The sequence below is a fragment of the Urocitellus parryii genome, chromosome 4, assembly GCF_045843805.1.
Source record: "Urocitellus parryii isolate mUroPar1 chromosome 4, mUroPar1.hap1, whole genome shotgun sequence".
NCBI lineage: Eukaryota > Metazoa > Chordata > Mammalia > Rodentia > Sciuridae > Urocitellus > Urocitellus parryii.
The window spans coordinates 210610592-210733948 of record NC_135534.1 but is presented as its reverse complement, the minus strand read 5'-3'; the positions used below and the strand labels follow the sequence as shown (position 1 = coordinate 210733948).

Here is a 123357-nt window from a genome sequence, read left to right as displayed (position 1 = left end):
AGCTGCCCTCAGTCCCACCAAGGAGCAGAGAAAGGCAATGTGCAGGGAGAGGTGCCTAGGGAGGCAGTGTCCCTCCAGGCCAGGCAGCAACCAGCAGAGGCCGCCTCGGTCTTGCTGGACTCAGCCCACTGGCCACAAGGAGGGGCAAGGTTGGACTCCACATGCAGGTGGGGCTTGCAGGGAGTGCAAAGAAAGCAGGCAGAAATGCAGTGAGTGTCCCTCAGCATGCTCAAGGGATGGGGCCACAGGGCTGAACCACAGAACTACAAGACGTGCTAAGCAAGGAAAGATAGGAGCAACACAGCAGCCACAGTGGGGCTCAGTGTGGCCTGCACTCCTGGCTCAGGCCAACCTCTGTCCCTAGCACTGCAAAAGCACAGGCTGGGTTTGTGGCTCAGTGGTAGAGTGCTTGCATAGCATGGTAAGGCATTGGGTTCGATCCTCAGCACCACATAAAAATAAATTTAAAAATAAATGTATTGTGTCCAACTTAAAACAAACAAACAAACACAGTGCTACACACCAGGCACCTAAAGTTGTGGGTCCAGCACCTGCAGGAAGCTGCTTGCCATAGAGTAGCCCAAGTTCAAGTAGAGCACGTATGCTCCTGAAAAGCTGAAAACCATGAGCAACTCCTGAGGATGTAATAACTGTCTCATTCAAAGTGAAAAGGAGACAAGGAGATGAACAAGAGCATCCATTAAAAAAATGCATTGCAGAACAAAAGCAGGGAGGCAGAACGAAAAACACAGACAAATGGTGGGGAATAACAGGCAGATCCGAAAGTTCAATCCAGGACAAACGCTGGACTTCACCTGGTCAAAACCAGAGCAGCAGATGGAGGAAAATCACCAACTATCCCAGGGAAGGGGAGAAGACCAGGCAGCAGCGCCCACACCCTGACTGCAGAGCCACGGGGGCTCAGTGTTCAAAGGGAAACACAGCTGGACTAGGGAAAGAAACCTCAGAAAATCTCTTGTTGAGCTTTGAACAGGAAAAGCAACCACACCTGAGCTTCATCCTGGTGAAAGTGTGGCCCAGCAAGGACACACAGCATACCCTAGAACTCAACTGCAGTGGCGCAGGCATGCGAGGCCCCGTGCCCTGAGCAGAACAGACCGGCAGGGCTGGAGGGGCCTCACAGCTGGCACTCGTGCTGTCCAACCTGCCCCTTGGTACCCATGGCCTGACTCAGTGTGTCCAGGATCTTGAAAGGCAGCAGTCCAGGAGAGGTCTCTGATATGAGCACAGGGATGCCCTGGATTTTTTCTCCTTTCATGCCCAGGCCCCACTGTGGCAGGAGTGGTGGCTTTAGAAACCCGTGAGAGTGGAACTGAGTCCTTGCAGCTGTCTGCCCTGTCAGTGCAGCTGAGGTTCAAGAGGGAGGGGACCCCATTACTTCCTTCCCTTTACTTCTTGCCTCATGAACCCCACCATGGCCCAACAGAGTAAGGGTGTGACAAAGCAGGATGACTAGAGCCCCTCATGTCTGGCTGAAGGACAGGGGGAGTCTATAGAGTGGAGGCTGGGGAAGTGGTCCCATAAAATGGTTTCTGAACACAAGGCTCGGCCCCTACTGCAGAGTGACTGTCACAATCAGGTCCGACAGCCCGCTGGCAGCTTCAGGCCCAGAGAGGACCTCGAGAGCAGAGGCCTGCTAGATGACAGCATTTCCACAGGGTGGGACAAGTCTAGCTCTCAGGAAGTTTAGAACATCTTGAAGACAATCCAGAATTGCCCAACACATGAAGAACAGTGAAAATGTATCCTGGCAAGGAAAGTCTGCACAGCAGCTGAGATGAGAAGACAGATGTGAGATCGTCCACAAGTGTGAGCAGCAACCACCGCACCACGATGGATGCAGAGACATAGCATGAGCAAGACAACAGAGAAGCAAAAGTTCTACATAGAAATGGTGGACTCTACAGAAAAAGCAATCAAAACTCAAACGACCAGACTCTTTCGAGTCGTCCAGATGCAGCACAGCATGTAGGTGCACCTGTCCACATCGACTAGCATCACCCAGCTGGAACAAGGTGGAACCAAACCACAGCCTGGGGACCTGGGGGACAATAACCAGAGCAGAAGTGCTGTGCAAAAATACTGGCTGCTAGCTTCCCAGGCACAGTGAGAGTGTGAAGCTATTTTCGAGAACCAAGTGAACCTAAAACAGAATAAACTCAAAGAAATCCACTCGGGGACCCCCATTAACAAACTGCTGAAGGCTAACCCTGAAGGCAAGCCTGCCAGCAGTGGCCTCCAGGCAGTGCGCTGAACAACGGTGGGGGTCTCCTCAGGACCACGGAGGTCACAGGAAGAGCACAACCTTAACATGCTGGGCAGGGTGGGGGTCTGACAGCCTGAACTCTATCTTGAAAGTGTCCTTCACAAATAAAGGTGAAATAAATCCATCAATAGAAGGAAACAAGGGGCCTGACGCAAAGGGTGGGCAGGCAGGCACTGAGCCCTGCACAGGCGCTAAGAAAGATGCTGGCAGCCGGGAGAAGGCAGCACTGCTGGGAACATGGTGGAAGGACCCCACATCCTGATTAAAGCAGCCTGTAAAAGCGCAGTATGCATTTTGATCCTTAGGACAACACAACAAGCATTATGCAAAGAGGTATAGGTAAAGTCAGAAAAGCAAAATTAAAATGGAATACCAAAAATGCTCAGAAAACTACAGCATTGCAAACAGGAAAAAGCAAACAGAGGTACAGACCAGAGAACCATCAGAAAACAAATGTGAAATGGTAAACTGAAATCTAACCATATCAATAATCACAACATTGGGGCTGGGGCTGCAGCTCAGTGGCAGAGCACTTGCCTAGCACGTGAGGCACTGGGTTCCATCCTCAGCACCTCATAAACCAGGACCCAACTACAGGAAGGCCTCATGCAAGTAATGACAAGGAGGTCCCAAGGAAGGATGGATGTGTCCCCACAGAAATGCCCATGAAAGGATACAGGACTGGCCATGAGTGAGGGGCACAGCACACCTGGGAAGAGTCCTCCAGGGATGAAGAGGGACTGAGGATGATGACAGGGGAAGTGTACCAGGGAGACCCCTGAATAAAGCCTCAAACACAAGAGCAGAGAGCAGTGGACTGGGAGAAGCGCAGACCCACAATCTCAGGACAGGCAAGGACGGGTCGCTCCCTAGGATGGCCACTGCAAGGCACCCCAGACCTGGTGGCTTACCATAGTGCAGATTTATGGTTTTGAGGTTCTGGAGAGCAGCTGTGGACATCAAGGGTGGTGGGGAGTCTGCCCAGTCTCTCCACAGCTGCTGGTGGCTTACGGCTGTCTCTGGCACTCCTTGGCTCGGGGGTGCCACTCTCCTGTCTTCTGTCTTCACACGGCCGTCTTGTCCCTATGACCGTCCATTACCTTCCCTTTATGTCTGTGTCCAAATTCCCTGTCTATCGGGTCATCTGTCATGCTGTGTTAGGGCCCACTCTAATGATCTCCTTTTAACTTAATTACCTTTATAAGAAACCTACTTCTAAGGTCCTGGGGGCTAGGGCTCCAACATACCCATTTGGGTGGGTACATAATTCAACTCCTCCCAACCACCTAACTGGTAAGCACAGAACATTCCAGTCCACACCAGAAGAGTTGCACCTGGACCACCTCCCCTACGGACCAGAGCCCAGGCTGGGGCAAGTCTCTGCATGTCCCCTACGTTATTCAAGACAAGTGCCACACTATATTTTTTTCCTCTAGTACTGGGGATCAAACCCAGGGGGCACTCTTCATCAAGCTACATTTCCAGCCTTTTTTCCCCCTTTCTTTGCAACAGTCTCATTAAGTTGCTGAGGGACCCTCCTGCCTCAGCCTCCCAAGTGGCTGGAATTGCAGGTGTAGCCACTGTGCTGCACAACCCTGCATCTTGGTCTGTTCAGCTGCCTAACACACACCATGAACTGGGCTCACAGACAACAGGAATTCACTTCTCACAGATCCTCAAGTCCAGGGTCAAGATGCTGCTGACGCAGTGTCTGATGAGAGCTGCCTGCTGGTTCTTATAAAAGGCTCAGGTGGGGCAAGCATGCTGTCTGGAGCCAAGGCCCTGGGGCTCCACCCTCGTGACCTGTTCACCTCCAACTCCCATCACACTGGGGATGTGTCTTAACATAATGAATTTTGGGTGGGAGGCAAATAATCAGTCTTAGTTCTTTTCTGCTCGATAAAAGATTACAGGAGACCGAGTAATCCACAATGGACAGAAGTTTATTAAGACACAGTTGTGAAGGCTAGGAGTCCCAGAGCAAGGGGCTTGCCCGCGAGAGGGCTTCCTGCTGGGTACCACTGGTGGAAGGTGAGAGAAGGTAAGAGGGGAGCCCACTCTTCCACAGTAGCACCAGCCTGTCCAAGAGGTGAAGCCTTCTTGCCCAGTATCTCTAAGAGCCCTACCCCTTATTGCTGTCACCAAGGCAGTTAAATTTCCACGAATTTTGGCAGGACAGACATTAAAACCATAGCATTCTGCCCCTGGTCCCCCAGACTCATGTCCTTCTCACCTATAAAACATAACATTCACCCCAACCCTAAAACCTAACTCTTTCCAGCACCAACTCAAAAGGGGCAAGAAGGCTAGTTAGGCCCTTCCAAAGTGCAGTGGGGGCAGCCACAGGACAGCCTCCCATCCCAAGGAGGGAGACAGGCAAGGTAAAGGGACAACAGGGCCCAAGCAAGCCAAGCTGACAGGGCAAACCCTACGAAATCCTAAAGCTGGGGTATAATCTCTGACTGTCCTGCCTTCCAGATACCCCAAGTAGGGCTGGGCAGCCACCACGGCTGTGCTGGAGTCTCATACATAGCTGTCCTAGACAGGAGCTGTGCCACGGTGGACCCACCGTTCTGGGGTCTTGGGTTGCCCCACTGGGCACTCTGCAGTGGCTTTGTTCCTATGATGTCTCTGCACCCCTGCTATCCTTGAAGGCCAGCTGGAGGCTGCCACAACCTCTCCTCCTGCAACCTTCACATCTGCAGAATGAGCACCCAATGGGCACTGCCTGCAGTACTTTCTGGATCAGCACATACAGCCATATCTGGGCCAGACTGAGTCATGGTTGGTGAGTACTGTGCAGGAATGTGGGGGGCAGAAACTTGGGGCCTGGAAAGCAGAACCCAAGGTCCCCTGGGCACCCTAGGCCTCTCCTTTGAAATATTTCCCTCCTTCAGCCCTGGCTTCTGGGCCCATGGTAGGGCAGCCAATGCTTCATCTGTACGCACAGGCACTTGGCTCCATGCTGGGATTCTTCTGAAAATGCGCTTTCATTCTCTCTCATAGCCAAGCTGGGCAGCCTTCTGGCCACTACATTCTGCTAACCTTTCTGAAAATAGAACTCCCCATCCACATTGCTCTCGCCTCTGACACCCAGCTACGTGCAATCCAAGGCTCGCAGTACCTGGAATGCTGACCTGCCTGCAGACTTGAGTGCATATTTCTTTAAGTTCCACCTCCCACAAATCCCTGGGAGGCTGGCAGGGAACTTGCATCCCTCCTGCCTCAGACTCCAGGACAAAGTCTCCCAAGTCCCTTGCCACTCTGGACAAGGCTGGCCTTTCCCTGGTTTCCAACACCTGGTCCTCACTTCCGTTGGAGCCCTCACTAGATGCCTTTACTGTCTTGGGAGTCCTTTTCCAGCCTGCTCCTTCCAGGGTTCCCCGCCCCACCCATGAACCAATTCTAAAGCCACTTTCACATTTTGGGGTATTTGTTGTACTAACAACCTCACTCCTGCTATCAATTTTCTTTCTTTTTTCCTTAAAAAAAAAATACCTGCTATCAATTTTCTTTCTGTGAAAAAAAAGTGAGGTTGTTAGTAATATATATTAGAAATAGTTGGACACAATACCTTTATTTTGTTTATTTATTTTTATGTGGTGCTGAGGATCGAACCCCGGACCTCGCATATGCTAGACGAGCGCTCTACCGCTGAGCCACAATCCCAGCCCTCCTGCTGTCAATTTTTTGACTATAAAAACTTAACACCAAAACCAGACAAAGACAACACAGAGTCCCCTACCTAACCCATGGGAGATGGGATCCAATGCCCCCAGGGCATGCCACAAACTGTGGACGGCATCAGATTCTAGATATACTAGGTATTTTCCTACACACGCACACCTGTGGCAATGCTCAATTTAGAAATTAGGCACAGAGACTAACCAATGGCATAATAAAAAAACCATAAAAATGTACCATAATGAAAGTGATGTGAACGTGGTCTCTCTCTCAACCTCACTGTATTTCACTTTTCACTTAATGGCTTCTCTTGAGCATTTCTGACCTCCAGCAGAATTCTCTTGCACCTTGGGTCAGTGCTAAGGAACAAGGGCTACAAGCAAACAGCACTGGTACTGCCAGTGCCTGTGGGTGGGTGGGGCATATGCATGGACATGCTGGATGCAGGGGTGGTTCATATCTGGACACCACAGAAGAAGAAAGGTACAAGGATGGTGAGATTTCAACATGCTCCTCAGATTGGCACACAACCTGAAACATGCACTGCTTATTTCTGGAATTTTCCACTTAACATCATGGACTACAGCTGAACAAAGGTAACACATCAGGGAAAGTGAAATCATGGATAAGGGACAACCATACAAAAGGAGAACCACAGACGAGTATACCTCACACACACAGATGCCAAGAGTCAACAAAACATCAAATCAAACCCAGCAGCAGGTAAAGGTGCGGCACCATCACACGGGTTACTCCAGGAAGGCAAGGTTGGTCTGGCACAGCAGATGGCCACAGTGCGTGAATTCACAATGTGCTCACCAAGAAAGACCACATGGAGCCCCTCCCATGAGAATAAGGGCTGAACAAAACAGCACACAATTAAAAAAAAAAAAATTCCAGCCAGGAGTGGTGGCGCCTGTGACCCCAGCAACTTGGGAGGGTGAGGCAGGAGGGATGCAAGTTCCCGGCCAGCCTCAGAAACTTAGCAGACCCTGTGTCAAAATAAAAAATGAAAAGGGCTGGGGAGCAGCTCAGTAATAGAGCACCCCTGGGTTCAATCCCCAGCACACACAAACAACTCCTGGCAAGCTACAAAGAAGAAGGAAGCTGTTCAACCTGGTAAGTGCCCAACAAAAGCCTACACCACCACACTCAGTGGAAGAGGAGCCTTCGCAAGTCCAACCCTGTGCCAAATGCCAGCCAGGAAATGCAGGGAGCAAATGGACACTTCAGTGAGTCAGCCCTGCACACGCATCATGAGGACAACCAAGTACTGACCCTACCCAGTGCTGCTGAGTGCCTGGACCGCAGAGCCACAGCATGGTGGTGCTCCACTCAGGAGCGCTCTTCTAGAAGGAGTCTGACAATGTGCTCACCAAGCAGGCGCGGTGATGTATTCCTCCAGCCCCAGCTGCTGAGAGGCTGAGGCAGGAGGACCACTTGAGCCCAAGCACTGGAGACCAGCCTGGGCAGCACCGTGAGAATATGTCTCTAAAAGCAAATAGATATGCGAGATGATTCACTGTGTGACCAGGCCACCCACTCTCAGGCTCTGCCTTAGAGAAATGAGACCTGCTCATCATACACAATGTTACAGCAGCTCTATTCATGACTGCAAAAACGAAACAAAACTGAACAAACAACAAAAAACATATAGGGGCTGGGGTAGTGGCTCAGCAGTAGAGCGCTTGCCTCGCACATGTGAGGCACTGGGGTTTTTTTTTTTTTTTTTAGAATTTTTTAATATTTATTTTTTAGTTCTCGGCGGACACAACATCTTTGTTGGTATGTGGTGCTGAGGATCGAACCCGGGACGCACGCATACCAGGCAAGCGCGCTACCGCTTGAGCCACATCCCCAGCCCAAGGCACTGGGTTTGTTCCTCAGCACCACATGAAAATACATAAATAAACAAATAAAATAAAGGTATTGTGTCCATCTACAACTGAAACAACAACAACAACAAAAACAAACAAACAAAATACAAACATGCTTCCAGGGGTGAACAGATTCCCCATGGTCATCCGTGCACTGGACTCTGCCGCAGAGCAGGGCAGTGGCACCCTGACTCTCAAGAGGCACAATGCCGTGTGCAACAGTACACCACAGGCTGCATGGCCCCACTCACACACACCAGCCAGGGAGGACAGGGAGTGGCTGCTGGGTGCGCCTGGGAAGGGCAGGGGCCTGGGAAGACGGAGCCACCTGCATGCTGCCTACAGGGGTTAAATTTCAGAACTGCACCAAAAGGGGAAAAAACAGTTCTACTATGTGAAATTTAAAAAAGCACTAGGGAGAAAACTCATTTTACCTGTACAGAGCACAGCAGACAAGCAGCAGATGTTGAAGCAACAGATTCAGGTAACAGGACTGTGGCCTCAAAGTGCTGAGGAAAAATCACCCACCCAGAAAGCTAAGCCAAATAACCTGTACCAAGAAAGGGTGAGACGGGGTGGTGCAGGGGGACAGCTGCAATGCCACCCTCGAGGTTCAGATGGCGGATGGCTTGCAGAGAGCCCAGGCACAGGAAGTCTGAGGCCCCTGGAGAAAGAATGCCAGTGTTCTTTCTCAAGACAAGCAAGACAGAGACAAAAAGAAACACCGGGAGCAAGGAGACACGCTGAAACTGGCACTGCTGTTGCATGCTTCAGAGTCAGTGTGCTGGAGAGACGTGATGGGACTGAAGTCCCAGCTGACACGAGTGCAGAGGACGACCAGAGGACAGCACAAACTGAGACGCGCTCACTGATGGGAAGAGATGATGCAGCTGAGCACCAAGGGTGCCAAACCTGGCTGGGTGTGGCTCAGAGGTGGAGTTTGCCCAGCATCTGCGGGAGACCCTGGGTTCACCCCCGAGCACTGGGGGAAAAAATAAAATAAAAAAGCTGAACACAGACCAGAGGCTCTACCCCCAGGTAGGGAGAGTTGAGAGAAATGAAAACACGTCCATGGGAAACAGCGAATGTTCAGAGACAGCATTTTCAGGGTGACTAGTAAGTGGAAACCACCCAAATGTCCATCAACCGAGTGGAGACACAAACAGGTCCCCACAATCCAAATGTAACAAAGTGGAACTCTGACACCACTCTGGGTGCCAGAAGCCAGACACATATCACCACAGGCCGATCCACAGGGTGAGGCAGATCTGAGGCCATTAGTCTGAGGGACAGGATGGAGTGGCTGCTGTCAGGTTCCTAAAATTAGTGATGTGAACACTGGTGACCAGGACATGAGCAGGGCCCTCGCCTCCCTGGAGGGCAAGCATAGCAGGCCAATCCAGCTCACAGGTCTCCCTGGAGGATCCCCTCCTCTTCTCCCCTCTTCAGCTGCAGCCCCTCTCTGTACTGGGGTGGGGACCGTCCTTGGCTTTCCTCTAGGTCCTCCAGACCTGTCACCCCTGCAGGGTGAGGTTGAGGGGACACCTGCCCCCAGGACAGCAAAGAGGCACCTGCAAGCGATCCCCTTTCACTCACTGCCCCTTCCCCACCCCAGGGACCCAATAGGTTGGCAGTCCACCACCTCCACCCGCTTCTGCTCAGTTTCCACTCCCTGACCCACTTTCCACTTCCAAACGAGATTAGGACTCTTTGCTGTGGCCTTCTTCCCAACTTTGTCCCCACTCCTCTCACTCTGTAGTTCCATTTCTTTTTTACCTTCTTCTTTTGTGTGTGTGCTCATGCATGCCAGGGATGAAACCCAGGGCCTGGTGCGGGCGGGCGCATGCTCTGCCACTAAGCTGTACCCGTCTATTTCCTCCTTCCCCCCTCTTTTGGCAGTGCTGGGGAAGAAACCCAGGGCCTTGTGCATGCTAAGCTGTATCACCAGCCCTTCTGTTTTTTCCAATTTTATCTTGAGACAGGGTCTCAGTAAGTTGCCCAGACTGGCCTTGAACCTGTATCCTCCTCAGCATCCCAAGTAGCTGGGATTAATAGATTTGCACCACCACACCCAGCTTCATTTTTCTTTGAAGGGAAAGAAAATGATATCAATGATCCCTCAGCTTTAACCTGAATTCATTCTAAGAATATATATTGGGGCTTGGGCTGGGGATCAGCGGTAGAGCACTTGCCTGGTATGTGTGAGGCACTGGGTTCAATTTGCAAGTACCTCATATAAATTTAAAAAAATAAAGGTCTATCAACAACTAAAAAAATAATAATAATAAAAAAGAGTATACATTACAGATAAACAAATCCCCAAACATAGAAACCCACTATATTAAAACAAAACTTTGCCTGTGATTCAGTAACTCAGGAGGCTGACAGGAGGACTGCAAGCCTGAGGCCAGTCTCAGCAACTTAGCAAGGCCTTTTCTTGAAAAGTAAAAAGGTCTAGGGATGTACCTCAGAATAAAGCACTCCTGGGTAAATCCCAGGTACCAAGACACAAAACAAGACTTTAAAACCAATATTCAACTGAGCCTATCTAAAATTTTAAGTTTCACACAAACATTTCAAACCAAGGACTGGTATCCAGGGAGAGGAGGAGGAAACCAGGTCAACATCCCAGTAGAACAGTGGACCCAGACACAAACTAACAATTCCTGTAGGGGAATCCCAAATGAACAATGAACCTAATAGGGAGGGAGGCCTGACCCTACTGTGTCAGGAAATGTGCATTAGGATGGACTGTCCACACACGGCAAAGTCTGACAACATGAAACACTGCAGGGACAAACGTGTGGGCACCTGCCCCAGAGCAGGTCAGCAGCAGCTAAGAAGGGGAGACCCCGTGGCCCAACTTTCAAGGTCCACAGAAGGTGGCCAGGTCTGTGCTGATGCTTACAGTCATCAATATTCAAAGACATGGTCTCAGGACAAAGGACCAAGTTGTGTCCTCCAGCTACACACCACATAGCAGTGGGACGTGCCCAGCAAGCCACCACACGAGGGGCCTCTGACAGGTGAGTGAAAAAGCCAGCCACCTGCCCACATCTCAGGGCACTTTCTACACACTGTAAAACATAACACTCTCAGAAATACAGAGATAGAGCTCAGAAACCCAGGCAGAATGAGTGACAAGCATGTACATGACAGCACATCCCACCCAAGCAGTCCTGGTGCTCACCCTCACTTGCTTGGTGCCTTTCTACCCAGTGACATCTCAAAACACCCAGTGGGAGGGGTGAAGGAGGTCACACTTCCTCCCAGCGGTTAACACACCAGCGAGCCTGGTGGCACAGCCTGGGACTAAGCGAGCACCCACACCCACACCCCACCCACACAGTCCTGGGAACAAGCCAGGCCAGGATCCTTGAGTGGCTCCCTACATGCAGGGAGGCCAAGGGTCTACTCCTTTGCCCTACCACAGCCAGGCCCAGGATGGGGTGGTCACATGGGCCCTTGCCTCACGGGAATCTCTGGGGAGCTAGCAGCAGGGAAAGCAGCCCCAGTTGTTAGAAAAGGCCCATGGGAAAAGAAGAAGGCTCCAGAGGGTCACCACTGCCCAGGCGGAAGCCACAGGCAATCTGAAGCCAGATGGACACAACTCACCACAGAGGTCTGAACAGTTTAATAGTGATTTCTCCTTAGCCTGATGGTGTAGCCAACATGGGGCGGGGCTAGACACCGCTTCTCAGCCTGGCCAGCACAGATGGGCTCCTGTCCTAAGAGCACCTGGGTTCTGAGCACCCTTTCTCTTCCGGGCCACACTCTGCAGACAGAGGCCCTTCTCCCAGCTTAGATCACACCTCCTTTCTGATGACTACACCAAAGGCACCAGGCCACCCACCACACTCCTGTGGCTCAGACAGCTCTGAAGCTCCTCTCTGGGCACCCCACCCAGGAACTCTCCCCACACTACACAGAAAACAGTGAGGGCAGTTCTGATGGGAATCAGAAGAGCTCTGGCCAATCCCACCAGGAACCTGGGGTGAGCCATCCAGGGTCTCTCCAGTCTCTGCCAGCTGAGGACTGGCCAACAGCTCCTTCCTCATGTGACAGTGAGCATGGCTGCAGGCTGAGGCCTCCCCAGCACCTACACCCAGACTGCCTGCCCTGCACAGCAGGGCTCTTGACCAGCGTGTCAGCTCCTCACTGAGCTCCTGCACCTGCTGAGGGGTGGCTACAGCCCAGTCAGGTCCACAATGGCCTTGATGAAGATGGCATCATCTCGCACGTAGGAATTCTTGGCCTCCATCTTGGACACAGGGCAGAAGAGGGGGCAGCCACTGGCAATGTTCATGTCGCTGACTGGCCTCTGGAAGGAGGATGAGGTTATGTCGGGCCTGAAGGCATCGATCACGTGCTCCCGGTTGTTCTGGTCCAGCAGCATCAACGTCACCTGACGGGAGGCAGCCCAGGGAGGGGGACAGGTACCCATGAGTCACCCAAGACCTCTTGTGCTCTGGCTCCCAAGAGACCTGAAGTGGCTATACACTCCCAGAATAGAGCACTTGGGCACCCTGGCCACAATATGCTCCGCGTCTTGCTTAAGAATGTGCCCTTGTTGATACCTGTGTGTATTGATAACTGGAACCTCAGGTCAAAGGGGCTGCTCCCTGTGCTGCCTCTGAACAGCACTGACAGAGAAGCAGCACACTGCCCACCTGGAGGAAGGCACTTCTGGAGAGAACCCCAGACCCCCTGGCTACAGACTGCTCATCGGCACCGGGCCTCCTGCCACTCCCCCTCCCAGCTGCCCCCTCTGCTGGCTGCTGGAAGGATGGTGGAGGGAAGGGTCATCCTCATTCCGACCTGGTTTCAAGCTTCAAATCCTCAACCAATATGGACCTGGTTTCAAATACTCAATCATACCCCCAGACAGCCCTGTGGCTGCCACCTTCCTCTGGAGCACACGCTCCCAGATGGACCTTCAACCCTAGTGGTGGATCATGAAGCCAGTTGCCCATATCTTAACCAGCACTCAGTAACCATGGAACAGACTAGAAACTACCAAAGCCTCATGCACCTGCTGCACCCTGGAGGACTCCCAGGAACTCCCGCAGGCAAAGGGATGGCCTCTAACACCTTCCTGTCCCAGACAACCTTGCCTCTTGGAAGTTGCACCCCAGGGGCTCCCAGGCACTCCCCCAGACAAGGGGATGGCCTCTCACACCTTCTGGTTGAAGGGCCACCGCAGGAGGGCATCATTGGGGCCTTTCATCACCACAAAGAAGAGAGACAGATGTGTTCCTCTCCCGGTGCCATCACCGTTCAGGTAGACTCGAAGACACATCTTGTAGCCATACCTGCTGGTGTAGAAGGCTGGAGAGATGGGAGGGCCAGTTAGGGCGGCAGCATTCTTCCTGCCAGGAAGCCCTTCCACAGAGAGACAAACACAGGAGAACATCCAGCTTCCAGGGTACCTAAATATGCAGTTGGTTGCTAATGGAAATAGTTTTTCTTTATAACGATTAAAATAGCAATTTTAGGAACCCTAAATGTTACCCCTATTCTGGCAATGCACAAAATAACCGTGAACCTAGAGGTGAGGAGCAAGAACCACCCACTCCAGCATCTGGAGCAGAGGTGGGAGCCAACCTGCCTCAGGAGAGGAAACCACCAGGCAGAGGCCCAGAACAAGCTCGAGGTAATGTCCCTCACATGCAACGGTGCACAGTCAGGAGCAACAGCTGCAGCCTGGCCAGGCCACATGGGGCACTATCTGCCACTCTGGACAGAAAACGCAGCCAGGGACTATGGTGGCTCATTTCAGTGGCACCTGACTGGTTAAGGAACACCTAGAGAGCTGGGAAAGCAGCATTGTCTGTGGGCATGTCTGTGAGGGTGTTTCCAGAGGAGACTGGGGGGCCAGTAGAGGACTGAATGGTGAAGACCCAACCAGCCATGACCCAGAAGGAGCACAGATAGAAGAAGGCAGGTTGGTCTACCTCCCCTGGAGCTGGACAACCATCCTCCCTGCCCATGGACATCAGAGATCCAGGCTATCCAGCTTCTGACTACAGGACAAGTGTCTGAGGCCCTGGTGTCCTAAGGCCTTCAGACTTGGGCGTAGCCTCGCTTTTAGCAGCCAGGTCTCAGTCTGCAGCGAGACCTGCTGTGGCCTGCTCGGCTCTGCCATCTGGCGGTTACTTCTAGCAGCCCCTCTGGTGCACTTATGTACTCATCTGCTGTACAGTGGGTCTGGAGTGTTCCCCTGGGCCCATGTACTGAAGGTTTGAACCCAGCCTGTGGCACTGCTAGAAGGTGACGGAAACTACAAGGTGGGGGCCTATGGGGAGGTCTTCCAGTTAGTGGGGGTGGACCCTCGAAGGGGAGAGAAGAACCCCCAATCCACTGCTCTGTCAACTCTCCATCCGTCATCAGAGGAGTTTTGCTTCACCACAGCTCCCTGCTATGAAGTGCTGCACAGGCTCAGAATAGTGGGGCCAAGCCACCATGGACTGACTGCAGGCTTCAAAACTCGGAGCCAAAATACATCTTTCCCTCTTTTTTTCTTTTGGGATTGAACTGGGAGGCTGGCACACGTGGGCAACACTAAGATTTGCCGCTAGCCTGCAATCATCCATTTTTTACTTACTTACTTTTTTTTTTTGATAACTTTTTTTTAAAAATTGTCTACGGACATTGATTTTATTTATATATGGTGCTAAGAACCAAACCCAGTGCTTCACACATGCTAGGCAAGCACTCGACCATTGAACTGCAGCCCCAGCCTTCAATCTCTCCTCTTCAGGAAGTGCTGACTACACAGACTCTACCCTGTCAGTCCCACAGTCTCCCACCACACTGCCCTGGAGCACCCTGACAGTCCCACAGACTCCCCCCACATTGCCCCTAGAGCACCCTGACAGTCCCACAGACTCCCCCCACATTGCCCCTGGAGCACCCTGACAGTCCCATAGACTCCCACCACACTGCCCTGGAGCTCCCTGACAGTCCCACAGACTCCCACCACACTGCCCTGGAGCACCCTGACAGTCCCACAGACTCCCACCACACTGCCCTGGAGCACCCTGTCAGTTCCACATATACCCACCACACTGCCCTGGAGGACCCTGACAGTTCCACCCCGCAAACAGCAGCTGACCTCCTCCTGCTTCTCCATAGTTCTGGTTTCAGGCTCTGAAGAGGAATGCAGGCCAAACGCAGTCCCCAGAGCAGAGCCCCAGGCATAACACTTGAAAACCATCTTCCCTGCTTTCTGCAGCAACTGCCAGATGCAAGCACAGGTTACCAAGTCTCCTAAAGCAGACTTTTTCCGCAAAAAGGACCTTTTGCACAAGTGTGGTTCCTACACAAGCCCTGCCATGATGGCCCTTCATACCAGGCTCTCTACAAACGTCCAACGAAGGGCACTAGTCCATCTGCAGAGGAAAGCCCAAGGGGAACACGGCCCAAACCCCATCCAGAAAGAGAAGCACCATGCCCCACAGGCTGCCCCAGAGCGCTTCCTTGAGGTCTTCCCAAGACAAACTTGTTCTTTCAATCTCACTCCAAGGAAGCCAGAGTGTATGGTTTTTGTTCATTTCTGGCCCTTGCTGAAGGCACTACAGGATGTGCCACACAGGAGGGTGGTGGTGGTGCAGGTCCCTAAAGAGCAGGGACAGCAAGCCAAGGCCACCCAACTAGGGGGCCTCAGCCTCTTAGCCTCAATCCCAGAACCTACTGTTTCATCAGCAGGTTCCCTAAGAAAACACAAAAACAGAGTGTCCTCCAGGGAGATGGTATCTAAGTCTGAGCCAATGATGGGCCTGAGCAGGGACAGGAATGACGGCCAGGGCCATGCCACCACCAGGAGGGCCTCCAGGCACAGAGGAGGTGCTCTGAAGTACCCAGGAAGGTGGCTCCAGCAGCATGCTGAGAAGCACAATCCTGACACGGCAGACACTGTCACAGAAACAAACTGGCCCACAACTAGACGGCCCTCCTGGCCCCACAGGAGTGCCTTCCGGAGGAGACCCACAGGTCCCCTTCAGAAGACCTCAGGCCTCCAGTTTGCAGCAGACACCAGAAGCCAGACCACAGGGGTTGACCAGCTTAGCCACTGACACCCGAGAGCGCCCTGTTCCTCCTTATGCTGGCCATCTTCCATCACCATGCCCACATGCCCTCCGCTCACCCAGTGGCAAGGGGCACACCCTGTGAGCAGCCAGCCTGACATCTAGCAGTTCTCATGTTGCCCAGCTGAGGGGTGCCTCAGAAGTACAGATGTTCCTGGTGTCAGCTGGGATGCTCCCAGCCCTGCCTCAGGAGTCGTTCCATGTGGCCACTGGGGCAGGGGACACAGGTGTACAGAAATGCAGCTGGGTAAGTGGGGAGCTCTGAAACAGCACCTGGGGAGAAGATGGCAGGTGTACGGCCAGCCACAGCCTCCTGGCGCTTCCTGGCAAAGTCTGAGATCTTCCATATAAAGACCCCATCGTAGGTGGATGCCTCCAACTCCAGGACCTTCTGCTCCAGGTCAGCCATGGCCAGGTCTTTCAGGCCAATGCTCCTCTCCAGCTGCTGCACCTGCAGGGCAGTGGTCACCACATGCGCCATGGGCCCCAAGCCCCCACCTCCCATACCCAGCAGTCTCAGGAGGACAGCCACCCCAGCTCCCTTGGCTCAGCTCTTCCTAGGTCTGTTCCTTCCAGGTATGAAGTGAGGCTCCAAGTCCACACTGAAGGCTCTGGGCCTAGTGTGCCCAGAAGCTGCATAGCACAAGTTACGTGACACTCCTGATGCCACCCTCCCCGGCCAGAAAGAAGAGGTTTTGGCTGTTACACCTTGCAACCCTTCAAGTCAGGTCCCTCAGAGAAATGTAGGTGGCCACAGTCGAAGGAAGGCACCGTGCTCGGCTGGGGGTACAGAAGGGGTTTATGCTGCCTAGGCTCCAAAGCTGATGAGCCACTAGACCCCACCAGGCACAAACCTTGTTACTCAGGGCTTCAATCTTGTCCTGGTCTAACCGGTGTTGCCGGCTGCAGGCCTCAGCAGTCACAGCCACCCTCTCCACCTCTCGGTTCAGGACACAGACGATGTTCTCAAAGGTGGCCGTCTTTTGCTCCAGGGTCTGACACCGCTGCAGCAGCTGTGGTCCCACCTGGTTCTGTCCCCCAGGGAGAGTCTGTGCCTCCAGGAGGGAGCTCAGCACCAGGGCCAGATGCTCCCGCAGCTGATGTGCCTCATGCTCCTGCAGCTCCTCAGCCTCCATCTGTAGACACAGGGCAGGAGGCTTCAGCCATGTCTGTGCAATGCTAATGCTGGCCAAGACAGCTGTTGCTGTGGGCCTTATTCCACTGAGGGCATATGGCCATCAGGACACAGGAATACCCAAGACACTGGTAACAGCTGGGCTCAATCACTTCCATCCTTTTTCTCAGTACCATGATGTTTAATCTGCCACTGTCCAAAAGTATGTTTCAAAAATACAAAGCTTCCGGGCTGGGGATGTGGCTCAAGTGGTAGCGCGCTTGCCTGGCATACGTGCAGCCCAGGTTCGATCCTCAGCACCACATACCAACAAAGATGTTGTGTCCACCGAAAACTAAAAAATAAATATTAAAACAATTCTCTCCCTCTCTTAAAAAAAAAAAATACAAAGCTTCCTATGTAACTTGCTTTTAAAATAAATAGGCAGCTGGACAATGTGAGCTGGACAGTGTGGCGCATGCCTCTAGCTCCAGCACTCAGGCAGGCGACACAGGAGGGTCATTTGAACTCCCGGAGCTTACGGCCAGCCTGAGCAACACAGTGAGACCCTGACTCAACACAAAATAAACAGACAAAGGAAAAAGGAGGGCCTCCAGGCACAGAAACAGCTGTCCCTGCAGGAGGGTGGGAAGGCAGGACTAGACACCACCAGGCTTTCTTAGGGATGCCTCTATTATAGGTCTGTCTTTGCAACTAATTATTTTTCAAACTTCTGCAACACAACTTAAAAATGTTTAAAACTCTCAAAAATTAAAAGTAAAAAAACAGAAAGGGCGGGCTGGAGATGTAGCCCAGTGATAGAGCACCTGCCTAGCACGTGTGTGGCACTAGGTTAAATCCTTGGCACCACATAAAAATAAATTAAAAAAGTAAAGGTATTGTGTCCAACTACAACTTAAAAAAAAAAAAGGTATTCTGTCTATCTACAATTTAAACAACAAACAAACAAAAAAAAGACACAAAGGTACTCATTTGGGTGCCCAGTTAGAAGCATAGTCACCCAAAAAGCAGAAGGTGCCCTTGGTACCTGCCCTCTCTTCAAGGCATGAGGTTTTTGGGAACAGGATGTGTGTGATGGAAGAAATGCAACTCCCAGAGGCCTGCTGGCTTCACCAGCAGGGACATCAGTGCTGGATCAACTAGGTTACCAGCAACATTGCTCTGATCTGGAGCAACCCATGAACTCATGATGGGTTCTGAGTTAATCTGAGTACTGAAGAGGCCCACAACAGGGACCAGAAAGCAGCAGCACTGGCCCTGGTGGTGGGCTCTAAAACTACCTCCTGCATGGAACCCCACTCCTCCTAGACAACAGCAGCTCTCCTCTTCACCACTGCTCAACACAAAAGGCTATGTGAAAAATCACCAGACAGGACCCCCCACCATGACTGCTGCCACCATTGAGTGCTGCTAAGCTCATTTTACAGAGGAAGTGGCATCAGCTGGTGGACACTATCCCCAGACCTGCAAGCGCTCCGGCTGCCCACCCACCCAGCACCTCCCGAGGGAAAACTAGAGTCCAGACCTCAAGGGGCTCTCATTGTACAGAGCAAGAGGGACAAGATACAATGACTGTGAAAACAGAGCAGGGTACAGGTTGGTCTGCATGGGTAGAGAAAGGTTCTCATGGACAGGGGCATGCTGAGGTCTGAGGGGTCCCTGGAATTTATCAGGTCAAGGGCCTGGGGTGGGAACAGATCAGCAGTCACCAACAGAGGTCAGGACCAGGGTGAGGGAGGGGTGAGGATGGAGAAGCTCCAGGACTGCAAGCAAGGACAGACCAGAGCAGCCATCCAGGGGCAGGGTGCAGCTGCCAACAGTCAAGCATCTATGACCTGGATGTGAAGTCTGGACCAGAGCAACATGTGGCACAACTGCCAGGCATAGGGCCTTTGGCTGAACAACCAGGTGATGGTGGTGCTCTTTTCTGGAGAGAAGGAAGGCAGGGGATGGCAGGATGAGTCAAGCTGGCTGTGGTGAATATGGGATGCCCAACAGGCATCAAGGGAGGCTTAGGTGCCAGGGGAACACACACATTTGGTTAAAGCCAGGACACTATGAGATCTCCAAAAGAATGAGAGTGAATGGAGTTCCCAGGCTGGACCTGGGACCTGAGGCCAGGAGGAGGGGTGCCACAAGGGAGACCCAGGGAAAAAGCAAGGAGGTTGGGGAACCAGGAAGATCTGCACTGCAGGCTGAGTGAAGACCGTGCCCAGGATGAGGGACAGGTTTGCCCAATCTCTCACTGCAGACCCTTGGACTCACCATCTCAGGGCAGCCAACAGAATGGAATCTGCAGGGGACCCGGCACTTGCCACACGTCCTGACGTGGTCATGAAACTGGAGGGGTGAAAGGGATGAAGTCACATGGGCTGCTTTTGCTTTAGCTCACCCCACTGAACCCCTTCTGCACTGATCATGTCAGAGTTTACACAGAGAACCACTGGCCCTACTGTCACGGGCTAGTTCTCATCAGAATAAAACCTGACCACCCATTTCCAAAGCTGTGTACACACACATCCTGGCCACCAGCCCTGTCAGTAACTGAGGTGGGCTGGCATCTCAGGATGCTGGTGGGGAGTCCGGGGTGTTCATGAGGAAGTCTGCGTCCCACAGAAAATAGCCACACTTCATCACATTCAGTTGCAAGGATGCATGGCACTGAGGCCCTGGGGCCTTGGGGGCCACACATGGGCCCACAACCTAGAAGTGCCAGAGGACAGGACAGGCCTTTGACAACCTCAGCATGTGCCACGGCAGGAGAGCAAAGATGGACCACAGAGGAGCGCACGAGAACCAGGAAGAGGCCCCAGTGCAGGTATCCTGCATACTGTACTCAGACCAGGGGAAGAAAAGGACTGCTGCTTTGACAAGCAGCCTGAGGGCGAGGCAGCAGCTGGAGGACGGAGCCCACGTGGGAGCCCTGCCTACTCCACTTGCAGGCTGCACCGTGAGAAACTCATCCTACAGGTCCTGGGAGGAGGCCCGGAGTGGGGTACACCCAACTACACGTCAGAATCCAGGAACAGTGACAGAAGTCCTCAGACACTGCCCCCACATAGAGGGCTAAACATACCATTAAGAACAAATGATCACCACCCCTACCCCCTGGCACCTCTAAGGACCAGATAGGAGCCTCCTATGGCGCCTCCCAGCAAGGAGCGCAAGTGCACCTGAGCCGGCAAGGAGCACAAGTGCACTCACTCTGGGAAGTGCCACTGGGAACCCCTCAGCCAGTGCTATGCAGAGCCTCCCTCAACACCACACACCAAGGGCAGGTCTGCAGACAGAGCCTCACAGAGGACTGGGCCAACACTATGACACACATCCCTGGACATCTGGGAGCACACATTCTACAGGTTCGTTTTTGGGGCACAGGACCGTTTTACAAAAGCATGGAACATTTCTTAAAGTACCATCTTTAAAAGTCAAAAGCAAAATGAAATAAGCGGCCTCAATAAGTCAGAGAACTACTTTTGGTGGCTTCAAAACACAGTCATAACCTATAGATTCTCAGAGCAAAGAAAGACAGCAATTCCATCAAAAGCCAGCCACCAGCCACATGGCCAGCACTCACACTGCTGCTGGTGCAGAGCTAGGGCACTGAGTGGGACAAAAGAAGCCACCAGGTTCAAGTCAAGAGGACTGGGTTTTCTGCAAAAAGAAGACATGACCAAAACTCAGGTAAAGATCCGGAATGAAAAAATTGCTATGAAGCCCCAGAGTATTTTTTTTTCCTAAAAAACAGATGTTTTCAGGTGAAACACTGGGCTGTGGGAAAGCGTAGAGCAGGAGTGAGAGCCCCTCCACCAGACACCCCACTCTGGAGCCCTGTGTACCAGAGAAAGCTCATAACGGATGGGAAACTGGAACCCTACTGCAAGGGGCCGTGGGGGGGGGAGGCACAGCTGGAAATGTGTGGAGTCCAGGTCCACCAAGCCACCTGTCTGGCCTCCTGAGTCTCTGCTTGAGAGGGACATCCCCCAGTGCCCCCAGCAAACCTTGGCCTGGGTTACTGTCACTCTCATCATCAGTGGCAGATATATTACCACATGTAAAGGCATTGTGGCTGACCACTGCTCCCAGGTTTTTCTGGCCTGAAGCCCACAGCCAAGGCCAGCACCTGCTATCATTGATAGGCAACATCTGCCTCACTTATGGGCATGAAAAGATCTACCTCCCAGCTCTCCTTTCAGAGAGAAAGATACCACCAAAACCTGAGGCAGCAGGGTAGACAGGGCCCAGAGAGGCTGTCAGCATGGGACTGCTCTAGTGGACCCTTAAAGGGTTTGACGAGTTAGGCAGGTGTTTCAGACCAAAAATCAAAAGCAAATAAAAAGACAAACATCCACCACCTTTGAAATAATTGAAGCAAATTAACTACCCATATGCCAGTATGCCTGCATATGTCGGGGACACAAAGAGAAAAATTTTGCATTACAACTGACCTCAGAATGCAGTACTTGGACCACAACCCTCAGTAAGATATTCTTCCAAAGACAAAATAGACCTCAAAGAAATTGTAAACTTCACTCTTTTTATTGTACTTTCATTTTAAACCTATCATCTATATACACATAGAATAAAACAAATAAATTATTATTAATGCTGCCAAAAAGTAGGATTTCCAACCAGAATATAAAGTTTAAAGAGCTAGCCATGGTGGTGACATGCCTGTAATTCCAGTGACTTGGGAAGCTGAGACAGGAGGATCCTAAGTTCAAGGCCCTTGACAACTTAGCAAGACTCTGTCTCAAAAATTTTTTAAAAAGCGGGGCTGGGGTTGTGGCTCAGATGTAGAGTGCTTGCCTACCATGCATGAGGCACTGGGTTCGATCCTCAGCACCACATTAAAAAAAAGAATAAAATAAAGATAAGAACAAAAAATATTTTAAAAAGCGCTGGGGATATGGTTCAGTGGTAAAGCACCCCTGGGTTAATTCCCAATACAAATATATAAATATATATAAGTATGTATATTATATATATAAAAAATAAATAAAAATTAGAGAGAGAGAGACAGAAAATTCTTACAGAGCTGGGTCTCTTGCTCCCCAAGAGTCCAGCAGCATGGCAAGTCCTGCCATCCTAACATGCCAGGGCCCTGACTCTCCATCTAATCACTGCATCCCTACGAGCCCTGCAGTATCCAGTCCCCTCACTCTTAGAAGCAGCAGTGTGAACTCCTTCTTCGCTCTCTCCTCTGAAAAGGCCTAGGAACACAGACAGTCAGAGAGCATAGGGCACTGACACTGAGGCCCCTAAATGTCACTTTCCACCAAGGACTGAGCTCTAGGCCTGGATGGGGACTTTCTAGAGGAGCCACACACTGGCACTGGGTACTGCACAGGTGAGGGACCTGTGAGAAACAGACCCAGGGCACCTTGAGGATGAGGGCCCTGAGTATGAAGATGAAGATGAGTATGGAAAGCTACATGCCCTAAAGACAGGAGAGAGGAACAAAGCCCACCAGACCTGCTGGTCCAGGCCAGTTCTCTCACTCTATAATGGAAAACCACAGGGAGAGGATCCATTCTGGCTTTGGTGGATGGGCATCGATAGAGGACACTGCAGACTACACCCAGCTGGGACAGCACCTGCCACCACAGCAGACAGCCTCACAGCACTGGATACCAGGAGGCACCCTGGCCACCACACCCATCACAGGCCCTCTATAACATTCCATCAAGGGTTGAAGCTGAACTTCCCTGAGCCCCCAAGCCAGCTCCAGTCCCTGGTGAAGGCCAAATGCCACCTCAAGGAAGCACTCAGCCAAGGCAACAGGAGAACCTTCAACAGGACAGCTCAATCAGAGAAGAGAGACCTGGCCCTCAGAGCAACCCATTGCAGGACTAGGGCCATGACCCATATTTAAATGGAAGCAAATCAGACAGGCACCAGCTGAAGGGCCAAGAGAACAGGATGGGCTTGGACAGTCTACAGTCCTTCATGCTGCCATCCAGACACAAAATGCAACCACTGGCGTCATCTGACCTCTAAAACCAATGCAGTCACACGCCAGCTCTTGCTGCTTCAGCCTCTTCATCCCCTCCCTGACCTCACAAGCCAAGAAGAAAGGTGTGGCAAAGTACATTTCCGCAAGCATTCCCAAAGTCCCTCCTCTCGGGGTCCTCTTCCACAGCGCTGGCTCTATGCAGGGAAGGAGCCGTCCTCCTCACAGGATGAGCACGCGAGGAGATGAATGCCTGGACCCCAGACATTGAGGTCTCCACACCCTGGTCTCCTGCTGCAGACCCCTTGCTTGAGGCCAGTACAGCACTTCTCAGGTGCAAGCACAACTTTTTTGGGGGGAGGGCAGGGGTACCGGGGATTAAACTCAGGGGTGCTCAACCACTGAGCCACATCCCCAGCCCTATTTTGTATTTTATTTAGAGACAGGGTCTCACTGAGTTGCTTAGCACCTCACTGTTACTGAGGCTAACTCTGAATTCACGGTCCTCCTGCCTCAGACCCCCAAAGCCACTGGGATTACAGGGGTGCACCACTGCACCTGGCAAGGACAACTTTAATGTTTAATTTTCACAATAATTAAGATGTAACTTTGGCTGGGGATATAGCTCAGTAGTAGAGCACTTATCCAGTATACTCAAGGCTCCATCCCCAACAAGGGAAAAAAAAAAGTAACAAGGTATGCCGGAAAGCAGAGCACTGGCTCAACCAGGAGGCTGGCTGTCATGCCCGGGCATGCCATGCCCATCCCGTGATCCCAGCAGCAGGGAGGCTTTCTGCTCTAGGCACATCATGTGGCATAGACCCTCACTGCAAACCCTTAAGCCAAGGTCCTCAGGACATAAGGAAGCACCTTACCTTCTCCCGAGGGATCTTCTTTTTGCCACAGCCTTCACAGGTCAAAGGGAACTTGGGGCAGACTTCATGGTGTGCCTTGAAGAGAAGCAGTCAGGGGCATGAGGAGGGGACATCAATGCCAGGCACTGGGCAGTGAGGGAGGAAGAGACTGAACAGTCTCAGATGGTGGCCCCAGCATGGCACTGAGGGGAGGTGATGGAACCTTCAAGAGGTGGGGCCTAAGCTGGGCATGGTGGCCACGTCTATAACCCCAGTGACTCGGGAGGCTGAGGCAGGAGGATCACAAGTTCCTGGCTAGCCTCATAATTTGGCAAGACCCTGTCTCAAAAAAAAAAGACTAAGGATGTAGCTCAGTGGCTAAGCACTCCTGGAGTTCAATACCCAGAACTGGAAAAAAAGATAGGGCTGGGGACATAGCTCAGTTGGTAGAGTGTGTGCCTTGCAGGCAACAAGGCCCTGGGTTCAATCCCCAGCACCACACACACAAAGACAGACCTAGGGGAGGACTTTCGGTCCTTTGGGGATGTGCACCCCAAGGAGTAATGAAAGCCCAACAGCTCCCTCTTTCTGCCTTCTCTCTCCCAGAAGTTTTACTCCACCATGTACTCCAGAGCCCAAATAAACCTTTCTCTCTGTAAGTGGATTACCTCAGGTACTTGTTAGAAGGGAAAGCTACCCATAGGAGACAAGGGCACAACGCACTGCGCTCCAGGCCCTTTGGATTGCGACTACTCGGGGATGCCATGTCAGACCTGTTGGCTAGCAGTCTGGGGAGGGACAGCTTGGTGGTGGTGATGCACCACCCCACACCTGAGTGCCTGAACCTTTTCTAAAGTTGCTCCACATGGATATTATGCCCAAGCCCAGTCCCACCAAGAACCCTCCACCCTATGACCTCAGGAAAGCTGACATTGTTGTTACAAAGGCAGAGGAGCCAAACCAGCTCCACCACTGGCACTGAACCCAAGCTGTGGTCCTGCCCTGCTCCGCACACCTCCAGGTCAGCATGGCCACAGGGCTCCTGGCAGTGCTGGCAGTTCAGGTTCCTCTCTGGGCATTCCTGTTCCGCGTGGCGCTCCTTCTCCCCAAGGCGGACCAGGCCTTTACACGCAGGGCACTCAGTCAGAAGGAAGGGGCAGAGTCCTTCGTGGCAGCTCTAGAGACAAAGAAGGCATCAGCAGAGCACAGGCAGACACCACAGCACAGCAACCCGAGCACACAGCATCGCATCCCTGGGTTGTGCTGCTGTCCCTCCTGGAGATCCCCTCCACAGGTCAAAAGGACAGTGGAGGTCCAATGTGCCCCCCCCCCACTCCCAGATGCCAGGGACATGGATCACTCCTTGTCCCAGACTGAGCCAAGGTGACACCACAATTTCTGTCTGGGTGGGCACCACCACTCAGGCTCCCTGTCTCTGCCCTCACCTCTGGAATAGCTGAATGCGCACCTGGTACCAGGGTCTCCCCAAGACAGCTTCCTACCGAGCAAGCAGGTCATGCCTCAGCCCTCAGTTACAGTGAATAAGTGGAGCCAGAGGCCACGCCCAGAGACATGAAGACACTGTGAAAGTGGCCACCCTGCAACTAGCACCAGGTCACCCAGCAAAAGACAGAGGCCCAAGACCAGCCCAGCCATGGTGCTGGAGGCCAGGCCTGGTGGGGCTGTTTTAAATGCACAGTATTACATGTGGGAGACCAACCTTGCACGTGACTGAGTCACACTCCCCGGCTGGGTGCTGAGGCGCTCAGTCACAGAAATGTGGCAGAGCTTTCCCCACCCTTCTTGGATTCGAGGGTCCATGTGTCGTGCATGGGCGTGTCTTCCTGTATCCCCATGGGTGGAGCTACGCTCACCTGTTCCTTTGTAATATAACCCCTTGCCCTGTTTAGGACAGAATCTTCCATGGAAGTGCCTTGTGTGTGTCCCCTTCTCTTATTGTGCCCTTGGGTGTGGCCTACCCAGGTGTCAGTCAACCTACTGACAGTGGACATCATGAGGATAGACTCAGCCCCCTGAACCTGACCTGACCCCTTGCCTCATTTGAATAGCTTTTTCTCAATAAAAGGGATCAGCTCGTGCTCTCTCTCTCTCTTCCTGTGGACCCTTAAGGTCAGAGGAGCCGTCACAGAACCTCAAACAAAATGGTATTTGTCTTTTGTGTGGTTATTTCGTGCAGCCCAGTCAGCCCAGTTCAACTGGAGTAACCCCTGAGCCTTTTAGTTGCGAGAACAGAAACCAGGCAATTATACCTGAGGAGACCTACATTGTGAGGAAAATGGGCTGGGCCGAGGGGACCAGAGTAAGAAGCAGGGACCACCGCAGAGCCCACTCACTGGTCCCAACACACTGAGAGCCAACCATAAGCCATGTGGGGCCATGGACACAGATGAGTCACTTGTGGCACTGACCACCAACATGGGAACACCCTCCCCAGTGAGCAAAGACAAGGTGCTGGAGATTAGACAGAGCTGGGGAAAGCACCCTGTGCTGCAGTCTAGAGAAGGCAAGAACCCCAAATTGCAGGCCAATGATTGGATGAGGGGGGCCTACAGGGAAGGACTGGCAATGTGTAAAAGAACCCAGAGGGAGAAGGCAGAGCAAGAACCCATCCAGGCACCTCTCAGGCCCAAGGCTGCCCTGGGCTGGTCCTCACAGATGGTCCCAGGGATGCCTTACTGTGAGGGTTCTAGAAGAAAAGTGGCAAGACCTAGCTGAGCTCTTCGAGGACTGCATATTCAGCATGCTGTGCTAGGTAGGACAGAAGTCTAACAGGCCCCGAGCCTCTCAGTCCCCAGCCACAGGGGGAATGAGGCCAGCCTGCAGATGCCAGGGAAATGCAAAAACCAGTACCACAAGCCTGAGACAGGTGCACTGTGAGGCAGCACTGGAGGGTCACTGGGAGCACAGAGCCCAAGATTGGTTGGCAAGCTTTTAATTTGTTAATTTTTAATTAACTACTTTAAGTGCACAATTCAATGGCACTCACACATTCACACTGTTGGGCAGCTGTCAGTCATTGTCGCTATCCATCCATAGCACTCATCTTCTCAAACTGACCCCTTGAACCCATGAATACTGACCTCCTCTCCCCGGCCCCTGGAAATCTCCATTGTACTGTATCTCTATGGACCTGAAGGCTGTGGGGACCTAACAAATGAATCCCAAAGGACAGGTCCTTCTGTGCCTGGCTCATCCCACTGAGTGCCAGGTGAGGATTTGAACAGGAGATAGCAGGGCATACCAAGTGTGACGGCACAACTGGGAGAGGGGAAATAGCATCAAAGAGGGAACATGCCTATGGCTAAGAGATGGTCCATAGTAAACAAGAAAGGACTTGACTACAGGGCCCCTCGTGGTGGTTCAGTACCTCCACAAGGACTAGGGCTACAACCCAGGATTTCCTGGACGACTCTGGAGTAAGGTCATTTTAAAGGAACGGGGCACCCTCATTCAAGTTCTGGGAAGCAGGTGGGATTCTAGACAGGAAAGCCATTGTCTATGGAGCAGCATTTTAAAGGCTCTCAGAAAACAGCCCTTTCCCCAGGGATGGGGATCTGTAAGCAGCTGAGCTACAGCCTGAGTGACAGGGCCTCCCACAAGCTGGGAAGCACAGTGCCTGGGACAACCATACCAAGAATCATCAGGTCAAAGAGGTTGGGCTTTAGGGGTGTCTCTGGCCAGCATGGACACGCTTGTGTGCATGATCCCACAATGCAGCTTTGAGAGTACATGCCAACACACTAAGGGCCGCTACATATGCAACCATCAGCAAACTGAGCAGAGGGACCTCAGGGGCTACTGACCTTTAGCAGTGTATGAAACAAAAAGTGAAGCATGAATAGTTAAGCTACTAAAACTTAAATCAAAAACTGTTCTTTGCCAGGCACACTGGTATACACCAGTGACTCAGGAGGCTGAGGCAGGAGGGTTGGGTTCTAAGTTCAAAGCAGCCTAAGCAAGTTAGTGAAACCCTGTCTCAAAAAATAAAAAGGGGGCTGGGGATGTGGCTCAAGCGGTAACACACTTGCCTGTCATGCACGAGGCACTGGGTTCGATCCTCAGCACCACATAAAAATAAAATAAAGATGTTGTGTCCACCGAAAACTGAAAAATAAATATTAAAAAAGTTCTCTCTCTCTTAAAAATAAATAAATAAATAAATAAATAAATAGGGCTAGGGACATGCTCAGTAGTTAAGTGCCCCTGGGTTAAACCCCCAGTACCAATAAAAAATAAAAAAAATTATTCTTTAAAACTTTATTAAAATAAAATTCTTGTGGGGCTGGGGTCATAGCTCAGTGGTAGACTGCTTACCTAGCACACGCGAGGCACTGGGTTCAATCCTCAGCACTACATAAAAATAATAAAATAAAGGTATTAAAAACTAAATTACTCATAAGACTGGGGATATAGTTCAGAGGTAGAGTACCTGCCTAACATATACAAGGCCCTGACTTCCACCCCCATCACCACAAAAAATAAATAAACGAAATACTCATAGGTGAAATGATATGATATGTTTCCAGAAGGGAAATGTGGTACAGGATATAGCTGAAAGAGGATTGGAAAAGGACGGTCACTGCTGCAGGTGACAAGGCCAGGAGCTCCCACGCTGACCCACTCTCAGCTTATTGCTCCCTGCTCACACTTGCTGTGCATGAAGCCACAGTAATACATAAAAATTTTCTCCTGGGCTGAGGGTGTACCTCACCAGTAGAGTGTGTGCTGAGCGAGTGCAAGGCCTGGGTTTGATCTCCCTTGATGGTTCCTGAAATTCCCAGCTGAGCCCAGGGTTCTCGACAGCAGATGTGCTGTACCACCACACTTAGGCAATCAGAACCAAGTGCAGTCTCCTTTCAGCCCACACAGAATTCCAGAAAGCTCCTTTTCTCTTTTCTTTTTTATTTTTTTGGTGGTACTGGGAATTGAACCCAGGGCCTTGCTCATGCTAGGAAAGTACTGTATCACTGAGCTGTGCCCCCAGCGCTTTTTAATTTTTGAGACAAAGTCTTGCTAAGGTGCTGAGACTGGCCCCAAACTTGTGATCCTCCTGTCTCATCCTCCAAGTTGCTGAGATTACAGCCATGTACCACCACCACACCTGGTAGATAACAGTATTTATTCAACCAGAATTTGACTTTGATTTTTAAGTAAATACAGTTGTTGTAATGCTGCATTTTCCAACAACACAACATGGGATGAGACCAAGCACACTGGCTACTCCTGCCTCTCCCATGCTGGCGTGCACACCCATATCTGAGAGGCCTCTATGCCCACCACCCAGCCCCTGCACTCAGCCCTACTGCAGTAGTGGGACCACCTGACCAGAGGCTCTCTACAGCCATTTAGATAGCTCAGACTGTGGGGCTTTTTAAAACCATTCCATTCTTTGAAGGAAAGACATCACCAAAAGGAAAAACAGAGCCAAAGGCTAAACAGAACTTTTGTCATTTTTCCAACTTTTCAATAGCCCAGACCATCAAGAGAAAACTGCTTTAGCAGTCAAGCAATAGATGTGGGCTGGGCAAGAGGAGAGGGAGACTCTACAGAGAACAAGATCTTTGTCCCTGCCCCTGATACTTACTGCCAGGAAGAGGTTGTATCAATAAAATCAGGCCATGGCCAAGCTGCCCCAGAGCAGTGCCTGCCCCTCCCACATGACCAAACCCAACTCCTCTCAGGGACTTTCCAGAGCCCTCAAAGGGCAAAGCCAGGGACTTTCCATCCTGCATGCCTGTGGGGCCGCGTGGCACCCAAGCCCATGCCTGGCTGCTATCCCTAGCCCTAAGTTGAGGCCCACATAGCCACTAAACTCACCTACCACGAGCTTAGAGGCGACAGAGACCACAGAGGGATCCAGAGCTAGCACAGAGCTGGGGACTGTTATTTTGCCTGCTCTAAGGGATCTCCAGGGTCCCTTAAGGGCAACAGGACATACAGCACCCCAGATGCTTATGCCTACATTGTCCTTGTACCCACCCAGGATCCCACCCTCCCAGAAGACCCTGATCCCATATCAGCTCCGTAGGGACCAGCTCTCTCAACAGCACTGAACAGTAGTTCACTCTGGGCAAATAGCCAAGGTTGTGACCACATGATCAGGCTGTGACAGACCCCAAGCTGGTGAGGACAGTGCAGCTCTTTTTCACCCAGGTACAGCCCAAATTGTTCTTCTGGCAAAACAGAACTGATAACCCAAAGATCACAAAGTGGAGTTGATCAAAACAATGAGGGATGTGGCTCAATGGTAGAGCACTCACCTAGGAAGTGTGAGGCCCTAGGTTCAATCCTCAGCACCACATAAAAATAAATTTAAAAAAAGGTTGTGTCCAACTACAACTAAAAAATAAAAATAAATTAAAAAAACAATGCAGGAGGGGCTGGGGATAGCTCAGCGATAAACTGTGTGCTTAGCATTCACAAGGACCTGGGTTTGATCCCCAGCACCAAAACATTTAAAATATTGGAAAAAACAAGAACAGGGAACAAAATAGGAAAAACCCACCAGGAACCAGGATTCCAACTGCCGCAGGGTCCTACTCAGTCAGAGACATCCAGGCCCACTACCAGGGCATGAAGGCATCCCAGTGGGCCTTGGCCCCAGCAACCTGACCTGGGAGTCCCATGCGCATAGAAAAGTCAGGGTTCTGAGCAAATAGTCTTTCACAATCTCACCACCCAGGACTGGATGGGATTGCATCAAGATGCCTCCCCCTTTGAGATCCCAATTTATTACTCTGCACCTACCAACGTGGTACAACTTCCATCCCCTAGTACCCATCATTCTACTGTGTGTCTCCATGGATTTGATGACTCTAAGGACCTCATATAAGGGCAATCCTACAGGGTTTGTCTTTCTGTGGCTGGCTTCTTCACTCAGCATGCTGTCCTCAAGGCTGTAGCAGGTGTCACAGGTCTCTTCCTGTTTAAGGCTGCACAACGTTCTACAGTATGGAAGGACCATGTGCTATTTATCCATCAGACGCCAGTGGATGCTTAGGCTGTTTCCACCTTGAGCTACTGTGGACAGTCTACTGCTGTGAAACGTTCGGAACTAGCACCTGAGATAGAAACTTTTAAAGGGGCATTTACTAAGATGAGAAAGAATGAGTAAGTTGGTGGACTGCAGTAGCCGAACTAGCTCTCAGCACCTCTCAGCTCACACTGAAGGTTTAGCAGCAGATGCCTAAAGGTGAGGTGAGGATCACAATGAAGTCCCCAATATGCTGACACAGGACGAGTCAGCCTCAGCTGACATAGAGACAGTGCATAAATCAGGCACCATTCACTATTGTCACTGGCCAGAAGCCTTTTGAGATCACAGAACCTCTGTGCCCATTTCCAGTCCAACAAGATTAACAACAAGGGATACCTTGTAGACACAGGGATACAACGCAAAACCCTACCAGGCTTGGAAGCTGCTCGCCACTGCTGGTAAATCTACGGCTGAAACAAACACTCTCCAGGGCTAGCATGATCCCAGGACCTCACACACATGGGTGGTCTTCACACACCTCCAGTCCTCACCAACCCCACAACAAGGGGAGCTACATCCTATGAGCAGACAAAGAAGTTGAGGCACAGAGAGGGGAAGTATCAGACCCCGTGGTACAGGCCTATGCACAGCACAGTTTGAGTTTCTGAAAGAACATTTCTAACCTATACCTCTAAGCTATATCTCTCTAAACACATCAGACAGGCTCCATCCCACCAAGAGCAGAGCACAGCTCCAGTCAGAGCTCCTGTGAAGGGCAGAAATCTCAACTCCCTGGCTCCAGCCACCCAACATACCTGCGGGCCTCTTGGAGCCGCCCAGCAAAACAGGAATGCCTGTCTTTACCTCATATTCTTTCAGGGTCCCCTTCCAAGTGCACCCATCATTGGGACAGACGGCCGGCAGGCTCTCCACCTCCCTGCGGGCAGCATTATCTGGGAAAGCCTAGGAAAAAGAAAGCCAGGGGTTAGGCCTCCTCCCAGCACCCAGCTGCTATTGAAGTGCTGACCAAAGCGCAGGACTCAACATGCACAGTCTTCCTGAGCAGCTCCAGAAGCAGAGGATAACTCTGAGGACCACCTCACCTCTGTGCACCAACCCTGAACATTCATGTCTGCTCATGGGCAATTTCTAGCTTCTAAGGTCTCATTCTGCCACTGATGTTATTAAAGGAAATTCCAAAATATTTTCTTTTAACTTCAACATTTTCAGCTTTAAGATGTTGTACTTACCGAACTGCTTTCTAAAATAGAAATGCCTTCTTCATATATGCCCTCATGAACACAGGCAGCACAATTCTGAGGCCCAGAGCTGCTGGGAACAGAGGAAAACAGAACCCCACTGTGAAAACTATTACAAAGAACAAACAGGCCAGGCATGGTAGTGCACATCTGTAATCCTGGTGAGAAGTGAATTCCTGCTGTCTGTTCACGGTGTGTGTTAGGCAGCTGAACAGACCAAGATGCAGGGTTGTGTGGGTGTAGTGCCCACACCTTCGATCCCAGTCACTTGGGGGCTGAGGCAGAAGGGTCTCCAGTCCGAGGCCAGAATCAGCAACTTTTTTTTTCCTTAATATTTATTTCTTTTAGTTGTACACCATGCCTTTATTTTTATTTATTTATTTTTAGGTGCTGCTGAGGATCAAACCCAGGGCCTTGCACACGCCAGGCGAGTGCTCTACCACTGAGCCATAACACGAGCTCCAGAGAATCAGCAATTTAATGAAACTTTGTCTCAGAACACAAAAATTAAGTCTGGCATGGTGGCCCATGCCTGTAATTCCAGTGGCTCAGGAGGCTGAAGCAGGAGAATCACAAGCTTAAGGCCAGCATCAGCAACTTAGCAAAGCCCTGTCTCAAAATATAAAGAAGGTTAGGGATATAGCTCAGTGATAGAGCACCCCTGGGTTCAATACCCAAGACCAAAAGAAAAAAAAACAAAACAACAAATGAACAGAATTTGCCCAGTCCATAAATTCCACACCATAAATTCTTCTTTTAGTCATTTAATTGTAGATGGACACAAGACATTTATTTAATTTATTTATTTTATGTGGTGCTGAGGATGGAACCTCACACATGCTAGGCAAGCACTTTCCCCCTAAGTACAACCCCAGCCCCCCATAAATTCTTAAAATTTTCTCACATTTTTCTTTTCTTTTTGGTACCAGAGATTGAACCCAACAGCACTTAACTACTGAGCCACATCCCCAGCCCATTTTTACATTTTGAGACAGGGCCTCACTAAATTGCTAGGGCTGGATTTGAACTTGCAATCCTCCTGCCTCAGACTCCTAAGCCACTGGGATTACAGGTGTGTACCACTTTCTCACCTTAAATTAAATCAACAGCATATATCAAATGTACAGTATTTAAAAGATTTCAAACAAATGAGACAATTCAAACCCTGAAAGGGACATGGAGCTTGGACCTCTGAGGCTATGACTTATGACTCTGCTGTGAACGAGGCACACGCTCTCTGAAAAGCCACCCAAAAGGACACGTTGCAGATGCCCTCCCTAGAGGCACGGCCACTGTCATGCAGACCATGACCACGGGTTTTCTGCCACTGTCAGGCACAGAACTCACCCTTAGACCACTGGATAGCCAACACACACCAACCAGCCACTACCAAGGAGTGACATGCCCTGCCCATTTGGAGCAGTGTAGAGAGCCGTAAGCCTTACATCAAATTTAGAAACTCTGGTACACTCATTACCAACAACCAAAAACAGGTGAGAGACATCTTAATGACATATTGTACTTAACCCCACATATCCGAAATTAGCATTTCAACAAACAATAAATGATTAACTTCACATTCTTTGTGCTAAGCCTCTGGAACCCAGGGAGGATTCATACTGGAAGCGACCACACTGGGGGGCACATCTCAAGCAATAGTGCCACCCACCTGTCCCCACCCATCCTGGGTAGTTGGCCATGCGCACCTGAGGATGCTGGTTAGACAGAATGAGCAGTAGCGATGGCCACACTGGGCCTGGAAGGGCCTCCGTAGGACATTTCTGCAGGCAGAGCACAAATACTTGGCCTCTAGCTTGGTCCCGAGGAGGGTCTTGGAGAAGCCGGGCTGCAGCAGATCTAGGGAGCCAGGGGGTGTCACACTGGCTGCAGCCATGAGAGCTGTATCCCCTACACGTCACAAAGCCCTAAGGAAGAACACAGCCCACGTTACGCTTCAATTCCCAAACAAACTTCTGGAGGGAAAAAATGAAGGCGATAGAGCCCACCAGTAGCAAGTGGTAAAGGGTCTGAGCTACTGCATCTGCACAAACCTGTAACGGGGACCTAGCACAGAGCTCTTGGGAGCCTTGGTGACAGGCTAGTCCAATCTCCTGTTACGATGTGGAACCTGCGGCTCAGAGAGAGTGATGGCCATACTCTGGAGCACACGCAGACCATGACCACGGGTTTTCTGCTGGCATGAACCCTGGCTGGGAAAACAGGCACCTTCTGGCTTACACTAAAGTACACCATCCTCCATCCTGTGCCCATGGTCCTACAAAAAGCGTGTTTGAGGATGGTGCCCACCTGCCAGTTTGTCAGGTCCTAGACAGTGCCCAGAGGCAGCCCCACTTGGGCAGGGAATGCAGCTGGCTAGGCACTGGCCATTGTGCTCCCCGTTTGCTCAGTTCCTGCACCATCCAGGCTAACCACAGAGCTCTGTGTGCCAGCTCAGCCCTGGCACCTGTTGGTACTTCGCCTCAGTAAGCCCCACAGAGGAGCTTTACTTGGATTGCCCAGCATCTGGTGCCCAATTCTTCTGCCTCTTCTAAAGACTGCCAATTGAACCTGCAGAGCTGCCTCTTCCTACCCCCACCCCCACCCCATTCTCCTTTCTGATGAACTATAGCACTTCCTCACCCTCCAGCACTGACAGTCTCCACTGGGTTCCTGCTCCAGACTGAGCAGGCTTCTCTCTTCCCTGCCCATCAGGAGGCCTCACTATGCAGAAGCCCGGGAAGAGGCATGTGCTTCGGGCTGGATGATGATGGGCAAGGATGCCAAGGCAGAGAGGAAAAGCAAACAGCACCTAGCTGCCAAGCGTTCTCCTCCCAGACAGCAGCCCTGTCTCGGATCTTGGCAGCAACATCCATGAGTTCAGTTCCCCTGAACTCCCTGGCAGGGGAAAAGGGGGCCAGAAAGGACAATTTACTACAAAGTTCCCAATCATGGCCTTGGACCCCTCTCTTCTGCCAACATTTTCAGGAGCAGAGGAGAGGACAAGCACCCCTGCCCCAGGAAATTTAGTAAAGCCCAGGTACACAGATCTCAGAGCTTCTGGCTAAAGTGAAGTCAATTCACATGTGTTGGATCCAGTGGGCACAAAAACATCCATGTCACAGGCACCAATGAGAAGCTGTGAACCAGAAACGCAGCTGGACAGCAGCACAGACATGGGAAGCCCTGGGTTCCCCAAGCTGCAGCAGGACACCTCTGACGAGACAAACAGGACTGCTGCTCACAACCTCACACCTGGCAGGCCACAGCCCCAAGAGCATGCTGCTTGCTAAGGACAGCTTCCCTGCCACAATCCCCTTCCAAAAGCAGCCTATAGACTGGGACCAAGCTCTGACTACGCTGTTCTCAGGGCCCCTCCTGGTAAGAAGGATGTGGGAATCAGGTCACCTCTCAGGCAGAAGAGCAAGCTTGTACAAGTGAGGATAAGGGGGTAAATGGGGGCACTCCCAACATAGCACACAGCTGAGGGGCGGACCCAGGTGGCAGTGGGTGCATGCCCTGGAGCAAGGAGCAGGAAGGAGGGCCTGGTGTCTGAGGAAACTCCTTAGAAGAAGTAGGGAAGCCAGAGAGGCTGCAAGCAGCTTGAAGCAATACGCTCCCAAGAATCTCTTCAGAGCAAAACTCTGGTCATGTTTTATTTAAGGAATCAGCTCTCAGAACTACTCCAAAATTCAAGACGCAAACATGTTTCCCCTTCCGCTGCAGGAGCAACAGGCATGCTGGCTGCCCTGTGCATGGACAACAGCCCTAGCCAGGGCCCTTGCTGCCTCCTGGAGCCTGACTACTCTCTTCAGCTGGGCTGTGCTGGTCTACCTGGCTACAGGCCCTATCAATTTGCCTGCCCAAGGTCCAAGTCATCAAGGGTGTCCTGGTGGCCCTCAATGCCTTAGGTCACCCTGATCCTGGCATCAGCAGGGCCTCACCCAGCAGTCACATCACTGGTGGCAAGACTATGGTGAGGTAAACAACACTGTTGTGTGGTCATGACCCAGCAGTGCAGGTCACTCAGTCCCACAACTGCTCACCTGCAGCAGACCCAGTGACTAGACAGTCCCAGATAGACCCAGGAGGCTGCTAATGCCCCTCCTTCCTCCTCTCTGATCTCTGTCCTGGATGCTGCCCCAGAAAGTGGGCTTTCTGGTCTCAAGACCACTTGGCACTTGCTAGGGACTTGCCAAACCCAGAAGATTGGGTCCATTCCTTGCTCAAGCACCAGCCAATTCTTCCCACTCTGCCTCCCACACCCGCAGTACTAGCCCCTCTCATCTCCACCCTGCCCCCTGCTTTTCTCCAACACCTGCCAGATGGAAGCCCTCACCTAAGGTGTCCTGTGCACTCAGAAGAAAACTAGTTACAGACCCTACCACCTTCACCATGACCCCGACCCCACTGGTGTCCACTGCTGTCCCAAACACACTGAGCCTCGGGCCCCTCCTTTAAACATGCCCTCACTGCCCACACGGTGCACACTCGGGCCTGCTCCTTGTGCCTGTGGCCCTGGGAGGTCACTGAGTGACCTAAGCACTGAGAGAATGTTCCTGGACACAGTAACACAGCCTGTCAAGGTATACCAGCTGATTTTGAAGATGGCTACCTGACTTATGAGCTGTTTACTATTCCTTCAAGCACACCACAATTTTTATTACATATATTAAAATAATCCCACAACACATTCCACGCAACAGGAACTGCTATGTTTTCAGACCCCCAGCAGCCAACATGGCTGGTCCCTGTGGACAACTACCTCCAGAGACCTCACATCAAACCTCTATGCAAAAAAATTACTAAAAGAAAAAAAAAAAAAAAAAAAACATGGAACATCCAGAGCTCAAACCTACAAACCCTAGGAAAGGGGCAACTACGACAGCCCCTGAACAGGAAGCACTTTTAACTCAGAAATCCTGTGGCCCCAGAAGTTGCTACACCCCTGCTCACTCTTGGAAACAACTTACACATCTCCAAGCAACACTCCAACCCCACATCTGTAGGACCAGCACCATGGCAGAAGGCAGACTTCCAAGCCATTAGGTCACTGCAGAGCCTCTCAAAGACCTGCAGAGGGCAGCAACCAAGAGCTGCTCTCACTGTCCTAGGCTGGTCTGACACCATAGAACAAGTGACAAGATCCTATGGGTCATCTTACACCTGCTGGACACTATCCAATTTCAACCAACACTTCTAAATTTATAATTCAATGATACCTCATCCATATGACAGAGTCCACTCCCCTAAGCACCCAACAGAAGTGATGCTGGGGCTCCACATGCCCAAGGTCCCCTGGAGAGAGAAAACACTTGTCTCTATCCTGAGGTGGATGTGCTCTCCACACCTCGTGTGCCCACCCCTGTTGGTGGCATATCTTTAAAAATGTCTTTGAGAGGCTGGTGCAGTGGCATGTACCTACAGTCACAGCTACTCAGGAGGCTGAGGCCAGAGGATCACCTGAGCTCAAGAGTTTGAGGCCTGGGCTGGGGCTGTGGCTCAGAGGTAGAGCACTTACCTAACATGCGTGAGGCACTGGGTTCGATCCTCAGCACCACATACCAACAAAGATGTTGTGTCCGCCGAGAACTAAAAAATAAATATTAAAAAAATTCTCTCTCTCTCTCTCTCCTGTCTCACTCTCTCTTTAAAAAAAAAAAAAAAAAGATTTTTGTGTCCACCTATAACTAAAAAATAAACATTAAAAAAAAAAGTGTTTGAGGCTAGACTGAGCAACACAGCAAGACCCCATCTCAAAAAAAAAAAAAAAAAAAAAAAAGAAGTCCAGAGAGCTCACAAAACACCAACACTAGCCAGGACAGACAAAGGCAATCCTGCTTACCTCCACAGCACACAACAAGACAGCACCCTTAGTTTACAGCTTCCAGTGGTCCTGTGTGACTTACAGTATCTACATATGCAACTGAAACAAAAGGCTCGTTAAACTATACTTACTCTTCATGAGCGGTATTCTGAATTTTCTATTTTATTCCTTTTTTTTTTTTTTTTTTTGGATAGAAGCTGCTTAACTGATTTCATGAGCCACTGCAGCTGGGCAATGCTGGCACATGCCTATAATCCAAGCAGTTGAAGCCTGAGGTAGAAGGATTCCAAGTTCAAGGCCAGCCACAGCAACTTAGCAAGACCCTGTCTCAAAATTAAACATTAAAAATGGGCTGGGGGTTCAATCCCCAGTAGCAAAAATAAAAAATAAAAAAGTTACACTGCAGACCTTTCAGGTTCCAGATTGGTTTTACTGTGAAGTCGTGCTCTATCAGAGCAGTGGCTTGAGAACAGAACTGACATCCACATGTATTTGAGAGAGAGAAAGAGAGAGTATGTGTGTGTGTGTGGGGGGTGGTCATAGGAAGTTCTGATTTCCTCACTCTCAACTGTAGTCCACATACAAATGCTCTAGCTTCATATAGAAGACTTACATTTTACTAAAAGGGCATCCCAAGCCAGGCAGGGTGGTGCACACCTACAACCCCAGCTACTCAAAGAGGCTGAGGCAGGAGCATCCCAAGTTCCAGGCCAGCCACAGAAACTTAGCAAGATGTCATTTCAAAATAAAAAGGGCTAGGGGTATGGCTCAATGATAAAGTACTTGTCTAGCACGGAGGAAGCCCTGGGTTCCATCCCCAATACTGCCAAAAAAGGAAAAAAAAGGGCATGTCTACCAGACACAAAACAGTATTTGGGGAATGGCACCAGTTATGTGCAGTTCAAGGCTAGGCAAAACAAACCTGTGATGACAGAAGTTGAGTGGTCATTATCTCTGGAGGTCAGTGTTGCCCTTCAGGGTGAGGAAGAAGCCTTCAAGGGTACTAAAAATGATGTACATGCAGACAAAAATATACATGGCTGACTACTTAGAATTTATTCACAAAAACATAAAGCTGAATTTCTATTTCCAAAGAGCTAAAAAAAGATGGTGATGTGCTTAATTACCACAGACACATGCCTCCTTCTCCAAAATAATCCAATCTCCTAAATATCAAAGAGTGGCAAAGAGAAACCTCAATAATGGGCCCCCCAGCCACCCCGGAGATTGTGGGCTATCAGCACCTGGCTGCTGCCTGCCCCTTCCCTCTGCTACAGGGAGAACCTGGCAGCATGTGCCCTACATAAGTCCAGCTCCAGCCCAGGTACTATAGTCCTGGGCCACTGTCTAGGGGAAAGAGCAGCAAGCAAAGGGAAATAGGGACATGCCCCCAAGAATACTCTGTGACCCTAATGAGGCTGAAATCACCTAAGCTTGCACTTAAGATTCAACACCCCTAATCTGGAATGTGAACATGGCTGAGTAATACTGTTGCAAACCCCAAAAAGCAGATTGTATGTTATGAAAATCAACATTGCCCAAACCAAGACATCAAAAGCAGCTAAGGATGCAACCTGGCCATGTGGGGTGGCACTGCCTTGCCCCTGGCCAATGTTGATGTTTATGCCAGAGCCTTATTCTTCAAACAGCAGACTCCGGAATAACCCAAATGCTAGGGATTCAAGCTCCCCAAATGTGTGTTTCCACCAATGGCCCACTACTGTTTCATACAATTTTAAGATTCCACATAGTAGTCCACTTGCTCTTGCATACTTCTAACCCATGTACATAATAGGCAAGATTTAATCTGCACACAGCCCAAGTATGAGGCCCCTCAAAGTACTAGAAATCCACTTCAAAATTATAATTTTATACCTAACCTCATCTTTTTTTTTTTTCAGGCACAACATAATAGCAAACAGAAACTTGTACCAATTTGAATACCTGAGGATATTTTCTACAAAAATATCACAAGCAAAAGCTGTGGGAAAGGACAAGTGTTGGATGATGTTTATTCATACAATCAGTATTTAGTTTCTCTTATTAAAAGCTAGGTCACTGGGCTGTGGTGTGGCTCAGTGGTAGAGTGCTGGCCTAGCACTTGTGAGGCCCTGGGTTCCAGTCCCAGGACCACACACACATGCATACAATAGGCTTACCAACAGAGAGGTTATTTAAACTATGAAGCAATAGTGTTTCTTTGAGATCATGTGGGTACATGATAGGGTCTGTTTTCTGATGGCACTGGCTATAGGAACTCTGCTCCCTGACCACTTCATGTGGAGTGTCAGGGATTGGTCAGCAACTCTGTAAATATCCCCAAATGTGTCTAAGGACAGTTCAGGCCCTGACCAATGCACCAGCTTCCCTGCGGCCACCCAGGCCCTCCTGGCCTCACTCTCCTCCCTGCAGCAAGGACCTTTAACACAGGATTCAGTCAGGACCTCTCCTCCACCAAGAACCCCAACTCCACCTGTCATACCCACCCCCAACTGCCACCTTTCCCCAAGGGTCTTGGTCTTCCAGGATAACCCTCCTTAAACCTGAACCAGCCCCTTCTACTACCAGCACTTGGCTCGTAGGCAGCCTGCCAGGAGGCCAACTCCGAGGCACGAGTCCAAAGTCTAGGCCATTGCCAGGCCTCCATGCTCTCCCACTACCTCCCAGGTAGGCGCCCTGCGCGGCTGCACTGCACGGCTCAGCTGGCCTGGGCTCAACACAGCACCCGCACCACCGCCCGCCCATCCTGCCCACCCACCTCTCCCGGGAAACAGCTGAAGGACTGGGGGCGGGGCGGAGCCGAGGCGGAGGACAGGGCTGGGGGTCCTCTGGGCAGAAAGGCCTGAGTCAGGAAAGGGGCCTGGGTCCAAGCGAGGCCCGGGGAGCGGGGGGACCCGCGCCTGAACCCACAGATGGGAAAGCCCCGGGGGCAAGAGGCCAGCTGCAGAGGTGGCCCTGAGGGACCAGGCGGCAGCAGGTCCAAGTCAGGGCTGTGGCATCCCGCGGCCACGACGAAAGGGTCGGGCAGGGCCCCGGGACCCAGCGGCCGAGACCACGGGACCGCGGCCCGTGCCGCGCACCCCAGGGCCCGCGCCGTCGGCACGGCCGCGAGCGTCGCGAACTTTCCCGCCCCACCCCCGACTTTCGGTTTCCGGCTCCTCCGCTCCGAGAAGTCCCCTCAAACAGCGGCGGCTGCGCGTCCGCCCGCGACCCCGCCCGCGACCCCGCCGCTGCCCCGGACTCCAGCCGGACCCCGCGCCGGGCCCGCCCCGACCCGGACCCGCGATGCCTCACCCAACGGTCTCTGAGCGCCCGGAACTCGGCGCCCGCGCGGCCGCCGCCCCCGCCGCTGTCGGCCCGCCCCGCCCCAAACCCTCCTGATGGACTGACGCGCGAGCCTACCACGAACGCGAAAGGAGCCGCGGAGCGCGCCTATTGGTCGCAGTCGCCTGCCGTGGGCTCGCCTCCTGACGGATTGACACGAGGGCCCACCACGAGCGTTCAGGGAGCCGCAGCAGGCGCCGATTGGTCGGCGCTGCAGCAGCTTGAAACTTAAGTTTGCTCTCGCAGGTTGCAAGCGGTCGCGGAGTCCAGCGTGCTAAATCTGCTGTGAGGTCCGGACTGCGAGGGCCAGCCTGAGGCTCTCTCGCTCCATACTCCCATCCCCACGAAGGCTCGAATCGCCGGAACAGAGGCATAGTCTCTTTTGGGGATAGTGAGACATCTAGAACTAACTGGATTGTACACCGCAAAAGATTTAAATGGTCCTTTCTTATGTTGTGTGAAATTTACCACCAAAGAAAAGCGTCTCCTCTGCCTTTTTGACACATGGAAATGTGGAACAAGCAAATAGGAACATCTAGAAGGAGGCATCGCTGGGAGGGCTGACTCCGTCATCTCCATAAGGGATCAGCCAGCATTGGACAGGATAGCGCGTGGGCTTTGCCAAAAAATGAGCAGACACTCTTGTGTTCCGTGAGTTGCCACAGCTCTCTCCCTGGGCTGGAAAGAAAGAAGGTTCAGAGGTAAGGTCCCTGGGAAGCCTTGGAAACTGCTCAAGGATGGAATGGGCTGAAAGGTGGGGTGGTTTATTAGACCACACTGCTTGCACCACGTCATGGTTTGGAGTTGGAACTTCCCCCACCTGAAACTCGCTTCCTGGGACATGACAGCAAGGCCTCCCTGCCTCAGATAGAATTCAGAGAGTTACCAGGACAGTTAGCTTCATGGAAGTTGCAAACAGCCCTGGAAATAGAGTTCTCACCTGCAAGGTCAGGAGAATCTCATTCAAGCCCAGAAACTAACTGCTCTGAGGCACAAGGAGGGTCTCCTCCCAGCTGCATCTAGGTCCTGAGAATCCAGCATCCCAGAATGAAGGGGTCTACCTGCAGCAGAGCTCAGATACTTCCTCAGAGTAAAATGGGAAAGTTGTGGGCTGGGAATGTAACCCAGCGGTAGAGCACTTGTCCAAAAAGCACAAGGCCCTGAATTTGCGCCCCAGCACAACAAGAAAAAGGCCTGAGCGCGGCTGCACTGCACGCCCAGCCTTCAGGCAGTGGGCCCTTCCTTGGGAGTTAGAACCCCTGGCAGGATGGCGACATCCAGAGGGAAGGGGCTCAAGACTACCTCAGCCCCATCTACATCCAGAGGTTTCCCCAAGGACAGGGGTGTAGCTCAGTGTCAGAGTGCTTATTAGCATGTATGAGGGAGGCCCTGGGCTCAATGCCCAATACTGGAAAAAAAAATTTTCCCAGCAAGACAAATGCTGATAGCACTTCAGGGCCACGGGGACAATACCAGTACCAGTGTGGCAGTGCTTCTGTCACAAAAATACCTTCATTTATTTTAGACTTTCCTGTGTTCAGAGGGTTTTCACACTTTTTTTTCCATTCTGAGAACAGGCCTGTGTACAGAGTTGAGACTTACGAGACTCAAGAGGTGCTCTGAATGGGAAGTGGCCACTGGCTCAGCTCAGAAAAAGGTGACTCACTCTGGGGATTACCACACAGGTTCCTTCCTGCCAAAAGAAAGCAAAAGTCGAGACCTGGGTTGTGGCTCAGTGGCAGGACGCTCGCCTAGCATGTGTGAAGCCCTAGGTTCAATCATCAGCACCACATAAAAATAAATAAGTGAAATAAAGGTATTGTGTCCAACTACAACTAAAAAGTAAATATTTAAAAAAAGAAAGCAAGAAAGCAAAAGTTATCCCACCAGGGCAGCCCCTGAGGGCAAGGCAGGGGATGTCCCCTGGGCAGACTCAAGAGGGGCCCCAGCATCTCCTAAGCCCTGAGAACCAGCAGTTACATTCCCGTAGCTTCAGGGTCTGGGGTGCTCATGAGGTGGCCACTGTCCTGGGCCTCAGTATCCTGACCTGAGAGTGCTGGAGCCCCTGCAGAAAGTGTGAGGCTCACCATGGACAGGGCTAGATGCAGTGGACACCAGCTCCTGTGACTTGGCCACAGAGGGGAGGCCCCAGCAACTGCCCATGGGACCTACAGAGCCCTGAAGCGGACAGCTGCCAGTGGCCCCCACTCTACCTGAAGGTCCTCAAGGAAAGCAGCTGCCCCTTGGCAGTCCAACCACTGACATCTCTCTCTGCTGCTGCTGCTTCTGCTTTTCATTTCATGTCCAGTAGGGCACTGTGGACACTTCTGAACACAACTGAGCACTCACCTTCTCAGACAGGGCCTCTGTCCTTGAGGCCCATGCCTCACGTCCTTTACTCCCTCGGGCCTTTGGGGTGACAGCCAACTTGCATGTGGGAGCAGGAGGCACAAAGGCTATACACAGGATGCCCCTCATGTAATGGTGCTGCTCCCAGGGAGGGAGTCCACCTCACAGAGGCCACAGTCCCCTTGCTTACCCTAAAAGTGGCTCTTTTTCCTCAGTCATTTGAAAATTGCCTTGGGCTGCCACTCCTGAAAGACACTAGCTGCCCTGTCTGCCACTCTCTGATAGGTGCACTCCTGGAAAGGCCAAAACAGCTCCAAGCCAGGGTCCCCCACACAAGCACACCGTGGGGGCTTTTCCCTAGGTCAGTGCACAGCCTACAGCCAGCTGGAGGTGCAGCATCTCCTGGAGCCCTGTAGGGTGTTGGGGGGGACCCTAGTGAAGGGAAAGACAGTGACAAACTTCCTGCGGCATTGCTCTGGGGCCAGCAGGTGGGCTGCCTCCTGGGTGCAGGGATGGGGCAGGTCTCACCCCCAGGTAGTGGCTCAAATGTCTAAAGGGTCAGTTCAGGACCACCCCTCAGGAGACCATGTATGAGGGTGAGCTCCTGAGGCAACACGGGCATCAGTAGGGATGGTACGGCAGGCAGCCGCCTGCTCAGGTCCCATTCTGAACAAACCTTCTTATGTTTCCCATGCGTCTCCACGTCAGAATGTTTCTGGTCAGGCACAGTAGTCACACCTATGATCCAGGGACTCCAGAAGCTCAAAATTCCAGCCAACCTCAGCAAGACTATCTCAAAATAAAGAGGACTTGGGGTGCAGTGTGGTGGAAAGGCTCCCTGGGTTCACTCCTCAGTGACCCCAAAGTTTTTGCTGTAAGCAACACAGGTCACTTGGGGAGGTCTGGAAACTACAGAAAAGACCAAGAAGAAAGTAAAGAAGACTCCTCAGTTCCCTCATCCACGATGACACCTGAGGTGCAGACCTGCTCCAGTGTGACCCTCAGCCAGCCTCAGGGCCACCTCACACCAGAGCCAAAGGCCCAGCCTGGCCAGGCCTCTACAGCAGCAGCCCTCACCTGGCACCCCTCCTACCCTGGTTGGCATATCCTGGGCCTCTTTTGGATTTTTTGTTGTTGTTGTTTTATTGATTTTATTTTTTTAAATACACAACAGTAGAATGCATTACAATTCTTATTATACAAATAGAGTACAGTTTTTCATATTTTTGTATAAAGTATGTTCATGCCAATTCATGCCTTTATACATGTACTTTGGTGGTTTTTTTTTACATTGCAATTTTTTTATAAGCTTGCTTTAATTTGATTTTATTTTTTTAAAGAGAGAGGGAGAGAGAGAGAATTTTAATATTTATTTTTTAGTATTTGGCGGACACAACATCTTTGTTTGTATGTGGTGCTGAGGATCGAACTCCGGCCGCACGCATGCCAGGTGAGCGCGCTGCCGCTTGAGCCACATCCCCAGCCCCATTGCAATTCTTATTACACATATATACCACAATTTTTCATATCTCTGTTTGTTTATGAATTATGTGGACACCCAGTTTCATATCTTCATACATGTACTTTGTATAATGAGGTCCATCACATTCCAACATCCTTGCTAACCCCCTGCCCCCTTCCCTTCCCCTCCCACCCCTCTGCCCTATCTAGAATTCATCTATTCCTCCCATGCTCCCCCTCCTTACCCCACTATGAGTCAGCCTCCTTATATCAGAGAAAACATTTGGCGTTGTTTTTTGGGGGGACTGGCTAACTTCACTTAGCATTATCTTCTCCAACGCCATCCATTTACCTGCAAATGCCATGATTTTGTTCTCTTTTATTGCTGAGTAATATTCTATTGTGTATATTTGCCACATTTTTTTATCCATTCATCTACTGAAGGGCTTCTAGGTTGGCTCCACAGTTTAGCTGCTGTGAACTGTGCTGCTTTAAACATTGATGTGGCTGGGTCCCTGTAGTGTGCTATTTTTAAGTCCTCTTTTTTGGATTTTAGGATGAAGCTGGCCTCTCTCCTGGTGACCCTGATTTTCCACTCCCTACACCCTTGTCCTTACTGAGGAAGTGGAAGCTGTTCCTTCATGGGAGCTCTCCAGGTCATGCCTGGGGTCTGGCCTGGGGCCCTGTTTCCTTGCTGGCTGAAAGGCAGGCATTGAACAGAGCTCAGGTCCCTGTGGCCTCTCCTGCCACCTGCTGGCCAGAATGGAAACTACTGCCCTGGCTGGTCGGGGGCCATCTGCCCAGCAGTGGAGTAGAAGGCGTGACCTGCATCCTGACCAGCTGTCAGAACCATGCATGCTGGTCTCATGGTAACCCACACTCCTGAGCCAGCAAGTGTGGTCACCTGGTGAGGCCACACAGTCCTGTGTCAGAGATGCTCCTGCGGCCTGAGGGGCTCCCCTCTACCCTGAGGCAACTGGGTGCTCCTAGCCCCAGGACACCATCCTCCCAACCCTACTCCCACCTTCTCTGCTTTTCTACCCTGGGCCAGGGTCCAGACCAGCTGGCACCTCTGCCCCTGCCCCTGTGCACAGGCCTAGCTGTTAGGTCTGCCCCTTCCACCTCTGGCCTCCTCTCCCCTTGGCTATCTTCCCACCTTGTTCCTGACCCAGTCCCGGCCCCTCTGCTCAGCAGCTAGTGGGGCAGACTTGGGAGGCCTGCTGGAGAAAGCTGGGGGGCTGGCGCCTACCTTGCCCTCCCTGGACTCCACCTACACACCCAGGGTGCAAGAGGCCACAGCACTGAACCCCACAGTGGGAAGGGAGGCATCACCCACACACCAGCATGGTGCCTGTGGGAATTGGTAACATTGTAGTCATTTCTGTTTTTGAAAATTTAACACTGTGAAAAACCCCATTTTGGAGCTGGGCTTGTGTCTCAGTGGTAGAGCGCTTGCCTGGCATGTGTGAGGTAGTGGGTTCCATCCTCAGCACCACATAAAAAAATTAATAAACAAAATAAAGTTATTGTGCCCATCTACAACTAAAACTATTTAAAAAAAAAAAACATTTTAGGGGGCGGGGTTGAGGCTCAGTGGCAGAGCACTTGCCTCGAATATGTAAGACCCTGGGTTTGATCTTCAGCACCACATTAAAAAAAAAATAAGTAAAATAAAGGTATTATGCCCAACTAAAACTTTAAAATAAATATTAAAAAAAAAAACTTTTAGCTAGGTGCGGTGGCACACACCTATAATCCCAGTGGCTTCAGAGGCTGAGGCAGGAGGATCACTAGTTCAAGGTTAGCCTCAGTAATTTAGCAAAGTCCTTAGTGAGACTGTCTCAAAATAGGGCTGGGGATATGGCTCAGTGGTTAAGCACTCCTGGCTTCAATTCCCGGTACCAAAAACCAAAATAGACTATTCATCCATATTTATCAATTTTTCCTCCTAGTTGATCAAAGAATACCTTTTTAAAAATATTTATTTTTAGTTGTAGTTACACACAATACCTTTATTTTATTTATTTTTTTTTATGTGGTACTGAGGATCGAAACCAGGACCTCACACGTGCTAGGGGAGCGCTCTACCTCTGAGGCACAACCCCAGCCCAAGAATACCTTTTATTTTATTTTATTTTATTTTATTTTATTTTATTTTATTTTATTTTAGAGTACCAGGGATTGAACTCGGGGCACTTGAGCACTGAGCCACATCCCAAGCCCATTTTTGTATTTTATTTAAAGACAGGGTCTCACTGAGTTGCTTAGCATCTCACCCTTGCTGAGGCTGGCTTTGAACTAGTGACCCTCCTGCCTCAGCCTCCAGAGCCACTGGGATTACAGGTGTGTGCCACCATGCCTGGCAAGAACACCTTCTATTAAACTGAAATTTTCTTTCACTTAAAGCCACAGGAAGAACCGCAGGCCCAGGATACAGTGTTTAGAAAAGGTACATGAAGTTTCTACGTCACAGTACATTCTAGAAATTATGAATCTATACAATCCTAGCAGCCTTCAGACTTCTTTGCAGTCAAAAATCAAAAGGTCGAATAAAAACCCAAGGGACCCCCGGACTGACCATTGACATACCTCAAGCACAGCTAACGTCTGTTTTGCTGTTAAACACAGGCGCCATGGTGCAAAGTTTCACCAGGACTGGAAGCACATATTGCACCCAAGTTTTAGGAACTTCCTCTGGAAACAGTTCAGCTGGTTTCCAGATAGCGTACAAAGTTGATGAAAGGGTGGGACAAGCTCTGACATCAGAGCTCAGTCACATCAGCAAATCCTGCACTTAACTAACCAAAGGTACTTTCCTGAGGAGTATTTTATCACTGGCATTATGGAGGGTTGCTGGCATCCATTAATAATAGAAAGCAAAAAACTTTTAGTGAATTTTGTTATGTAAAATTTACCTTTGTCTGCCCTCCAGGTTGCAGGATAAAGCAGGTCCTAAAGAAACAACCTAAGCCAGGTATGGTTGTGCACACCTGTGATCCCAGCTACTCAGGAGATTGAGACAGGAGGACCATAAGTTTGAGGCCAGCCTGGGCAACTTAGCAAGATCCTGTCTCAAAACAAAAAGTAGCTCAGTGTTAGAGCATTTGCCTAGCATGCATGAAGACCTGGGTTCCATCCCCAGCAACATACGCCCACACACACGTGCACACACTCGCGCACACACACACAAATAACAAGAAAATACCTCTCAAATAGAAGGGTATTGTTGTCCAAATTGAGAGGCCCTAGAATGCTGAGCAGATGACAGGGAAAACCCACTCCAAGTCCCTCATTATGAAGCTGCAGACAGTGAGTTTACATTGAAGATCCTGAAAACTTTCAGACAGGCAGCGGAGCAGGACCAAATGTAAGGTCTGTGAAGGACTGATCACGGGAGGGCACCAGCTTTCCACAGTGATCTGGACAGTGGGAGACCATGGCCGGGGCCTCTGAGTTTTGAGAACAGTTTCCCGCCCACAGTTGAGTGCTCTGACGGAACAGAGGCATTTTCCCATACCCGGGGACTCAGGAACCTGCCTCCCACATGCTCTGTCTGAACACTGCTGGGTCCTGGCCTGGAGGCAGCCCACCTGGACAGCACTGGGGAGAGCAGGCTGCTGAGCAGGGGCCCCAGGTGCAAAGGGCCGAGAAGGTCACTGATGCTGTGTTATTTCTGAAGGGCACTTCACAGATACCTAAAAACAAAGGAAATAAACACACGATTTAAAAAGTTAGAGGCAGCTGAAAGGGAATGTGACCACATACACGGCGTACACGCACACCATGAGCAGCACTCCTGCATGAACTGCAGCAGTGAGCCCAGGGCCTGTGAGTCGGCAGCCAGAACCAGGTAGAGCGGGAAGACCAAGGGGACACTCAGGGTCCCCCTCTGGGGTGGGGGAGGAGGCGTGCAGGGCAGGTGGGGCAGGCGGGGCGACCACCTGCGGTTGCTTTTTTGCTTTTGATTGTTGTGGACCTATGAGAACAGCACGTTTAGTGGGCATAGGCGATGTTCTGCTCTGTGTGTACCAAGTGCCAGGTTCGGGTCAGTGGGACTGACCGTTCCATCCCCTCAGACACTGGCCACTGCTTTGCACAGGAACATTCAAAACATTCTACTGGATATTTGGAAAGACCCATCCATCTTTGCCACCACAGTTGCTCTACTACCTGGCTGCTCCCCCCCCACACTGCCTTCCCTCAGGTTTTTTTGTTTTGTTCTGTTTTGAGTTGGGGTCCAGCCTGGACAGCAGCCTTGAACTCCCAGTTTGAAGTGACCCACCTGCCTCAGCCCCCCAAGGAGCAGGTGTGTGCCGTCATGCCCGGCCAGGATTTTTGCTCTGACCAGGCAGTGCTGCAGGTGAACTGTGTTCCCGTGTCGTCTTACGCTGCGACCCAGCAGCGAGCGCTGTGCGTGGGCCTGTTGATCTGACTGCACACCAGGGCTGCCCTGGAGGCCTCACTCCTCTGTCCCCTTTCCACTCCCCGGCCCTGGCCAGTCCCCGTCCCCACACCCTGCCTCAGTCTCCCTCTGCCCACCTACCACATGCTGTGCCCCCAGCTCTTCCTCAAAGGAAGATCTGAGTGTGTCATCCCAACTGAACGACCTGGGGATCAAGCCACCTTCTGCTCAGAGGGTGTCTGTCAGGAGGTGTTATCTCCCACGACATCTCCCATGCTGAAGACACAGCCAGGCACCCCCTTCCTGGACCATCCACCTGTGTCCCTTGATCCCCTCGATGCCTATCCTTACCTCTCTGCACACTAGTGACACTATGTTGAGATTTTCTGTTTATATGGCCATCTTATTGCCCCTCCCAAGTATGAGCTCACAGGGACACCTCACGGAACTTGTCTCTGCCTAGAAACAAGCTCCAGTAACAGGTGGGTGGATGGGCAGATGGGAAGACAGGTGGTGTGGTCCACTTGGTGGCACAAATGACACTGGGTGTGTGCGGGCTAGTTCTCATTGTGTTTCCTGTTCCTGGTGCCTAGACTTCCCTGAGGATGCCATTGGACATCGATCAGGGAAGGAGTGGGTCCCGTTCTCCTGATGTCATGCCAGCAACACTTCAAATGTAAACACCAAGGAAGCTTAGATCAAGCTTTAGATCAAGCTAATCATGACCAGGAAAGCCGTGGAGAGCAGCCCTGGGCCAGCATTCTCTGTGCTGGTGTCTGTAAATGGAATCCAGCTTGCATTCTTGAGCTGCAGGCTTCTTGGTGGTCAGGTCCAGAATGGCACGAGGCGGTCAGAAACAGAGCTGTCAACGGTAAGTCGTCTACAGGAAACATCTTCAATAAAGTTGGGGACCAAGGAACAGTTGCGAAATGGAATCCTAGAAAACCCGCTTTTTCCTGTGACCAGTCCCGGCCTTGACCTCCACCATGAACAACCACGAAGCTGGACAAGTCCAGGAGGGACTGTTTCCAGGCACCAGGCAGCAGGCAGCACAAGGCAGACTCTGTGAGAAGGGAGGCCCACGAGGTGGCCCAGGTTCTGGCTTTCTGCTTGGAGCAGTTGCCAGCCTGTCCACAGACAGGGAGGCCACCTGCAGCAGGAAGCTCGGCACTGCTGCTGGGCTGAGGGGGAGCGGCAGGGGCAGCTGGAATCAGCAGAACAGGAAGGCAGAGCGCAGGGAGCGCACTGAGGGATGGAGAAGCCCCCTGCGACCCCCCTTGGAAACACTCTGGGCACTTAGCTGGACCTCCAGAAACGGGACTAGGGACAGACTACAGTCGACACTGGAGGGACAGGACCTTGAGACCCAGACTCCCTGCCACATGACGTCCAGGACGTCCAGCATGAAGTGGCCAGATGTGCAAAACAGGTAAATGTACTGTTCTGTCCCACCAAGCCTTCAGCTAGAGTTGTCCCCAAAGAGGCAGCAGGGGAGGTCCACAAGGCATGCCCATACCATCCTGAGGTGGAGCCAGAGGGACCTCAGAGAGAAGCACCAAAGGCTGGGCAGAGCAGTGCCAGGCACTTGCCAGGGCAGCATACCTAGAGAGGGCAGAGTTCATCCTCACAACCGAGAGGGAGAGGGTGCTGAGCCTGGCGTGGCCACAGCCAGCGGTCAGGCAAGGGGTTGACAGGAGGGTTCACAGAACTTCGGCTCAGGTTGGGGCCAGTTTCTTTCCATGTTTTAGACAACATAAGTATCTCCACTGGCATCTAGGAAGGTTCAAGGCCTCTGCTTGGGCTCAAACCGGATGGGGAAGCCTGCAGCTGCCTGGTCACCGAATGGTCAAGACACTCTGTGGTTCTCCAGCAAGACACAGCAACAAAGTGAGAGAGAAAATACAATCAGCAGAAAAGATTCCAGATTGACACAGGTGTTGGATTTAAAAGATAGAGCCTTGGCTGGGCATGGTAGCACATGCCTGTAATCCCAGTGGCTCAGGAGGCAGAGGCAAGAGGATTGTGAGTTCAAAGCTAGCCTCAGCAATTTAGTGAGCTACTAAGCGACCCAGTGAGTCTCTGTCTCTAATAAAATACCAAATAGGGCTGTGGATATGACTCAGTAGCCTAGTGCCCCTGAGTTCAATCCCTGGAACCATAAATAATAAATAAATAAAAGATAGAGCCTTTGCCAGGTACACACTTGTGATCTAGTGGCTCAGGAGGCTGAGGCAGGAGGATCACAAACTTGAGGCCAGCCTTAGCACCTTAGCAAGGCCCTGTCTCAAAGTAAAATAAATAAGTAAAAAGGACTGGGGGCATAGCACAGTGGTAGAGTGTCCCTGGGTTCCCCATACCACAGTGATCTTTAATACAGTTGTTATGTTCAAAATCTTAAAGCATATTTTTAAATTAATAAATACTTCTCTCACCAGAGAAGTTGAATTATTGAAAAGAATCAAATAGAAATTATATTACTGAGAAACATAAAAAGTACATTTTTACAGTTTTGGTGAAAACTTTCAAAATCCTTTCTTTGAGCTTTTTGAAGAGTACAGCACATTGTCATTACCTACAGTCACCATCTGGGAAAGGATCATGGGTTTAGTATCATGGCTGGAAAAGGATCAGCAATCTTGAAGAAAGAGCCCCAGGAAGTCATCCAGCTAGAAGATTGGAGAGAATAAAGATCAGAAAAAGAATGGCGGGGCACATCAAGTGCAATTACATACATTATTTGGAATCTCAGAAGAAGGAAAGAGAAAATGAGTGGGGCATGGTGACACATACCTGTGACCCAGCACTGGGGAGACTGAGGAGGGAGGGTTAGCAAAACCTTGTCTAAGTAAAAAATAAAAAGGGCTGGGGATGTGGCTTGGTGGGTAAGTGCTCCTGGATTCAATCTTAAATCATGAGTACAAAATAAAGCGAGCAAGAGAGAAAAAGAATGAGAAAAAAATATATATATATAAATGTTAGAAAAATCCCACCAAAATGATGAAAAACTTTAACATGCAATTCTAAGAAGTTTGGTCAACCCAAGCAGGATAAATATAAAGAAAGCTGCCCTTGGAGGGGCTGGGGATGTGGCTCAGTGGTAGAGTGCTCACCTGGAGTGTGCGAAGCCCTGGGTTCCATCCTCAGCACCACATAAAAATAAATAAATAAAAACAAAGGGAGCTGGGGTTGTGGCTCAGCGGTACAGCACTCGCCTAGCACATGTGAGGCCCTGGGTTCGATCCTCAGCACATAGAAATAAATAAATAAAGATATTGTGTCCAACTAAAAAATAAATATTTAAAAAAAACAAAGGGGGCTGGGGATGTGGCTTGTAGCATGCTCGCCTGGCATGCGCAGGATGCTGGGTTCGATCCTCAACACCACGTTAAAAAAAAAAAAAGATATTTTTTTAAATAAACATTTAAAAAAAATTCTCTCTCTCTCTCTCATACAAAGATGTTGTGTCCGCCGAAAAAACTAAAAAATAAATATTAAAAAAAGCACAAAGGTATTATGTCCTTCTGCAACTAAAAAATACATATTAAAAAAGAAAAAAAAGAAAGCTGTACTTGGACCCAGATGATTTTTTTTTGAGAGAATTTTTTTAATATTTATTTTTTAGTTCTTGACAGACACAACATCTTTGTTGGTATGTGGTGCTGAGGATCGAACCCGGGCCGCACGCATACCAGGCGAGCGCTACCGCTTGAGCCACATCCCCAGCCCTGCACCTGGGAAGTAATAAGAAAACTGAAAACCAAGGGGAAATCTGTCAGTCATAGCATGGGTGTAAGTGACAGCTGACTTCTCATGGGAAACCCAGGAAGTCAGAGGGCAAGGGGAAGGCTTTGTAACAGCACTCCTTCAGAAACAGGGTAAACAGAGACATTTTAGTGAAATGAAAGGCAGAGGGTACTCAAAATACGGAAGGGAAAGGGTGCTGGAGAGGAGCTCAGCTCTGGAGGTAGGAACAAATGGCCGTGGGTGAGTGTGTGTGTGTGTGTGGGGGGGTGGATTTCCAGGAGACTTTTGAACTATCTTTCCTCTTCTACATCCAGGAAGTCAAGTGGAGAACTTCGGTAGTCTGCTTTCCTTAACAGTGTGGACAGAGGGTTCACTCAGTGGCCATGGTGTGATGTTTCTGGGGAGGCATGAACTGCTTATCCGAACACCAAGAGGAGACAGGAGGGGGCTGAACAGGTGACCTCAGAGGGAAAAAAGGGGATGAGGGAACAGCTTCAGAGACACCACACCCAACTGCATCCTGGTAGCTCAGGAGCACCAAGGATTAAGCAGACCTCTTTGTGGCATGAAGGCTGGACTCCTGAGAGCTGGATGGGATGATGGCTGTCCCAGTGGACTCCTACACAAGGTCAGTTAGGTCTAGATGTCCCCTCTCCCAGCCCAGGCCAGCCAGAGTAGACACACTATGGAGCTGGCTCTGCTACATTCCCCCAGGGGCCTCCCAGCATGTCCATATGGTCAAGTCCTTCACCACACTCTTTCGGTGTCCAGCAGCACTGGCATGACTACTATGTGACTAAGGGTAACAAGATGAGGAACATTTGTCAGGGTCTATGGGACATTTCCATGCAGTTCAGTCTTTTTTTTTTTTTAATATTTATTTTTCAGGTTTTGGTGGACACAACATCTTTTTTTTTTTTTTAAGAGAGAGAGAGAATTTTTTAATATTTATTTTTTAGTTCTCAGCGGACACAACATCTTTGTATGTGGTGCTGAGGATCGAACCTGGGCCACACGCATGCCAGGCGAGCGCGCTACCGCTTGAGCCACATCCCCAGCCCCTGCAGTTCAGTCTTCTAAGGATGTCCACTACCCCCCACATAATGGTGGACACTGAAGTCAGTACAAAGTGAAGAGGAAAAGGGGCTGGTGTATACCTAGGCAATGGAGAGTCTCTGCAGAATTCTTCCAATCACCCAATCTGCACAGTGTGAGCAAAGGGCTCGGTTCCCCTGCTGCCTGGGTGCAATGAAAACTGTCTCCTCCCAGCAACGTATTTGGAACTGCAGCACATACAACTCCATACACATCTTTTTTTCTTCTTGGCTGGTCTTGCATTTATCAGAACTCCTGTTTGTGAAACATAATAAACCTGTAGCAGTGTCAACAAAGGCTTGAGCTTCCCAAGCCAATGTCAGTACTAACAATTACATACAAATTTGATCAAGCACATTACAGAAATGTCTGAGTCATCTTTTTCTTCCATCTAGAAAACAATTCTGAAAATCATGAGGAGGCAAAGAAAACACAAAGTAAAAATAGCAAGCAAAAGCATTAAAGACATGCACCATGCAATTGCTAATTCACACAGTTGTTATTTTTCTGAATGTTGTGATGCTTGTGGCATTTATATTTTCAAAAATTATAATTTCTCACTATACAAAATTTTTGCAAAACATTACAGAATTATTGTAAAATAACACACACACACCTTACACATTATACGCATATCAAGCTGGGAGTGTTGCTCAGTGGTAGAATACATGCACAAGACCCTGGGTTCAATCAACAGTACTGCCAAAAAAAGAAAAAGAAAGGAAAGGAATGGGATATTATAGTCCAGCCCGGTGAAACACGCCTGTAATCCCAGCCACTCAAGAGTTAGGCTAGTAATTTAGGAAGACCCCGTCTCAAAAGAAAGAGGTAGGGATGTAGCTCAAGGGTAAACTGCACCTGTGTTCAATCCCAGTACCAAGCAAACAAATTATACAAAACACTCATTTCTGTAACTAGTTCTTTTTTCACAGTTTAGCATTCTTTTTCCTAAAGAGACCACACCCCCTACCGTTGTATACGTTTCAGGCACCACAAAACCTGCCCTCAACACTTTTGCCTCCCATGAACTCAACTCCAGAGAACCAGAACTTTAAATCCAGTGAACCAGAACTTTAAATCCAGGGCAGAGTAGAAAAGCTAAGGTATGAACGGACCTAACAAAGACAGCTAGGATAGTGCATCTCCCAAGTCCTGCCTGGGCACCACTTTGTCCACGTGGCCAGGCCCTGGCCATCCCCAAAGATGTGGCCAGGAAGCTAGGTGTGGGCCCCAGCAGGCGCCCGTCCAGGTTGCAAGGTTGAGCACGCTGTGCAAACCTGCCCGGCCCTGCCGGGGCCTGAGCGTTGGGGACTCTGGGACCGGTCCTCCGACAGGCCAGGCGCAGCACCGCCACAGGCACACCTCCTCTCCCCCCCCGCCCCCCCGACAGGTGCGCCCCGTTCCCAACACCCCTCTCAGGGCTCACTCCCCCCATCGATGTCCCTCCTCCCCCGCAGCCCTCTCCCGCTGCCCCCTCTTCTCTCGGTCCCCTGCTCCCCTCCTTTGCCCGCATCGGTCTTTCCCCGAGCCCCTCTGTTCCCTCATCTCCTTTCTCCCGCACCCTTCTTCTCTCTGGGCCCCGCATCACTCTTCCCCGAACCCCTCTTCCCCCGCTGGCGCCCGCGCCGGCGCCCCCCAGCGGCCACGCGACTCTGCGGCCGCGGGGCCCTGACGTCGCCTCCCCACGTCGCCCGCAGGCGGCCCCGCCACCCGCCACCCAGACGAGCCGAGCGCGGATTGGCCCTGATCTGTGGAAAGTGCCCGCCCCTCGGGCCTCGGGCCAATGGGATACGGGGGCGGGGTATCGGCGCAGGCGCCGGAAGCGGGGAGGCGCCGAGGGGACGTCGCGTCGCCGCGCCGGGTCTCGAGCAGCTGCCGGAGCCGCCCGACGGACCGCCGCCCCCGCCGCCGCGCCATGGCCGAGAGCGACTGGGACACCGTGACGGTGCTGCGCAAGAAGGGCCCCACGGCTGCGCAGGCCAAGTCCAAGCAGGTGCCTGGCCAGCCGGGGAGCGGCCGGGCCGGGCGGGGTGGTCCTTGGGCTGGGTCGGAGAATGGGGCAGTGGGCGGGGACGGGGGGGGGCTTGAAGACCGCAGGCGTGGGAATTTCGACGAGATGGGATGGATCCGCAACAGGAACCGTGGGTTGGGAGCCCTGGGGACCCTGGAGAGGAGTCGGGTGGGGGTAGGGGCTAGGGGCAGAGGGCAAGGAGACTTGGGCAAGGCTGGGGACAAGGGTCAGGGGTTGGAGAACGGAATAAGAACTCAGTGCTGAAATAAAAACTCAGCGCTGCGGCAGGGGACTACTGTGGAGTTGGGGCCCCGTCGGGTACAGTTGCGAGAACAGGGCAGAGAACCTGGGGTGGGGGTGTGGGGACCAGCGGTGGACTGAGGGGCAGGGCCACTGGGCCCCGGCAGGACAGGCTCCTCCCTGAGGGTTTTCTCCCTCCTGGCGCCTACAGGTTGTGTCAGTGGTTTGCTGCCCACAGAGCCCAGCTAGGTGCAACATGGGCCGTGGGAGGTGCTGTCTGGGTCGGGGCGGCCCGAGGCCCTGCTGGCAGGTGGACCCTGCCTTTCTGACCTGCAGAGGGAGGAGATCCTGTGTCCTGAGTGGTGCTGGAGGCAGGAGCCGCAGGAGGTTACTACTGTAGCACATCCCTCCAGTGGTCATTGGTGCATCCATGTCATCTGGAAAGGCTCTGGCTGGAGTCTTAGATACACAGTACAGGCCAGGCCTGGAAGGGCTGGGGTCCTGGAGTCAGGCATTCTCCACTAGTCTTGGGCTTATCAGTTGCACAGTCAAAACCAGATTTACTCTCTTTTCAAGGAAACTTAATATCCACAAGCTGGAGTCACATGAACTGTTTGAAAAGCATCTTTGAACATATTACACTTAGAATGGCTCACAAGTTACTTCTTTGAAGCATGAAGAGATGCCTTATGTTAATGCTCAGTGACCATGGACCCCACAGAATCACTGCTATTGGTCATGTTTCCAGGGAGACTGCAGGTTTCTGTGGGATGCGTCATCTGTCTCATTAGGAGTCAGACTCGGAGGAGGCAACACCAGGCCAGCAGGCATTCCTTTCTGCTTTGCAGAGTTGTTAGAGAAGTAACTCTATTTCAAATATGAATTTCTAAAAAGAATCCAATAGTCTCTTTTTTTAATACAAAAGAAGTGAACTGTTTCTTAGTAGCAGGTTATTGGGAGTTATCTATGTATTTGATTGAAAAGTGCTTGTATATAGTGGCCCCCTTTGTCTTCAGGGGACACATCCTTAGGCCCTAGTGGATGTCTGAAACTCTGGGGAATTCTGGACCCTGTGTGCTCTCTGTTTTCTATTCATACATATTTATGGCAGTTTAATGTAAGAATTAGGCACAGTAAGACCAATAGGGATGTCCATGTACTGTAGTAAAAGTTACTTGAATGTGAACGTGGCGTCTCCTGTGTTTACCTTGCTGTGCTGAAGTGAGACGAAGCAGTACCTACATGAGGAGAGGAAGTGAACCACAGAGACCTGTGCAGGGGCATTAGGGTACTGTGTGCGGGTTACATGAACACAGGTGCCACTGTGTCAATATCTTGGCAATTGATCTTATAACCGGGAAGGCTCTGAGTGAATAATGGGTGCCAGGCAGAAGGATTTGTGTCTCAGTAGGACAGAGTGCTGAGGACATGAAATTTCATCACACATTCAGAACATGCAGTTTAAATCTTATGTTTATTATTGGCATTTCCATGTAACATTTTGGACTGAGGTTGATCATGGGTGATTAAAACATGGGAAGCACCAGGCGCAGTGGCACACACCCGTAATCCCAGTGGCTCAAGAGGCTGAGACAGGAGGATCATGAGTTCAAAGCCAGCCTCAGCAAGGGTGAAGAGTGAAGCAACTCAGTGAGACCCTGTCTCTAAATAAAATATAAAAAAGGGCTGGGGATGTGGCTCAGTGGTTGAGTGCCCAAGTTCAATCCCTAGTACAGAAAAAATAGAACCAGACCATAGGCTGCAAAGCCGTGGCTGTGGGACCACTGTGACCAGCTTGCCCTGTGGGGCCCAGCATCACGTTAGCCCTTCAGAGCTGCTGGTGGAGTGCGGGTTGACTCACAGCAGCTGACACTGTGTGCCTGATACTTCTGAAGCTGGTTTTGATCAGAGACCGTTCTCTAACTTTCTAGGCCATCTTAGCAGCTCAGAGACGAGGAGAAGATGTGGAGACGTCCAAGAAATGTAGGTACCCGCGTCTCCACTTGCAAAATGCAAACGTGCTGCCAGGGTCATCTGCCATGCTGTGCAGTGGCTAGGCAGTGCTGAGGCCCTGTGTCAGGAGCACTGGAGAGCTGGGGGTGGTGTGAGGTCAGCCAGACCATTACCTTCCACCCACTTCTTAAGCTGTCAGTCAGCTCTGGTAGTATGTGTTCTTAGGCCTGTGAGTTTGGGGCCAGTGTCACCGTGGGCCTGGGAAGCCTGTTGGTCTGATCAACATTCTGAAATTGCTTTTTCCTTGTGTCAGTTGCAACTTTTTCCTCTGCTCTATTCATACTGAACCACAGGGGCTGCTGGCCAGAACAAGCAGCATTCGATCACCAAGAACACAGCCAAGCTGGACCGGGAGACAGAGGAGTTGCACCATGACAGGGTGACCCTGGAGGTGGGCAAAGTGATCCAGCGGGGCCGGCAGAGCAAGGGGCTGACACAGAAGGACCTGGCCACGGTGAGGCTCTGGCAGCTGTGGGCCTGGGGAGGCCCGGAACTGATGCTCAGCTGGGGTGGGGTGGGCTCACCACCTGGTGGTTCTCAGGCCTTCAGTCTGGGCTTGCACCCAAAGCTTCCAGGGCAGCCAGGTCAGAGCAGCTGCGGCTTGCTCTCCTGAGACTTGGCTGCTCAGGGTAAGGCCTGAGCCTCTGGGAGCTGGCTGCCCTGTGGGGGCTGACTTGGCTTCTGCAGCACACCCCACTGGGTTGGTGCATCTAAGGCACACCTTCTCTTCAGAAAATCAATGAAAAGCCGCAAGTCATCGCAGATTACGAGAGTGGACGAGCCATTCCAAATAACCAGGTTCTGGGGAAAATCGAGAGAGCCATTGGTGAGTGTCCTCTGGCTTAGTCCTGGCAGGGGCAGCACTCTCCTGGGAGGTGGTAGGATGGGAGCACCTGGGGCCCTGTTGTCTGAGGTCAGGCCACTAGGATTCTGCCTGTGCTGTTTGAAGCCCTAAGGAAATAGTGTCACAGGTTCTTGGCCCTATATCTCCCTCTGGCTGCCAGCCAGCATTCTCCCTGAGCTGAGTACAGAGGGACCATGGCCCTCTGGGATCTGCCCTCCAAGGTGTTAGCCACACACCACAGTCTGCTCCACAGTGCCCCTCTGCCGTAGCTGAACAAGGGGCTCTTCTGGGATAAGATGTTTGTCCCCATTTTTCTAAATTAGCAGTTCATGCTTTTAAATGTTAGATGCAAAAGTTAGTCATGCCTGTGTGCAAAGCCCTGCCAGGAATGAGGTAGCCCCTCCCCAGGCAGGCCCAGGAAAATGAGGAAGGGAGCTGGGGCCCAGGGCGGAATGGACGCCTGCTGCCAACCTGGGATTGACAGGCTGGCACTCTGGCGCTGCAGAGTGGTGAGCAGGGTCCTGGCTTGTTGCAGGCCTCAAGCTCCGGGGGAAGGACATCGGGAAGCCCATCGAGAAGGGCCCGCGGGCGAAATGAGCACAAAGCCTCGAAACAGTGCGTTCCGGCTGCTCTTCTGGCTGGTTCCCCTGACCACCAGCACTGACGTGGGTCTTCTCACATGACAAGCGGAACATGGGGTCAGGCCTGTGGGCCCTCAACCCATACCTGCTGTCAAACAAAGCAAAACCTTGCAGAGTGCTGGCTCCTCCTGGCTCTTTCCTCCCTGCCCTCATCCCTTGGACCCTGTGCAGAGCAGCGCCTTCCTGCCGTGGGCATGTGCTCAGAGCAGCTGCAGCATGGAGCTCTGGGGAGCCCTGGGGAGCCTTGGGGAGCCCTGGGGAATCCGGAGGATGGGCCGGGACACAGCCTCTGTGCTGCTTTCTCTGCTTTAGCTTTAAAGAGTCCATGGGCATGTGCCCTTCCTGTGGCCTTCAGCCTGCTCTTCTAACTGGGCTTCGGTGGGGGGGGATTGTGTCCCACAGGTGAGCTTCATGACAGACACCCCATTGGGACCCAAGGTTTAAAGATTTATTTCTCCCCTTTTTACCCATCTGCTCAGATATTGACTGGGCATCTATCAACCTCATGGCGCCTGCAGACAGGGCAACGCCTGGCTGTGCCCTGCTCGCGCCTCTGTTCGCTGAGCCCTGGGACAGGCAAGAGCCCATCTGGCTCCTTGGGGCATGTGGTGTCTGAAGTGGCAGGAAGGCAGTACCTGACAGCACAGTGTGGGTGTCACTGCCCTGTCTGAGGACACCCTGCAAGGCCCCAAGTCCTTGCAGCAGGGCCAAGCTGAGTGGAAGACCAGAGCTCCCAGAACCACCCTGGGGCAGAGGTGTCAACGTAGCTTCCTTAGGACCACAGTCAAGTCTTCACACGCTTGCATGCAGGGTCCCCTTCTCTAGTCCAAAGGCCAAAGGCAGCTTGCCTCGGCCCTGCTCCAGTACCATAGGAACCCTGGTGTCCTCAGCTTCACCCCTCAACCTGGGATTGCTCAGCCCTTTATCTTGGGGTGGGGGCTTGTATAGTAGGCTTGGGGGAGCTGTGGGGGGCTGTGGTTGCCAGGCGCCCACCAAGCCAGCTGCATGTCATCATGTCCGTGTGCTGTCACCCTCAAGTGTCCCTGCTGCAGGTGACTCGCATCCCCACAAGGCAGAGGCTGGAGAGCAGAGCAGGTGGGACCCTTGCAGACCCTTGGGGCCTTGGACCTGCTGGATCTGAACAGTGGCTTCAGGTCCTGAAGGCTGCCCTGTGTCTGTGGCCCTGCCTGCCTCATGTGAGGCACATGGGAGAGAGTGAGTCATCCTTGGTCCTGAGCTGTATGGTCCCAAGCATGTTTCTTGGGGTCTCTCTTTGGTCTGGTCTGGAATCCTGACGAGGGCTACTCACCCAGTGGCCAGAAATGCATGGATAACTGATCTCAGCTTGAAAACTTGGGCAGTCCTCAGGACTGAGCATTTATTCATGGAGCAAGCACCCTGTGCCATACAAGTGGGCAGTGACTGGACAGGGGAGGGCTGTGGAAGCTCTGTGTCCTCTGAGCCCCCCAATCCAACCTCAGGGGAGGTCAGGTATCTGGGGATGAAGGTGGATCCAGCCTGGGGCCAGATCCGAGGTACATTCAGGGGCCAGATCCTTGTCTGGGATGGTCTATGAGCTGCTGGTGGCAGGTGCTGGAAGGGTGACTCCATCCTGGAAAGGAGGGAGGAGCCTGGTGACAACCACTGAGAGGCAAGGGCAGCAGAGGGTGCTGCAGGGCTTGGATGGGTGGGGCTCTCCCTTGGGGCCCTGACCCACCACTGAGGCCCAATCTCTGCAGTCAGCAAGCCCAAAGGCAGGCCCCACCTGCCCACACCTGGGGGCTCCTACCGCATTGAAGAGGATGTTGTCAAAGCCAGGTGCTGCCACGTCCTTGTTACTCCTGAAGGGGCAGCCTCCCTTCTGCAGCCAGTGGCGTCCCCCAAGTCCCAGCAGCACCAGGAGTATGAGGAAGAGGAGGGCCCCTCCAACCAGGGCTGGCACCATCATGGATGCTGTCATGCCTCCTGTGGGCCAGAGGGCACAAGAGCCCTTCACACCAGTCACCCGCCATGCCTGGGGGTGAGGATTAATCCTGGGGCTATCTGGTTCCCCTAATCCTGCTGGCTCTGGGTTCACCCTCTTCAAATGAGAGAGTGTTGGTACTGTCTACACAGGCTACAGCAGCAGGCTGGGGGTCGTGGCCCTCAGCCGTCTGCACCTATGCCAGGGACTGGCCCTGCACTGGGCCCAGGGAGCACAGCCAGAGGCAAGCCTGGGGAGGGGCCCTGAGGGTTAGAGGGGTAGGTGGGGAGGACACAGGGCTGGCCTGGGATTCTCCTGGGCGGTGTGCAGGGTGCCTCCTTGGAACTGTCTCCAACCTGCAACCCAGTGCTTACCCTGACTGAGTGCAGGCTGCTGGCAATGCTGCCCGGCCAGGTACTCCACATCGTCTAGAGCAATGGGCCCCAAAGCTGGCTGACCACCCAGAGTGGCTTCAAACACGATCTGATGGGGAAGGAAAGGGGTGAGGAATTGGAGGGAGAGAAGAGGGAGGGCAGCTCAGCTGAGGTGCAGTGTCTCACCTGGAACTCCTCGGTGCTGGTCACCTCAACCTGGACTTCTAGCCACTGGTGCCGCAGGTGTCCACCTGTGCCCCACACAGCCAGCTGGCCCTGGGCACTGCTCAGGAGCACCCTCAGCTCTCCCTTGTCTGGAAGTGGGGGCTGGGGTGTCAGGTGCCTGGCTTCATGTGAAGTGGAGCCCCAGACCTCTCTGACCCCTCTCCCCACACCCAGGCATCCAAAGGCCCAGCCCAACTTACAGAAGTGCTCGGGAAATCCCATGTGGTACCAGAAGCGGAGGCAGGAAGCCGTGGTGGCTGGCAGAGGCTCACTGCGCAGCCAGGCCGCCTGACCCCCTGGCCCCAGCACACTAGTTTCGAAAAAGGCAAAGTGGCCTGGAAATAAAAGGCCAGGGTGCCAAGCTGTCCCCTTGACCCTACCTGTGGTCCTTGGCCTAAGGACCAAGAGCAGGCAATGCCATGTGGTGCCATGGCAGAGTGGCTGTGTAGCTGGGTAGTCACTGCCCCAGCTTGGTCCCCTGCTCTGGCCAGTACACACCTGCTTCTGTGCCTAGGGTGTGGTCCACAGTGGGCAGTGGGTAGCGGGAGGGGGTGTCTCCACCACTCCAGTCCCAGCTGTACCTGCCCAGGCCAGGCCAGGCCAGGCAGCTCCAGCCACACAGGCCAGATTCAAAGTCACAGGACCCTGCAAGAACCAGCTGGTGAGCAGAGCTGTCCCCATTGCCCATCCCAGGGCACTGGCCCCCGCCAGGGAGGGGCAGGAGGGCACCACCTGGCCGAGGACAGGGCCCATCCTGAAGGGAAAGGTCGTCCAGTGCGATGTAGGAGTGTTCCATGCCAGCAGCCAGGGCCTCAAACACCACCTGCAGGTCAGGCCAGGCACTCTGCAGTCTGACCACACAGCACTCAGGGGGAACCAGGATCCCTGCCCCCCAGGGCCCAGGCACTCACCCTCCAGGCCTGCCCAGCCTGCACATCCACGCTGCCCAGGCGCCAGGCAAGCCCACCGTGGCCATAAACACTGAACACCTGGCGTCTCTTGCCCTCCTCCATGTGGACTCGCAGAGTGCCTGCCAGGCCAGGGCCAGTGGGGGAAGACATCCACACAGTGCCCCATCCCTGCACAGGGCCTGTGGGACACCAGCCCAGCACTGACTCCCCAGGCCCTGCCCACAGCTCCTTACCTGGGTTGTGGAGGCTTAGGTGGTACCAAAAACTCAGGCAGGTGGGCTGAGCCAGAGGCTGGTGCTCCTCTGAGGTCAGGGAGGCCACGTGGCCCTGAGGCAGTGCGACTGGGCTTGTGTCCACCACCATGTAGTGCCCTGGGGAGTGGCCAGCATCAGTCTGCCTGCCCCTGGCTGATGTCCTCCACCCACCCCTTGCCAGGCTCAGTACCTTGGGCTGTCTCTGTGGTATGGTCTGTCTGGGGGCCCCAGGAGGCGTTGGCTTGGCGCTTCCACAGGCCCTGTCCTCCAGTTGAGAAGCCGCAGGCAGAGTCCTCAAAGGAGCAGTGCCTGGGGGCCCAGCAGGGCCCGGGCCGCACAGCCACATCGTCCAGCCCCATGGTGCCATGGTACCCATCCCGGAGGCCCTCAAACAGCAGCTGGGGGTAGAGGGCGTCAGCTGGCTGGGGCATGCCCCCTGCACCCCTCTGCCTGGCACTAGGCTTACCTGGTACTTGGTGCTAGGATCTAGCTGGTGATGGAGGGTGGCCCAAGCCTGGTGCCAGCGGTTGCCATGGGTGCCTGACCGCGACCATAGCAGTGTGTCCTCCTCCCCGTCCCTCCTCATGATTAGGCGCAAGGTCCCTGCAGGGTGGTGGGGTTTGTGGGGATCAGCCCCAACTGCTGATCCCTGAGGCCCCAGCAGGCACCAAACACCTCTTGGATTCCTGGGGCATCCATGGAGGCCCTGCCAGCTCCAAGGCTCACCAATTTGGGGTCCATACAGGTGATACCAGAAGCTGAGACACTCCTTGGGGGTTGCTGGGGTCTGGGGCCCTGTGAGCAAGTGGGCAGCACGGCCACTGGCAGGGGGTTTTGTGGGGTCCAGGAGCATGAAAAAACCTGCAGGAGAGGCACAGGCTGGGCTCAGAGATGCGCTCCCAGGGCTAAGGACCCCCCGGCCTGAAGGCCCTCTTACCTTGGCCAGTGGTGTGGTCATACCCAGGGCCATGGCTCTGTATCCGACGCCAGTGGGCATCTGTGAAGTGGCCCATGTGCCAGCCGCAGGTATTCCGCTCAAAGTTACAGGAAACCTCTGGGGGCAGGGTGGGGTCAGCACCCCATCCACCCACACATCCCTCCTGAGCCCTGGGTGGTAAAGGCTCTAGGGGTCCCTGGAGGTGCGTTGGGAGCCCCCTGGTGGAGGTGAGATGTGGACAGGAGAGACCTTGGTCTTTCTCAGTGGTGGCAGTGGGGCTGCAGTCCCTCATTGTCACGTTGTCCACCCCGGCCCCCTGCTGGCCAGGGATGTCCCAGTCCACTAGACTGACAAACTCCAGCTTCAACATGGTAGAAGAAAGGGACTTAGGTCAGGGCCAGGCCTGTGCCCATCCCACACTCTGGACTGCCCTTCTTACCCGGAATGGCCGGTGGCGTGCTCCAAGAAAGATCTTGTCCACCGTCCAGTCTCCTGTGCTGCTGCTTGGGGCCTGCCACACCAGCTCCCGGGAGCTGCCCTGCAACACCACCAGTGCCAGGAAGCCTGGAGGGAGGGGTCCCGGTGAGTGAGCCTTCCCCAGACCCCTCCCTCCATGTAGGGGTGTCTTGGGACTGGGCAGAGGACCTCGGGTGGGCTGTACCTTGGGGGTGACTGTGGAAGTAGTAAGCCATGTGGAGTTCACAGTTGGGGCCTGAGGGGCCCAGGGGGGATGTGAGGGCCCGGGCCTCAGGCCTCAGCTGCCCCCAGGCCTTCTGTAGAGACAGGAAGTGCCCTGGGCGGGGAAGCAAGGCACTCACAGTCCTGTTCCTTCCAGGCCACCACTCTGTTGCTCAAGGACCCCCAATTCAAAAGGACCCCTGGGGACTCTGGGCCTCACCAGCAGCAGCCCCACGAGCGTCCCTGCCAGGCCCCCTGCTTTCCTGGGCTGCAGCCCGCTGCCACTGCAGCTGCCCCACGCTGGCATCCTCCCAGCCCCCGGCCGTGGCAGCCTCAAAGTCCGTGGTGCCTGCAACAGCAGCAGTACTAAAGGGAGGGTCATGGCCACCGAGCCTCCCGCTGCCTCTGGACGCCTGCACTGGCAGGGTTCTGCAGGAGGCCTCACCACACTCCTGCTCATCCTCGCCCTCTGGGCATTGTTCCTGGAAGTCACACAGCTGCTCTGGGGGCACACACAGGTCCCCACAAGAGAGATATCCCAGCTCACAGACCTCCTGGGGATGGAAGCTGGACGGCTGGGGCTGGAGGGCCTGGACCCAAGGTCGCGTAGGCAGTGACTGTAGGTCAGACCTCCCTGTGGGGTAGAGCTGGGGTCAGGTGGAGGTTGGGGGCCACTGTGCTTCTCCTGGGCAGGCCAGGGGAGGGATTTGGGCAGGTCACCTGGAGCTGTTCTGCAGTGGTCCGACAGGATGAGGTCGTCCAGGCCCACCACGCCTCCTGGACCCGTTTCCCCAGCCAGGAGGATCTGAAGGCAGGGATGCTCAGGGACACACTGGGCCCCTCAGTGCTCCCTGGGGTCTGCTCGCGGACACCCACTCCAGATTCACATGCTACTTGTGCTTTGTAAATGGCTGGACCCCACTCCTTTTGACCCCCAGCCACCACCTGGCCAGTCTCACCTGGAAGGGATGGGCACTCCTGATGTCAACCCGGTCTCGTACCCACACTGCTCCCAGCTCCCCACAGTGCCTCCGCAGGAGGACAGGGTCCTGGGGGGCACTAGGCCCCTGCATCTGCAGGAGCAGCTGGAGGCAGCCGACCTCGGACCCATGCAAGTAGTAGTAGAAGATGAGCTGTAAGTGACCTCAGGCTGGTCAGGGCCTGCAGCACTCAGGCAGACAGGACAGGGGAGCCTGCATGTGTTCCCTTTCCCCAAGTCTCACCGAGCAGTTGTGGGAGCCTGAGGCTTGGAACTCAGGGCTGGAGAGGACAGCAGGGGTGCCAGACTTGGCCACAGAGACTAGGAACATGCCTAGGGGAGAGGGCAGGTGTGAACTGGCATTGCTGGGCAGTTGCAAGGCAGACAGAGCCATGGCTAGGATTCTTTACTTCTTCTTCTTCTTCTTTTTGTGGTGCTGGAGATTGAACCCAGGGCCTTGTGCACGCAAGGCAAGCACTCTATCAATTCAGCTATACCTCTAGCCCATGGCCAGGGTTCTCATGGACCTCACCCTGTGCACTGTTCCAGCTGTGATCTCGGTTTGGCCAGGCACGGTCCTCAGGGCCACCAGCACTGTGGTTCCGGGTCCAGCCTTCTGAGTGGTTCCATGAACCCAGGCCTGACTGAAAGTCAGTAGCCATGTGGTGGCCTTGGGCGGAAGCAGGGCTGTTATGGCCTCCTGCAGCCACAAGGCCAGCCCCAGAGTGGACACTGGCTATTCCACCTCCAGAATGACCATGCCAAGGTATTTCCTCCCAGACCAGCCCCCAGTGTCTTTCAAGGACCCTGGAGGTCAGGGTCCCTCCTCCCAGTCTCATCCTGCTGCCCAGCCCAGCCCAGTCCTGGGTGGCCCTGGCCTCACCGCAGGTAAGCAGGTCTTCGTCGGAGCCATCCCCACAGTTGTCCTCCCTGTCACACAGCTGGTGTGGCTCTATGCAGGCCTTGTTCTGGCACTGATGGTGCCCCAGGGGGCAGCTGGCCTGGGGGGCTGAGTGGGGGCAGGTTAACCTCTACTCTGGCCCCAAGACCTTGGAGTAAGTGGGCATGCTGGGGAAAGGACAAGGTGGCCTGAGCAGGGGAGCAGGTGGTGAGGGCCCCAGGGTGGAGACAGGGTGGCTCACCAGGCAGCCCACAGCCCCAGAACTCCACATCATCCACAGCCACAGCTCCCTTGTGCGTGGCATTTCGGGTAGCAGAAAAGGTCACCTGAAGAGAGCAGAGGTCCTTAGGGCCATTGGAGTCCAGGCCTTCCCCACTCCTCCCTGCCAGCCAGAGCACTCCAGCTCACTTGGAAGTCACCCTGGATACGGCCAGTGGTCACCACCAGCTCCTGCCAGCTGGGGCCCCAGGGTCCTGCACTCTTCCACAGTGTCAGCGTCTCTGTACCATGGGTCAGCTCCAGCCGCAGCTCAGCCACATCTGCAGCAATTGGGGAGGCCCTGGAGCAGTTGCAGCCCTACACTACCTCCCCTGAGCATGCCAGCTATGCCCTGGCCACCCTCCTCTGGGGTGGATACCCTCCTTTCTTCTTCCAGCCCCTCTCCAGAGCCACCTTACCCTAGATCTCTGGGGGTCTTGGGCACACACCTCCAGATGCTGCATGGTACCAGAGTCTCAGCTCACAGGTGGGGGCTGCCTCTTGCAGGACAGGGGAGCGCAGGGCTGCAGTGGATGCCTCCTTCCCACGGTGGGTTCCCACAGCCATGTACCAGCCTGGTCCAGGTGGTGAGGTCAGGAGATGGGCAGCAGGGCAAGAGGGGAGGGTGGGAGTGCACATGGACTTGTGGGGGCCTCACCCAGGTCAGTGCCAAGTGTGTGGTCGGAGTGAGGCCCGGGACCCTCCAGCATAGCCCCTGCTCGGTCTCGGAGCCAGCTGTAGCCCGAGGTGCTGATATCCTGCCAGCCACAGGTATCCTGCTCAAAGCCGCAGGTGAAGGGGGTGCCCGGGATGGGCAAGGCCCCATGGTGCCCTGGGAGAGTGGGTGGTCAGATGTCTGCCCCAGCACTGGCCTGCCCACCTTCCTGGCCCCAGCTCACCGCACTGGGCCTCGTCTGAGCAGTCCCTGCAGTCGCACACAAAGTTGCATGTGGCCTTGCTGGGGCTCCTGCAGTAGTCAAGTAGCCAGGCCCAGCCTGGGGACCATGCTGCTGGCAGAATGACAGCCACGTGGGTCTGGGCAGGGTAACTGGCCATCCCACTTTGCCCAGGACTGATTTTAGCACTGGAAGTTCCATGGACCTGAGCAGTGCAGGACACTGGGCACCCAAATTTGGGGCTCAGACTCACAGGATCAGGCAGGAAAGAACCTGGGACCCACAAAAAACTGTCAAACAGAGCACTTCCCCATGTTCCCAGCCCCGCTGGCCAAGCAGAGGCTGCAGAGCAGAGGTGGGTGTACACAGGAAATGGGGCCTTCAAAGAGGGATACCCCCTGGGCTGAGGTTGTGGCTCAGTGGCAGAGCACTTGCCTGGCATGTGTGAGGGACTGGGTTCAGTTCTTAGCACCTCAAATAAATGAGTAAAATAAAGGTCCATTGACAACTAAAATAAATTAAAAAAAAAAAAAAGAGGGACACCCTTGAGGAAGGTACAGGAGCCCACATCACTCGGGAGAGAACTAAAAGGGCTCCCAGGAGGATGTCCCCCAAGGAGACACAGCATTGGGTGACCCAGTGTCCCCCACAAGCCTTGCCATCCAAGGTGGCAGAGAGAGCTCGGAAGATGCACTGTGATTGCCCCAGGGCCTCTCCTTCGGGCAGAGAGGTTTGTTCCTTGGCAGGCTGCCGTCCTTCTCTAGGGACTCTGGTGTCAGCACTGGCATAGCACCTGTCCCCAGCACCCAGGCAGCAAGCTCAGTAAGACCAGCTGACTCACCCACAAGCAGGACCAGGGCAGACAGGAGGGGGCCCGGAGATCGCATGGCCAGGCTGGAGGGAGTGAGGCTGAGCCGCCTGGTGAGGACTCTGTCCAGTTATCAGTCTTTAGCGGCCCCACAGGCTGACTTGGCTCCAACCAAGGGGCCTAGTCCCTTTTGTGCCTCTGGCCCCTTGGGAGGGCCCCACTCAACAGTGATGGGCCAAGCATCTAGCTGTAAAAGTGTCCTCAGGAGGGCCCCTGGCCCCCGACCCAGGGTTGGATCTCACTTGCCTGGCTCTTTGTGACCAAAGGTCAGGCCATCCTGTGCACCTGCTCGGCCTTCCCTAGCAGAGGCTCTTTCTGGGGTGGGGTGGGGGATCCCACCAGCAGGGCTTTGTACAGCAGTGTTGGGGTGGCAGAAATCACTGTGGCTTCTCTCATAGGGCCTCTGGCCCCACCTTGGTACAGGTCAAGGTCAAGGGAGCCCACCCCAATAGCTGCATATAGGATTCCAGCATGTGTACCCCAGAATCTACCTTTGGGTTCTCCACCTTGGGGACAGTACAAGCCCAGTATGAGGGCATAATATTCTCCCTCCTGCCCCACATGTAGCTCAGGCTATGGATTCCCACCCCTTCATTTACTCATCCTTCAAAACTGCCCTGAGCCAGGTGCAGTGGTGCATGCCTGTAACCCTGCTGCTTGGGAGGCTGAGTCAGGAGGCTGGTCTGGGTAACATATGGAGGAGACCTATCTCAAAATAAAACAAAAAACAAAACCCTTCAGACTGTCCTGAGCAGCCATAGGCTGGGTGGTCTGTAATAGGCACAGGGCTCCTGGAAGCCCAGGAACTTCTGGTTCTCTAGGAAAAGACTCACAGTTGGGGCAGGAGGGACACCAGGACTGTGGAGGAGCATGGTTCTGCCTGACCTCCTGCTGTGTGACCTCAGGTTGCTGGTCTGTAGTGTCTGCGAAGGGCCTGCCTGGAGAGGTGGCCTGGAGGGTCTAGCTGTGGGACCTGCCAGCTTTAGCCCTGGCTTCCCCCAGCACCCACTGTCACTGCATACTATGTCCTACTGTGCCTGGGGGCCCCAGGGCGGGGCCAAGGTCCTGAGGGTGTGAGAGTGTCCAGGAGAGGGGGCTCTAAAAGCTGGAAGCCCTGGCCTTGTCAGAGTGAATGGGACCCAGTAGTGGTCCATGTGTGGTCACAGAACTCAACCCTGAAAGTAAAGGCTGTGGGTCACACCATCTGTGTCCTTGGCTGGCAGTTGCTCTGGCCACACGAGAAGTCTCCAAGGTGGTCCTAAGGGCCTGTGATAGCCAATGTTAGCTGGCCAGGACAGTGGCCACTGGAGCTCCCCTGCCGGGAACCTTGGGCTAAGCTCTGGGAAGGGGCACCTGTGTATCTCAGGCCTCGCCTGGCCACAGGGGACCAGGTACTGACTCCTTGTGCAAGGCCTTGTGGGGCCTCTTCCCGGGTGTCCTTGGGGATAGCAGTTGCAAAGGAGCAATCAGACCATAAATGGGAGTATCCTAGGGCTCCTTATCAGACCCAAGGGGCTAAGTGTGCACTGCCACACCCTCGGGCCTCCAGAGGCTGAGTAGAGGGGTCCCCAGGAAGCCAAGACACAGGAACCGCAAGGCATACCAAGCTTTTAATTTCCACAAGCCAGGCTGGTCTGGCCTCTGAGGCCCAAAGGGCTGACACATTGCCAAGAAATGCAAAAGAAAAGGGCTGGGCCAGCCTCTCAGGAGGGATTCCAGCAAGGACAGAGTCCTCAGTGGGGGCTGGGCCTCAGTAGCCATCATCAGCCCAGGTGACCTCATAGTCAGGATACTTGGCCTTGATCTTCTCAGTTGAGACGGAGTGCTGGGCACGACCATAGCCCTGGAAAGGTGACAGTTACTAGCTCCACCTGGCCCTTGGCTCTGAGAGTCCAGCCAGGCCAAGAGTGGGCTTAGAAGGGGTACCAAACCCACCACCAGACAGTCCAGGGCACATACAGGTGGGGGCACAGAGGGCTCCAGAAGTGAGCTTGTGGGCTCTGAGTTGCACCCTAGCAATGACTGCCCCCAAGAGCCCCCTAGGTCAGGGAGAGACCCACCCAGCCTCCTGTTCCAAGGCAACTGGCCTCCCACCCCTAGTGCCACTTGTCAAATGTAGGGGAAGCCTTAGGCCCTTGAGAGAGAGAGGGTTCTGAACCCACTGGGAGAATCCAGGTCTCCTGTGAGGCAAGTCAGGCCGTTCTGTGTGGGGTCAAATGGTCCAGGGTGGGCTTTGTAACCAGGACAGGGACCTCAAACAGGGCTCACCATGGAGTAGCCATAGACGTGAATCTTCTTGTCCTGGCTCTGGTGGGAGATGCGCCCACCCCCCAGGCACTCGCAGTCATAGCCCTTCTTTTGCAGTTCGCCAGACACTTTGTCGTAGATGTCGGCTGGGATGTGCAGAACAGCTTCAAGAAGTGCTCAGGGTGCCCTTCGAGGCCACCTCTGAGCAGCCCCTTCCCCAGTGGAAAGGAAGCCCCTCCCGGCTGGCACAGGGATGAAGGCTTCGATGGGATGCTCCAGGGCGAGCACCGGGGCTAGGGAGGAGTCGGGCCGTGGCACCCCTTCCTGCGCAGGACCCAGACTTCTCTAGGTGCTGGTGCAGGACGAAGCCCACCAGGACCCACAGCTTCTCCGGCTCCGCCCACAGCCTCCCGGCCCCGCCCACAGGCGCGCCCCGCCCTCACCGTGGTACTCCGCCCACTTGTAGCCACGCACGATCTCCTTGCACTCCCCGGCCGGAGCCCCGGAGGGCTGCGTTGAGTGCACTCGGACCAGCACGTATTTGAAGACGCCGTCCGGATCGATGTCCACTTCAGGAATCTGGGCGAGATCCGCCGCCGCCATGTTCTCCGGAGTGCCTGTCCCCGGTGCCGCGGTCCCTTCTCCCACCCAACCCCGGGCTGTGCCGAGTGTCGGAGGCGGGCTCTATGACAGCTATGGCCAATCCCGTGGGTAGATGCTGCCTGAGGCCCGGAGCCTCAGCCAGTCGTGCCCCGGACCTGGGGCACGGACTGACCAATCGCGGTGCAGTTCCTTGCAGCCTGTGCCCACGCTGCCGCATTTAAAGGGAAAGTGGACTAGGGAAACGAGAAGTGATTACGGGCAGCCGACGGAAAAATTCCTTTTCACTGGGGTTGGGGGAAGGCACTTTGGAGGGGGACTGTTAAGCAGGCGTAGGACAGGAGGCCCCAGGGATGCGCCCAGGAAACCCCCCAGTCCCCAGTGCCACGCTTCCCAGCACACACCGACGCCCGAGGGTCGCACCCCACCGGCCGAGGAACTCCCTCCCAGAGCGCCCCCCCCCCCCGCGACCAGTGACCTCCCTCCCCAGACACCCACGAAGAGACAGCAAGCCAGCAAGCAGCAGCTACATTCAAGTTCTATTTTACTTGGTTTGAAAGCGCTCGCCCTCTAGAAACGATTCCCGTCCAGGGGCGTTCCTGTGGGCCCTCAGGCGCGGGGCCCAATGCGGAGGTCCCGTGGCGGGGCGCAGCAGCGATTGCAGCAAGCGGGGCACCGTGCCGGTGCAGATCGCAGGCCCGGGCGGGGGCTCAGGAGTGTCGGGGTGGAGACACCGTCAGGGGTGAGAGCAGGGCGCGGAGGCAGGGCTCACAATTTATCGCGCTTAATGCCCCCTCCTCTGGCTCCGAAGGGATTAGAGGATCCACGAGGGCCCTTGCACAGCGCCTGGCCTATCTCCTTTCTCAGTTACACTGTCCTCTTTGGAGCCCCGGTGCGGAGCAGGATGCCCAAGGGAAGAGTGGTGGGGAGAGGGCACAGCTGAGGGCCGTCTGGGTGTGCATACCAAGGCATACCAAGCTCGTGAGTAGCAGAGTGAGAGCACTGGGACCTGTGTGCAATCGTGCAATGGAGGGACCTGACCTCGGGCTTGTTACATAGCTCTTCAGTTGAAACTCCATTGGCTGCTAACTCACTCCTCTTTCTCTACCCAGCAACTATCTGAGGATCCCCCTGAACCTTCCAGGTCCTTCCTTTGGCAGCAGGTAGATGCAGCTTCCTGGAAGGCCTCTGTGCTGTCCTCCCAGCTGGTCCATCCTATGTACATGCTTCTGACCTCCTGCCAAATTAGGGCCTGCCTTTGCATGCCCACCACCATGTTCTACTCTGGCACCTGTCTAGGGCCATCTTGTTGGGTATGGGCAGACCCCAGACCCTTGCCTGGCATGTGCCCACACCCGGATGCTCTGCTTTTCCTGCCCAAAATCCCCTCTGGCTGGTGGGCTTGCCCTTGGCTTGAAGACCTCTGAGTATCCAACCTCTCCTGCAAGACTTAGACCAAGGTGGTCAGAGGTGAGAGGCTGCAGGATGAGCAACACCTCAGAGTCTGGCTCGGCACTCACACATAGCTTTCTCACTTGGGGCATGGATGCACGAAGGCTAATCAGGGTGTTCTCCAGGAAGAAAGGTCTCTGAGGGAGTCACACCCCAGAGACAGGAGGTGAGCTTAAAGTGCCTATACTAGACTTTGGTCAACACAGGCTCCTGGATGAGCAGGGAGGGAGAGCAGAGGCTTCATCAGAGCCCCAGAGCAGATATGGATCCATTTGCATGAGTAGGGTCTGTGCAGTAGTGACCCTCAGCAAAAAGGCAGAGCCTGGAGGTCCTCAGGCCCACCCCACCTCCCAGCGGGGAGCACCTAGGGCGAGGACCGGTCTCTGTGGGCCTGGAGAGGCTGACTCTGGAAGGTGGGAACTGGGCAGCCCGGTGAGTTGTTGTGGGGAGGAAAGAGTTGGGAGGGCACAGTGGGGTGTGGGAAAATGGGGGGAGCTGGGAGCGGGGGAATTTGTCCGGGCAGGGCTCAAGAGAAGCAGCATGAGGGGCTGGTGTGGGCCTGGATGGATTCAGTGAGTTGGGCGGGGCTCGGGGGCGGCCCTGAGTGGACCGGGCGGGGCCTGAGTGGGCTAGGCAAGGATTCTGATCAGGGCCTGAGTCTGGTGTCCTCAAGCCTCACATGATATCGTCCAGCAGATTGGCGCTGGCCACCCAGTCCAGCGCGCGTGGCTCAGAAGCAGCCATGATCATGCACATGAAGGGGCGGCCGGTGCGCCGGTCTGTGGGGTAGATGGTGGTGGGCGTGAAGCGTCGGTTGGCCTCCACGAACTCACAGAGCTGCTCATAAACGCGCGGGAACTCGTGGCGCAGGAAAACACCTCGCAGCCGCAGCTCCCTTTGGATGTGGATGAAGGCCACCTCTCTAGCCCGCCGGCCCGCCTCTCCCTCTTGGTCCAGGCCCGCCGTGCCTGGTGGCGGGGTCAAAATCAATGTTTCCATGTCAGGCTCACTGCCCCGCACGGGGGGCGGCCGCGCGGGACTGCCTGCAGCCAGTGCCACCTTGGCGAACTTGCGCACAGTGGGCCCAGTGCTGCGAGGCGCGGGCGCCGGCCGAGCGGGCGCCCCGGAGGGCGCCGTGCCCGGACCTACCGCCACCGACACACTGAGTAGGAAGCACTCGGCCGGCTCATAGAGCCGCCCTGCGGCCGCCAGCTCTCGCGCATAGCTGCCCAGGGGCGCTGCGTGTGTAGCCAGCTCACGCAGGGACAGGTAAGTGGGCGACAACAGCAGCCCTTCGAGACCGAAGCGCAGGAAGTTGTCGGCCGAGCCAGGACTTGGGAAGCCCAGGAAGAGCACGCCGCGGCCGCGGGACAGGAAGCCGACACGAGCGATGCGCGAGAAAGCGCGATGCACGGGGCCGCTGTCACGGCAGAACTGAAGCACGTGGCGGCACACGCTGCCTACGCGGCCGTACAGGCAGCGCGCCTTGTGTGCGTCCCAGTCCTCGCGGCGGCACAGGCGTGAACAGTAGTAAGTGTAGCAGCTGTGGCAGGACTTGAAGTAGAGGCAGGCGTTGAACATGGTTTCCGTGCGCCGGCAGCGCGCATTGGAGCAGGTCATCAGATCGTCCTCGTCCGCACTGGGTTCTGGAGACCCGTTGGCTGCCTCGCCCGGGCCTGCAGGCTCCTCGACGCTGCCAGCAGAGGCAGGGGGCGAACGCGGAGGTGCCAGCGCCGGGGCTCCAGGGCCCGCGGGCCGTGAGTCCAGCGCGCTGCGGCGCAGCTGGCGGCCCAGCCCCTCTGCCGCCGGCTCTGGGGCTTGGCCTGCCGGTGGTCTGGAGTCGATGACCAGATCGGTAATGAGCTCGTCTAGTTGCTCTAGGCTGCGCTGGCGGCCAGAGGTGGGGCCCATGGGAGCCACCGACGCGGGCAGACGCGGCCGGCCTCCCGGCAGTTCCCAGCCCCTGACAGTCGGGCGTTCGGCGGCGCGCAGGTCGTTGTCGGTGATGGTAATCTCTGGAGTGACATACCAGTTACGGCTCAGGCCTTCCCCCGCACGGCCCTTTTCGGACAGCGAGGTCTCAGACAGCGAGAGCGCCGCGTAGCGTCTGGGTGAGGTGGACAAGTTCACTATTACTGGCGCGCGCCGGCCTTCGGGGGATGCGCCCCGCGGCTCCCGAACCTCCCGCCCTAGCAGGTTCTCATAGCTGCGGCCCCGGCCTAGGGGGTCCTCCCGGCGGGGCCCTGGCGCCAGGATGTTGTCCCATGAGCGTGAGTAGTGGCGGCTGTCTGTGGCCAGCCGGGGCGGGCTGGTGGCGGTGCCGCCATGCCACGAGGCCAGCAGCGGGCCGGGGACCGAGGGAGGCACTACCTGCAAGGTGCGGTAAGGCCGGGGTCCCCAGTCGGCCCAGGCTGAGCTGTTGCGTGAGTGCGGGTAAGTCCGAGCTAGGGCGTCACGCTCGCGGTACCTCCCGAAGTCCTCTGTGTAGAAGGTGTGGGCCCGAGGATCCTCAGGAACGTAGCGGGGACCAAAGGGCAGTCCATAGGCCCTGGGGACCTCCCCGTAGTAGGAGCGGGAGGGCGGTTCCTGGATCGGGAAAGTGCGCACTTCCCCTCCATAGTAGCCGCCCCCACGCCTCGGACTGGGACCCCGGGTCTCTTCGGATGGGTAGGGCCTAGGGCAGTAGCCATCGAAGGGAGGACCAGGGCTGGCCGGAAATCCTCCTGCATAGCCCTCGGGCTCCTCGGTGTAGAAGAATTGTGTAGGGCCTGGAGGTGTGCTGAAGGGCTGACTGCGGCGCTCAGAGTAGTCCCGAGGTCCAGGCAGGGGCCCGTCGCAGTACAGCGCCCGGGGGTCCGCACAGTACAAGTCACTGGGGGTGGGGGTACGCGAGAGCGCCACGTGGCGGGGACCAGGCACCGTAAGGCCGTGGAACTGCGGGGCTGCACGGGCCCAGGACGTGTTGTCTACGGGCCCACAGGGCCGCGAACCCCGGGCGGCGTGCTGCAGCACAGCGTCATCTGGCTTGATGTCCAGTCGGCATCGGACATGGGGGGCGGGCCCCGTGGGGGGCTCTGGTGGCGCACAGCGGCCAGGGGCGGCACACAGGGGCGTGATGCGGCCAGGGCCGCTCCGTTGTGGCTGCAGCTTAATAGGGTGCAGTTCGTTGGCGAGAGCGCGCAGCGCGGGGTACGCAGGCTCCCGGCGAGGCGACCCCTCTACCCGCATCGCACGCTGAGTCTCCCGGCCTCGGCGCTGCAGCACCGGCGGCGAGGTGGGCGCCGGTGCCAGGCCCGGGGGCGCTCGGGGCGCGCTCTTGGAGCGGGCGCGGCGCCGAGGTTCGCCTTCTCGGGGCCGCGCGCGCGGAGCAGCGGGCTCCGGGAGTGGAGGCTCTGGGTGGGCCTCCATGGCCGGCCCGTCCAGTGCCTCCAGGAAATCGAAGCTGCGGCAGTGGCGCTTGTTGAAAGGCGCGGGCGCAGCAGGCCGGGCCACGGATTGCTCACATGGCTGGCGCCTGGACGCTGGCCCCGGGGCCGCCACCTTGATGTCCTGGTACACGGTCGACACCAGCAGGTCCGGTGGGTCCGTGCGGGTCATCTTAAAAGACGTCCCCAGGCTGGCGGCTCCAGCTCACGCGGCCTTTTGGGGCTTTTGCCCTGGGGGGAGACGCGGGTCAGGGCAGCCCCCTCTGCAGCCCAGGCCCCTTACCCTCCCACCACCCTGGCCCGGCTTACCTGGGGCGCAGGGAGTGAAGCAACCCTGGCTGCAGGCCTTTGCCAAGGCCGCAGGTGCTTGCTCCATGCCGGCCTTAGAGGTACCCATGCTGACCTTAGAGATTCCTGCAGATGGGGGTGGGCCAGGTCAGCCTGAAGGGCTTAGCCTGCAGTGGTCCACGCCTTCTTGTCCCTAGGCAGAATTCCTCTCCTTGCTAGTGACCCCTGGGCAGGTTTGGATAGACAGAACCCCCTTTCTTGGCAGAGCAGGCAGGTGGGTAGGAGAGGAAAGTGGGGAAATGGTCCTAGGACTACTGCCCTCTGGTGTCCACAGCTGGAATGATGGGGCTCATTTTAGCTTTACTGGAATTGATTTACAGGTATAGATTCGTGTAGAATGCCCAATGCAGAGCGACCCTTTTAATTGTGCAAAGTGAGAGGGCAAGTCCCAGGACCCTAGCCTTAGCCAGTCCTACAGAAAGTCTCAGACATCCCCACTAGCCTGCTGACCAGGCTGAGCACAGTACCCCTCCCTCAGGGTTTCAAGGGCTGGGGACACTTGACTGCATCCAAAGCATCCAAAGCAAAAATGTCCTCAACGCCGAGTGGCCCAGGCCATAAAAAAGTCCTCAGAGAGCATGCCTGGGCCTCCTTTGACCCCAGCTGTCTTGGGGTGGCTGAAATCCACCAAGCTTGATGGGGCAGGCAAGGAAGGCTGAAGATCGCCCCCACCAGCTTTGCATAAGTGCACATGGACACCGCCCGGTGTATACATGGCAGCCTCAAAGTCAGGCTCAGGCCATGGAACCATGTACTTATGGCGTCCATCTTCCTCAGCTGAGAATTAGCTCACTCGGCCAGGAGGCTGCCAGCTGCGGGGGTGGGGTGGGGGGTGGGGTGGGAGGCAGGGTGGAGGGCGGGGAAAGCTCCCCGACTGCCTCCCAGGAGAGGGCCCTACCCCCTCCTCCTTCCACTCCTGAAGGCTCCATGGAAACCTGTGGTTCTTCAGCCCCTGAGCTGCAGGCTTGGCTGGGTCCAGGCTCCGGTTCAGATATGGGCCACCAGAGCCTCCAGGTCCCCAGGGCCAGAGGCTGGCTGGGGAGATGCTCAGAAAGAGGTGACAGCCCTCCTCCTCCTACTCAGCACCCACTTGGGGGGCATCTGCCCCAGGATAAACTGGGGGAATTAATGAGGGGCTAGCCATGCCCTCACCTGGCAGGACTGTAGGTGGACAGGCTGTGAAGGGTCAACTGTGTCCCAGCTGGGCATCAGCTTTCTGCTCACAGGGCTGCTTTTGGGTCAGGGCCACTAAGTCCAGTCTATGTCCCCATCCCAGGCTAATACCCACACCGGTCAGACCCCTCTTTCATCCTAAGCTCAAGGCCAGGCTGGAATCTAGGCTGGATGACAGGGTGTGAGGCTCCGCCCCAGGGAGGTGACAGCCAGCGCTGCCAGCTGCGGCTGTCAGGACCTGGACTCTGACACCCCCTCCCTGTGGGGATCGGGTGGTGTTGGGCAACTCCAGGACCCTGGGTCTTCTGGAGCCCATACGGATGGCCAAGCAGCCTTCCTTACCTCCCAGCCCTGCCCTGGCCTGTCCTGGAACAGCCATCACAGGAACTAGCCTGTGCTGCTTGGGGGCGGGGATGTCCCATCCTCTCAGATAGCTTCTGCTTGACAATAGCATGCTAGGCAGTTCACCCTGGCCTCTTACCTGGACGTTGCCCGAATCCTGGGTGGGCTGCACCAGCTCCAGCCGGGTCCTCTGTATCCCCCCGCACTGCTGCGCCCGGGCACCGGCAGAAGCTTCCAGGCAGCAGCGCTGATCCTGGCCTGGCTGCTCAGTACTGCCCCCAATGGCAGCCAAGGGGGCAGCACTTAAAGGGGCCGCACCCGGTGGGGGCTGCGCAGCACGGCTAAGGCCCCAACTGGTTTGCTCTTGCTCTGCTTTGGAGCTTTGCTGAGCACAAGGTTTTCAACATTCCCAAAATACAGATCTCAGGGTCCTGAACCAGGTCCAAGAAGAAGCCTGATGGTCTCACCAGCACCACCTCCAGGGCACCTGCACAAGCAGCAGGCAGCTTGGCAGGGCCTTAGGTCAGGGACCTGGAGGAGCCCCAAGCCCTGGCCTCACTGCAGACTGGTCAGGGGCTCCCAGAATGCATGTCTCCGGTTGGGCCCAGGCAGGAGCAGATGGGTAACTCCCTGCCCTGTCAGTCTTCCCAGGTACTGTCTATTTTGGAGCTTGAGGTGCCAAAATCTCAGCAAGTACCTGGAGCCAGATGGCTCACTCAGTCCAGAGTGGGCCCTTGGCTGTTTGTGTCCAGGCCAGTGGGCTGCGATTGCCCACTGCCCACCAGGAGGGTCTGCATGTGGCTCATTCTTCAGCCACATGGCTCTGTCCTCACTCCAACTCTTGCCAGCCCTGTGACCCAAGTACCAAGCCCTGGGCTATTCCAGCTGAGTGGGGAGGGGAAGGATGCCTCTGCTGTCTGAAAGGGGGAGGTACTTCCCCTGTCCTGTCCTGCTGGGTAGGGCCCCCACTAGTGTCCTACTGGGGCCACCACAGTGCTGCTCTGTGTGGTCCTGGGCAAATTCATTTGCCATGAACCTGCCCTCACAAGCTGTGGGTCACAAGGCCAGGCTCTAAGGTCAGCTGATTCCTGGCACAGACCTGCTCAGTGGAGAACTGTGCCTCCAGGACATACTGCACCCTGGCAGGGGTCTAAGGGGAGAGTTTGGGCATTTGAGACAGGCTGGCCTGGCCTACTGCATGGGCAGGAGATGCTGCGCTGTGCCCCATCCCTAACATCACCAGCTTGCAGCTCTGCTTGCTGGCCCCTGGAGGACTCCATGGCAACATCCTGTGGTGGGCGGGGGCTGGATGCTGCTGATTGCTGGTGAGGGTGGGGCTCTAAAGGCTGCAGGCAACTGCCCAGGAGGAAGGGAGGCTGTATGGGGCAGGGCACATTTGGCCTCACTGGGTTGGGCCCTGGGTATTCTGCAGCAGCTGCCTGGTGTTGGCCTAGGTGCACTACACCCAGGAGAGCCTTGGCAGTTCAGCATGGACAGCACATAGCACCTTCAGTGCCAGGAGGGGCCCCTGGCTGAGCTGAGGCAGCCAGTGGTAAGTCAGTCAGAGACCACTCTTGGGTGAGGGAAGCTGCTTCTGGAGAAGGTGTTTGGGGCTGTTAAGAAACCTAGGTGAAGGAGTGGTAGGCTGGTCCTACCACGGATGGCTCACAGAGCCAAAGAAAGGAAAAGAACAAACGCGGTGGTAAAACCAGAGCTTTATAGTCTGAGTGGAGTGTCTGAAAGGTGTCTCCAGCTCCAGCCTGGCTCACCTGTGCAGAGGTGCAGCTGCGCCCACCCTCTCCCAGGACAGGCCTCACCCTGCAAGGCGGGTGCTGCCACTCTCCCATGAGTGTGCACCTGTGCTCAGGGTCCATGGGAAGGGATAGTCCACAGCCCAAGGCTTGCGACAGGAAGCAGAACCCATTGGCATGCTGTGGCCCTGGAGAATTTGGGAGGGCAAGCAGGAGCAGGGCTGGGTGGTGGACATCTGAGAAGCAGAGCAGCCCCATGCCCTGCCTCTGAAAACAGACCCTTGCGGGTCCCTCCTCTGCCTCAGTCACTTCCCTGAGAAACGCTGGGGACTGGCTGTGGCTCTTCCTGGAGAGGACCAGGTCATCCACCAAGCCAGCTGCAGCCCAGCTGTCCCCTCCCTCCTTGTAGAGCAGGCTCATGCTGGCCTGAGGCCCAGCACCTGTAGCGCCTGGCCAGAGGCCTCTGGCCACCAAGGCCTGGCCCTGGGCCTCCTCCAGCAAGGAAGCAAGTGCAGAGCGTGCTGGGCCAGGCCACAGGGGGCGAAGGCGATGGCTGGGACACACGGTAGGGTGGTCCTTTCCCAGAACAGCGGTGCAGGCTACAGCTCCTCATAGTCTCCACCCCCAGGGTGCCGGCCTGGGGCCCCACCCCCCAGGAAGGCCTCTAGCTCGGTGGTGCTTCGAGGGGGCTTCCTCCTCTTCCTCCGCTCCTCCTTGCCCTCCTCCTTGTCCTTGCTCTTCTTATGTTTGCTCTTCTTCTTTGCAGCCTTTTCTTCTTCCTGGCAGGGGGACAGTCAGTCACCTGGGGCCACTAGGGGGCCATAGCCTACCTCCACCCAGTGCACAGGCCCAGGCCAGTAGAGGGTGGCTGATACCTCTCTGCTCTTCTTCTTCTTCTTCTTCTTCTCCTTGGTGAGCGGCCTGCCATCTTTGTCTGTGTGGGAGACATGCTTCAGCTGTGTGGCTACCTTGCCCAGGTGGCGTGCTGGACAGAGGCTTCTGCAGCAGCCCACTGCAGGTTGGGCCTGGCCACGGGTGACCTTGGAGTCTCTCATGTGCTCAGGCTGATACACCATGAATAGGCCTGGGAGGAAACTCCTGCTACAGTGCAGGGTTAAGCTGCTGGTCAGGGTCTGAGAGTGGAGGACCAGGGCCAGCCTGCTGGGGCTGGAACCACCAGCAAAACCACGTGTGCTCAGAACTGCAGATCACAGCAGCTTTGTCCACACTAGAGGCCAACTTTGGAGTAGATGCAAGCTCTCAGAGCGCTGCCACCAAGTACCTGCTATGTGGACCCCCAGCTGTCCACCCCTCCAGTCTGGTCCCAAGCCACAGCCCTAGAACACTCATAATCCTGGGGTGTTGGCAGAATAGTGAACATCTGGGGATTAGAAGCTCAAACTCTCAGGCTTTGGCCCTGCCCCACACTGCTGGTATTAGGCTTGTGCACGTGGCTGCCTCAGTCCTGGGCCACACCAGGAGGTACAATATAGCTGGAAGACCCCATTGGCCAACAGCTAGCCCAAGGGAAAAAGCTCAGGCTGGGCTGACTCTTTGGACACTGGCCTTTGGACAAGGATCATGGCCTGTATTCCAGGCTCCAAAGAGGCTAATGGATCCCACACATGCCTACCTTCCTCACTGCTCTCCTTGGGTCCTGTCTCGTCCAGCCCCAGCCCGAAGAGATCGGCATCGTTCTTCATTCTGAAGGAGGGCACAGGAGGCCTGGGTGGTGGGAGTGTCTGGGCCGGGCTGGTGTCCTCGTCAGTTATGTCAGAGGGGTCTTCTCTCACAGGGAGCTCATCCTGGACAAGGAGAAGCTGGTAGGGCCACTGTCCCTTTCCACCCCCATGGTTCCCTGAAACAAGGTGGGGAGTTCTCAGGGGACTCCAAAGACAGGTGTGTATGCTCCCAAGCCCACCCTAGAGTCAGGACCAGCAAGGCCTGTGTAGGATGTGGGACATCCTGCACAGGCCGCATCTACTGTTCCCAGGCGGCACAGTGTCACAGCAGGACAGGAAGCCAGCACTGACCCATCTTCTTGGGCCCTCACCTCCTGACCTCCATTCTCAGGAGGACAGTCAGCAAGCAACCTGTCCTCACCAATTTTCGCTGAGTGTCCGACTCTTCGCTCTCAAAGTCAGGGTCGTCCATGACGAAAGACAGCATTTGGGCAGCAATGGGCCCCTCGGGATCACTCTCTGAGGACGACACCTGCCCATCTTTACCATCTCCAGGTCTGCGAGAGGAGCCCTTGGTGGTGAGTTTGGGTGGCTTGGTGCTGCTGAGCTTCTCAGGCCCAGAGCTAGTGGGAAGCCCGCCTGGCCAGGAGGGCGCTGTTGCTTGTGTGGGAACTGCTGTCTTCTGTGGCCATGAAGCCTTGGATGACCTTCATGGCAAGAAGGGTCAGGAACTTGGAGGCCACCCTGGGCTGCCCTGTCCCCCAGCTCCTGGGCATTCCCTGGGGGCCCCACCCATACCGTTTTGGCTCTGGCTGTGAGCACTGCTGGGGAGGCAGGGCAGCACTTCTGGAGTGACTTGCCACCTCCTCCGCTTCCTCCTCACTCGAAAGACTGATGTGTGTGCTGGGGATGGGGCCAGAGGGCAGCAGGGGTTTGCCACGGGGCTGGTCTTCAAGATCCACATCGTCTTGGAAACCTGCTACCATCGGGTTCCCTCCCAAGGCCTCCCCGTCACTGCAAAGGAGGGGCAGGACAGTCAGAGGCCACAGGGAACCATGTGCTGCTGGCTCCTCACCCCAGTTGCCTGTGGGGCTGTCCTACCCTGGGTGTGTGCTCCAGTGAGGAGACCTGAGCAGAGATGGGTGGGGAGGTGGGCAGTGGTGCCTGCTGCTAGCCAGTGGGGTGGCCAGTGGGAAAAGGGGCCCACCTGGGCTTATCCACCTATGCATTTCTGGTAGAGAAGCCCACTTTCACTATGATGTGGTGACATTGGGAATGCCAGTGGCCACCCACAGTGGGATCTGCCAAGTGGGACTGGAACCTGGGTTTGAATCTGGAGATCAGCTGGAGATGGTACTTAGGGCAGAGTGGCAAGAGGGGCTGGCCCCAGAGGCCAGACCCAGGGGGAAGGGTATGGCTCAGAACCCAGCTCTGGGTTGTGGTACCATATCCTGGTATGCAAGGCACATAGGCCACAGGTGTAGGGGCCACATCTGCAGCTACCAAGGTATTAATTTTTTTTTTTTTTGAGGGGGTTACTAGGGATGGAATCTAGGGTTGCACTACTACCTAGCTATGCCTCTAGCCCTTTTTGAGACAAGGTTTTGCCAAGCTGGCAAGGCTGGCCTTGAACATAAAATTCTCCTGCCTTGGCTTCCCAAGTCACTGGGATTACAGGTATGTGCCAGTGGGCAGTATGTACACCTAGGTCAGTCTCTCCTCTCTGAAGCGCCTGCTCTGGCCCACCAGGAAATCTGAAACCCAGGTGGCCTTGCCTACAACCTCCAAGTGGACCAGCCTAGTCATATGCTCAGGGCCCAGGCACTTCCCTCTGCTCTCCACTTAGCTCTGCTTCTGTCCTCAGTGCTGACTACTTCCCAGAGAACACCATGGATGCTGTGTGACACCCCCAGGGGTGTCTTAGACATCTGTGCTCAGGTCTGCCAACTATCCACACCTGTCGCTGTCCTGCTGTGGGCCTGCACCACCATTCTCACTCCTGGGCAGGACTGTGTCTTCCAGGAAGCTTCGATCCAGCCTGTCTTCAGGAACAAAGTCCTCAACATTCTGGACTCTTGCTGGGACCTCTACGGCTGGGGCAGGTTCTGTGGACAACAGATGCCGACTCCTGAGCCCTCTGTGGGACTGTCCCCAGGGCAGCAAGGGGTTAGGGTGGTGGCTTGTGTGCCTGGGCTGAAGACCAAAGCTGCCTCCAGAGCTTGGCCATGGGACCACTTGCCCAGGAGGAAGGGGGAAGCTTGCCAGGGATGGGGGCCATATCCTGGTATACAGGGCACATGGGGCCACAGGCACAGGGTGCCACTCCATGAGTCCATTTAGTGAAAGGGCTGCTTCTGGGCCTACCTGGAGGTGAAGGGGCCACATCTGCAGCTGCCGAGGTACCAAATAGCCGGGAGATGATGCTGCGTCGCTGGGGTGGGGGTTGGGCAGGGATAGAGGGGTGTGCAGGAAGGGGCGGGGCTTCGGAGGAGGGTGCAGAGGATAGGGGTGGCACAGGGGGGCAGGCTGAGGAGGTGCTGGGGGGAAGCTGGGGGGCGGGCTGGGGTGTGCTGGGGCTAGAGTTCCCTGTGGACACAGCACTTGGAGGCACAATCGGCGACTGGGAGCCTGAGGATGGGCTCTGCCCATTGGCTGCCAGAGGGGATGCGTGACCGCGGCTTCGAGCCTCCATCATCTCAAGGAAGCTGGAGGGAGGGCAGAGGGCTGGAATGAGGCCTCTTAGCTCTCCCTCCCAGGCTCCAGAGGGCAGTCTTTCTGCCATAGGGGTACTGGAGTGTCCAGCTTGCATCATACCCAGGAGGACAGAGGACTAGGCCTATCCAGTTGTCAGCCACCCCCCCACACACACACAGCTTCTGCCCTGTGGAGGAGGTACTGGGGATGGAACCAGGCCTTGTGCATGCTAGGCAGGCACTACAGCACTGAAGTACACCTGAACCTGACCTAGGCTTTCTTGCAGGCAGAACATGTGCTGCTCAGTGGCCAGGCCATTTGGGATAACCTGTCCTGTTTACTGCCACTCTCTAGCACTGGATCCTTCCCAAAACCAAGTTCTCAATTCATGCTGGCACCAATCTGGAAAATTGAACCTCACTAGGGGCAGGAAGCAACCAAGCTCCATCAGGGGCCAGCTGGTCTGGCCAGAGCTCGGATGGGCCATGTGGCTGTCTGCACTGGCCTGTGACCACACACCTGGTAGTCAGCAGTTGTGGCTCATTCCATATAAGGAGTCAAGTCAGTAAGTGACACAGAAGTAGTTGCCCAACCAGGCCAACCTGTGTGGACTGTGACTTCACAGCTGCACAGGCTGAGGGAGGGTCTGCAGGATCTGTGCAAGGAGGCCTGACACTGAAGCTTGAGTATGCATGGTCTGCCACCATCCACCCTGTCCCCAGGAGCCTGTTAGAGGGGCTGGGCCCACTCCACTGTAAGTGTAGCTCCTTTTATGATTTATTTCCAGTTGTTCCAGACATGCACTGACCTGACTAAATATTATATTATCACACATTAATAATACAAAACCTTGGCAGAGGAAAGGGAAGGACTGCAGGTGGCAGCATGAGACACCTGTCCAAGGGGGCTGGGTAGTCAGGATGGGGGCACCCCCAACTCATGCTGTACCCTCAAGCTGACTCAGCAATCCCAGGTGTGCAGCTCCCTCCACCACCTCACTGGGCAGAACAAAGGTTGGGCCCAACCCACATCTGGACACTGGGGCCCACTGGTAGCACACCCCCGCGGAGATGCTGGCCCATAGGTCCAGCTCTCAGGCTCACGTACATGCCATAATTCTGGTCCTCGGTCTCCTGTTGCACTGACAGCTCCTCCAGCGTGGCATCAATGTCCAGTTGGTTCGTCTCCAGCTGCCGCAGCAGCGTCTCCCTCTGCAGAGACCAGTGGACAAGGTGAGCAGCACACCTCTCCACCCTGACCATCCCACTGGGCAGGACTGCGAGGTGTGTGGGGTCTGACCACCTGCACAGCTGGCCCATGTGACTCAGAAGATGGCCACATAGGATCTGTACCTGAAAGCAACCCCCTTCCATTTCCATAACATGTCTGGAGGTTCAGGAGCCCCGCAGTTCATCTAGAGAAGTGCACCTGCCATTTCCATGGCACCCCATGCATATGCAGCCTTTTCTGATGCAGACAGAGCTCAGCCTTGCCAACTACTTGGGCAGAAGACAAGGGTGATCCCCATGCACATAAGGAGCCCTGGAAGGCCTAGGAACAGCTTTGGTGGCAAGGCTCAGCCAGCCACGGCCTAGGGCAAACTGTAGCCCTCCAAGATCTAAGCTGAGCTGACTTTTCCTCTGGGTTGCACCAGCCCTGGCCTCTCACAGTACTTCTCACATTTAGATTCAAATTCAGTAAAATACAGATGTTGCACCCTTTTTTTTTTTTTTTGAGGTTCTGTCTTTTTTTTTTTTTTATTGTTGGTCGTTCAAAACATTACATAGTTCTTAATACATCATATTTCACAGTTTGATTCAAGTGGGTTATGAACTCCCAATTTTACCCCGTATATAGATTGCTGTATCACATCAGTTACCCTTCCATTGATTGACATATTGCCTTTCTCGTGTCTGATGTATTCTGCTGTCTGTCCTATTCTCTACTATCCCCCCTCCCCTCCCCTCCCCCTTTCTCTCTCTACCCCTTCTACTGTAAATCATTTCTTCCATTTGTATTATCCTGTCTTACCCCTCCTTTCCTCTTATATGTCATTTTGTATAACCCTGAGGATCGCCTTCCATTTCCATGCGATTTCCCTTCTCACTCCCTTTCCCTCCCACCTCTCACCCCTGTTAATGTAAATCTTCTTCTCAAGTTCTTCATCCCTACCCTGTCCTTGTTTCCTCCCCTTATATCAAAGGAGTCATTTGGTATTTGTTTTTTAAAGACTGACTAGCTTCACTTAGCATAATCTGCTCTAATGCCATCCATTTCCCTCCAAATTCTATGATTTTGTCATTTCTTAATGCAGAGTAATACTCCATTGTGTATAAATGCCACATTTTTTTTATCCACTCATCTATTGAAGGGCATCTAGGCTGATTCCACAGTCTTGCTATCGTGAATTGAGCTGCTATGAACATCGATGTAGCAGTGTCCCTGTAGCATGCTCTTGTTAGGTCTTTAGGGAATAGACCGAGAAGGGGAATAGCTGGGTCAAATGGTGGTTCCATTCCCAGCTTTCCAAGAAATCTCCATACTGCTTTCCAAATTGGCTGCAGATGTTGCACCCTTGATCATGATATCCATGCTGTGAGTGCTGCAGGCCACATGTGCACAGTGCTGGGAAATAGAGTGAGGCCCCCACAGGACCCTGCACACCTGGCCTTCTTCCTAACTGATGGCTCCCTGCACAGCCCCACGCTACAGGAGTCTCGTGACTCTCAAAAGGGAAAAAAGGCAAGAGGGAATGAAGTCTGACATCTGTCTATAGAATGGTGGCAGGACTGTGGGTGTCCAGACAGACAGCCCAGGCCTGTTCCACTCTGTTTCTGTCCACCAGCTACAGCTGTCCTGGCCCTAGTCCTCTGGGTCCATGCTCAGGACCCATGGAACCCTCCCACTCTTGTCCAGCTCACTGCTGTCCCTGGGCTGGGAGGTCACCACACATGGTCTGTGTGCCTGAAGTACCTGATACTAAGAGTGGTACGGTCCCGGGACTCCCAGCACTCAGCTGCCCACGAGGCTATGCCCAGTGGAAACTGGAAGGGCTCCAGAGGCTCCCGAGGAGTCTACTGCCTCCCTTGTCCCATGACAAGACACATGTGCCCCACAGGACATGTGATGAAAAGCCAAGGAGGGTGTCTCACTTTTGCAGTCTTCTGTCACAACCCAAGCCACCATGGAGCCACAAGAAAAACCTCAGCTGGACCCAAAGGAGGGGCAGTCTGCAAGAAAGCTGCCTAGACCTCAGAAGAGCAGGTCATGAACCCCAAAGCAAATCAGGAGGGTGAGGCGCATACTAGTGGGGTCCTAGAGGGAACAGGGAAGAGGAGGATGACAGACCGACGCTAGTTCCTTTGATAAAAGTACCACGGAAACAAGACAGAATGCTAGACACTGGGTGAAGGACCTAGGGCCTCCTCACCAGCTGCACAGCTTTACTAACTGAAAGAATCCCAGACAAAGGCACAGTGCCAGGCCTCCTCGCCTCACCTGCACCCAGGAGGTGGGGACGACTCGGGCAGGGCACACTAAAGCCAGTCCTTACAAAATGGTCCAAGGGCCACAGTCCAGAGTGAATGCTGGCCCCACACATCCCCTGGAATGCACCCCATGATGACAGGACCTCAGTGCGACGGGGACTTCTGCATCTGATGTGTATCTAAAGAAGGGTGGGCACCACAGCTATGCCAGAGGCAGAGGGGCTTCCTATTGGGGACATGGCCAGCACCCTACCCTTGGTGGCCTGGGTCAGCCCTGCTGGCTATCCCAGCTCCAGCCTGCTGGGTCCTTGTTGGTGGCCCTACTCGCATGATGAGGACTCACCTGCAGCTGTAGAAATGGGATGTTGAAGAACTTGTGCAGGTACTTGAGTCCGAAGCTGTTCTTCATGGAAGACTCTGCATAGCGGAAATAGGAGGAGCCTGGAGGCCTGTTTTCAGAGGAGAAGGAAGTCAAGAGAAAGGCCCTTGGTGGGCCCTTGGTGGGCTCACTCCTGTGTCCAAGACCACAGTGGGCTTCCCTCCTGCAGCAGGCTGAGGACCCACTGTAGCTACTGGACGAGCGGGACCAGTAGTGGAGCTCTGGATCCCTCCAGGGTGGCTTAAGGAATTGGACAGGAGCCAGGTAGCCTGTTGGGGGTCCTGGCACCTCACCCTCACTGACATGTCCCAAGGCACTGCCATACTGTGGAGACCTGAGCCTCAGGGTTCCAGACCCCAGTGCCCCAGGCTTTCCCTCCTGGCTCCCCAGGTTGGGCCGGAGCTGTCACTCCATCTCTGGCACAGTGTTGGGAGAGCTTGTTCATCCTTCCCCAGTGCTATCCGAGTACAACACACTACCCCAGGTGGAAGCAGGCCCAGGGCACTCACCTGTCCAGGTGGTCGATGAAGTCTCGCACATCATCCGGCAGGATGACTCGGTGCTCACCCATGTCTCGGTAGTTGCCCAGCACACACACCGGCACGTGGGTTGGCACTTTGGGAAGCTCCCGGAGGACGTAGTTGAAGGTCCTTTGGGAGGGAGAGTATCTCAGCCTCAGTCGCACCACCCCAGAGGACTGTATGGACTGGGGCTGCCCTTCACCTCTAAGACAGCATCATTGTGGGAGGGCTCTGGAGAATACCAGTGAGCACTGCAACCCTGCAGTCTGCAGCCCTGTCCACCTCTTCTCACAGACAGCACGCACCTCTGCACCCCAAGTCCAGGTGCCCTATTCCTCTGCCTTTCCTTATCCATGTTCCTACAAAACTGCCTCCAGTTTCGCCCATTTCCAGCGTCACCCTGAAGGAACACATCACAGGTGGCTTATCTCAGCTTCTGGCATGCACCACGGCCAGGGCTGCAGCTTGTCCACATCTGCCTGTTGACTGGGCTCTTGGATGCCATTGCTGATATGTTTCTGCTGCTGGCTGAGTTGTCTTCAGGGCCCTGCTCCTCAGAACTCTGCTGCCAGGTTGCAGGGTGAACAGGCAGGTCTCTCTAGAACTGATCTCACATGGGTCTTCCTTGTTGCTTGGCTTCACGGGTTGTCCCAAACTGTTTTCCAAGTGGCTTGGAAGGGTACAACTAGTGGTGTCACCAAGCTTCCCCACGGAAAGGTAGTAGTGGAAACACCACATGCCCATAATTGCAGCAGCCTCTCCTGCATCTCCCTGCCCATGAGGAGCCTCCAGGTTCACGAACTGGCTTGATGTGTGCCCCTATGTGAGCCCTGGGAAACAGCTGCAGCCTCAAGGACCCCAACAAGCACCTGACCACTTCCTCCCTGAGGCAGCTTGGCCCTCCTGCACACTCTCCACACTGCAGCCCAGGCACACTTGCAGCCCCATGCTCAGCCCAGCTATCTGGTCTTCACTGGCTTTCAGGGTACTGCCTGTCCTTCCACTTCTGCCCCCTGGATGGTACAGGGGCCTCATGTGGCCTGTCTGCAAAGGCTACAGTACACTTCAGTGGAGCTGAGGTGGCCCCTCAACATCCAAACTCGATTTCACATGGGCAAAGCCACTTCCTCCTCCCCAGGCCAATGAGCCACCAGAACCTGTGAAGGAGAAAAGCTCTCCTCCCAGCTCAGCAACAGAGCGAGGAGTGCCGCTTTGTATGCACGTGTGCAAGAGGTGCACTCCATTGAGTCACAGTTCATGGCCCAGGATACAGCGACTGCCTGCTCTGTTGCCAGAATGCTGCCGACAGCCCCAGAAGCTGGTGGTCAGCCCTCCTCAGGTGGTGCTGTAGCATGTGGTCCCTACAGGCTGTGAGGGAAGGAATGAGGATGTGCGTGCAAAGCCTCCAGACCCTGTGGGCCCAGGTCTTCAGACTCAAGTCAATGGAGTATGCCAAGTGTAAGCTCTAGCTCCCAAAGCCTAGCATGGGAACCCACAGAAGCCTGTGTATCTCACCATGTAGAAACATGTCCTTGAAAGAAAAGCAACATGCTTCCTGGGTAGCAGTAGTAGGACTCCAGCACATATGTGCCCACATTACGAAGAAAAAAATGGCTGGGGGAGGGGCTGGGGTTCAGCAGTAGGGTGCTTACCTAGCACGTGAGAGGTGCTGGGTTCAATCCTCAGCACCACATAAAAATAAATAAAGGTACTGTGTCCAACTACAACTTAAAAAAAATATATATTAAAAAAAAAAAAAAAAAGGCTGGACTCTTCCAGCAGCTAGTGGTGGTGCTCTCTTGACAGTTTTCTCCTGCATTCTCCAGTTTTCTATGATGAACATGGATTATGCAGGGGCTCTGCATGTGGCTTGTGGTAGAGCTCTTGCCTAGCTGGCATGACACAGTCATATGAATAAGTAAGTGACGGCAGACCCTAAGGCAGTGAGAGGCCTCACAAGCACTTCACAGGCTATCTCTAAAATGGCTGTCAGGCCTTCCTTCAACACTTGTATTCTATTTTTTTATGGTACTGGGGGTTGAACCCAGGGTCTTGCCTGCGAGGCATGCATTTTGCCACTGAGCCACACCTGCAGACCTTTTTATTTTGAGACAGGGTCTCACTAAGTTGCCTGGGCTGTCCTTGAATTTGCAATCCTCCTGCCTCCTCCTGAATAGCTGGGATTACAGGGTGAACCATCAAGCCCGGCTTCTTCAGTTTTTTTGTGGGGAGTGGGGGTATAGGGATTGAACCCAGGAGTCCTAACCACTGAGCCACATCCCCAGTCCTTTTTAAAGTTTTGAGACAGGGCCTGCTAAGTTGCTCAGGCCCTCGTTAAACTGCTGAGGCTGGCTCTGGCTTGGACTTTGTGACCCTCCTGCCCCAGCTTCCCGAGTCGTGGGATTCCAGGTCTGTGCCACCACACCTAAGAATTGGATTTTTTTTTTCCTTTGGTGGTTGGGGGGGCTCTGCCTGCTACTCACTTTTTCTTCACTCTTTGCTGTGGTGACTGTTACCTTTGTCCTCCTGGCAAGTCATCACATGCAGGGGTCTTGAGGCGCCCCTAACATAAGTTGCCACTTGGCTGCCAGGTTTTTGAGGGTATCTTCAGGGCTGTGAAAGCTGCCCTTTGTTACTGGCCTGCCCCGGATCTGACTCTCTTCCACACGGCACAGACATGGGCCCAATCTGTCCTAGGCATAGATGTGGTCCTCCAGGCAGGAACACTGACTGCCCACAGACCCTACAGGAGGCTGTGAACCAGTAAAGGGACACTGCCTGCTTACCACTGCTTGGTAATGTCAAACATCATGACCACCCCGTTACAGTTCTTGTACACGTCCAGGAATTCGGCATCCAGGGCCATTTCAGACTCCGCCTGAAGACAGGAGTGGACAGGGTAAGACTGTGTCCAAGGCCAGGTCCCACCCGTGGACCCTCAGCCACCCGGAAAAGGCTGAATGGGACTTTTTCAACCTGAAGAGATAACATGAAGAGAACACGAAGAGAGAAGGCTGGGGTGAACCCAGGGTTAACCTGTGGTGGGTCCCTCAGCAAACTCCAACTCGGGTGGGAGCCAACACTCAGAAATAGGGAAGCAAGTTCTGGAGCCATCACAACTTTCTAGAGCACATAAATTAGAGCCAGGTGGGTGTGTGTGGCACTTAAGTGTCCTGCCTGGAAGAAGAGGGAAGAGGCACCCTGCCCACAGAGAGAAGCCAGGGTACAAGCACCCTGAAACAACTAGGAGAAGGGCACAAGTGGGGACCACAGGACTGGGGTGCACTGGGCTGCAGACTTCAGGGCCACAGCCCCGATTTCTAAGGGCTGAGGCTGCTCTGGCAGTCAAGTAAAGTGTAGCCACTCACATACTACCCAGGTCATTTAAACTCACACAGGGTCAGTGAAACCAAGAAGGGCAGGCAGGGTCACTCCCTTGGGGTGGCCACCCCCAAACCCAACCTCCAATGGCATGGGGTCTGGAAACAACCAGGAATGGTCAGCAGCCTACACATCTACAGAGTAACTGGGACACTCAGGGGAACCCAAGATGGGCAGGCAGAAAAGTCTGAAGGGCTGGAGACTGCCAGGGGTCCCGAGTGACCACAGACAACTCTGTCTGGGGTCCTGACACTGCAGCTTACCTCCTGGGGATCATTCTCTGTCTTCAAGCCGTCACCTCGCTTTTTGCATTTTCCTTATAAAATGACAAACAAAACTTATGAGGTGGGATCCCTAGGCCCAGGGAATGCCTCAATGAGACGTGCCTTTACCTAGTCCCACTCTGGCCCTGCAGCACTACGCTAGACTGTCCTGCTCAGCTATTGACCCAAGGGAGTGCTCCTGACATCTCCAACTGCCCGCCCCTTGCTCAGTCTTGGGAGAAAGGGAAAATGGGGCCCCCATTCTGGACAGGGCCAGAAGGCTAGCAAGAGACTGGGCTAAAAGACGCAGGGCAAAGGCCCAAAGGGCCCAACAGCTGCAGGAGAGCTCAGGTGGTTAGACAGCTTACAGACCTATGCCAGCCAAGTCTGCCACGGAGGGAAGGGGGCCTCCTGCTGGCTCAGTCCTAACAGCCCCAAGGCCAAGCCCAGGGCAGGAGGGGGCCCCCACGGGGGCAAAGCCTGGGTGAGCAAAGCTGCATTTCCTAAAGTAGTTCTCACGTTACTCCCTGAGATTTCAGATGCTAGTGCCCAGAGTGTAAAGAAGGCCTAGAATTCAACCCCAGCTGCAGCCTGGCTAGGGGGGAGGAGGAGGATAGTGACTGTGGCCAAGGCTGCCAAGCCAGGTCGTCGGCCTTCAGAGTCATCAAGGCTTTCCTGACAAGGGGATGGCCAGGGCCCTGCCTGGGGCTGACACCAGGTTCTGTGGGGTTCTGTATGACGACAAGATGGGACAACACTCTGTCCTTCCCTCCATCTCTAGAATGTTCAACTGGGCAGGGGTGCTGCTCATGACACAGGAACTCCAGGGCAAAGAGCCCAAGAACAACCAGGCTCATTTATCTAAAATGCCACATTCTATCGCATTCCTGAGCCCATTTCTGAACTTCTCACCATCTTCTGACCTGCCTGGGGAATCAGCCCCTCCCAAGTTCCTGGCCTGACCCTTATTGACCCTCCTAGGCTGGACACTGAGCCTCAGCCCTCCACACAGGCACAAGCATGCTGACAGCTGATAAGCTTGTTCCTGTCCACATCCTGATGGCAGAAGCCTCCTGCTCAACCATCACACTTTTTTTTTTAATATTTATTTTTCAGTTTTTGGTAGACACAACATCTTTATTTCATTTTTATGTGGTGCTGAGGATCGAACCCAGCGCCCCGCACATGCCAGGCGAGCATGTTACCGCTTGAGCCACATCCCCAGCCCTCAACCAGCACACTCTTGGGAATGAGTTGCCACTGAGTGGCCACAGGACTAGCTCCTGGGCAGGAGGGCTGGAGCTGAACAGGAGCCAGGCGCTTGGCTGGTGGGACAGGGAGGCCAGAGGAATGAAAAGCTGGGAAAGCTGTTCCCTGTCTCCCTTCTTTCTAGAAGCCCTCCACATGTTCATGAGCTCTGCCCCACCCTTCAGTCGACACCTGCAGCCCACGGGCCTAACCTGCCCGTCCTCACAAACTCGCCACTGGCCTCCAGCCCTCAGTCATCACTGCTCGCACTCTGTTGCTGTCAACAGTGCTCAGACCTTGTCCCATGGGGATGGGGAACAGAGATGCTTTCCTCCTCACTAGAAAGGGTGCCCCCATAAGGAGCAATGTGAGGCCAAAAGGAAGCTGGTGCTGCCTGGCTGTAGCCGATGAGTGAGGCTCTGCCAGGCAGGTGTGGACCCAGCAAGCTCCACCAGCCATCACCAGACCTGGTGCTGGGGCTAGCAGGGCAGGAAAGTGCTCCTGGACAGGAGGATCACCCTCCGTCCCCAGGCCCTCACGCCAGCTGAGAGCACAGCATGCCCCCTGGAAGGGGTCCCAGCCTGAAAGGCTGATCCAACACTGGGTTACAGCCCATGAGGTTCCCAGGACTGCCCATGGGACACCTGCATCCCACTGCAGCAAGTGCAAGCAAAGCTGAGGCAGGCGCTGGGGAAGCACAAAGCTCAAGACCACAGCCCCTCCATGGGGCAGAAGTGTTTCCTTCTGAAGTGGCCAGGACAGGGTCATATCGTGGGGGACAGCTCAGCTGGAGCTGCCTGGTGCCTGCAGGCAGATACAACTCTTGCCTCGAGGTGGGAAAATGTGACAAGGCCAGAGACACATGCACTGAGCGTGCAGAGGAGTTATGTGGAAGCACAGGTTGACACAGGTCCACTGGGATGGGTACCAGATGGCCTGCCCCTGGAGCAACCACTGAGAGGAGGCCTCAAATATCCTTGACCCTCCAACATCCCACTGGACCTGAATCCATTCCCAAATGAGCATGGGGAAAGAAGAGGAGCATGCACTTCCTGCACTGGAAACTGTAAGCCCACGGAAGACACTCTTCCCAAGGAAGCCCTGTAACTGGAGGACCCAGTACAGCCATGCCAGGGAAGCTGAGTATGGCAGGTCACCTCTTGATTAGCATCATGCTAAACACACACACACACACACACTCACACACACACACACACACTCACACTCACAATGCTGGCACCAGGGAAAGCTGTGAGATCTCACCCCAAGGATCACAGAGGGGGAACTGTGACCTGATACAGGAAGATAGGAATGAGATCAGACACTGTCATGAGGATTGCTGGCTCTGTAAGTTTGGCTGGGGAAGGTCTGCATGTGGGCTGGGGTCTGCCCAGAAATGAAGGAGCGAAGCCTCAGCCATAGGCACAGGGCCCTGACCTGTGGGGTGCTGCAGTGAGTTCCTAATGCTCAAGGGGTCCTGGCATTGTCCTAAGCACGGTTAACTCTCTGAGACCAGAAGGAGGGCTCCAGCACCACTGGCAATGTCTACACCTCCTTCCAGTTTCTCAGGTGGTCCATCCAGCTACTTTTGTCAGTTGATCATCTCCTGAAGGGGCAGCTACAGAGGCTGCATGGACACAGGCTGCATGGACTACATGACACACCTCAGTGACCTCAGACACAGTATGACACCACAGAACTTGTGCCACCTGCTTTAAACCACCCATTAAAACTCCTCTTTGGAAAATACCCTGATCTAACAAAGGCACTGGCCAGAGGCCAGTCTTTCTTCCTCTGCCTAACGCTTTGCTTCTGTTCTGTGACCCAGGCACGGAAGACTGTCCTCCCGACTCACAGTGTTCTCCCCATCAGGATCTGTGAGAGAAAACCTTTGCACTTTCCTGCTGTGGTGTGTGGGATTTGCACCCTTCCATCTGAACGAGGGGCTATGCCAGGCCAGGTTTTCCCCAGCACCATAGCTGTGGTCAGGCAGATGAAAGCTGGACAGGGGTCGGGTCATGGGGGGACCACTAGGCATCAGGCCTTCTGCCAGATGAAATAGGTATTGCCCAAAAGTCACCTGTGTGCCCCATGGCCAGCACCCCTCTTTTCCTTAGGACAGGGCTGCCAGCCACTCAGACACCAGAGTCCCAGTGTAACGGGTATCTGATGCCTGGGGAGCCACACCAGCTGTAATGAGAGAGGGGAGGCTCCCAAGGTAGCCCCATGTGGGCCACAGAGCTTGAAGCATGCCCACCCCATCAGATGACTGGCCACTCAGCACCAAACATGCCCAAAGCGGACCAGCCTGTGGTGGCAACAGGTCCACTGTGCATATCTACCCTGCTCATCAAAAACAGAGGGGAGTGGAGGGGACCTGGAACCTAGACCAGGCTCAGGAGGGAGCCGAGGGCACCCAGAGCCTACCTGTAAACAGCTGTCAGCAAACTCACATCTCCCACAACACTTCGGTGCTGGGAGTGTATGACAGGGCAAAAGAGGTCTTAAGTAGGGCACAGGACCACAGGGTAGGTGCCAGACCTGAGGTTATGGGCACAAAACATGCAAATGCAGTGGGTGTGTGTGTAGGTCCTCTGTTCAGAGAAAATGGAGCATGAGCAGAAAGTAAAGCACCACCTTACCTTTGTCAACGACATCCCAGACTTCGACTTTCACCACATCATCAGTGGCTGAAACAGGGAAACCCTCAGATTAGTGCCCAGCATCACCCCTGGGAATCAGGGACGATTCTGATGTGGCTGCCTGCCCCTCCCCAAGGTACCAGTGCCCATGGGACCTGTGCACTACCTACTACCTGACAAGCAGCAACCTGGTGGTAGGCAGGGTGGCCCCCACAGGCCGGCAGCAGAGCAAAGGCACAGTGCCTCCTGCCCCCAGGCACATAGCTGCTAGCTTCCTTGTGGGCTCTATTTCCCTGTGAGCTCTGTGTAGGCTCCGTGCCCACTTGCCCTTTTAGACCCAGGCTCTGGGCAGGCCTGAGCAAGGAAGGGGGTCGGCTTGGACAGGAGCCCTTCACTGGGCCCTTAGCCTGCTGAGTCCTCAGGTCATTCCACACACTGGACAGACTGAACGCAGTATGGCCACCAGAATCACATTCCCCTTAACCGACTTCTTCATCTTGACGGCCTCCAATTTACTCTGAGGTAAGAGGGAACCCTGCTCAGTGCTGGAAGCCAGAGCTGTTGGACATGGGGAGCAGGTCCAGGATAGTGGTGGCCTTGTGACCCACCCTGCAGCCTCCTCCTCAGGTCTTCTTTAGGTCTTCAGGTCTACTCTGAGCTGCCTCATGAGAAGGAGGCCATTTTCCAAGTTCCCATGACCCCCTACCCTCTGCAGCAGCAATGCCCTACTCCAAAGTGTGCTGGGATGAAAAGAACCCAGGACCCAGAGGGAGGGAGGACTAGGTCTGAAGCACACCCTACGGCAGGGCTGATCCTGCCCAGTGTGCAGGCCTACAGGAGTGTCCCTGTGTCCAGGAATGGCTACTCCTGGGCCTCTTGGGGAGCTTCAGTCTCTGGAAGTGCTTCCTTTACCGTCTCCTGAACCTGTTGTCACCCTGGCCCAAGACTCAAATTTGAGTTGAAATTTCACAGATTTAAATCCAGATGGGGTGATTCAAAAGCAGCTTTAATAAGAGCCCCCCAAACAGCCCAAGTGTGTCTAGCTGGGGATTCCACAGTGTGGCCAGTGTTTCCTCAGTCTGGGGAAAACATCTCCAGGAGCAGATGGGCCAGGGACACTGATGTTGGGAGGAGGGGAAACTCACTCTTGTAGTTCCAGTGGATGCTGGTGACCTGGATCTCCTGCGTGGGGATGTACTCCTCCACGAACTTCTTGCCCTGCAGCCGGTGCCACAAAGCAGTCTTGCCCGTATTCCTGTCTCCTCGGATCACTATCTTCACTGGGGGTGAGGAGAGGCAAAAAGAAAGGAAGAGGAATCAAAGTCACAACTTAATAAATGACTTCAAAGGTCACATCTACTCCATCAGAAGGCCGTTTTGCAGGAATCAAGCCCCAAAAGGGTAGGGAAAGAACTGGACAAGGCACATAGACAGCTTCTCCCAAGGCACAAGAAAGCCCAGCAGTGAACGAGCACGGTGCCACCGGAAGCAGCAAGGGCAGGAGTCTCCTCCTAGGTTGACAGAGGCCACACCCTGAGCCATGTTTTCTAATTGGGAGAGCAGGATCTCCCCTGGGGGACTGCAGAGGACCCACAGGGTAAGGGCTAAACCACTGAATCACAGAGGGGTAGTAGCTGAAGTGCCCATGGTGGCACCCTGGCGCTTCCATAGTTTGCTCCTGACCTACTTTCGCCATAGCCCCTTGTTGGTTGGTGCTGGGAATGAACCCAGGGCCTCAAAAATGTGGGCAAGTGCTCTACCACTGAGCTGCACCCCTCTCCTTTTATTTTGAGAGGATCTGGCTACATTGCCCAGGCTCGCCTGGGACTTGCTTTGCTCCTGGTTCAGCCTTCTGAGTCTCGGGGTCACAGGTGTGGCCACTGTTCCCAGCTCCCTGGTACTCTGAAGGCAAGGTTTCACAGTGTGCTGCAAATTATCTCTGACTCTACTGTGTGCGCCAGGCCCATGCCCTGGAGTCTGTTGGCTCCAGGTGAAGGACAGGGTCAGCAAAGATGAGCACTGCTGGAGCAAGTGAGCCTGGGGTGGACATGAGGGGAAGCAGTCTCTGGGTTTTCTGGTAGCCCTGTTCCTGAGATGGGCAGTTCTGTGGGAGGGCTGAGGCACCCATGGCTGGGGAGGACCCCAGAGCACAGTGGTCAGGTCGGCCCTCCCTGGGCAGTCTTGCAAGCTGTGTGGATGGTAGACAGCCTGGATGAAGACACCAAGAACACCATGAATAGCAGGGACTGCAGGAATGAGTCAGGGAAGGGTCAGGGAGGCAGGGGAAGCTCAGGAGAGCCAGGCCAAGGGGCAAACTCAAGAGCTCCTCCGTTCATGTCCCTCTCCCAGGTTGTCTCATCGGGCTCCAGTGTCAAGTTCCTCCCTTCTCTCAAATTCTGTGGTGCCCAGGACCCCAGACACCAAAAACTAGTGGTCACCTTGGCCTCAAAGTTCAACTGGACTTGTCCTGGGCCATCTCTCGGTCTAACTTCTTTCCCCTGCTCCTACTTCAAGGCCCCTCTGTTCCCACTGATATTCATCTCTTCTCCTGAAAGCTGCATTAAGTTGATTCCCGTACCTCCACATTCCTCCCAAGCCCCAACTTTACTACAACTTTTGAAAGTAGCAACTGTTCTCAGATCTCAGGGACTCACCCTCTTCTACCTTCTTATGTTCCCAGAGAGCCCAAGAGCTTCATGCTCACCCCGTGTCAGCCAGATGCACATTTGTGCTACACACTGCAGGAGCTCCTGGAGTCTGTGACTCGGACCTGAGCTGCAATGAAGGGAGGGTGTGGCAGGGACACCCTCTGCTGGCTTGGAGGGGCACCACCCACCAGAGGCCTTGACTAGAGACACAAGGGGCCCTTGCCCTTTGCTCCTTCCACAGGAGTGAGGCAGACAGAGAGGCAGTCTTCAGTCTGTTCTCAAGCAGCAGGCTCCGATCGCCCCCGAGAGGCCAACAGCCAGGACTGGGGAGGCTGACTACCTACTGTCCAGGCGTGTAAAAAGTCCTTTTCTTTTCAGAACAGGGAGGTAACAGGGAGAGTATGTTAGCCCTCTATAGCTGTGGGCAGCAAGAGTCACTCTTCCTGCCAGGCAGGGCCATGAGGCAGGAGCCAGGGTGTTGCTTTCATGGGACTTCAGATTCTTGGACCAATTGTGGCAAATTTTCTTAGTATTTACACACAGCATCTAATCTGTCTAGATTTGTTGCTTACTGCATTTAAAATGCTGTATCTTTTTCATTTCTGAGCAAAAATCATGTCCATTTAAAACTAAGTTTTCCACACTTGCATAATCATGTCAAAATGGACACCAATATTGTATATAACTGTAATGCACTAGTCAAAACAAAAACAAACACAAACAAGCTGTGCGTGGTGGCACATGCCTGTAATGTAGCTTTTGAGAAGCTGAGGCAGGAGGAAGGATCACTGAGCCCAACAGTTTCAGGACAGCTTGGGTAGTGCTGCATGACCTTGTGTCACAATGAAAACAAAGGGGTTGGGGCTGAGGCTCAGTGGAAGTGTGCTTGCCTGGCATGTGTGACGCACTGGGTTTGATTCTCAGCACCACATAAAAATAAATAAAGGTCCATTGACAACTAAAAAAGATATTAAAAAATAAAAAAATAAAAACAAAAAGGGTTAAGCCAGACATGGTGGAGCATGCCTGCAATTCCAGCAGCTCAGGAGGCTGAGGCAGGATGATCACAAGTTCAAAACCAGGCTCAGCAAATTAGTTAGGCCCTAAAGAACTTAGTGAGACCCTGTCTCAGAAGTAAAAACTGAAGAAAAAGGGCTGGGTATGCTGCTCAGTGGTGGAGTGCCTGCCTGGCCATGAGGCTCTGGGCTCCAGCTCAGCACTGCAACCTGCACACAAGCTCAGCGGTGGGCACTGTCTCCTGCTGACCTCGCACTGGCCCTTTCAGAGTCCTCTCTCCACAAGGCCTTCCTTCCACTGGCTCCCCCTGGGTTTCCTCAATTCCTTGCTCTTTGATTTGCTTTTCTTTATCACCAGTGCGAGCATCCAGCAATGCCACCAATGCTTAGCGGAGCCCCCCTCAAGGGCTGGTATGTGGCATTCCCGTTATTCAATTCTAAGTAATTTATTTCCATGACTACTTCTATTAAAGGCGTCACTTGATATCCAAGTGTAAGATTTTAAATTCCTGGTTATTATTTGCCACTGAGTTTAGGGAAAGTGGTATAAATCCTTTGAAATGTATTGAAACATCTTATGGTCAGTTCTGAATTTTCCATGTGGGGTTAAAAGAACGCGCATTTTTTAATTGATAACAACTTTTCTCACATAAATTAGATCAACTTTTTTTTTTTTAACTTTACTAGTTAAATTGTCTTCTGTACTCATTTTTGGGGGCTGTTTTACCTTCAATTTCTTCTTCTTTTTTTACTTTCATAAGTATTTTTTATTTCTTTGTGTGGATTCAAGTTACTATTAGTATCCTTTCATTTCAACCTGCAAGGCTCTTTTTATCATTTCTTATAGAGCATGTTACTAGTGATGAACATTCTCCATCTTAATCTAGGATCAACTACTTCTTATAGATCATTATCTTTCCTAAATGTGCATCAGAACCTATTATAGGGCACAATATATTTATCAGCTTTGTGAACATTTAAAAATCACATTTAGTGATCCTGAATCTCTCCTGGTGTCTTCTGCCTCAGCACCTACGTTCCTGTCATTAACATAACTAGACCTACTTGCTTCAGTGAGCACTGTTCCAGCCCTTGTGAACTCCCCTTATCTTACTCTCCCCTCTGCTACTGCGAAGATGTCACATGAACCTTGGCAGGTGTTTTTCCTGTGCATGGTGCAAGGTTCCATGAACCCTTTCAGCCTAAAAATAAGAATGTGAAAAATGTACATCCTTTAGTTCTAGAATTGTTTTCTTACATTAATTTTTTGCCCCCCCCCCTTACTCCTGGTACTTGGTACTAAACCCAGGGGTGCTCTCCAATGAGCCACATCCCCAGTCCTCCTTTTGAGACAGGGTCTTGCTAAATTTCTCAGGCTGGCCTCAAACCTGTGACCCTCCTGCCTCAGCCTCCAGAATAACTGAGATTACAGGCCACCACAATTAGCTCAATCAAAATTTTTAGAAAAAGCAGTTTTAGGTTCTCAGCAAAACTGAGTGGGAAATACAGACAGATCATGCCCTGCCTGACCCCACAGCCCCGCTTCCCAGAGTCCATCTCTACCCTCAGTATACCTGTGGTGACTGGCACACTGCCCTTCCCTGCTTCTTGGTGATGCACATCCTGAGTTTGGACAAATGGGTGATGACATTTGCTACATTGAAGTACTAAACAGTACTATAATGTAGTACTAAAAATTCCCCATCTCATTCAATTATGGTTGAATCCATCTGCAAGAATCTGTGGTGTTTCTCCTGGCTGCCTGGACCATCACCACCCAATGAACACCTTAAAGAAATCTCCATTTGAAATTTTTCTGGACGATATGATGATTCTGTGGGCACACCCACTCAGAGGTCAAGCAGTGACCAATTCCAGGGCACCATTCCCTTCTATCAGCAGCTTCTCTGGAGGGACTTAACAAAGGCCCACCCTCTCCAGGGTCTGGTAAACAGCATGGGGAAAAGGGCAGCAGAGTCTACTTCTTCCGGACCTGGTGTCCACTTCCGAGAACAGGGAGCCAAGCAGCTGTGCACCCAAGTTCAAGACCTGCAGAACGCACTGCTCTCTTAGGTGTTCTCTTATACCATCCTCCAGGGCAGAGCTGTGCAGAGGATTGGGACCACACTGCCACATGTGGAGGCTGGGTCTACTTCGAGTGCACCCTGAGAGGAGGGACTGGCACTTCTATTTTGTAAGCTTTGTCCCCAAGGGAAGAGATAACCTCTCTCCATTCTCTTTTCTTATTTTGTGAAGAACTCAGTTAACATGGGTGACCTTGTTTTGGCTCAGGCTTCAAGAAAAAAGCATTTTATGTTTCACTGTTACACACAGGTTTGGGGAGATGCCTTTTGACAGGTAAAAGCTCCTTTGTATTCCTAGTTTGGTAAGAAGTGTTTTGGGGGTTCATTGTTTTTGTAAATCATGAGTGTTGAATTTATTAAGGCTTTTTCCTGTTACCTCTTAAGATTGCCCTGTTTTCTCCTTTATCCTGCTGGTAAATCATACCTTGAAGGCTCCTTGCATTCCCAAGGCAATCCTACTTGTCTCAACACACATTCATTAGTGCTATTACTTTATAATTCTCTAGATTCCACTTCCTGTTCTGTTGTTAGGCTTTCATATCTGTGCTCACAGGTGGCGCTGTTCTGGTCTGTTTGGGGTCAAGGACTGAGCAGCTTTCCCACCTTCTGCATTTATGTACAGTCTGGATCCACTGCTCACTGGATGGCAGGGTTCTGTGGAGTCATTTTCCAGGACACCATCTACCCTGAGTTTTCAATTTATTGGTAAAAGTTACTCATAATATGTAGGACTGGAGACTGGGCTCAGTGGCACAGTGCTTGCCTAGCACATACAGCACCCTGGATTCAATTCCCGGTACTGCAAAGTAGTTACCACATTTTTATATTTTATATTTAGAGATGTGTATTCTGCATGACTGGTATTTGTGCTTTGTCTTTCTTATTAATATTCCCAGAGTTGTCTACTTTAATAGTAATTACACACAAAACACACCCTCTTTGTTTTGCTGAATGTCTCAATTGGTCCTTTTTATCATGTCTATGCTTTTTGCCTATTATTTTCTTCCTTCTACTTGCTCAGGATTTATTTAGTTGTGCTAGATTGCTAACACTCTACCATTGAGCCACCACCCCAGCCCCTACAATTTGAATCTTAAACCCCCTGCCCTCAGGCCCGTGTATCACAGGCTTCATTCCCAGCACGATGCTACTGCAAGACAGTAAAACCTTTAGGAGTGGGGCCTTGTAGGAGGTCTTGGAATTGTACCCTTGAAGGGGACAGTAAGACCCTGATCTCTTCTCACCCATGCCCACCTCGAGCCTCTGGACACAGGTGAGTGGCTTTTTTCTGCCATGGACTCCCATCATGATGTGCTGCACAAGCCCAAAGCCTGGGGCCAATCAACCTCCAACCAAAACCTCTAAGACTGAGCCAAGATAAACCTCTCCTTGTTGTAAGTTGACTATTTCAAGCATTTGTTAGAGCTACAGAGCGCTGACTGACACAGAAGTGTTTTCAAGTTTCAGAACAAAGCTGGGAGCTAGGTGCAGTGGCACATACCAGTTATTTGGGAGACTGAAGCAGGAGTGCCACTTGAGCCCATGAGAACAGCAAAGACAACATAGCCAGACCCTGTCAGTGGCACTGTCGTCACAGAATGTGGTCCTCACATACATTCTTCTTTTTTTGGGGGGGGGAGGGGGTACTAAGGATTGAACCCAGGGGCCTTAACCACTGAGCCCGGTCCCTAGCCCTTTTTTGTATTTTATTAGAGACAGGCCTCACTGAGTTGCTTAGGGCCTCTCTAAGATGCTGAGGCTGGCTCTGAACTCGTGATCCTCCTGCCTCAGCCACCTGAACTGCTGGATTACAAGTGTGCACCACCGCACCTGCCCTGATATAGATTCTTGGGTGTTTTTTGAGATTGTCCTTTTTCTTGGCTAACCCTTCTCGAGAGGGACTGAAGAATCACATACAAATAATTGTTTTTTGTCTGCAATTCCCTCCCTGTTCCCATCCATTCTTTTACCTCAAAGTGTGTTCTGTGTGACATTATTACAGCTGGGGCAGCCTTCTTATGGGTCATGCTTGCCCATTATCTTTTCCCAAGTCCTTATTCCCAGCTTTTGACATTAAGTTCTGGAGTGTCTCTTAGAGACCATATGGGCAAATTAAAGGGGAAAAAAAAAATCAGGCCTCCCATTCCTATTTTGAACTGGTGAGTCTTGCTTGATGACACTGTGTGACTGATGACAGAAATGGTGTTATTTCTAACCACTTCATTTTATAATTTTAAGTTACTATCCTGGTTTTTCTTGCAGCCTTTGCTGTCTTTCATAGGTTGGACAAGATTTTTTCCCCTTCTTTTTACCTGGCATTTATTTGAAGAGTTGCAAACTATTTTTTCTTTGAACAGTGACTCTTAAAAATTTTAACATTCACATTTACTGTAATGTAGATTAATGTTAATACACTTTTCTTTTCAGTTCTCGTCCTGGTTTCTGTGATTTCTGCTTTTTTTGGCGCCTTCTTTTATATTCTCGATTGTTACAGTCTGGATCTGAAATGCTCCCACACCCCATGAGGCTCATGTGTTGAGAGCTTCATTCCCAATGCGGCCATGTTCAGACACAGGCTTATATGGAAGTGACTGGGTCACGAGGGCTCTGATTTGCTCATCCACTGATGGCTTCAAAATTGAGTGGACTATTAGGATTAGTGAAAACTGTAGGTTAGGCCTAGCTGGAGAAGTAGGCCACTAGAGGTGTGCCTTGGAAGAGCATGTCTTGCTTCCTGGCCCTTTCCTTGTGTGCGCGCGAGCGCACTCTCTCACTCTCTCCTTCCTGACTGCCTGAGGTGAGCAACTTTTCTCCACCTGCCCTTCTACATGTTTTCTGTCTTGCCACAAACCTAAAAGCAATGGAGCTGGTTGACCATGGACTGAACCCTTGAGCTAAAATAAACCTTTCCTTCTTGTTATTCTGGTATTTTGTAACAGAAACATACATATAAACCATTATCATTAATGATTAAGGTAACCAATGTATTTAGATTTCACTCACACTGACCAATTCCTCTGCTTACCTTTGTTTTTTAAATCCTGCACCTCTTTTGAGTTCAATTTCCATCTGTCTAAAGAACATCCTTCAGTATATGCTTCTGCAACCACCTCTGTATAAAAGGCTATCAATCTGAGGCTAAAAGCAATTTTAACCATACTCCTTCCACCACAGCTGTAGAGCCAGGCACAGACTCCCCAGGCTGACCATGACTTAACTTAGGCCCTAAGCTCCCCAGAGCTGTCCTTAGCTCAGTCCTCAGAAAGTGGTCTTTTTGCTCTAGAAACATCAAAGATTTCTTTTTTGCATTTTGAAGTACTGAACACTTTCAATAATGTATCTAGTTGTGGATATTTTTTAAATTTCCGGACCAGCACTTCTTCGAGTTTCACATATTTCATGAACTTTGTAAAATCCTCAGTCTTCAATTCTTCAAATGCTGCCTTGTCTCCATTCTTGCTGTGCTTTCCTTCTGAAACCTGTTCAGACATGTGCTGGAATCTGCTTAGTTGCTCTGCCACACTTTTCCAGGACTGATTCTCTTTTCCACTGAGTTACTGTGCTGCTTCACCTGTCTGTCGACTGAATTTCTCTTGCAGGTCTCTGTCCCAGGATCCTCAGCAAGGCCAGCTGAGAGTTCCACAGCGAGGGATTCCTCCTTCAGGAGGCTGCCCCACACTAACACTTCTCATCAAACAGCAGGAGAAGAGGGTGGACTGACCATGGAAACATTCTTCCTACTAGTTTAAATGCAAATTACTTCTAAAATGGGAATAAGATCCACTGTCGCATTCAGGGTTTGATTCTGATTTGATGGGTGTGCTGGGACTCTGTGAATGTGTGATGTGACTTACTTCTCATTAACCTATCATTTAAAAGAAAATGACTAATTGGCCCCAGGGGACAATGTTCTATAAGAGATAAGTGCTTGGAAATAAAACAGTTGATAAGAATACTAAATCTACAATTATGATATTGCTGGTTTATGAAATTGCTGGTCTGGGAAATGTGCACTAGAAATTTTGTATTCTAACACAGGAAATGGAAAACTTTCAAAACTGTGTATTATTTAACAATAATAACAATATCCTTCTAAAATGTAATTTTGGTACAAATCCACATTTTTCTCAACTTGGCACCTTTCACTGAGCTACTGGAGAATACTTTTTTAAATCTTAAGAATTACAATTCCACAGCCCTTTTTAGTCCCTTCTACCGGGGACCACAAGGGGGCAGGCCTTTAGGGAGCCCTTTCTGAAAAAGTGATCAATTTGTAGTTCAGGTCCGATTTCCAAGGGACTACGATTAGGTTTAAAAGTATCACTGCAAGCAATAAATTTAAATAAAGAATCCAAATGTAGATTCTCAAAGACTTGCGTAAATGAATATTTTGACTTAATATTCTCTGTGCGAGAAATAAACGCAAAATGTCAAAAATCACACATCTAAAATGAGTTTGCTTTCAAACCTGCACAAAGTCTTCCTTATCAGTTTCTTTAATATGCCACATTACCATCGAAATATAATGGGCAACATAAGGGACCCCTTAAAGTGAGTTAAGTGGGGTGGAGTGTGTTCCAAAATCTCCAGAAATTTAGCGAAAGAGTATCAGAGCAGGAAACCACATAAAAGCCTTTAGATTTTGCTATAGAGCCTACAAATGGAAAAGCTCAAAAGAGGTCAAGAGGACAGTCCGCATCTGGGAGCTGCACAATTTACATAATTTATAAAGGAACATAGATCCGTCCTGGGCGCTCGGGGAGTCTGCACAACCCCTCCTTCCGGCACGGACAGGGAGGTCTCCAACAACCACAAGAAGAGACTGTGCCTCCTGGAGCCTTTCTAAATATATCCCTTGCAATTGCCTCTTTAAAAAAGAAGAGAAAATGCGTGGCGTAGCAGATATGATGTTCTGCTTCCAGCTGGGCACCAAGTCAACAAAGAAGAGCCCACGGCTCAACCCAGAGCCGACCGGGCCTCTCGCGCCCGCGGCGAGCGCCCCGGGAACCGGCCTCCGCGCTCCCGCCCGCGCGTTACGTAACGGCCCCAAGGCGGACGCCCGCGGTAGCGGGCGGCTCTCGACGCTGCACTGCTCGGCCTGCAGCCGTCGGACGAGACGCCCCGGGACTGACCCCCGGCCAGGGGCCGCCCCCGCCAGGCCCGGCCCCTGCGCCCGCCGGGTCCCGCGCACTCACTGTTGTACTGCACGCCCTTGGCGAAGCGCCTCTGCAGCGCCTGGTTCATGGACTGCAGTCCGGCGGGGATGTTCTTGTCCCGGCCCGGGGCCTGCTCCGATCCCACCAGCTTCTTCAGCGCGGAGAACATGTTCCCGCTGGACGTCCGAGCCGGGCGCGGCCCGCGAGTTCAGCGGCGGCGACGGCGCTGCGCGCCTCGCACCATGTCCCGGCTCCCCCGAGGCCGGAGCCGGTGCGGCCACAGGCGGGGTTCCGGCGGCGGGCGCGGCCTTGAGCTGCGCTCGGGGGCCTCAGCCGCGGCAGCTTCGCTGCGGCCCCCGCGGCCCCCGGCGCGGCCGCTGTCCGCCCGTCAGCGCGGCCATCTTGGTGCCGGCGCGGATACGGGGCGCTGCGAGGGACACGTGGGCAGCGCAAGAGCGGCGCGCCGGGCCCGCCCCCACGCGCCCGCCCCGCCGCGCCCCCACGCGCTCGCCCCCACGCGCCCCCACGTGCCCGTCCAGCCCTCACGCGCCCCGCCCCGCCGCTTGCGTCCCTGCGGGTGCTAGGGCACTCCTGGAAAAATGTTTATTCGTGCAACAATCCCGGGTGGTACTACTTCCTCCTCTTCTTGGCCGCCTTGAGCCTTTCCTCGATCAGTCCCTGGGCCTGCTTCTTGATCTCGGCCCGCGACGGGACGTAGCTGTGGTCCACGTCGCCAAACTGGAAGCTTTCTGTGCGGGCGGGAGCGGGCCGCTGGTAGCCTGACCCCGCGCCCGCCACCCCGGGATTGAGTTCGCAGACGCTTCCTACTTCCGGTGTCGGGGTCCTGTGACCTGTGTTGCCTGGCGGTTGGGGAAAGGCTGACCCCTGGCGTGGCCCATCCTTAGAGAGGCATGGGCTCAGGAGTTCCACCCAGGGGTGGATGAACCACCCGGAACCACCTCCCTCCTGTGACTCACCCAAACCCTCTGACTTCAATCACCCAGGGCCAGGTACCAGGCCACCAGGGCCTGTTGGAATGAGCCAGGCCTAAGCTGCCCACCTGCCTTGCCTTTGGCCACAGAAACCCTACCCAATGCTCTGGCCTGGGTCTCTCCTTGTGGCTCCGGGCTTGGTGTGCCCCTCCTCTCGGGAAAATTGTCATACTTCTTCTATGGCTATAGACTTTCCTGGTCACCACTGAGGCACCTCCATTAATGTAGTCCCTCTTGGCACCCCTGTCCCTCCAGGATGTCCTGGTCAGATGGAGGGGATATCTTCCCCTACCTTTGCAGCTCAGACCCACTTCTGATTGCCACTGTGGCCCTTCCCAGCGGTCAGGTCCTCCTGAGCAGCCTCACCTATCATGTCCTCCTCTGCATCTTCAAAGGTGATCCTAGTGTTGTGCTTCTCCTTCAGAGTTGAGGACTCCAGGGTGTCCCTCACCTTTGTGCTGACCTGTAGGTCAGTGCCCCTGTCAGCTTGGAGAGGACCTGGGCCATTTGGGTGCCCCCTAGCCCAGAACTACCTCCTCAGTCCTGGGCAGCATTTGCAGGCGGTCAACCAGGTACATGAGCTTCCCCTGGCAGTATGTCAGCTTACTAAACAAATCAAGGGTATCGGAGGGTGCCACTTCTTTCTGTAGGCCAGAGGATGGTCTCGTCTCCTTTCTGGCCCCATCCAGAGGCCCTGGGTACAGCAGCTCCTCCCTACTCTGCTGGTACCTGGGCAGCAGGCAAGGCGATGCCGATGAGCCGGATGTACAGGTTGTCAATGCCTGTCTGGAGGACCAGCAGTAGCTGCTGGCTCCTGGTCATGTGGTTGTAGGCCTCCTGGAGCCTGGCTTCTTCCTCCTGCAGCATGTTCTTTATCTTGGACTCAATGGACTTAAAGCTGTGGAGTATGAAGGGAAACAGCAGGGAAAGTGGCACAGTCCCCAGAGCCCAAGGAAGGCCAGGAAGCCAGGTCTGAGCTGGGGGCTGTGCTAACTCCAAAGGCTTAGGTGTTCAGACACCAGTAAGTGTGTCCCCCAGCTTCTACAAAGCCACAGACTCATCATCTGTGAGCTCCCAGCTGTTGCCACATGGGGTGGTCCAGCAGTCCTGGAAGCTGAGTACCTGACAGAGCTGGGCATCTGGTGGAACTTGAGTAGTGCCTCCTCCAGCTCCAGCTTCTTCATCAGGGCCTCCAGCTGTACCCGCTGCTGCTCACAGTCCTCCATCTGCAGCTCCAGGTTCTCCTCTGTGTTTTTTTGAGCCAGGAAGCGGCCCGTGATGTCCTAACCAATCCAGGATACAGAGAAACAGGTGTGGGCCCGGAAAGGCAAACGGGGCTTATGCAGCCTGGGCCCCTCCCTTTGGCCAGTGCAGGTTTTCTGTACCAGAGGCTCAGTCTGATGCTGCCTGCTGCCTGCCACTGAGGACTGGGAGTGGGAGAAGGAGGGCAGCTACAGGGAATGTGTGTCCTGGAAGAGAACCTTCACAATGGGCAGAGGATAATAACCCCACCTGTAGCCAAGGAGACCATGAATCACCTTGAGTTCCTGTGTGACGATAGACAAGCTCATATCAGGGACATGTATAGGAGCTCAAGGCCCAATAACAAACCAGGTGGGATTAAAATAAATGGGGCCTGTGGGAGGCAGCTGCTTGCTGTGGCTCAGTCAGGTCGGGAAGGGGTGGGAATTGGAGGTATAGGCTGTTCCTTAGTTTTTGGATGCTCAGGTTCCAACAGGCTCCATATGCTTGGAATGGGTTGCTTTGTCCTGGGAGTACTCTCCAGGGGCTGTGCCTTGCAGACCCAGCTCCTTCCACACCTGAAAGCATATCTGGGGGGTTCAGCTTTCTGTGTCCTTTCCAGAGGGCTTGGCCCAGCTCAGCTGCCCTCCTGCCGTGCCCTGGGAGTGTGAGGGAGTCTTACCCAGAGGTGAGAGCATCGCACTGCAGACTTGACCTTCTCCACCCAAGCAATCACCTCTGTCTGGTATTCAAGTTCTGCTGCGGAAGTTTCTTTCTTCTTCACTGGGAAGAGGAGAGGGGAAGAGGTGTTAGCATGCAGGGATGGCCACAGGATGTCTCTGTACCTATCCAGCCAATGGGGAGGTCAGCTGAGGAACCCGGTACCCCAAGTCACCTGTACCTGTGACTACTCCCTTCTTGTGGGTCCTTCTGGGACACTCCAGGGAAGCCCCAGTGCAGATGAGGGCAGGGGGCAGCATGGCACTGTGGGACTTCATGGTACTTTCAGAGGCAGCTCTGAGAAGTCACTGGGTAACAGCTCCTAGGTGCTGGGAAAGGGATCCCTTGGCCACACAGGCCAAGGACTCACAGCCTCTGCAGGGGCTATCTCCTTCACTAGGGTGGCTCAGGTTCTACTGGGCCTTGGGGTGACCTGACTTTATGGTCCCAGCCAGAGCTGGCCTTGGAGACCCTGACTGAGCAGGCAGGAAGCTCAGACTAACCCTTCAGAGTATCCGAAATCATCACATTGGAGGGGAAGTCCAGGTCTGTCTGACCCTGATGGGAGAAAGCAGGTGAGAGTGAACTTGGCCCTCTGGAGGGAGTGGCCCTTCAGGCAGCCCTGAGTGGAGGGTCCTCCTGGCCCTCCTGTGGTGTGAGTCTTGATGGGTGGGGATGCCTGCCAGGCCCAGCCCAGGACGTACCCGGCGGTACTTCTCGCTGGTCTCCTTGCTGTGGATCTTGTCAATGAGCTTCTTCTGCTGGTTGAGCCGGTTCTCCCGTGCCCTGCGCTCCTCAATGAAGGACGCCTCCTTTTTCCTCATGTTCCTCTGGGAACACAGGTACACCATGGGGGTGCTATCTCACCACAGCCATCACTGGCCCTAGACCCAGTGGTCCATTTCAGTCCTTGTCTCACCAGGTTGTGGAGTACTGACTGAGGCTTTTGGCCATGCCCTTCTCCATGGAAGCTCACACCCACTGGCCCCCACCATCCTCGTGGGGTAGACACCCCTTTGCCTCTCAGCACAGGGACTCCAGGCTGGCACATGCTTGCCTTCTCTTGCTGCCCAGGCTTTCCACAGCACTTGAGACCTGTGCATGTCCATATGCCTCCCAGCCCACTCAACCAGATTCCATCAAAGTGGACACAATATGTCTAAAACCAAATTCATCATCTTCCCACAAGGCCTGGCCTCTTCTAGCACAGCCTGCTGTAGGGGCTGGAGCCTGACCAGCTCCCCTGCTTGTGCTTGCTGACACTGCTTTCTTCGTCGCCATCCCCAGTGTCAAAGCCCATAGCGGGGACCTCTTAAAGCCTTCTCTGTCTGTTTCTGGCTATTGGCCTCCACTGTAGGCTTGGCTAGGTGGCCAGCATTTCTGCCCTGGAGCCTTCCAGCCCTGGCAACCAGTGTGAACCATTTTGAAGCACAAATATGACCACGTCTCCATCTCCTCCCAGGCCCCAGGTTAGGGGACCCTGCTGTCTCCACTGACTCACATACTGTACCTGCAGTTCTCTTCCTCCGGCCACATGTACCTATGTATCAACATCCTTCACTTTTCTGTCCCTTCTTCTCCTGCGCTCTGGCTGCCCCTGAGTTGCTGGATCTTTTTTTCAGAACCCACTGAAGCACTGTGTCCTTGGAAAGCCAGCCTGGACCTCCCCTAGTAGCCAGCAACTCAGATGGACTCTGTGATACCCTACACATTTCTGCCACTCTGGCCCAGATATTGTGTAGTATTTCTTCAGGGACTAATGGACCGGCCCTACCCACTTCAGAAGGGTGGGCATGTTTCCCCAGGGCCTTATAGAGGTCTTGGCACAGACTGGGTCCATGGGGGCCACTGCCCTGGGCATCTACCTCATGACTGCCAATGGGAGCCCTCTCCCCCCATGCAGTGTGTGGGCAGAGCACCTGGTGGGGCAGTCTGCTGGAGCCTTTCAGAGATTGCTGTGATGTGGGCATGAGGGTGTCCTGACAGGTCTGGGCCAGCCACACAGGTTTGAGAGAGCCACCTGTAGAGGCCCCAAACCCTGGGGCCTAAACTCACCTTGACCTCATCAGTAATCATCATGGCTTCTTGGGACAGGACTGACATGTCCGACAGTTCTGAATAGTAGTTGACCACCAGGTTCTGCAGCTTGTCCAGCTCCGTGGGGTATCCTACAAGTACCTGCATGGAGTGGGCACAGGCAGGTGGGCATGGAGGCCATAGGCAACTTCAGTGCTGCCCACACTACATGCTGGCTTCCCTCATGCCTCCCTGATTCCCTTGTGGCCCCTACACAGAATGGATTTCACCCACCCTCCATCCTTACTGTATGAGCTCTGAGAATAGTGATGGGGTCTGATCTGTGGCCCTAGCCTAGAGCAGGGCACAGGGACGATGAGAGAAATGTTCTGGGAGAAGCAGGCAGCCTGGAGACTCCCACTGCCCAGGCCTGAACATGGTAAGGAAATAATGTTCTACACCAAGAAAGACTGACTCTGGAGCCCAGGAGGGTTTGCTTGGGGGCAACTCCCTCTGCAAGTGGAGCAGAGGGGCTTGAACCTGGGTTTATGGTTATAGAATCCAAGCTCAAAGGCAAGGCCACTCCTATCAGCCAGCCATATAACCTTGGGAAAGTTACTTAACTTCTCTGAGTGTCTCTGTCTGTAGAAAGGTTATACTGGTTCTTTCAAAAAGTTGCTGTCAGTATCAATGGACAATGTAAGATGGAGTGTATAGCACAGGGCCAGGTGCAAAGGGTCAAAAAGAGTTTAGCTATTAGTAGTCTGTTGTTAATAACCACAAAGTCCCGATCTTTGCCAAATTTTTTAAAAAGTGTAGATTGCTATGGGAATTTTTAAAAAGTGTGTATGTTCTGAAAAGAAGCAGGTACTACAGAGGAGAAACATAAGGCATGCCCAAGGGAAAATATGGGGAGGGGGCCAGGAAAGAAAGGTGGGCAAGGCTTCTAGGTGAGCGTCCGACACCAGGGCTGGAGGCAAGACCGGAGGACGGGAGGATGGTGTTGAGAGATGAGTATGGGGCCTGGGGTTGGGAACTAGACCCCCAAGGAAGAGCTGCCCTTCCCAGCCTATCTACCTGAGCCCAGTCTTAGGGCTTCCCCTGCCCACCTTTCTAGGCCCTGGGCTCTCAGGCAGGCCCATCATGCTGTTCTCAGCACCTGGCTGCCTGTGAATCTCCCCCCACATCTCTGCTCTGAAATGTGGGAGGCAGTGACCAACCTCCCTGAAAGGGATCTTGCCTCACAGTGGGATTTGTAGCCATCAGGGGCCAGGATCTGTTGTCTGCTAGAGTGGGGCAGCTGGATGGGAAGGCAAGCAGCAAGCTGTAGGCCCAGCAGACCTCCAAGGTACAGAGGTGTCAACTCTGTACCTTATTGGGGAACTGAGGGCCAGGCTGGTCTCTGACCCTCACAGGCTCACACTAAGCCATTTCCTATGTCTGAGAAAGTCCAAATGGCTCTGCTACACTCCACAATTGCATTCTTGAAAAATGAAGCTCTTAGATGTTTCCAAGTACTTTAGAGCCCTGTTTTGTTGGCAGCCTGGAGGAGAGCGCAGGTCTGGGGACAGCCCTGTCCCACCAAGACCCGACCCCCAGGCCAGGGCGGGGAGAGGGGCTCACTTTCTTCAGGTAGTCCAGCAGGCCCAGGTACAGCAGGTGGATGTTCTGGCAAGTGGTGATCTTGATCGTCGTCTTTTCGATGTTGTTCTCCAGCTGGCGGATGACCTGGGTCAGGCACAGGGTTCATTGAGGGCGCCTGGGGACAGGCCAGCCAGTGGCAGAGACCCTGCCCAGCGCTCGGCTTTCTCCCAAGGGGTCGCTCCCCTAGTGCAGTCCCTCCCGCATGGCTGCGCCTTCTCCATTGGAGCTCCGCTCCTCTAGAGGACCTGCCCTGCCTCTGAGTCCCCTCCAGACCAAGGAGCCCTACACTGCAGGGTCCGCCAGCCAACAGAGCCCCGCCCCCGTAGCCCCGTCCATTCGGAGGCTCGGGCCAGGCGAGCTCGCAGAGCTCCGCGCCCGAGGCACCTGCAGCATCCACTTCTCCTCCTTGGAGGCTTCTGACTTGTTCCGCAGGCTGGCCAACTCCAGTTGCATGCTTTCCAGCCTCTCCTCGCGCCGCCGCACCAGATGGATCAGCATGTTGTGCGCGTTCACACGATCGAAGACGTACTTGCGCAGATTCGCCCGTGCCACCTGGGTCGGGGAGGGCGACCGTGCTTGCGTGCGTGCGCGCGCGCGCGACGGGGCGCCGCGGGGCACCCAGGAGGGACGGGTGGCTGCCCTACAGGAGCCCTGGGATGGGAACTTGCTCTTCTCTCCGCAGGTTCCGGAGCCCTGTATAGTTAGGAGTGGGTCATGGGGCAGGGCGAGGGGTCCACCCCTGGCTTGTCAGCCTCAGTACCTCCACGGTGCTGCGGCCTTGCGCCATCCTCGTGTGCACGTCCTTCCCACAAGCTGTGGAGATGGTCCACTGGTCATTCTGCGGAGGGGCGGCGGCTGAGCCAGGCATAAAGCCCCAGGCGTCCTCCAGCCGCCGGCCCCTGCAGGCATCTCCCTGAGGCCTCTTTTACCAAATGCTAGCCCAGCACCAAGACCTCTGCTCCTGGGGCCGCCGGAGGAGAGCACCGCGCCACCCGACTGGCCACGCAGGAGGGTCTGGCTTGGGCGCCAGGGGCGGGGGGGGGGAGGGTTTGGAGAGGGACGCCAGAGGCCCCTGCAGCGGGACTGAGCCGTGCGTTTCAGATGCCGAGCCCTCTGAGTGGGTGGTGGGGAACCTGCCCTGGGCAAGGGTCATAGTGAATCTCTCTCCACAGCCCCCTGCCTCAAGAGAGGAAAGGGTGGGGGATGAGAAGAGGGGGTGTGTGTTTCTTCAGCTCGAGCCCGCCCCCATCCCCCACCTGCGAGGAGGGGGCAGGGCTTGGGCACCTTCTTGGCCAAAGCCCAGTCCTGGGCCCCACGACGGATGTTGCTGCGCAGAAGGGCCTGGGTTGCTTTGTTCTGTGCGATCTTGTCCTTCACCCCCTGGATTTGGAGCGCCCGACATTGCTCTGTGGTGAAGGAGGGGACAAGGTGGCCAGGGTGTGGGCGGCGAGGCAAGAGAAGGGTATGGGAGAACACTGCTTCCCCAGCCATGCTCCCTCCTCCCACTCTTCTCTGGGAGGAACGGGCTCCACTCCTCTGCAGGGGTGATCTGCAGGCCTGTCAGTGAAAAAGTGTTGGAGAGGCTCAAACCAGGAATGGGGCATCCTTACTCTCTTCCAAATATGCTACCCACAGAAGAGGCAGGCTCTTCCTGTCTCTTTGGTTCCGGGTGCTCTTAAGCTCACAAATCTCCTTTAGGTTCCCTCCTTCATACAGCCCCCTCCCATGGCAGACCCCTTAGATTCCCTTCTCCCAGCCTGGGCCTTGGGGATGGCGGTGGGGGTATAATTGGATGACCAATTGCTCCTCCATGTCCTGGTGTTAAAACTGAAGGTACTGGTCCAAGAACTAGGAACCAAGAACCCTTGGTCCCTGCAGGCCAAGTTTCAGCCAGCGCAGGGCTCACCTTGGAGCCGAGTGATGGTCCTTAGCTCCTGACTCTCCACATCTGCCTCATGCACTTTCATGATGGCTCTCAGGGTCCTTTGGGATCCCTGTGCGCTGCCCACTCTCCCTGTGTGTTGTCTATTCAACAGAGCCAATGCTCAGATTGTCCCTGGAATTTCAGCCCATTGTGAGGGGGGTCAGGGTTCTCAATGCTCAGAGAATATGGAATCCCCTCCTTCAGCCAGCCTCAGAATCACCTGTGGACAATTGCCCTAATGGAAGAGTCTTGTGGCTGCTCACTGCTTAGGAGCTCTGCTGTGTCCAGGAACCTGTTTCCTTGGTGGTGATGGTGGATAATTTGTAACTGTCTGGCATAGCACCCTTTGCCTGCACCTCTGCACCTTCCATGTTCCCTCCCATGCCCCTAGGCTGCTTCTATAGTCTCTGGACTGTGTTTCCCAAACCTATTCTGATGTCTTTACCTTGCAGGAACTCTATCCCCCCACCCATGTTCCAACTTCAAAGTCCATACTCTGGGTGACCTGGCTTACCACTCACTTCCCCATTTCTTCCACCTTCTCCTGATCTTTGCTGTGCTCCCTGGAGCCCAGCCAGTCGGCCCCCACCTCCCTCAGAACCCCTGGGCCTTTGTTCAGAAGTTACTTTCTCTAGGAGGGCCAGCTCCCTGCCCCTGACTCCTCCCTTTCCCCTAGAGTAGTGTGCATGGAGAAATGAACAGCCTGGGATGCTGGGGGCCACACGAGATATAGGTACCTCTTCGCCAGCCTTGTTGGCATGGGTCTTTTATAACAAAGCACCACAGACTAGTGGCTTACACAAGTTTATTCTCAGTCCCGGAGGCTGAAGTCTAGGATCCAGGTGCCAAAGGCTGGTTTCCCTGAGGCCTGATTCCTTGGCTTACAGATACTGTCTTTTCCCTGGGCCCTCAGGGAGTTGTCTCTCTGTGCATGTTTGTGTCCTGATCTCCTCCTGTAAGAGCACACACCCATCACATTGGATTAGGCTCCCCATGACCTCATTTAACCTTTATGTACCTTGTTAAAGACTCTGTCTTAGTCACATCCCAAAGTACTAGAGGACACAATCAGACCACAACATACACAACTTGGTATCTGGCGGAAACAAGCTTGCTAGCTCTCCATTCTCCCTTGGATACTGACTTCCTGAACTTCAGTGGGACATGTGCCTGGCCAGAGCAAGACTGCCTTCCTGAGTGTCCCTACCATAGATGCTCAATTCTGGCCAGTGGTGTGTAAGCAGAAATGGTAGGTGACCTGCTTTCCTTGTCCCCTTTCTTCCCCCTGCATAATGTGATAAAGAGACAATGCTGGAGCCCGTGTGACCACCTGGCACCATGATGAGTGGTCATGGAGGGAGCAGGCTGAAAGGAGCCTTGTTCTTGACTAACCACCCTGGCCCACTACTGTGGTCTGAGCAGTTTGTCCTCCAAAACTCATGCCAGAGTTTAATACTCCTTGTTAGGTATTAAAAAGCTAGAAACTTGGACTGTGGTGTTCAGAGGTGGGAGTCTCTGGGAAGGGGTTAAAGATTAGATAAGATCAGTAGGGTGGAGTCCTCCTGATAGAAGTCTGGTGGCCTTGCAGGAAGAGAGAAAGAACAGGAGACCCATATGCTGTTGCTTACCAGGGATGCGCTGGGCCTCCTCTGGACCTTGTCAGCAAAATGACCATCACCAGATATAGCCTCTCAAGCTTTGACCAGACTTGGGCCAAAATAAATCCCTTTTCTTTATATGTATGGTATATTATGGGCAACAGGAAACAGATTAAGGCACCCACCTGGACTTTTACAGGAAAGAAAATAAAGTTCTAGTTCTAGTTTGCCTAAGCCATTGTTATCTTGGGCCTGCGGCCATTCTGCCTTCCTTCTGAGACATCCTCAACAGACATTCTGAATGAGTGGCTCCAAGATGCCAGGGCAGAGCTGGCTGACCCAGCAGTGGGCCTTCTAGTACGGGGAGTGCAAGTCTGGACCATCTCTGCCTCTGTCTTTGTGGACTGTGATGAAGGCCATCTGGCCTTCAGCTTTCCTTTTCCATGGAGAGGAGGCCTCACCAATGGGTGAGTTTGGAATGACAGGGACCCCACATAAAGAAGCCCCAGAGCCAGGAGGAATCCGAATTCTGGGGTTCTGCATTAGGAACTTCCTTCCCACATCCTCGGCAGTAGCTGTATTGTCATAAAGATGACATCTGATCTTGGGCTGGGGTGGTGGCTCAGTGGCCTAGGGCACTGGGTTAGATTCTCAGCACCACATATAAATAAATGAATAAAATAAAGGTTCATCAACATCTAAAAAAATTTTTTAAAAGAAAGATGACACCTGATCTGTGTTTTTTTCCCCTTTGGTAGTACTAGGAATTGAACCCAGGGGTGCTTACCCACTGAGACTTTTTTTTTTTCTTTTGACAGAGTCTCACTAAGTTGCCCAGATAGGCCTTGAACTTGTGGATTCTGCTTCAGTTTCTCAAGTGATCTCATCTTTGCTCTACCACTGAACTATACCTCTTGCCCTTTTTTGTTTTTTAAAACAGAACCTCACAAAGTTGCTGAGGTTGGCCTTGAACTTGCCATCCTCCTGCCTGAGTCTCCCAAGTAGCTGGGATTACAGGCGTAGACCACCGTGCCTGGCTGTTCTCATTTCCTTGCCCCCTTTATTCTCAGTGGCTTTAGAGCTCTGGAGGGGAAAAGGACAAGCCATTTATTAGCCTCACACAGCCAGCACCAGTGGTCTCCCCAGACTTGTTGTGGGTGTAGGGGTTGGAAAGGGGACACCAAAGTACCCAGGATGCACAAGTCCCTTCCACCATGCAGGCTACCTTCTCCACTTGTGTGTGTGCAACAGGGCACAACCATTTCTGGCTCACAGTGTTTACCCTGTTTCTTGCTGCCCCACAGGAGAATGCCCATCCCCAGAGCCCGTCTGAACAGATGACCACTTGGGCAGGTCCTGGTTTGGGGGCAGCAACAGCAGAATGCACAGGTCTGTCAGGCTTGGACAGGCATGTGTGCAGAGGACACAGGATACACCTAGGTGGGGAAGCCTGTGTGAGGCAGGGAGGGCCAGGTTGGGGCTGGAGGTACAGTTGTGAACTGGGTGATGCTCTCTTAGCTGTGTGGATCTGTAAGAGGCAAAGGGAGATGACTGGAACCACATGCACGGTCACTCAGGACCCTTGTCCCATTTCACCATAGCAAAAACTGAGTCCTGTAACCAGGATGGCAAGCCTGGGGTTCATCAGCTTGATATGGGATCAGGGTCTCCCAGTCTAGCTGCTCTTCTTGGGTACCCACACAGCCGCCGGGACCTGCCCACACGCCTCACTCTGCACCCTTCTGTCTCAAGGCCACACAATTCTCTGACTTCCTCCTGTGAATGTAGCACTCAACTCTGCTGTACCCAATCCAGGACCAGCCCCTCGAGAATGGCAGGCCAAGGAAGCAGGGACTGAAGGGAAACCCCTTCCCAACCTATCACATGGGCCCCTGGTCTTGCCTCCCTAAAACTCTGGGGTCCTAGAACTTCAGCTGCTTCTTGCTGCCCCCCAGGCCCTCTCACCTGTGCCTCCGTCTCTGGGAAGTTGTCCTGTCTCCAGGAAGAGCCAGAGGTTGCTGCATTTCTGAGACTCCACTCTTGTCACCCCATAGCTTGCCACAGAGCCTGCAACTGGGGAGCAGGAAGCAGGAGGGTGGTGGGCTGCGGGGCCTTAGCCTTTGCATTTTCAGAAGGGAAGGTGAGCACGGGGTATGTTTGGACAGACATGGTGGGTGAATTTGGACAGGGCTTCTATGCAAACTGGAGGCCCAGCCAGAGGCAGGGGTGCTGGAACCATATTCTCAGCAGAAACCTATCCTTGCTTAAGACATAGTGACCTGTGCTATTCAGGGGCATTTCAGGTACATACTCTGGGATACCCACCCACAGCCATCAGCACGCTCCACTGCATCGGGTACGGGAACTTTCTCTGAATGAACATCTGCAGGCCGAAGGTCATGCCGGTTCCTGCCAAGAGCCAGGGTCCACCAATCAGCCAGTAGGCTGGGCTGGCTGGGGACCACCTGGGTGCCCCGAGTGCACCTGTTGGCAGGCGGCTTGGCGCCACCTGCTGGAGAGTCAGGGTGGGACAAGAGAGTGCGGTTTTTTTTGACACCACAGGACACCTGGACCCAGCCTACCTGTGACAAAGGTGAACACGCCCTTCATGAAGGCGTTTGACTGGCACGCAGCATATTCCCCGAGTCCCTGGGAGACGGAAGGGAGTTCGAGGCTCAGTCCTCCCTCCCTCTTCTCTCACCGTCCCTCCAGTCCCTCCTCTGGGCAGGCCCTGGTCGTGGAGGGGTAAGACGCTGGGGACTGAACACGTCCCACCTCCCCTTAAGCCCACCAGGGACGCCCCAGGCCCAGGCAGGAGCGTGCCCCTTCGCCCCTCCTTCCTGCCGGGGCTCCCAGCCAGCCCCCCGTCCGGCTTAGGTCAGCTGCTGAGGCCGGTCTTCTCACCGGGTGTTTGGCGGCCACGGCGTCGTCGACGCGGGACAGGCCAAGGGTCACCATGGTGGCCTGGTAGGAAGCGCCCGCCTGCAGAAGACGGCGAAGAGAGGCGGGGATGGGGGCGGGAACAGGGGCGGGAACAGGGGCGGGAACAGGGGCGGGAACAGGGGCGGGAACAGGGGCGGGAACAGGGGCGGGAACAGGGGCGGGAACAGGGGCGGGAACAGGGGCGGGTGGGGCCCCAAAACGCCGCCTGCGCAGGCGCAGCCACTTGCCTCGCGGGCGGGAGTGAAGGTCGTGGTTTCTGTTTATCAAGCTGGGGACGTGCTTCAGAGCTCCACTCAAGGGTTGGAGTTCTTAAAAGCAACCACGAGTATGATTTGGAATTATAATCATATAATTATGTAATTATAATTCCAAATTATAATTTGGAATAATTATTTAGCACAGTACTTTCTACAGTACTGCTTAAGCCCATTCTTGGTGCCAATTCTGTTCTGAACCTGGGGTCCCACGGGGGACTTGGAGCCCCTGCCCTCAGAGTCTGGCTGACCCTTACTGGCCTCCGACCCAGGAGCGTTGGAAGGCCCAGGCTTCGGGCACCCCTCAGGAGGCTCTCAGAGTCCCCAAAAGTGTGACCCAGCAGTGGGGGAGCAATAGATAGTGTGAGAAGAGGGAGGACCCACAGGCCTTGTCCGGGAGGCTGGAGGGGATGCAGAATGCGGGGACAGGAAATGGAGCGGAGGAGGGTGGATGATGAGTTTCAGGGCAAATACGCTGGAGGAAGGACAGGAGAAAAGTTTAAAACAGGTAGAAGAGATGTAGAAGGAGGGATAGGGAAATGCAATTGCAGACTCAAGTTCCTAGACTTCCAGACCTGCCCCTCTCCAAGCCAGTGTCTCTCCCAGACCTTCACCCCCAAAATTTCTGGAAAAGTTACTGTGAACTTACCCACTTATAAAATTTACTGTGTATACTGTTAATTAGCCCACCAATAAATAGATTTAAGTAAAGAGAGCTATGACATTTTAAGAAATCTGTAGGGGACAAGACTGAGATCATCTCCACACACCTTCCATACCCACCTCTCACCAAGTTTCCTCTGAAGAAGAACAAGGAACCTCCAGATCACGTCTCACTGGAGATGGCCACGTCCTCCCTGAGTGTGAGCTCGTGCTTTCCTCAGGAAGACTGTCCTCTACTGATGTGCTGCAGTTCTTCTCTATCGTGTCTGCCAAGGTCTCAGCTGACCCTGAGATGAGTGCCCCCTTTCTCCCAAGAACTCTTTGGGATCCTACCCTGGGGATCTCTCTTTTTCGGTGACAGGTTGGTCTGGCTTGCTGTGAAGTCCAGTTGGGTGGTGCAGCCAGGTGGTTTTCTCCTGTTGGGCTCAGACAGTGTGGACTGGATGGGTTTGGGTGGAGCTGGCTAGAATTTGCTAGGTGAGTATGCCTGGGTTTGAAGCTTAGTAAGTTTGTTCTGGTGCCTTCCAACAAGCTAAAGGGAGAAGGGAAGACAAGGGGGCATATAGTCAAGGGTCAGGAGCTTGGAGGCACCCCATAGGGTAGCATGTTGCTGGAGTGAGGACAGAAAAGCAGTGATTTGAAAGCCAGCAGGTGAGGTGAGGTGAGGTGAGGTGGCCAGGGCAGGAGGCTGGACCTGAGCAGAGGAGAGGTATGACCTACGGGCTGAGAAGGTAGGCATGCACCAGCCACTGTTGGTCCTGAGGGTTGGAGGGAGCATGAGCCGGTTGCTAAAGTCCAAACAGTGGGAAGTGGAGATGCCAAAAGCAAGAGGGTTGGCTTGGGGAGTGGATGTGTCCTCAGGGCTCTGCAGAAGGAGAAGGAAGGTTTAGAAGCAGCCATAGAAGAACTGGGCCCTGGGTAGGATGGGGTGGGAGGAGCACACATGCTGAAGGCCACAGAAAACCTGGGCACAGATCCTGCTTGGCATCCATGGCACAGCCACAGAGATGTGTTGCTTTCAGTTCTGGTCTTCTGAGGCCCCTCTCCTTGGCTTGTAGATGGTGCCTTCTCCTCAGTCCTCATACAATCTTCCCTTTGTGCCCATCTGCTCTGTATATGAGGGTTTAAGGAATGTGCCTCAGGATTGGGACTAGTTTCTATGGCTTAGCAGCATGTTTGATCTTTCAGGGCTTGGGGCGATAACCTAAGCAGCTTATCAGTGCCCGGAACATTCAGGGGCAAACTCGGGCTCAAGCCTGCAGGGAACGCATGTAGCTGGCGCATCTAGGATGGGAATTGAATAGCCCACTAGAGTGATGCTACCCTTCCCAGAGCTTCCCAGAACACACCAGAGAAAATGATCTACCAGACAGCAGGTCCCTTTCTCAATAAAAAAATAAAAAATAAAATAAAAGGGACTCAGGATGTAGCTCAGTGGTACACAGCCCCTGGGTTCAAAACAAAACAAAACAAAAACCAATAGCTTTGATTTATGA

General features: G+C 53.8%; 8 protein-coding genes and 3 long non-coding RNA genes across 13 annotated transcripts; 2 read left to right on the top strand and 9 right to left on the bottom strand.

Moving 5' to 3' along the window:
- Window positions 1–4234: 4234 nt before the first annotated feature.
- On the bottom strand, window positions 4235–41330 carry Traf2 (TNF receptor associated factor 2). 2 transcript variants are annotated; one of them, XM_026395535.2, is made up of 11 exons: window positions 41252–41330; window positions 33840–34058; window positions 32125–32206; window positions 31739–31837; window positions 24893–25054; window positions 23899–23973; window positions 19336–19410; window positions 16790–17071; window positions 16209–16386; window positions 13028–13176; window positions 4235–12253 (listed from the first exon to the last, which is right to left on the bottom strand). In XM_026395535.2, exons 2-11 carry the CDS (start codon window positions 34025–34027, stop codon window positions 12035–12037), a joined length of 1509 nt encoding a protein of 502 aa, XP_026251320.2. In that variant the 5' UTR covers window positions 34028–34058; window positions 41252–41330; the 3' UTR covers window positions 4235–12034. The 2 variants fall into 2 exon arrangements, with proteins under 2 accessions (XP_026251320.2, XP_026251322.2); XM_026395537.2 differs by having other exon boundaries at window positions 32125–32203.
- On the bottom strand, window positions 27966–31366 carry LOC144254173 (uncharacterized). The gene is made up of 3 exons (XR_013343463.1): window positions 31305–31366; window positions 28213–28248; window positions 27966–28002 (listed from the first exon to the last, which is right to left on the bottom strand). It is a non-coding gene; the product is annotated as an uncharacterized LOC144254173 (long non-coding RNA).
- A 558-nt stretch (window positions 41331–41888) lies between the features above and the next one.
- LOC113187582 (uncharacterized) lies at window positions 41889–55671 on the bottom strand. Its single transcript, XR_013343549.1, has 8 exons — window positions 55448–55671; window positions 54949–55031; window positions 54395–54587; window positions 52066–52159; window positions 51096–51349; window positions 48007–48786; window positions 42884–42974; window positions 41889–41959 (listed from the first exon to the last, which is right to left on the bottom strand). It is a non-coding gene; the product is annotated as an uncharacterized LOC113187582 (long non-coding RNA).
- LOC113187583 (uncharacterized) lies at window positions 41898–46608 on the top strand. Its single transcript, XR_003301441.2, has 3 exons — window positions 41898–41982; window positions 42859–42938; window positions 45648–46608. It is a non-coding gene; the product is annotated as an uncharacterized LOC113187583 (long non-coding RNA).
- A 483-nt stretch (window positions 55672–56154) lies between the features above and the next one.
- Edf1 (endothelial differentiation related factor 1) lies at window positions 56155–60199 on the top strand. Its single transcript, XM_026395471.1, has 5 exons — window positions 56155–56325; window positions 58515–58566; window positions 58890–59050; window positions 59329–59422; window positions 59976–60199. Exons 1-5 carry the CDS (start codon window positions 56248–56250, stop codon window positions 60035–60037), a joined length of 447 nt encoding a protein of 148 aa, XP_026251256.1. The 5' UTR covers window positions 56155–56247; the 3' UTR covers window positions 60038–60199.
- A 1207-nt stretch (window positions 60200–61406) lies between these two features.
- Mamdc4 (MAM domain containing 4) lies at window positions 61407–68617 on the bottom strand. Its single transcript, XM_026395613.1, has 28 exons — window positions 68461–68617; window positions 68220–68393; window positions 68011–68136; window positions 67712–67842; window positions 67545–67629; window positions 67286–67411; window positions 66935–67072; window positions 66647–66735; window positions 66383–66556; window positions 66144–66228; window positions 65869–66057; window positions 65644–65772; window positions 65407–65538; window positions 65185–65309; window positions 64995–65106; window positions 64746–64862; window positions 64535–64669; window positions 64275–64411; window positions 63999–64206; window positions 63788–63925; window positions 63555–63673; window positions 63376–63466; window positions 63142–63288; window positions 62844–62978; window positions 62605–62732; window positions 62419–62527; window positions 61871–62046; window positions 61407–61693 (listed from the first exon to the last, which is right to left on the bottom strand). Exons 1-28 carry the CDS (start codon window positions 68615–68617, stop codon window positions 61652–61654), a joined length of 3654 nt encoding a protein of 1217 aa, XP_026251398.1. The 3' UTR covers window positions 61407–61651.
- A 2301-nt stretch (window positions 68618–70918) lies between these two features.
- Phpt1 (phosphohistidine phosphatase 1) lies at window positions 70919–72243 on the bottom strand. The gene is made up of 3 exons (XM_026395488.2): window positions 72016–72243; window positions 71594–71718; window positions 70919–71168 (listed from the first exon to the last, which is right to left on the bottom strand). Exons 1-3 carry the CDS (start codon window positions 72173–72175, stop codon window positions 71076–71078), a joined length of 378 nt encoding a protein of 125 aa, XP_026251273.1. The 5' UTR covers window positions 72176–72243; the 3' UTR covers window positions 70919–71075.
- Window positions 72244–72814: 571 nt separating this feature from the next.
- Ajm1 (apical junction component 1 homolog) lies at window positions 72815–77222 on the bottom strand. The gene has a single exon (XM_026395470.2). The coding sequence runs from the start codon at window positions 77219–77221 to the stop codon at window positions 74300–74302; it is 2922 nt and encodes a 973-aa protein (XP_026251255.1). The 5' UTR covers window position 77222; the 3' UTR covers window positions 72815–74299.
- Window positions 77223–80610: 3388 nt separating this feature from the next.
- Window positions 80611–108231, bottom strand: Rabl6 (RAB, member RAS oncogene family like 6). Its single transcript, XM_026395452.2, has 15 exons — window positions 107905–108231; window positions 98107–98241; window positions 96962–97009; window positions 93072–93124; window positions 92214–92305; window positions 89416–89556; window positions 88871–88976; window positions 86147–86250; window positions 84710–85050; window positions 84303–84450; window positions 83144–83359; window positions 82767–83052; window positions 82297–82468; window positions 81539–81597; window positions 80611–81442 (listed from the first exon to the last, which is right to left on the bottom strand). Exons 1-15 carry the CDS (start codon window positions 108032–108034, stop codon window positions 81263–81265), a joined length of 2211 nt encoding a protein of 736 aa, XP_026251237.2. The 5' UTR covers window positions 108035–108231; the 3' UTR covers window positions 80611–81262.
- A 170-nt stretch (window positions 108232–108401) lies between these two features.
- Ccdc183 (coiled-coil domain containing 183) lies at window positions 108402–116446 on the bottom strand. Its single transcript, XM_026395540.1, has 14 exons — window positions 116386–116446; window positions 115764–115885; window positions 115240–115317; window positions 114864–115031; window positions 114459–114563; window positions 112875–112997; window positions 111524–111649; window positions 111323–111377; window positions 110782–110882; window positions 109980–110140; window positions 109587–109755; window positions 109391–109501; window positions 109224–109320; window positions 108402–108614 (listed from the first exon to the last, which is right to left on the bottom strand). The coding sequence occupies exons 1-14, from the start codon at window positions 116444–116446 to the stop codon at window positions 108496–108498; spliced, it is 1596 nt and encodes a 531-aa protein (XP_026251325.1). The 3' UTR covers window positions 108402–108495.
- A 745-nt stretch (window positions 116447–117191) lies between these two features.
- Window positions 117192–120997, bottom strand: Tmem141 (transmembrane protein 141). 2 transcript variants are annotated; one of them, XM_026395490.2, is made up of 5 exons: window positions 120906–120997; window positions 120584–120650; window positions 120327–120410; window positions 119967–120074; window positions 117192–117356 (listed from the first exon to the last, which is right to left on the bottom strand). In XM_026395490.2, exons 1-5 carry the CDS (start codon window positions 120957–120959, stop codon window positions 117313–117315), a joined length of 357 nt encoding a protein of 118 aa, XP_026251275.1. In that variant the 5' UTR covers window positions 120960–120997; the 3' UTR covers window positions 117192–117312. The 2 variants fall into 2 exon arrangements, with proteins under 2 accessions (XP_026251275.1, XP_026251276.1); XM_026395491.1 differs by lacking the exon at window positions 117192–117356 and adding an exon at window positions 119084–119529.
- Between the last annotated feature and the right edge of the window lie 2360 nt (window positions 120998–123357).

Bases quoted from the DNA above. Each gene is read 5' to 3' on its own strand.
- Edf1 (XM_026395471.1), top strand. From the start codon at position 56,248: ATGGCCGAGAGCGACTGGGACACCGTGACGGTGCTGCGCAAGAAGGGC. The intron at 56,326-58,514 runs GTGCCTGGCCAG...CTAACTTTCTAG, and splicing joins CGCAGGCCAAGTCCAAGCAG to GCCATCTTAGCAGCTCAGAG. The intron at 59,423-59,975 runs GTGAGTGTCCTC...GGCTTGTTGCAG, and splicing joins GAAAATCGAGAGAGCCATTG to GCCTCAAGCTCCGGGGGAAG.
- Ajm1 (XM_026395470.2), bottom strand. From the start codon at position 77,221: ATGACCCGCACGGACCCACCGGACCTGCTGGTGTCGACCGTGTACCAG.
- Mamdc4 (XM_026395613.1), bottom strand. From the start codon at position 68,617: ATGGCCAGTTACCCTGCCCAGACCCACGTGGCTGTCATTCTGCCAGCA. The intron at 65,310-65,406 runs GTACAGCCCACC...CCCTCCCTCCAG, and splicing joins CTTCCACAGTCACCCCCAAG to GCTTCCTGGCACTGGTGGTG. The intron at 65,107-65,184 runs GTAAGAAGGGCA...ACCATGTTGAAG, and splicing joins CACGCCACCGGCCATTCCGG to CTGGAGTTTGTCAGTCTAGT.
- Phpt1 (XM_026395488.2), bottom strand. From the start codon at position 72,175: ATGGCGGCGGCGGATCTCGCCCAGATTCCTGAAGTGGACATCGATCCG. The intron at 71,719-72,015 runs GTGAGGGCGGGG...TGCACATCCCAG, and splicing joins CAAGTGGGCGGAGTACCACG to CCGACATCTACGACAAAGTG. The intron at 71,169-71,593 runs GTGAGCCCTGTT...TCACCTTTCCAG, and splicing joins ACGTCTATGGCTACTCCATG to GGCTATGGTCGTGCCCAGCA.
- Ccdc183 (XM_026395540.1), bottom strand. From the start codon at position 116,446: ATGAAAGTGCATGAGGCAGATGTGGAGAGTCAGGAGCTAAGGACCATC. The intron at 114,564-114,863 runs GTGCCTCGGGCG...TGCCTGACCCAG, and splicing joins AGGAGAAGTGGATGCTGCAG to GTCATCCGCCAGCTGGAGAA. The intron at 109,756-109,979 runs GTACTCAGCTTC...CATACTCCACAG, and splicing joins CAGATGCCCAGCTCTGTCAG to CTTTAAGTCCATTGAGTCCA.
- Rabl6 (XM_026395452.2), bottom strand. From the start codon at position 108,034: ATGTTCTCCGCGCTGAAGAAGCTGGTGGGATCGGAGCAGGCCCCGGGC. The intron at 83,360-84,302 runs GTGTGGATAGTT...CCTCCTTTGCAG, and splicing joins CCACAGCAGGACAGCGACAG to TGACGGGGAGGCCTTGGGAG. The intron at 83,053-83,143 runs GTATGGGTGGGG...CTTGCCATGAAG, and splicing joins TCACAGCCAGAGCCAAAACG to GTCATCCAAGGCTTCATGGC.
- Traf2 (XM_026395535.2), bottom strand. From the start codon at position 34,027: ATGGCTGCAGCCAGTGTGACACCCCCTGGCTCCCTAGATCTGCTGCAG. The intron at 19,411-23,898 runs GTAAGGTGCTTC...TCACCCCTCCAG, and splicing joins AGAAGATCCCTCGGGAGAAG to TTTCATGACCACGTCAGGAC. The intron at 12,254-13,027 runs GTGTGAGAGGCC...GCCTCCCGTCAG, and splicing joins GGTGGCCCTTCAACCAGAAG to GTGACGTTGATGCTGCTGGA.
- Tmem141 (XM_026395490.2), bottom strand. From the start codon at position 120,959: ATGGTGACCCTTGGCCTGTCCCGCGTCGACGACGCCGTGGCCGCCAAA. The intron at 120,411-120,583 runs GTAGGCTGGGTC...GGCTCTTGGCAG, and splicing joins CGTGTTCACCTTTGTCACAG to GAACCGGCATGACCTTCGGC. The intron at 117,357-119,966 runs GTGAGAGGGCCT...GTGCTCTTACAG, and splicing joins TCCCAGAGACGGAGGCACAG to GAGGAGATCAGGACACAAAC.